Raw genomic sequence first — 144,179 nt, 5'->3', positions numbered from 1 at the left:
TTTGAATCAGTTCAGTCTAGTGCCCTCGGGTCTCATACCGATTTTGTGTCAATATTGGAGTTCTATGGTTATTGCTATTTTATTGGAATCTTCAAATGTGATTTTATTTATTTATTTATTTATTTACGAGTCACAGCAACAGTTTCATTTCATTTCCCTGTTCAAACAATTTCGTCGATAAGGCCCTCCAGATTCAAGAGATTTCAAAAAGATGTATGTGGGCACTAATCCGTTATTTTAATTATATCTTGTGTAGACCAACTAGTAATCTGGCATGACAGCACATAGTTCTTAGCAAATGTGCGGTTCCTTCAATAAGCACTAATAAACAGATTATACATTTACTGCAACTAGGAAGCATTAAGTTAGCATGCCTTCTGTCTCCTAGAGATTTGTTTTTCATTAACATCTATAATCAAAATTCTATAGCTCGCTAGAGATAGGAACGAGCTCTGAGCATTTTAGCAACATTAATTAATTAATTGCTGCGTTTGTATCCCACCAAGGAGCTCAAAGTGACACCCATGGTTCTTCCCCCGCATTTAATCACTACAACAGCCCTATGATGTGGGTTAGGCTGAGAGGCAGTGACTGGCCCAAGGTCACCCAGTGAGTTTCATTGATGAGTGGTGATTCAAACTCTATTCTCCGAGGTCATAGTCCAACACTTTAACCACTACACCACACTGGCTCTCTCTTCTCATAGGAATAGAATTGTTGGATCAGGCCAAAGGCCCATCTAGTTCAACATCCTGGCCTCCCAGTGCCCAGTCAGATGCCTGTGCGAAGTCCACAAGCAGGACATGAGCAGAACAGCACTTTCCTGACTTGAGATTCCCAGCAACTGGCAGTTTACTGCTGCCAACATTGGAGATAATAGAGAACCATCATAGCTAGTGGCCACTGACAGCCTCCTTTTAAAGTCATCCATATTGGTAGTAGTAGTAGTAGTAGTAATATATTATTTATACCCCACCCATCTGACTGGGTTTCCCCAGCCACTCTGGGCAGCTCCCAATCAAATATTAAAAACACAATACAGGATTAAACATTAAAAACTTCCCTAAACAGGGCTACCTTCAGATGTCTTTTGAAAGTAGGATAGTTGCTTATTTCCTTGACATCTGAAGGGAGGGCGTTCCACAGGGAGGCGCCACTACCGAGAAGGCCCTCTGCCTAGTTCCCTGTAACTTCACTTCTTGCAGGGAGGGAACTGCCAGAAGGCCCTCGGAGCTGGACCTCAGTGTCTGGGCTGAACGATGGGGATGGAGACGCTCCTTCAGGTATCCTGGGCCAAGTCCATTTAGGGCTTTGAAGGTCAGCACCAACACTTTGAATTGTGCTCGGAAACGTACTAGGAGCCAATGTAGGTCTTTCAGGACCGGTGTTATGTGGTCTTGACGGCTGCTCCCAGTCACGAGTCTAGCTGCCACATTCTGGATTAGTTGCAGTTTCCGGGTCACCTTCAAAGGGAGCCCCACGTAGAGCGCATTGCAGTAGTCCAAACGGGAGATAACTAGAGCATGCACCACTCTGGTGAGACAGTCTGAAGGCAGGTAGGGTTTCAGCCTGCATACCAGATGGAGCTGGTAGACAGCTGCCCTGGACACAGAATTGACCTGCGCCTCCATGGACAGCTGTGAGTCCCAAAAATGACTCCCAGGCCACGTACCTGGTCCTTCAGGAGCACAGTTGCCCCATTCATATTGATACTCATCATTACATCTTGCGGGAGCGAATTTCACAGTTTAACTATGTCTACTTCTTGTATCCTGTTCTTTAACTGATTACTGATCCATGTGGGCCTCTTCTCTTATTCTGTGACTGCTAAGCCTACTCAGGTGTCCTTGGTGAAGGACTTTATCAAAAGCTTTTTTTGAAAGAGCACAGTGTTGACTGAATCACCCTTATTTGTATGCTTCTTGACATACTCACTCTAAATGGTTTGTGAGAATCCATGCTGGTTCTTCATCAGCTAGGCTTGTTATTCTATATACTTGGCAATCCTATTTTTAATAATCTTTCCACCAGTTTTACAGAAACAGGTGTTAAGCTAACTTTCTGCCGAATGGCTGAATGCTTCGTGTTCTTACTGAAGTTAACAAAAGTACCGGTACAATGACATCATGATAAACCATGGTTTATCTTGCAGCTAAGGTAGCTTGCACAAGCAAGTAGAAGCAACATGAGGCTCCAACGCATAAAAACTGGGTGTCTAAAGCATGGGACATTATTATGATAATGTACGAGCTGACTTTATAGGCTTGTGGGGCTAAAATTCGGGATAACAACTCTTCTGTTCTATAAACATACTGTAGTTCTTATTCTTGGTATATATCAGTTCCCCATCTTGGAATGTGGAAGTTCCTTAACACTATAAATCTATTTCCTTGAACTGATGGGAAAAGTAGAAGTTCTCCTAAGACCCTTTGAGAAGGCATACAATATTTTCTCCATCTCACACGGCTTCTGACAAATCTTCATTCTCTGGCTGATTGAATATTTTTATTAATCATTTCTATCCCGTGGTGTAGATTAATCAATGAGCTTTTTTACACCTTGTATTTCTTCTGTTTCCTTTTTGTTTTAGTTTTTTTATTGAAATCTTCAATAAACAGGAGAAAGAGAGAGAAGGGGAGATGTGTGAGACCTAGGTTCAGTGCAGTTTATTCCAGTCACGATAAATCCTGGTACATCGTAGAATTCAGCCCTTAATTTGACTGCATTTAAAAATTAAGGGAGGAACTCCCCTCAACATTCTATTGGAAATTGGACTCAAAGCCATTAATAAGATTATGCAGTGCAGCTCTGTAGCCCAATGTCTCTATTAATGTATTTAATTATATTTATGGTGCTTGCATATATAAACCATAAATTAAATTATTTATATCTTCACGCATCATCTAACATGAAATTATCTTTTCAAATTCCCTTGATTATGCGCACCATGGAATTAAACCGGTTGTGCTTGCAATACAAATGCAACATTACTCTTGCTAAATTCAGGGGAATTGATGCCAAAAAAAATTGAGCAACAAATCCTTTATATCAACTTGCATTATTTTTTCTGGTGAGCTGTGTTTTTCTCAGTATATTCAGACACATAATTTTAAAAAGGTAGCCAAATGCTGTCAAATTCATTCCTCTGATTGCATTGTGGCTGAGCTCTCAACTCAAAACGCTAATCTCTCTAAGTCCTTCATATTAGTACATTTTAATGTTGAATTATGGAGTCTCCTGGATTCACCAATTGGTTTCCATTCAATTACCAAGTGTTAAACTGGGGGGGAAACTGGAAGCAGAGGCGCTGGACACTACAGGACTAGATGTTGCTCGGTCAGAAGCTGTAAGGTTTTTATTGAGTATGAAATTAATTCATGGTGCATTTGATACCCAATCCAGAAATTAAGATTTCTCCTCAATGGCTTTTATTACCTTAAACCTTAAAGGTAATAAGGCTTAATTAAGGCATGAAAAGACTATTTCACGCAGTGCCAGGGCAATCATACTACTTTATGACAATGCGTTTTACTATTATTTAATGGACTGTTGAGCAAAGATGTGGATCATGCAGCGCCAAACACAACACAGAATGCTAATAAATAAATAAAATTCTCAGTGAAGCGCAACCACCAGGCTGGATAAAGTATAGAAATGGTTGTACCATACTTTTAATTTAATAGCCAAAGGTGCAAGTAGGTGAAAGAGGAAGGGTGCAGTGGATTTCCTGTTCAAGAGAAGTGAGAAGATTAGCGATGCAGCAAAAAGGGGGGGGGGTAGGGAATCCTGTGACATTGTGGAACTGTTTTGTGACAGTTCCAGTCAGCAGAGGCGGCTCTAAGGGAATGCAACTGGTGGGGTCGCACTGGGAGGTGGGAGGCACCGGATTTTGGCACAGATCAAAAAATAGTGTAGACTCGCACATGTTGGCCAGCTTCTGAATGATGATGATGATGATGATGATGATGATGTCGGGCCTCCCCATCCATTCTGGGCGCCTCCCAACAGAATATTAAAAACACGATAAAACATCAAACATTAAAATAGGGCTGCCTTCAGATGTTTTCTAAAAGTCAGGTAGTTGTTTATTTCCTTGACATCTGATGGGAGGGCGTTCCACAGGGCGGGCGCCACTACCAAGAAGGCCTTCTGCATGGTTCCCTGTAACCTAACTTCTTGCAGGGAGCTGGACCTCAGTGTCCAGGCTGAATGATGGGGGTGGAGACGCTCCTTCAGGTATCCTGGGCCGAGGCCGTTTAGGTCTTTAAAGGTCAACACCAACACTTGAAATTGTGCTTGGAAATGTACTGGGAGCCAATGGAGATCTTTCAGGACCGGTGTTATATGGTCTATTTTGACTTGAAATGTCCATTTTGGGCTTCTCAGAAGTATGTAAAGGCAAGAAGTGGTTGGGGGAGGGGGGGAGCATCGGCCCACCATCTTGTTTGCTGGTAGTGAAACCACATCATTCCTATGCAGCCAATTTTGAGGGAGGAGCATGAGTTAGCGAATGACATAGCTGCACTTCTGAATTTGCCACTACACTACAGCTGCCAACAATGGGGTTACCCACGTCTTGTTTCACACTTCTTGTTTCTCAGTCCCATTTTGGCTAGTTAGCTGTCATCATAACTCAGCACCTGAGGGTTGCTGTTTGTGTAAACAATGATTAATTATAATTATTCTGCTTGCCCGTATGTAGTGTTCTGCCACAAGCAGACATTGCGCAAGCAGTGTGGTTGAGCAAAATGAAGGTTTAGAGAAATGCTTACTTTCTGCTGGACTTAAACATATGTTTTCCTTTGGGGGGTATCTACTTCTAGAATTTTACAACAAATCTTGAGGCACAGTACCTTGAAGACTAGCACATTTATGAACGGCTCTGTTTTTAAAGTGCTGTAAAACATGTGTGTGTGTGTGTTTTGTTTTTGTTTTTTGCTGCAAGATCCTTACATGGCTACCTCTTTGGAATTTTACAGTTCTTTTTTTTTAAGTACTGATTTGCAGTTACAAATGAATTACATATATTTAAAGGATAAAAGGAAGAGAATAATATAAACAATAACAAGTCAGAGTACGGAGCCATCACACACACAAAAAGGGGAAAAGTTTTTTTTACCGGTAGTTCATCAGCCATGTTGTATTATCTAGTCATAAGACAAGTGGAAGAAAGCCGCAAAATGTACCCAATGGAAGTGTGTATGCATCACGGAGTTATTACTGCTGCTTTGGGTTTGCTTTGTCTTGTTCCAAAGGAAAAACTACTTATCTAGATTGCTTTACAGCAGCTAAAAACTTCTCCAGTGTCCCATATACAGCTCACTTGGAAAAAGGAAAAAGGAAAAAGAAAAAGAAAACCAGGCAGCATCGAAAACAAATTTCACTACATAATTTAATAGCAGGGAGGGGTATTCCTCCCCCCCCCCCCACCAACCATCTGCAGTTCAGATAGAATAAAAATACTGTTGTAAGCATGCTAGTTAGATATGCAAAATGATCTTCTCCTAAGGCTTTCTCGTTAACAGTTTGCTGGCTGATGATGCTTGCCCTGATTCCTGAACACAGCCCACCCTTCATGAGTGGGAACTGGAGGAAAGAGTTTGATGTTGGAGTTTGGAATGCAGCCCACAACGGAGATAGAAATTTGAGTTTTGGAGCTGGCTGGTGAGAAGCAGCCTTGGGGAAAACTAAAAGGCTGTGCATTGTTGTCTGTTTGTGGTGTGGTGGCGGGAGGAACTGATGGTGTTAATGCTATCACAGTCTGCCTTGGTATCTGGCTGCTTCCTTTGTTCAATGTACAGTGGTACCTCAGGTTAAGTACTTAATTCGTTCCAGAGGTCCGTTCTTAACCTGAAGCGTACTTAACCTGAAGCACCACTTTAGCTAATGGGACCTCCTGCTGCCGCTGTGCCGCCAGAGCACGATTTCTGTTCTTAAGCGGAGTTCTTAACCTGAAGTGTACTTAACCTGAGGTACCACTGTACAAATATAGGAAATTGTGAAGCGGGGATGGGGAACTGCTGGTGTTTCAGCGAGACTTGGACCACTGAGCCCATATTCTCACCTCTATTGACTTTCTTCCACCCTCCCTCTCCTCCTTGAGATGCACCTGTGGATTCTGGACCCCAACAAACACCTTGAAGCTTTGGCCTTCTTCTTTCCTGAAGGAATGATCAGGCATGTATAGGGAGGGATGAGTGATTCTGTCATTTGATCTTAATTTCACATTTTTCCATAGTTTTCAAATATTTGTTTTTTTAAGTCCTCATAAGAATTCATCAGGATAAGAAAAGGTTATTCTTATATGCTGCAGCCGCAGCCAGACTATTACTTGCTAGGAACTGGAAGGAAGATAATATCCCCACCAAAGAAGAAGATTGGATAAGTAAATTATGCAAATTCATAGGATTGGCCAAACTAACGGCAGCCATGAGACACCAGTCCAACCAGAATTTAAGGAAGGAATGGAAATGCTTTGAGGATTATATGAAAAAACACTGTCCTAAAGATAACATGTTGATATGCATAGATTAAGTATGTAAAATTGATCTAAACTAGGGTAAAATTAACAATGGGTATATAACAATTAATATAAAGACACAATGTAAACAAGATCTTATAGTCGAAACAAAATAAAAAATTCTTTCCAGTAGCACCTTAGAGACCAACTGAGTTTGTTCTTGGTATGAGCTTTCGTGTGCATGCACACTTCTTCGGATACACTGAAACAGAAGTCACCAGATCCTTAAATATAGTGAGGGAGTGGGGAGGGGTATTACTCAGAAGGTGGGAATGGGTGATCAGCTGATAGGTGTGGAAAACCTGTTGACGACTCTTAATGGCTGCAATTAGTCTTGCAGGGAAAGGCAAGGGGTGAGATGGCTAAAGATAGCTTTGTTATGTATAATGAGATAAGAATCCAATGTCTTTGTTCAGACCAGGTTTCTCCATAGTTTTAAGTTTGGTGATTAGTTGCAATTCAGCCACTTCTCTTTCCAGTCTATTTCTGAAATTTCTTTGTATTAAGACAGCTACTTTGAGAACTTTTATAGAATGTCCTGGGAGATTGAAGTGTTCTCCTACTGGTTTCTCTGTCTTGTGATTCCTGATATCAGATTTATGTCCATTTATCCTTTGGCGTAGGGTTTGGCCTGTTTGTCCAATATAGAGAGCTGAAGGGCACTGTTGGCATTTGATTGCATACACAATGTTGGAAGATGAGCAATTAAATAATCCTGAGATGGTATGTTTGATGTTGCTGGGGCCAGTAATGGCGTTGTCCGGGTTTATGCGGCAGCAAAGTTGGCATCTGGGTTTATTGCAGGCTCTGGTACCAGTGTCCATGTTGAGTCCTGTTGTTGTATTATTGTGGGTGAGGAGCTGTTTGAGATTGGGTGGCTGTCTGTAGGCTACCCACCTGTAACAAGATCTTATAGTGTAAAGGATGATGGGGAGTGGCGGAGGGAAGCCACACGGTTGTAAATTATAGTTGTTTTTTATTCTGGTGTATATGGGTTTGCGTTTGTAAAGTACGGTACATAAAGTGTAATTATGTTTTTTTCTTTTTTGAACAATAAAAAACAATATTGTCGCAAAATATATATATATATAAAAGAATTCAACAGCATTTTAGGGCACACTTCTCCGAATATACACATATTTGCCTAATATACACATATATACACGTGAATGAATTCTCCCAAATATAATGCATGTTTGTATTTTCACAAATATATGTGTGTCCATGCATGCTTTCCTCTAGCACAGGCATGTCCAACCAGTTGATCGCGACCAACCCTCCTCTCAAAAAAAGGTCAGCAACTCTGGTCAATCCTCTAATGACAATGGGTAGATCACTGCCAGTTATTTTATAGTGGGAGTAGATTGCAGTCTCTTGGGAGTTGAATGTGCCTGCCTAGCATATGCATTTTTGTAACATTACATGGCTGGAGAACTACACTACAAAATTCGGAGAAATGCGAATTTTGAAAGACGGCTGTGTTTTCATTGACGTATTGTTTCAGGAATGTTCCTGCTATCTTTTGTTCTTAATTTCATGAGGACTAGAAGCATGTCTCAAAATCATACCTGAGATTCTCAAGGGAGGTAGGGAGCATGAAACAGCACCTACCTCAGTTGGTTAGAGCATGGTGCTGATAATTCCAAGGGTGTGGGTTTGATCCTCGTATGGGGCAGCTGCATATTCCTGCTTCGCAGGGGGTTGGACTAGATGATCCTCAGGTTCCCTCCCAACTCTACAATTCTATGATTCTGTATGCACAAGTAACAGTTAGCCCTTGCTGGATTTAACTGCAAGATGTAAACAGATGGCATACCTATTTGGTCAAAACAGAGCAGAATATGACAATGATTACACTCCTAATGGGCAGCTACAGAGGAAAAACGATTGTAGTGCATACAGAGAAAATGAGATGCGCACACAGACAAAAACAGGAAACTTTTCAAAAGCATAGTGATCTGTTTGTTACATGTTCAAAATAAAAGTCAGCAACTATTAAGCAGACTAGACTTTATGTGGATTTGATGGGCTTAGAAGATTGCTAGTGCTTTTGTCTTTCTGTTTTCCTGTTTTGGATCTATTCCTGAAAAAGTAATGACCATAGGTTTTCGCCAAGTGTTGGCTGTTTAGAGATTTCTGAAAATGACTGGGGGGGGGGCATCTAGAGAATTGCTGTCACTGAGTCACATTTTGCCATTTTGTGACATCTCGTTCCTAAATGGGAAACAGGAGAAGAAATTGAAAGCAGAGCATTTCCTTTTCTCCTGCGATCATTTCTATAGCATGAGATGCCCGCAAGGAGATGACTAACCTGGTTGTACACTCCACGCACGTTGAGCTGCAAACCATCCCATGTATCAGGGTTTCTTGGCAGCAAAGGAAAAGCACTCTCTGCACTAAAGCTGTGCACCTGTGTTTGGGTGAGACCTAGATAGGTACAGTCATACCTTGGAAGTTGAACGGAATCCATTCTGGAAGTCTGTTCGAATTCCAAAACATTTGAAAACCAAAGCGCGGCCAATCGGAAGCTGCGGAAGCCCCGGCAGATGTTTGGCTTCCAAAAACCATTCGAAAACCGGAACACTCACTTCCAGGTTTCGATCATTTGGGAGCTGATTTGTTCAGGAGCCAAGGAGTTCGAGATCCAAGGTACGACTGTACATTAAATTGGCAACACTTTGAAGGGATGGGGGAAATGTAGCCCTTCAGAGGTTTTTGGATCCCATCATACAACTCCCATTAGCCTCAGCTAGTATGGCTAACAGGCTGGGATGATGGCAGTTGGGGGAAGTTGCACACAGCACCCATCAATGTGAGGAGCAGACAGCAAAGGCTCCAAGGAGGAGGAAAAGACTGCATGGGGAAGGGCAGAGGGGCAGGGAGGAAAAAAGAGAAGAGAAGAAAGGTGTTTGAGGAAAATGGAAAACAGTGGTGGGGGGGGGAGGGAGGGAAGAAGATGTGACCCCCGTTGGCTGAAGCCATCATGCAGTTGGCAAGCTCCACACAGCCCCAGCCTGCCTCACATAGTTCATACATCATAGAACTGTAGAGTTATGAGGGACCCTGAGGGTCATCTAGTCCAATCCCCAAAAGTCACGTGCCCCAATTTTCATCAGTGGAATGTTGGAGGGTATGACACAGCAGATAAGTAGAGGCATCAGGCTGTGCTCGAGATAAGAACCAGGACGAAGGCCAAGAAGGGACGGAGCCAGCAAACCTACCCTACCCACGAGCAGGATCTGAATCCTACACCTCATTGTACAGCCTCATGAGCCAGGATGTACTCAAAAGCATTTTGTTCTTTACCAACATTTCTTCTGTCCAAAGTCTGAGCCCTTGTATTGAGAAAAGAATCAGGAAATGAGCTCTGGTGAATATTAAGTTCTGCATGTCTGGAAATAACTGGAGAGCTTTGACTCTGACAGGCATTAATTCTCCACATCCTGATTTGAAAAAGTGCTACATTAGCAGGATCCATTAATCAGTAGTATCAAGGAGATTTCTCCATGTTTACTGGGTGTGTTCTACTGCCTGGGAACCTAGAATGAGAAGAAGTTTCTGGAAGGCAATCATCTATTTATTGTTTCGGGCAACGCCACACAGGGAGAAGCATTTCCTGCTACCTGTAACAACAATGTATACCTGTATATTGTTTTGGCAACAGAAGAGGTATTATGGTTTGGGGTATAGAGATAAAAACAGTTTTTATCTCTTTAATGCCATTAATTGCTCTGCTGTATGACCAAGGATGAATACAGAGTATTGTTTCTATAATCTGTGTGACCATGCTGTTCCTCCTCCCAGAACATGGCCCCACAATATCAAAGAAAGTAAGCAACAGAGAACAAGGAGCAATAATCCTTCGTGCATAAAACTCTGGACTAGAGAGTGCGGACATAGTCAAAGAGATATGGTATTGTGCTCTTTTAACATAGGCCAGGCCTTGTGGGAGCTTGTCATTTTGTCAAAGGTGCCTATAAGCCAAGAACAGTGTCAAAGTAAGAAGCTTTCATTAGCATGTAGTATCTATTGTGTGCAAAAATCCTGCTCCCCCCAAAATGACAGAATTAATGTTTGGCTATGGAACAGGCTACTAAGGATAGCAAAGAGCTGTTAATCAATGCTGGGCAACATTTTTTAGCAGTTGAGAGTTTGGTTTGGACTGCATAACCATCTAAGGTTGCCCCTCGTCCTTAGAAAAACTGGATCTCCCCGTTTTTGAACAAAAGTGTCCCCTGTCTCGTTTGGACTTCTTCCCGTATTTGAGCTCGGCCTGCCCCAAATGGCAGTTGCATCGCTGTTGCTGTGGTTGATGAGGAACCTGGCCCAAAGCAAGCGACCATAGAGAGAAGAAGGAAGGAGCGACCTCCTCTGCCTCCCTCACCCTTTCCCTCCTTCCCTCTCGCTGGTGCTCCTCCTCAGCCACTGCCCACCAATCTAGCACGGTGCCGATCTGCCACCGCTAGGCTCCTTCCTCCACCACAACCTGCCCTCTCCTCCTCCTCCATGCTCAAGTCTCTTCCGACTTGATGTAGCCTGGTGTTTTTGGACTACAACTCCCATAAACCCCAGCCAACGTGATGATGAGAGTTGTGGTCCACTGAAGGGCAGTGTTTTGGAGAAAGCTGGTTTACACACTCAGTGAAGGTGGCAAGCACAAGGGGAATCGCCAGGCTGTGACATGGAAACTCTCTTGACAAGTACTCTGGTTTTGCTCCCTTTTTTTCAATGAAACCAAAGCACCCAGCCTATGTGAAAGTGTCTCATCAGCTCCTACAACAACAGATAGTTTTAATGCAGTTTTCTGGAGAGGAGTCATAGCTCAGTGGCAGAGCACATCTTTTTTTTTTTTGTATGCAGGTCCCATGTTTAGTCTTCAGTGGGGAAGACCTCTGCCTGATATCTTAGGAAGCTTTTGTAAGTCAAAGTAGACAACGCTAGACCAGAAAAACCAATCATCTGACTCAGTATAATGCACCTTCATATGCTGTGTCTCATAAATCAAGCCTGAGTAATTATATTAGACCCTCAATAACATTTGCATAATTGATGTCATTTTTCTCATTTACTCCGCATGCGGCGAAACTGCACAATTTGTCTTTCTCGGTTGCAGATCTTTGGTTTGTGACGTGCAGTAAACCAGCAATGTGGAGCGTTTCTGGTTACAAAATGAGATCACGGTGAATGAAAAGCAGGGCAAAAGCAGGCCGATAAGTATTCCAATCAGGCATAAGCGTTTTGTGGGTTGTTATTTTGGGGGGTGGAGGGGTGGGAAAGCGTAAAGAGAGGTCAATAAAAATGACAGCAACCAAATGTAGGCGCCACGTCCTACCTGGAATAGAAATGCCAAATAAAATGGAGAGAGCAGATGTCTTCGTGATGAGGGTCCATGTTTGTGAGGAGATGCCTCTGTGGAGATTAAGCATGTGAGAGAGACATAACTGGAGCTGAATATACAGGCCGGCCAGGGAACGAGTCAGCCTCCCACAGCAATCTTGAGGAAAATTGCCACCGTAGATCTTGAGCTGCTTGCCTCAAGCTCCCCAGAGCTTAAAGGACACATGGCAGCAAACACTGCAGTGCGGAAATGGTTTGTACACAATGCGTAGCCAAGCCATGATGGGGGGGGGGCCCTCACTGTAGGTTAGATAACCACAAGGATCTAAGTGCAACGGCATTACACCTCAGATTATATCTCTCTCATCTCACTTTCCCCACTGCAAATACAATGTTCCAAATGCCAGGGGATCGGGGAAATGTGATTTTCCCAGGGGGCCTAGTCCTGGTGCCAGGGAAAGAAATGGGAGTGGAGGGGAAGAGAGCAAGGGAAAGGAAAGGGAGACCTACTTCTTGGCTGTGTTTGCTGTTTCTGTACTAAACAGCCACAGTCAGTGGGTAACAGCTGGAGGAAAGAACAACTCATTCTTCTCCTTAATTCTTCTCCGGTTTATATTATAATCCAAGCCAGAGAACTTTGGAATACATATTCTCTATTCAGAACATAAATGTGCATTACAGGAGTGCATGTTCTGAATTTGATAAATAGATCAACATCTGTAGTCAACAGATATAGTAGAAATCACACACATCAGTAAGACGTCTTCTGGACCAATTAAAATGTTTACGAAGAACACGTGGTACAGTCCTCACAGACCAGTATCACCTTGCAGTATATTGCATAAAGAGGATAACAGATTTGAAAGTGTCTTGATGTCACGGTCCATGTGGAAAGTACTATCCCATGTTCTCCTTCTAAGAGGTTGAACTCACTTTCCAGCCTTTGCATTCCAAGCAGTATTTTACACTTGGAGCTTCCTGGAGACAAGTCATCCTCACATGTCTTCCAGGGTGGCTGAGAGGACTGTGCCACTTAAGTTAAGTGCTGGCAGGTTTGATTTGGCTCTAAGCCTAGCTGGAATTAGAAGCTGTTGTTGATGCCAGGGAGCCAAGGCAGCGGTGTTTTCTGAACCTGTGCAATCGACTCCAAATTGCTTCCCAGCAGATCTCTAGAGGCCGAACAGAGCTCAGGCCAACTGCGATGGCTGCCACAACTGTCGACGAATGTACTCGGATGGAGCCTCTCTCATGACAGTTCTGTCAAAAGATAACAACCAGCCGTGTTTGGCTATATATCCTTTAGGCACCGACAACCCTAATAGGTTAGTCTGAAAAAGAAATGAAAAGCTCAGCTGTTCATAAAACGTCTGGTCAGCTTATAAACAAAATCAATCCAAACCAAGCAAGGAGAAAGTGATTGTGGGGAAGGGGGGAGTTTGACATCTGGAACTGCTGAGTTGCCCTGCCTGCACAACAGGCAGAAATTTAACTCAGGCAGTTTATTTTCTCATTCAGTTCATTTCCATCCTGGGGAAATCTGCATGCTGAATTTCTATGCATTATGCAGTTATTAAAGGCACATGAGTCCTGGAAGACACAAGAGAGAGAAAGGAAGCCGATTAGATAGTTATGCTTGGCATTAACTCATTTTTTAAAATGCCAATTCAAGGTGAATTGATGGATAGAATAACAGGTTGAATGATTTAATGAGCCCGGGCTATTGGCACACTGCCTTAAAAATCTACCTTCAGGGTACAAATCAATCAATCAATCAATCAATCATATGGGTAGGGAGATGCTCAGTCAAAACCACATTATTTGTCTGTGATGCTCTTGGTTTCTTTATTGGCATGTGGTTTCATAAAGCCAGAACTACGCTGGGAAGCTGGGAAGATATGCCTCTTGTTTGGAATCATTTAAAAAGACAGTTTTCTGCCACAGAGATAGACTCTGGGTAATAAATGTGCCCAGGTAGCTTATATTTGCATTACATGAAATATAGGTTGTCCTTGACTTGAGAAAGTCTGCTGGATGTGAGGTGAATATCATTCAGCATCATGTAATGCGCAGCTCTGGGTCTTCCTTTCCCATATGCTGTTAAAGCGTTAAAAACTCCCCTAACTAGAGAGAGGAAGGCGTCCTGTTCTGGATTCAACTCAGGTGTGCAGTCTGATGGAACTACTGCAGTTGCCAGCAGAAAATTAAAACAACTTTGGCTCTGCTAATAAAAAGCTATGGGCATTAACGTGTTTCTTTCACGCTGCCAGAAGCATCAAATGTTCAACGTACTGTAGGCAGAGCATGTAGAGATGGGGTACAGGAAAATGGATGCTGTCGTGAATTTGGTTTTATTACACGAGAGGCATGTTTTAGGGTTCCCTCCCCCCCCCCTGGGGTTGCTTTCAGCTTTGGTAAACAGTAATTAGAAAGGGATGCAGGTTCGTCTGTTACCTTTGCAAACAGGTTAACAGCACAATCAAAATCCAAGAGCATCTGGAAGGATGAGTGAGTGGGCTGTTCTGGCTAAGCTAGCATAACTCATTCAACCTGGTTTAGCCAGGGCTATGCCAGTGGGGCTTACACTGGCCTAGGTCTCAAGAAAGGGGGCATCCGAGGTGTATGGCAGGAGCAAAATGGGTCAAGGAGGGACTTATGACTCGGCAGCCCTGTGGAACCTACACTAGCAAAACGGATGGCGTAAGCCTGGCTCTGTTTCAAAGGCTTGTTTTCCCTCTGCCACTCAGGCTGGCTCAGCCGGCAGCAGCCCTGCTCCTGAATGGAGTTCAGAATAGGGGTAACTTAAACGGGCTTTAAGTAAGGCAGTGTTAAGTTCCACTAGCTTCCTATACTTTGCATTGCTCTGTCAGATTGATACCTAAGAGTACCAGAAATAAAAATGAATGGCAGTCGCAACAGGAACACACAAGAAAGGAAGGGGGGTAACTTAATGCAGGTCTATGTCCACTGACAACATCAAGGGTAGGTTTAGATGCAAATGTGCACGTTCAAACTGGGTGTTTTCAAATGACCACACTGCAAATTAATTAATTAATCCAAATTAATCATACTTTTCTTTTTGCATTAAAACATGAGCGGGCACATTAAAATCAGAAGAAACTTTGGGATATCTCCGGGCTGACGATAGTAAAAACAACAACACGCAAACTGCACGGAACTCACTTTAAAATGTAGTGTGTACACAGCTTCACCTCATCTGAAAATTATTGGTTCAGGTGGCAGAAGAGACTCCTTGAGTGAAACACCTACAAGTCAAAGGAATAAAAATAACGGTGCCTTCCTGGCCTGTTTTTTTCCAAGAACTGCTGAACACTCGTGGAAGGCAATCATCATGACATATATTTCATCCTATTGCTCCTCTGCTTTCATAGCTATCATATGGATGACTATAATAATACATCTTCTTTATCTTGCCTATCTGCCTGGCATACTAAATCCTTTGGAGGAATGATGGATGGCAGCCACTCGACAGGCTCTGGCAGTCGTTCAGGAACAGAGCTGGCCCGGCCACAATGTGTTGCCCCGGGATGAGGCTCTACACTCCACAGAAGGGGCATTGGAGAGAACCGGCCAATCTACTTCCCCCTCTCTGAAATCCAGAGCCACAAGAGGCTGCTCTCCATCCCTGAGTGCCAGCCTTCCAGCCCATCTGCTCTTCCTTCCTCCTCCTCTTCCAGCCAAATCATGCTGATGGAGCCGAGCCACCCATGGCAGCATACCTTTTAAATCTGTGATCTGTAGTAAGGATAATTGCGTGGCCAGGTAGAGTCCCCCCAACCCCAGGCGACTCCCGAGTGGAATAAGGACTCAAGACAACGTGCTATGGGATTAAAACTGGTCACAACTTTATTAAAGTTTCAGGTGTAGGGAGACCTTGGCTTAGGCATTGGGCATTTATTCCTCCCAGTCCCCCGGCCGGGGATCTGGGGAACATCAGGGTTATCCAGAGTGTGTGGGGATTGGGCTGACTCTGGAGAACAGGATTGGCACTGTCCATAAGAAATCCAGTTGCAGCAGACTTAACTTAAACTTACAATACCTTATAATAAGTCTAAATCTTAACACTATACTGTATACAGAACACTGTACCAGAAGGAAAAGAGATGGAAAATGAAAGAGTGAAACCCAGGCTCCTTCTGGCCTTACTTCTATAGTCAGCATGACCTTGACGGAAAGAGATAACAGAACCAGTTTAAACCAGCTGTACTCAGCTTCTCTGAAGCTATAACCCAATCATGAACCTTCTGCTTGCTTCTTTCACACAGAGAAGCTTCCAGAAGCTTCCAGAACCCTCTTGAATTTAGTAGAATAGGAAAAATCTCTGCACATCAGACCAATACTTTCTGCACTAAGAAATGCAAACTGACACACCTTTGCTGTTAACCCTTGACTAGAAGTGCTTGTTGGCACCTCAGTGTTGTGATTAGCAATAACAGGATGGCTCAAGCTGCCCTAACCATGCCTTTCCATCACCCCTGTGGTCCCAAAGACATCTTGCTGAGTGCAAGATTGCACAGGCCCTGCAATCCTATATGTGCTAACTCAGAAGGAACATTAGTAGCACTTTCATCTCAGGCTTGCAATGCAGTTGGGGGAAGAAGATGGGGGGGGGCAGGTGAACTACTTCATACGGCTTGTAGGACCTGATCCAGACAGTGGGCCAACCCTGATCTAAAGGATTAGAGAATAAAAAGCCTAGAAGCTGACCCTCAAGGAGCCCTGACGGACAGAAGAAAAGAAAAGGAGAATGAATTATTGATGGTGGGAAAGCATGGTAACTATGGTAGAAATATGGTGTGAGAATAAGAATTTCACAGAAGTACTAAAACTAGAGTATGCAAAAAAGAAAAAGGAAAAAAAATGATTGACTGTTTCAAAGGCACTGAATAAGAAGAACCATCTGCTTCTTAGACAGTTGAATACAATTAAACCAAAAGAGTAACCAGTTTAGGAAAGATTGAAAAAGAGTTCAAGGCAAACCACAAAACAGACAGCATTAGCAGAACATTGGGAGTGTGGGAACTTCTGAGCATGGGCAGAGGGATAAATGAAGTTGCCGTATTAGGAATAGCAAAGGGAAATAGGAGTACACACAAGAAAGAAAAACAAAAGCAGGAGGTTTGGGCAAAGGAAAGCAGAGCAACATGTTTGACACCAGCTTGGCTGCAGGAGTTGCTGGAAGGAGGCATACAAGACGCTGTCTTAGGGACTCCACTCTAGATTTGTGCAGGGTTTACTCCTTAACCTTTTCTTCTCCCGAAGAGATCGCACAAGGCAGCAGAGGTTTAGGATAAGAGTTTTCTTTCCCCCTAGATGGGCTACCTTCCCAGGTTGATGAGACCCAACTGTGATGTACCGTTGGTATCTAACACCAAGTGAAATTGCTAAAATGTATAAAAACAAGTTCAAAATTGTGTTGGGAATGTAAAGAGAAGGAGGGTACTTTTTATCATATGTGGTGGACATGGTAAAGGCTTTCTGTGAAATTATATATAATGAACAAATGAAAATGTTTAAAAATACTTTTGTTAAAAAACCAGAAGCCTTTTTACTAGGTACTGTATAATAGGAGAAGAACTACCAAGAGAAGAAAAAAAGACTTTTTATGTATGCAACAATGGCAGCCAGAATGCTACTAGCCCAGAGATGGAAAGAAGGAGAAGTACCAACAAAAGAAGAATGGCAGATGAGACTGAAGGAGTACGCGGAGATGGCGAAACTGACGGGGAAGATCCAAAACCAGGAAGATCAAGTATTTTCTAAAGACTGGAGTAAATACGTAACTTATTTAAAAGACCACAGTAAACAGTTAAAATCTTTGGCAGGGATGTAATGACGCTTGTAATTTTATGGTTATATAACAGATGGATAATAGTAAAAGATGCAGCAAATTTAAACTTAAATATGGAACCCATGGAGGGAGGGAAGGAGGTCCGAAGGTTCAAAAGAACCTTGTGTTTTAATGTTTGAAATGTTTATGTTTTATATGTAGAAAATTATCAAAAACCAGAGAGAGAGAGAAAGAGAGACCCATCTGCCCCACACTTCTCTCTACAGCATGTGCAGAAGCTGCCTCCTTGGCTGTTGGACTCACTGTTGGTCTTGTCCACTCAATCTGCTGGAGCCTGTCTTTACATGCAGGGGGAGTCGCTAACTCACTGAGGGTTTGAGATCCGTCAGCTACCCTCACCTGGTTTCGCCGACCAATGGAAGTCGTTCCTGGGGTGCAGCCTCGCTGTCTCATGCTGACAGCTTCTAGGAGCCACAGGTGGGAGCAGAGTGCAGGTTCGAGACCAAAGGTGGACAAACTACTCCAGAAGGAATATGATGTGTTCCTTCTCCCCCAGAAGTACTACCCCTCTCTTAACACCCCACACATCCTGGATGAAATAATATAGCGCAATGATATAAGACAGACAATACTCCATAGGGAGTGAAAAAAAAATTACACGCAGAGAAAGAGGAAGCTAGCAAAATTATAGACAGAAACAGATATGGAAACACAACGGCCTTGCAGTTAGAAAACCATAGATAGGTTATCCATGTTAGGAAAGAAGCAATTATAAAAAGTTAGGAAATAAATTATAGGAGCTTAAACAAGGAGGAGAAATGTAAATGTGGCTGCTAAAATTGAAATCCTGTGTGTGAGGGGGGAGGAACTACTTTGTGGGAGAAAAAGAGCACCCAGCTGTTTAGAAGGTTAACTCAGTGCGGAGGGGATTGTATTATTTTATTTTTTTTAATAACCAGGGTGTTCATATACTTCATTCCTTCCAAAGGCAGGAAGATATAGAGGCAATAAAAATAAGTGGGGGAATCATAGGATTCAATTTAAGCTACATTCATGGTTTTTAGAAATTAATAATAGCATAAAATAGACTGGCATAAATGTGAGCAGAAAAAAGACATATGCAGAGAGAAAATAAAGTTTATGGAATAGACTAAAGAAGTGTTTATAATTATATTGTCAAACCAAGAATAACTCCCCACAACAATGAATAATAAGAATGAGCAAGTCTTTTTATGCTGACTGCTTGAAGATCTGCATTCCCTCTTTTTAATATCACATTTCTACAATGTTTCTTTGTTAGAATGAAGGGAAGCAGAAAAAAACTGTGGAGTAGCTGAATGCAGTGTTTTATTATTAAAGCATTTTGTTAAAAAGTGGTGGAGAAATTTGATTCAGTTTGCATTTAAAGGTGAATCTACCAAATTCACACTTTTTGAAACAATACACAAAGCAAAGCAAAATCATTCTTCAAAATTCGCACTCCCGAAAATTTTGCATTGCAGTTCTCCAGTCAAGTCATGTGTACAAAAATACATCTGATAAGTGCATTAAAATGCATGTACTGGTGAAAATAACATATGAAATACAAAAATACGTTTTATAAGGGGGAATTACTTGCAAAAATATGTATATTAGTCAACAGAAGAAGAAATTTGCACTAAAATGCTGGTGAATTTTCACCAGCATTTTATAAAATAACAACAACTTGCATATTGATGCAGAAATACTGTAAAGGGAAATAAATTCAAGATTGGAAATAAGGAGAAACTTGGAGAACCAAAACTGACAGATTTGTTTAGCCACAGTAAGCAGCCATAAAAGCATTAAAAGAGTTATTTTTATTTCTCCCCATCAAATGTGGGATAACAGAGCAATCCAAGCCACCAGATCTACAGGCTGAGAGAGGCGATGATGTGGGGGATCACTCACACATCTGATGAAGAGATCATGCTGACAGAAAACCCACACACCAATGGAATCATATCTACCTACCAAGGGAGAGCATGGCATGTGGGAAGCTTGGATGCCAAGACCCAAGTACTCTTTGGTGAAAGAACCCCAGCAGAGATTTAACATTGCAAAACACGCAGCAAAGAAAAGTGTAGAAAAAAAGTGTAAAACTTTTAAAATGTGCCCTTCCCATGAGTCCCAGAATATCCCCTTTTAAAGTCTCTTTCCAAGCTACCCCGCTTCCTTAGCATAGAAAGAGACCACATGTTTGGTAAGTGATAAAATACCTACAAAACTCTTCAAAGGTCAGATTCATTGGCTTTTCCATACAGCAGTCAGAAAAGATGCATAGGCAGTCAAAATGTTGCTTACAGTAGTTACAAAATGCAAAAATGCTAAAAACCCCACTAGTTCTGGACTCTGTTCTGGTCTAGAACAAAAGAGGCTGGTTAAAGCCATGCTCAGTGCTCCTTACATATTTGAAATCCAGAGAGAGAGAGAGAGAGAGAGAGAGAGAGAGAGAGAGAGAGAGAGAGAGAGATCAAAGGCTTGGTGACTTATTTCTTCTCAAGGTAGAAAATGGTGACATAGGCGAAGCCTGGCAGGACAGCCTACTCTATGGTTTAACCCCTTCATGCACTAATTAGATTCAAACATGAGGCTGAAATCCTACAAATGGGATTACTGAGGGTTGGGAGTGGGCATGGTCAAAGCTAGTAGGCACTGATCTGCCACAGCCAAATCTTGTCAAGTAGTTACTGCTTCCTCAGAACCTGGCAGGACTTCCAAAAGGCCATTCGATCCAATCCAACCACAGGAGAAAATGGAAGGGAGGAAATTAATTTTACAGAGTGCCTCCCCGCACTTCCCCAGCTCATCCATATCACATTAAACTATGGTTACCATTATGTGGATAATGCATAATCACAGATTTCAGTGTCCATATTCAGAAACACAATGGAGGCTCCAATAGTTCGATGAACATGCAGGGCAGGGGAGTAGGTAAAATTGCTGCACCAAAAGATTCTACCTTGCCTTATATGCTTTCCAAAATACATCTGCCTGTGGCGTGTGATTGTAATGCAGCATTTAAAACATGGCTAGCATCACTATATAATTTAAGTAAAAGTCAAAACTTTTCTGCAAATGAAGTACACATTTCTGCATGCAAAATCCATTATGTTATTGCTCAAACTCTTGTAAATAAAAATTGGAAGCAACACCTCCACTCTGTCCTGGAGAGGTTCATTCCAAGGAGTTTCAGCACTCAGCGATTGCCAGGAATGCCTTTGGCGAACAACAACCTCTTTAGCAGATGAACCAAGGGAGATTATGTGTTTAATGAGGATAATGATACATTTTTGTTGCGTTGTGCCCATCTGAATAGTTCTGAGAAGGCTTCCCGGTGTGCCTAGATTACATTTTTAAAAAGTAAATTAAATCATGTAAAATATGAGAGAACGATCTATATGAATTACAGAGCCAAGGGGAGTCAAGTAATTATTTTCAAATGCCATGACAACAAAAGAAATGACTTTTGTACCCTGTAACTATCCTTCCTCTGCAGAAATTTGATCTTTGCTGACATCAGTCAAACACAGAGTCCAACCCCCTCCTGCAACACATGTATTGCAACTAAAGCGTTCGTGACTGATGGCCATCCAACCTCTGCTTAAAAACCTCCAATGAAGGAGATTCCTGATTCTGTTTTCTGCAGCATTAACTACCCTTCCCAGTTTTGTGTCATCTGCAAATTTGACGAGCATCCCCTCAATTCCTTCAAGTCATTTAGAAACATGCTGAACAACAGTGGGCCCAAGGTAGAACCCTGTAGCACTCCAATGGTCAATTTTCCCCAGGATAATATAGAACCATTGATGAGCACTCTTTGGGTTCAGTCAGTCAACCAGTTACAAATCCACCTAACAGTTACCTCGTCCAGTCCATATTTTACCACAGGTGAGAGCTGAGTGCAGGGTGGGAACCAAAGGTGGGTAAACGACCCCAGAAGGAGCATTATGTGTCCCTTACCAGTATAAGATTATTGTATAATCTTAGAAGTGGCATGGCTTTTAGAAGTGGCATGGCTATGAGGGGGCATGGTTGTGACTATCATGAAGAGACCCTGTCCTTCTAAATTTGCTACTACACCACTGTGTACAATGCAGTTAGGTGAACCAATAGCGTGAATAAGCACAAACCACTTCCTATGTTCCTATTCCTCCATCCACTGACAGAAACCAAATGGGGCATAGTTTTTTCCTCTCCAGAAATGCATTGTGCTTTGTCTGTTCCTCTTGCCACACTCCTTTCCCTGTGTAGGGGTTGGACTGACAAGGCCTGCACCTTCTAGGTCCCTGGTGTCACTATTCAGAGTACAGACTCAAGGACTTGTTATGGAAATAAAGGGGGGCACTTATTGGAAATCAGTTTTGTCACCTCTTTCCCCCCCCAAACCCCAGGATGATGAGCTCAGCCACCTTTTATTCACAGTCACATAAGCACTACACTACAGCATGGCCATAAAAATGTATAGTCGTCCCTCGTGTTGCGTTCACTGCGGGTTGTGAACAGCACGGGTTACGAACGCACCAAACCCGGAAGTAACGGAATGGATTATTTCTGGGTTCAGCGGGTTGCGCATGCACAGACGCATCAAATGACGTCGTGCGCATGCACAGACCTGCCGAATCGTGACCTGCGCATGCAACTCATTAAACACATAATCTCCCTTGGTTCATCTGCTAAAGAGGTTGTTGTTCACCAAAGGCATTCCTGGCAATCGCTGGCGCATGCGCAGAAGCAGTGCTGCGGGTTGTGGACTGCTCCGGATGCGAACATGGCTCGAGAACGGATCCCGTTCGCATCCAGAGGTACCACTGTATGTTCAACCGCCGAAATATACACCCAAAGTGTAGCAATGGAGATTTATGTTACTGCTTTATGAAACACACTGAGTTTTATGAATGGACTCTGTATTTTTTGAATTACCTAAGAGCCATCAATAGGGAGCTCTAGAATCTGACAGCTAACCAATTGGGCACTACCAAACAGTGACCCCTATTGCTAAAAGCAGGTAACCAGCAGGGAATGCTTCAGCTCAGTCTTTGCACTGTTGACTGAACACCCCCTGCTGTGCAGATAATGGAGAAAGCTTGTAAATTGTATCCCTTCTGACATCCTGGATTTACGCTGGTGCACCAGAAGCCCAAAATAGCAGCAAATAAAATCTGCTCATGTGTCAGTGACTGATAAGACTTGTCAACCAGTTCTTCCAAAGTCTTCCTAAATTATAAAGCTCCAAAATACAGGCCAAAAAAGAGCAGGTCTGCGAAGAGTGAGGCATACAATGGGCACCACCAGTGAAAAGGCCCTGCTCCATGTAGCTCCTGCACTGTCATTTGATAGGGTGCCCACTTGCCCTCCTTCTTGACATGGAATGCGCTCTATTGAAGTCTCCAGGTCCAGTACAAAGACCATAAGAAGGGAGAGCGGGGACCTTTAAGTTCCCAACAGCTGTTAATCAAGCAGGCAAGCACACAGGTCACCGTTGTCACAGTCAGGATGTCTATGTCCTGGCCAGGCCTGCACCCAATCTTGTTTTTGTACAATCTTGTTTGTCCTCAGTAACCAAAATTATATTATCAAGCAGAAAAGTTGTTTTCCTTCATTTGCAAGGAATTGTACAAAACAAAGTGGCACAAATAAAGAAAAGTTCCACGGTGGCAACAGAAAGCAAACTAAAAATGTTTTTGCAGTTCATCAGAACTATCCAGCAATATCAAGTTATAGGAAAACTGGTGTTGTTAACAATAATCCTTCTAGTTGGTTAATTGCTTTGGCAACTTCCATGCACATGACGTGTTTTGCTAATTATTTCCCCCAAGAGTTAAATGATAACTAATCAGAGGCAGCTACAGTTGCAAATGGCAACAAAATATCTGTGAAAGGAAGAGGAACAGGTTTGCTCAAGTGTGTTGCAGGTAGAAATACTGTTTGTAATGAAGTGAGAGCAGTAGTTTACTTGCTTGAATTAACAAATAAGAAAGTTTTGAGAATTTAAATTCTAGATTAAAATTGATTGCTTCATTCAGAAGGGGATTGTAACAAAAACACTGGGGCCTAATTTGAATAGTAGAGTGCCTGATATCTGGTGGGCAGACCAAAGCTCTCTTCAGGAGAGCTATGAGATTCAGGTGAGCGTCAATCCCAGCAGGTATATAACAGGAAGACCCGGCCTGCCCAGGCCACAAAAGGTTTACAAAGTTCAGTTATTGCAAAAGTTTTTCAGTGTTAATTTTATGCATTTTAAAAAAATAACCATGGTATTTAACAATAATATCTTATGTTCTTTAAAGGAGAAATTGTGAATTGCAGAATTTTAAATACCCATCATCCTTGGTTTCACTCAATTTTGTTTATAACACTCTTTCATTTTCTTCTAGTTGTGAGGGTGGGGGTGTCAGGAGATCCTACACACGAGTAGGCATCCGGCAGAGACACATGCCCGACTGGCGTGTTCTCTCCCTCCTGTGTGGTCGTTCGGGAGATTCAAAAGCTTTCTCCAGCCCGAACATCACAGTGACTGATACCAAGAGGCATCAGCACACTTCAGGATCAGCAGAGTATAGGCAGTGAGCGTTCAGACTCAGTAGCGCAGCAATTTGGCTAAACTACGTTTATTTACATATATACACACTCGGAGCATCATAACTCAGCTTCTTCCTCTTCAGCATCAGACAGCAAAGAGAAAGACCAAAAGGACAAATGTCCTACATCACGGAAACACAGTAATATACACATAGTGTCTCCGTCACTTCCCACAATGTGGAATGAAAACATACACCGTCATGTGATATAAACAATCCCATGACTGCAACACGGGAAAAGAATCCTAACATTGGGGTGGGGAGGGGCCTCACAAGTGGAGTAGCCTGGGGCCTCTCTTCATCTAAATCTGGCCCTGGTGAGCACTAGAAATCCATTTAATTTTCTTAAAGGCAAGTTCCTAGCACTATAAAATATGACCAGAGTGCAATCTGAGGAATTAACAACCTCTTCAAATTTTGTGGGAGAAGGGACAGTTAAAGGCTCTGGCAGAGACCAATTTTTAAGCTCAAGGATGGAAGTCTAAGAATAATGATGATGATTAATAACATTGAATTAAATCTTTATAGCCTATTAAAGGGGCTCTGGTTTTTAAAGTTAAGTTCATTATCCAGGGCATCTTTGTCCATTAGATTGCTTAGATGGAGTCAGCTGTAGCCTATGGACTATGATAAAATCCCTAATTCCTGCATCTTCTCCCTGCCTTTGGAATATCCTTGCCTCTTGGATTTTGAGATCCAAGAGGCAAGGGTATTCCAAAGGCAGGGAGAAGATGCGGGAATTAGGGATTTTATCATAGTTTATCATACATTGCATAAGAGACCGTTCCTAAATTTATTTTTTCCAACTTTTATTGCCTAAAACGAAAATACCACTGGGCTCTACTGAAGCACAATAGATTAAAGAGATGACCTGCATCTTACACAAGTCACATCCATACCATACAAAGAATCTTAGCAACTGTAGTTAACCCTCCCCAGGGCTACAATTCTCAGCACTCTTAACAAATGACAGTTCCCAGAATTCTTTGGAGCAACCCATGTGCTTAAAATGTATGGTGTGGTTACTGCATTGTACCACTTCAGGTTCTAGTTTTGTTTTTTTTTTTTTATTTTTCAACACTTCATAATATATAAATTTCATGCATCCATGTCATATTATTAAAGAGATAAGTTTAGCATAGCCCTCTCCTTGATAGGGAGAAAGTGTTCTATTGCAAGACCACATTCAAAAATATGTCCCCTCCTACCTGCAACCTGAAGTAGCACAGGGTTGACTGTACAGCATGCCAACAAGTACCCTTTAGCTTATGAATTGAGCGTTAATAGAACTGGTTATGGTTCTCACACCTTCCATGAAAAATGTTTCTCTATGAATGATTGCATTTTGAAAGAGGTTTTCTCACTTCTTCAGAGGGCCCAAAATACTGTGTGCGGTAGGAAGGATACTGCTAAAATCAGAATACTTGGTTCAGAGAAATGTAGAGGTTGTATTGCCTTTGAAAAACATTAGAAGCCCCATAGAGCCACATTGCTCACTCCAGGCTATTCCAACTGTTATACATACAAATGTGAAAGCAGAGCAACGGAAATTATATTCCAATTTGATGGGCTGCTGAGTATGTCCTCTGATCTTGCAGGTCAGCGACCAAGCTGTCACTTTGCCTTATGGGCAAGTTTTAAAACATTAATCACTTAAAAGTATTAAGCTGGGGGTGGGGGTGGGGGTGGGGATTACAGGGCAAGATCTACCCAAAGTTGAGCACTTTTCAGTCTCATTGATTTAGATCTAGGCTTCCGATCTCGATTTACCTGGGAGTAGGTCCCATCAAACTCAGTAAGATTTATTTCTGAGTAGAAGTAGAAAGACCGTAGGATTGCACTGTTAAGCACTGGGTTACTGTCTTTCTGCAATTAGCTGAAAGTGGAATTAGAGCTTCTACAATACAAAGCACTGAATTATCTCAACAGTCAATATCCTTCAATAATGTCTATTCACGTGCAAATCCCATTTAGCAAAGATCCTTTCCAAAGCTGACTGGAAGCTCCCAATTTCCCAGATTCTGTTTGTTTTCTTGATTCTTGTTGAACCAGTCTAGGGGATTAGTGAGGAATATCTGCTGCTTTGCCCCTTGCATAGCCTAAGTCTGTCCTGCTATATCCACTTACCTTCGAGTAAGTCACACTGAAATCAAATATTTCTGATTTATTTTTATTTTTCTTTGTTTGCTTATTGCACAAGAAAAGCCTCAATAGAAACCAATTCAATAATAATAATAATAATAATAATAATAATAATAATAATAATAATAATTCAGAGTAACAAAAGCAAGCTCAAACACTTCTTTACTTACTTACTCACTCACTCACTCACTCACTCACTCACTCACTCACTCACTCACTCATTCTAGGGTCCTGTTTCCTTTTAGAGCAGTGATGGCCAAATTTAGCCCTCCAGCTGTTTTGGGACTATAATTCCACCCATCCCTGACCACTGGTCCTGTTAGCTAGGGATGATGGGAGTTGTAGTCCCAAACCAGCTGGAAGTACTGTACTGCACCTTAGGGGAAAAAACCTTGGGAAAGTTTTTAATGTTTGATATTTTATCGCATTATTATTATTATTATTATTATTATTATTATTATTATTATTATTATTATTCTGCCGGGAGCCTCCCAGAGTGGCTGGGGAAACTCAGCCAGATGGGTGGGTTATAAGTATATTATTATTATTATTATACCTGCCCTCTGTTTCTGACCCTACAAATCTTAAGCTCCCCAACCTTACGTTGCAAAATAAAGTCTCTACAATGAGCTCATTGGGCCAGCTTTTAGAAACAGCCACACTATAACATAAGTGCAATAGAAACAACAGAATGGAAGTAACAATAAAAATGGAAGATGATTGGCACACTAGGTTGAGTTCTAAGGTGTCCAAGGGCATTCAGTTTCTTATAGAAATGTCCTAAGCTTTCCCCCTGGCATTGAAAATAGGTTCCAGGGCAATACTAAGCTGTGGCTGAATGACGCTATGGACTCTTTTTTTGTCTCTTGCTGTCACACCTGACCCTTCAACGAAAGAGGGTGGAGCATCACTCCCAGCTGAACAAGATAAACAAAGCATTGCCCAAGGAGCCATGTAAGCTCAGGGAGATGTCATGGAGCAGAAATAGCAGTTCTCAGAATCAAAATGACCTCAGGTTCATTCCTAAGCATGAATCACCTTATCTCCCTGGCCTCCGTCTTACTTTCTGAGGAAAGCCAAAATTACAATTGGAAAGCATAGCTATTCTGAGGACTGTAAACAGGCTGAAATGTCTGCCAGAGGCAACACAATGGAGTCTATAGACTTGGACTGGGACGTAGCGCCAAGTCGGCAATACTGCAAAGAAGCGGGAGGTTTGTTAGAAGGAAAAGAGTGCTCCGACTCCTCCTGTACTCTTGATTGCTGTGAAGCAGTAGTCATGGACTTGACTAAGCAATGTTAATCTTTCTTAATGCCTGTGGATGACTTCCTCCAGGCATTCCAGCTGCAAGGGCGGGTTCTGAAATGAATGTCTCATGGGTGTGTCTACATACCTTCCAACGTCCTATTTCATGATAATATTAATAATAATAATAATACCCTGCCCACCTGACTGGGTTGCCCCAGCCACTCTGGGCAGCTTCCAAACATATATAAAAACATAATATAACATTTAATATAAAAACCTTCCCTATACAGGGCTGCGTTCAGATGCCTTCTAAAGTTTGTATATCTACTTAACTCCTTGGCTCAGGGGGTCGCAGGACTCCATACCCTCCAACATTTCTCCGATGAAAATAGGGACATCCTAAGGAAAAGTGGGACATTCCGGGATCAAATCAGAAACTGGGACAGCTTCTGTAAATCTGGGACTGTCCCTGGAAAATAGGGACACTTGGAGGGTCAATGGGATTTCTAATTCTTACACAGGAGAGTGTGTGGGAGGGCTGGCTTGGAAAACTCTGCCAATGCCCAGTGTGGTCGATGGAGGTGCTTGTCTTCCATACTGCAAAGTAAGCAGAACCAGTTGTTGTCTACCTGCTGCTGTCCTTGAAACCCTACTGAGGAGAGGCAGGATGTCACTCCACTAAGGTGGAACTGGTATAAATTATTGCTGACAATGTTGGGAAAGTGCACCTGTAACATTACAGTGACTGAGCTCTCCTCCTAGCATCCCTTCCTTGTGCTCCCCTCCCTCAGCCTGCCAGCATCTATTCCCTTGCCTGGATCAGCAATTTCCTCTCTTCCATTTGGAGCGGCTAAGAAGAGCACGTGGCTTGACACACATCCATCTATGCTCCCACTGTCCTTTCCTGTTGACAGTGAAACAATCAACAGTAGCCTAAGTGTGCATTAAAAACCCTTGCCATCTTCCGTTTTGCTTTGCACAGCTCTATGAGCATGTATATCAACTTGGGGGAGAGGATTTGTTTGAATACTGAGCCATCAAGACAGCATGACTCAGAAGGATATGCAAAACTGTCTAATTTAAATCACTGTCCTAACAGGTAAATAAAATCCCACTTCTTAACATGGATTGCTCATATTGAAAGGGCAACCAAAGGATACGTACGATTCGCTAAAGTCAGCATTGACATTTTTCGTGGGATGTAAAAGAGCCTGAATTTTCATAGCACGGTTGGGCATATGCAAATAGGCAATTAGTACACCACTCAGAGGGCTGAAGCTATGTACTCTGCACGCCGAAATCGCATGTTAATAGGCCATTAATATATGTCCTGTTGAGCTTCATGGCAGAAGTAATGTACTGCAAAATGTGCCGAGACCATTTAGGGAGCAGACCAAGTGATACCTCAAGCTCAATCCTATGTTCATAGGCAGAGGTGCAATAGGTTCCAGGTGTATGAATTCTACAAAGGTGACCTGGAAACTACAACTAATCCACAATGTGGCAGCCAGACTGGTGACTGGGAGTGGCTGCTGAGACCATATTACCCAGTCCTGAAAGATCTTCTTTGGCTCCCAGTAGGATTCTGAGCACAATTCGGTGTTGGTGCTGACCTTTCAAGCTCTAAATGCAGGTTCCCTCACTGCAAGAAGTGAGGTTACAGAGAACCAGGCAGAGGGACTTCTCGGCAGTCATCAGGACAGCAGCAGAAGTCACACACATGATGCTGATCAGGGCTTGCATGGAAAACTGTTTATTGCCATGTGTATGCAGATACATCTACATCATTTGTGGAATGCTCTCCCCAGAGAGGTTCACCTGGCACCTTCATTTTATATATTTTAGGTGCCAGGCGAAAACATTCCTTTTCAACCAAGTCTTTGGCTGATTAATATCCCACAGCCTATGAAATGTGTCTGTGGGAAAGAGGAGGTTATTGTTTTGGTGTTTCATTTTACTTTGTTTTTATCCTGTATTTTATTCTGTGAACAACCCTAGGATCTCATGATGAAGGGTGGTATATAAAGTACATTTCCCAGTACGTTTCTGAGCACAACTCAAAGTGTTGGTGCTGACCTTTAAAGCCCTAAATGGCCTCAGTCCAGTATACCTGAAGGAGTGTCTCCACCCCCATCGTTCAGCCCAAACACTGAGGTCCAGCTCCAAGGGACTTCTGGCGATTCCTGGACTGCGAGAAGTGAGGTTACAGGGAACGAGGCAGAGGGCCTTCTTGGTAGTGGCACCCACCCTGTGGAACACCCTCCCGTCAGATGTCAAGGAAATGAACAACTATCTGACTTTTAGAAGACATCTGAAGGCAGCCCTGTTTAGGGAAGTTTTTAATGTTTGATTCTATTTTTAATATTCTGCTGGGAGCCTCCCAGAGTGGCTGGGGAAGCCCAGCCAGATGGATGGGTATAAGTAATATATTATTATTATTATTATTATTATTATTAATAATAATAATAATAATTTTATTTTTATTATTGTGCCGGGGTTCGGTGCTGGAGCTCCCCGTGCGTGAGTCTAAGCCACCCACGCACGAGGTACCAGTTGCGGGGGGAAAGCGGCCAGCGTTCCGCGTGCTTATGAGCACGGGCGCCGGCCAAGTCTCACAATCTGAAGGTTGCTGAGTAAGACGGAAAATGACTCCGAAGGTGCGTGAGTAAGTGGATGCCTCAAAACTAAATAGATGCCTCGAAAACGAATGGATGCCTCGAATCTGAACTGGGATCACTTGTAACCTCCTGAGCTATCATTTAATAATAAAGGAAACCAAACTAAGGATTGTCGTGTCTTTCCGACAGAAATTAAAAAATCCTGAAACCTTTACCCTTTTCCCCAAATGACGACAGACACCGAATCTTTCTTTTGTGGCTTTGGCAAAACCCGCATAGGCTTGTTCTCTGGCCCTAGGCTAAGTTTCCCTAAGCTCTCAGTCCCTGCGCGCCAAATCTTCCGCGATACTAAACTAAATAAAACTACACCAATAAATCTTCCGCAAGGCTAGCCCTAAGCTAAACCTAGAAGCCTAACTAAAGTCTAACCGAAGGATCTTCCGCAAACTAAACCTAACTAAAAGAAACCCATCCAGCCCATCCAGCCCGCTCCCAAAAACCCTTAAACTAAACTTGACCTAACTGAAAGATCTAAAGGAGAACGTAAAGCAAAAACGTGCCCAAGCGGGGAGCCTCAGCCTTTTATTTGGGAACAGGTATGACATCACGATCAATACTTTAACCAATAAAACCACTGTTGCTGCCCTCCAAAAAGGCGGGAAGCAGGATAAACGTCCATTGACAACTTTGAAACATCACTGGAACTACAAATTAAAGGCGGAGTAATCCTAATGGCAAAATGCCTCTTCATTCTTACTTCCGCTTTCACTTATAAGTGGAAGGATATGAAAAGTAGTTCTCAATAACCATTAAAATAGACAAATAACCGCGGATCTTTAACGGATCCACGAAGTGTATTCCGACATTATTGGAACATGTAGGAGCAGTTATAAGTTACCGAGGGGCACTGTGACATATGAGTTAGTAGTCTAGTATTTAAATAACAGCTGCTGGCATACAGCCCCATACAGAGTGACAAGACCAATGATTACATTGCTCTGCTTCTGCTTGACTTGGTGCTATGGTTTGGTGTGAATTTCATGGAGTAGGGCTCCTTCCAGATTGGTATTTTTTGTTCGGTAATATCCAGCAACAGTAATGGGTAACTGCAGTAATGGGTGCAATAATAGAGCATTAATGGTGGATTTATACTGGACACGATGCCACTCTGCAATGTTTCCTTGTTGTTATTGCATTATTGCCTTGCGCATTCTTGCACTGCAGCACAGCAAAAGCAGGACGAAAATAAACCAGAACATTTGTAGGATTTCAGCAGGAAGTTACCAGACAGGCACTGATTCTGTGCAAAGCAGTACATCCACCCCATAACTTTTGCAGGATACCATCATCACCGGCACAAATAATCATGAATGCACAATGATAATAAAAAGACGTCTGAAAGGACCCTATTTGTGAATCATTCCAGGATCAAATCAGAAACCGAGACAGCTTCTGTAAATCCTGGAAAATAGGGTCTGTGAGAAGTGGGCTGATCAAAGTTTAAAAGTGGGCAGAGAGTTGTTTAAAAGTTTAAAAGTGGGCAGAGAGCTGTCAACCCTCCCTGCTGATCCCCACTGTAGAGTGATGTGTTTTCTTTCTTTCTTTCTTTCTTTCTTTCTTTCTTTCTTTCTTTCTTTCTTTCTTTCTTTCCTAACTTGCATACCCCCTCTGAAACTGGTGTTTGCCCTAATAGGAAAAAACATATATGATAACAGCATCTGCTTTGAGAGATCTTTGGCCTAGAGAAACAGGAGCGGAGAGTTTCTATCTGGAGGCAGCTGAAACGCGGGGCACAACTTTGGGGAGGTTGCACAATTTGCTCCCGGGAGATCTGCTGCTTGTTTTTAGAAGTCTGTTTGCTTCGAGTTGTCTCTGTATGCATCTTTGTAAATAAAACAAAAATAGGAAAAAGTAGTACAAGTTTTCAGTACTGCCCCCCCCCCCTTAATCCAAAGGAAACTAAGTGTTGCAACAGTCATCCTGGAACTTCTCGCTGTTCACAGAAGTGGGGCAATGTGTATAATCCATCCTTTTTAATATCATTATTTTGCTGAGAGTGTTCACTGCTAAAACCTCTTAGCAGCACTCTGCTGGGTATTTCTTTTCTATCCCATTTTACACAGAGGCAGAGAGACCCATACAAATGAAAACTTTTTTTTCTTTCTTTCCAAAAAGCACTCAAGACTTTGCAAACTCTAAAGGGAAAAGCCATTGGGGGATATTTCCATTTCCATTTACAGCTGAAACCTCTGGAGCCACAGCAGGTGCAACATCTGAGTCCTATCATGAAATGTATGTTCAGCTGAGGCTAGGACTGAATTATTTATTTGTTTGTTTAACAAAATGTATATGCCAGTAAATTTTAAAAAATGTAAGCAGTTGACATAAAATTGTATAAAATATTCATTTAAAATAGCAATAAAAGCAGACTTTCAACACAGTAGGCATAATACAAATGATTTAAAAAGATCAGTAAAATTAACAGGTTTTTTTTTTAATGTGCATAATAAAATTACATGTTTGGGTAGGCCTGCCTAAACAAAAATATCTTTATTGGGTGTCAAAAAAAAAAAAATACAACAAAGCGACTGCCTAAAACTAAAGTGCAGGGAGTTCCAGAGAGTATGGCCACATTCATACCATACATTTAAAGCACCATGACGCCACTTTAAACAGTCATGGCTTTCCCCAAAGAATTATGGGAGCTGTAGTTTGTTAAGGGTGCTGAGAGTGTTCAGAAGACCCCCTTTTCTCCTTTCAGAGCTACAGGTGAAACTCGAAAAATTAGAATATCGTGGAAAAGTCCATTTATGTAAGCAATTGTTTTCATTAGCTGCTGGAGTTTAATATATGAGACAGACTCATGACATGCAAAGTGAGATATGTCAAGCCTTTGTTTGTTATAATTGTGATGATTATGGCGTACAGCTGATGAAAACCCCAAAGTTGAAATTGTTAATTTGGGGTTCTCATCAGCTGTACGCCATAACCATCACAATTATAACAAATAAAGGCTTGACATATCTCGCTTTGCATGTCATGAGTCTATCTCCTATATTAGTTTCACCTTTTAAGTTGAATTACTGAAAGAAATGAACCTTTCCACGATATTCTAATTTTTTGAGTTTCACCTGTACAGTTCTCAGAGTTCCCTATGAGTAGGGTTGATTGAAGCACTTTGGGAACTGTAGTTCTCATACCCTCCAACATTTCTCCAGTGAAAATAGGGACGTCCCATTTTATAATGATAATTCTGTTTACACCCCACACATCTTACTGGCAAAACAAAATCAAAAATTCTTTCCAGTAGCACCTTAGAGACCAACTGAGTTTGTTCTTGGTATGAGCTTTCGTGTGCATGCACACTTCTTCAGATACACTGAAACAGAAGTCACCAGATCCTTAAATATATCCTTAAATATATCCAGATCCTTAAATATGTCCTTAAAACATCTTACTGGGTTGCCCACACTACTCTGGGGGGCTTCCAAAATATATAAAAACATAGGAAAATATGTTGCTGAATTAGTAAAATATGTTGCTCATTACCAAAGACGCAGGTGGCGCTGTGGGTTAAACCACTGAGCCTAGGGCTTGTTGATCAGAAGGTCAGTGGTTCGAATCCCCGCGACAGGGTGAGCTCCCATTGCTTGGTCCCTGCTCCTGCCAACCTAGCAGTTTGAAAGCACATCAAAGTGCAAGTAGATAAATAGGTACTGCTCCGGCGGAAAGGTTACCGGTGCTTAGTCATGCTGGCCACATGACTCGGAAGCTGTATTGAATCCCATTATACATACTAAAGCTAATTTTGGTCATCTATCCCTTTAAAAATCCCTTGCCCTTCCGTGTGGAACCAACTGCCATAACGGTCACCAACAGTTAGTTATAAGGTTGAAGCGACGTCTGCTTCAGAGTACCTGACGAAGTGTGTATACACACAAAAGCTCATACCTTGAAAGCTTATATTTAGTTGATCTTAAAGGTGCCACTGGAATTATTAAAAAAGATTTATTCTTCTTTCATCTTGTTATTTATTATAGTAAAACATTAAATGTTAAAAACTTCCCTATACAGGATTGCCTTCAGACGGCTCGGGAGTCGCCCTCCAACATTTCTCCAATGAAAATAGGGACATCCTAAGGAAAAGTGGGGCATTCTGGGATCAAATCAAAAAGTGAGATGGCTTCTGTAAATCAGGGACATCTCTGGAAAATAGGGACACGGGCCAGAGTGCTGGGCTGGAAGGGATGTGCCTCCTGACGTCCAGATTTTGGGGACAAAAATGTCAGAAGGTATGCTTCCATCTTCCCTATCCACAGGGCGGGTGCCACTACCAAGAAGGCCCTCTGCCTAGTTCCCTGTGACCTCACTTCTCGCATGGAGGGAACCGCCAGAAGGCCCTCGGCGCTGGACCTCAGTGTCCAGGCTGAATGATGGAGGTAGAGACGCTCCTTCAGGTATACTGGGCTGAGGTGTTTAGGGCTTTAAAGATCAGCACCAACACTTTGAATTGTGCTCGGAAACGTACTGTGAGCTGATGAAGGTCATTCAGGACAAGTGTTATATGGTCTCCTATGTGGGAATGTGTCTGTGGTATCCAAATGGCAGAAGCATCCTGGACATATTTCAGTTGGTTAGAGTGCGGTGCTGATAATGCCAAGGTTGCAGGTTTGATCCCCATATGGGACAACTCTACATATCCCTTCATTGCAAGGGTTGGACTAGATGATCCTCAGGGTCCCTTCCAACTCTGCAATTCTGTGATTCCAGTCTGGTCCAAGCCTCTTTTTTAGGTTATGTCCGCCAACACCACAGAATTGTATTCACAGATCACTCATAAGTGGTACCTCAAACAGTATCTCGTAAAATGCCTCTGGTGGTTCCTGAGTCCAGACTAGATTGGAGAGGATGCCATCTTATTGGTTCATATATGCATATGGTGGGAATGGGGCAAAGTGCAAAGTTTATGGGTACTAGTATTCAGAGAAATTGGATGAATTGTGAAACTATTAATCTTGCCCTCTCCACAATTGGCATTGCTGAACTCTTTTTTTAAAAAACAATATGCTGATTTCGAAACCACTTGTTACTTGCAGCAACGGCTATTGTTGCCAGACTTATGAAGAACATCAGCATTACTACATTGGAATCTTGTTTCCAGAGGTCTAGCAGGTAGCACTTCTGGAAAAACTTATCAACTAAATGAAAATATTAAAATGGCCAAAGTAAACAATATATTTTTGTTAGAACCTGCTTGGATTTTACTAAATGTACCTTTAGAAGTGGTCCTTTTCCAGAGTATGCCCATTTATGGACCTGGTAGTGAAGTAGGGTTGTTTTCTTCTTTTGTAATTAAATATGAATATAACAGAAATATGACTGAAGAAGAAGAAGAGTTTGGATTTGATATCCCACTTTATCACTACCCTAAGGAGTCTCAAAGCGGGTAACATTCTCCTTTCCCTTCCTCCTCCACAACAAACACTCTGTGGGGCTGAGAGACTTCAAAGCAGTGTGACTAGCCCAAGGTCACCCAGCAGCTGCATGTGGAGGAGCGGAGACGCGAACCCAGTGTGGCGTTCACACAGGGTCCCCGGTCATTTAACGGACTATTGATCCCTGTGCCACCACAGTCCTGCTGTCCCGCTGCCACCAACCAGGTCCTCCCTGGTAAATCACTGAGTCCAATCAGGTTTTTAAAATTGAACCAAAAAGAATAAGTTTATTTTTCACACAATAACAAGCTTATGGTTTCAAATACAGTGCTTTGCTTACGTTCTTAGATAATATCTTGTCAATATCTCTTTGCTAGTTCCTATACTGGCCTATACCTTCCTATACCGGCCTATACCTTCCTATCGAACCAACCATCTCCCAGTTCCCCTTCCTAACTCTGACTCAACTCAACTCAACTGCCTAACTTCCAACCTCTAACTGCCTTTTTTCTCTCTCTAACTGCCATCCTTCCACTCTCTAATTGCCTGGAGAGCTCCCATTGGTCAATCTCCTCCCTGCCAAGTTAACCCTTGGAGAACCTTTAGGGGTGAAACGCCACACCCGGTTCACCAGATTACGAGTCTACCACTCTTAACCACTACACCACACTGACTGAGGAATGTGTTTGTATGCATTCCCTCCTCCTATCCACATAACTCATTTAAACTTAATTTAAACTGTTTGTGTATGTATTTTGATGAAACTTTAGCAAAATAAACCTAATAATAACCTGCTACATCTATTTCCTGCCACACCAGAATGATGGATACAGAAGGTGCAGCCATAGCTAACTCGTTACCAACGGTAAGAAAAAGTATCGATTTCTCTCTCACACACACCAGTTGCCATCAGAAATAATTGTAATATGAATGCTGTTGCATTTGTTATTTTTAAACTTTCCATGGCTCGTGTGTCTGCAGGCGCATTCCTTAGACCAAAAATTGAGCTCACATAGAAAAATAAGCAGATAGTTCCCACACTGACTTCCTAATGTAGAAGCACTCTGGGGATCACTTGTGTTAGATGATACGACCCTATTTCAGAGTAAGTTACTCATACTTTTAGAACTCTCTAGAGGACTAAGAGAAGATCTGCGAATGCACAGTTTTCAGCAGCTATTCAACTGCACTCAAAATACTGTGTACCTCAAAAAGGATATTGCAGAGATTGAAGAGTTGCGGGAAAGAACAATCGAAATGATCAAGGGAATGAAGCAACTCCCCTTTGAAGAAAGATTGAGTTTGGGACTTTTTAGTTTATTTTTAAAATGTGAGTAAGAGGGGACATGGTAGAGGCGTATAAAATGAATGTGGACAAAGCGGGTAGTTCTTCTCCCTCTTTTACAATGCTAGAATTTAGGGCCATCCATTGAAACTGAATGTTGCAATATTCACGACAGAGAAAAATAAATCCTCACCCAGTGCTCAGCTAAGTGTGAAATCTCATACACTCCAACATTCCTCTGATGAAAATAGGAATGTCCTATTCCACAACAACAACAACAACAACAACAACAACAACCCTGCCCATCTGACTGAGCTGTCCCAGTCACTCTGGGTGGCTTCCAACATATATAAAAATATAATAAAACATTAAAAAAAAAACTTCCCCCTACAGGGCAGCCTTCAAATGTCTTCTAAAGGTTGAATGGTAACTTATCTCCTTGGCTCATGGGTCACATAACTCCATACCCTCCAATATTCATCTGATGAAAATAGAGACATCCTAAGTAAAAGTGGGACATTCCAGGATCAAATCCTAGGAACGGTCTCCCTCAGGAGATTGTGGACTCTCCTTGGAGATTTCGAAACAGAGGTTGGATGGCCACCTGTCATGGTTGCTTTAGGTGAGATTCCTGCATTGCAGAAGGTTGAATTAGATGACCATTGGGGTCCCTTCCAACTCTACAATTCTATGATTCTATGAAATCAGAAACCAGGGCGACTCCTGTAAATCCAAGACTGTCCCTGGAAAATAGGAACACTTGGAGGATCTGGTCAATCTGCTTCCTCGGGATGTAGTGATGGCATCCAACTCAAAGGCTCCAAAGGGAGATTCTGCAAATTCATGTAGGGTGAGGTTACCACCCCTGGTGGTTATGCAGTGCCAGTGTTGAAGGCAATTTGCCTCTGAACACCAGTTGCTGGGAATTGTGAATGGGAAGGTGAGTGCTGTTGTGCGTAGGTCCTGCCTGTGGGCTCCCCATAAGTCCGCTGTAAGAAACAGGATGCTGGCCCAATTAGGAATTCTGTCTGATCCATTTCAGCTTCTCATGCATATATATTTCTTCTGATTCAGAGACTCTTGTCTACTATGATACACACAATGAACTCCTTCCATGTTGTGAGTCATTATTCGCATGATCTGGCTTAGCTTTTGGGTCGCTTATAACAAGGCACTGCTGTTCACTTTCAATTCCTTGCGAAAAACCATTCAATTAAAGAAGTGTTTAATTTGTTAGATTTACAGTAGCTTGTCTCCAGCAAGAATAAAAATCCTGCTTGACACAGCCACAGATGAATGGCACACAGCCACCGGCAGTCTCTCTCTCTTTCTTTCCCTTTGTATATAAAAAAGACTTTCATCCTACCTTTTGAAGGTAGGAGGTCAACTGTGGCTTTCAGACAATATTCCCCTACCTTGACTCTAGTTGGCAACTTTCTTGCTTTTTTATTTTCCAAAAAGAAACCGGCCCCTTAAGCTTTAAACACCTCCCACAAGTTGTCTTTTATGTTTCACCCAAAGGTTTAAAAGTGCCTTGGTTGTTGGTAAAATGCATTTTAACATTAAAAAAAAAAAAATACAGTGTGTGTGTGTGCGTGTGTGTGTGTGTCTCCATGATTAGGGAAATGGAAAAAGGTAAGGAAAAGAAATTATGTGACAGGCCAAAAAGAAAAAGAAAAGGGGGGGGGTGAACATTCAAAAAGGAATCATGTCGTTTTGCTCTAATCATTTCAAAGAATCCTCAGTGTTTCTAACAGAGACTGGCAAGCAGAAGTGAGCACGTTTTGGACCAGGCAAGGAGATCAAGGGCCTGCTGGCAGGTTGCACTCGGCTTCCCAGGAAGAACATTTGGCAGCAACGAAGCAGTTGCTGCAGGGTATTTGCTTCCTCCTCTCTGCCAGTTGCCCTGGGACTGATAAGTCTGTTCACACACAATCCATTTATAGTGCATTTTAAGCATGAAACTTCTTCCCAAAGGATCCTGGGATCTGCTGTTTATTCCTCGCAGGACTATGATTCCAAGCACTCTTAACAACGACCGCTCCCCACATCAAATGCGGACAACGTTTGCGTGTTCGCGTGCAGCCCCCTGAATTTCTGGGCGACACCTGAAAGTTCGGCTGGATTTGCCCTCCCCCAGAAGGGATACCTGGGGTCTCCACCTACCCCAGTTAACCGTCCAATCCCACCTGGGGGAGGCGTTGCTAAGGGATTGGCTAGGTAAGGGGAGGGACTACGCAGCCCACACAATAGAGGGTGTAGCTTACCTGGGAAGCAGCAGTCAGCTCCAGAGCTTCTCCCACCCTCCACTCCCTCAATTAATGCTTATTTTGCAGGTTAACCTCTTCTTCACAGGTATGCAGGTGCTGCTATGTCAAGGCCGCTGTTGAAGGGCTGGAAAGGAATTTCCCTGCATTGGCAGGTTTCGCCTTTCCCGTAGCAATTCATCACAACTTTGGCGGTTTCAGGCCTTGGGCGGAATCCTTTAGTCATCTTCCTAAATGGGGGGGCATGGGGTGATGACTCCATGCCCCCAGTGCGGCGGTGATAACAGGGTTCCCCATTAAAGGGGTATTGGGGGAGGCTTTGACCATACGCCGAGAGATTGTCATTGCTGTCCCCCACCAGTGGCGGCAAATGGGGGAGGGGCTGTTGAAATATCCTCGTGATATTTCAACAGCATTTTAATATGATTTTTGCATGCATTTTTGTCTAATATACACATTTCTGCAATTGGCCCTTAAATAATGCATCTCTGAACATTATTTCCACTAATATTTGTGTTTTTTAATGCCATGCTACTCTAGCCTCTGCATTTTTGCACACATTACTTGGCTGGAGAACATCACTGCAAAATTCAGATAATTGCAAATTTTGAAGTATGGCCATGTTTCGGTTTTTGTATTTTTTTTTGAAAGTCAAATTAGTGATACAAACTGGATTTATCTCCTATCCTGAAGTATAGCAGACTGCCTTGATAGGTGGTGGAATCTCATTCTTTAGGAGATTTCAGGCAGCAGCTAGATTGTCACTTCTACCAAGGGCAAAATTACTAATGGACTTCCTGCATGATCAGGGAGTTGGATGAAATACCCTTTGAAGTCCCTCCAAACACTATGATCTTATTATCTTTGACATGGCCTAAGTCCAAAATGTGCAGGATTGGGTTTGCAGGGAGGTGAAAGCATGCTGTGCAGGTCTTGAAGAAGCACCAGTCTTAGTGGCATGCCGACTAAAAACAAACTCCTCAACTACCCATTCAACTGCTGAAACAAATAGCACCAACAGTTCATCTTCGTTTGTAAAACTGGCAACACTTTTGTTGTGTTAACAGTAGGGTGTTTTTTTTCTTTATTCATGAGAAAATTCACAGTTCAACGAAGAGTGTGCATGTGAACAATTTTGATCAGATCCACGCATGGACATTTATCATCTTATATGGTGACAGGAATAAATTGTGCAAATTGTGCATCAAACTCAGGAAATGGGAAATAAATAAAGAGCAGGAGGCTTGTTCATCATGTGTTGTACCATTTGGCCTAGGGCCAGTCCTGCAAGTACACTCCCTCCAATCAACCTTGCATCTAAAAACGTAGAGCAGATTTATTTGTATACCCTCCAAGTGTCCCTATTTTCCAGGGACAGTCCTTGAATTAAGAAAGTATCCCGGCTTCTGATTTGATCCTGAAATGTCCGTACCCCCCTGCCAGGGCCAGCACCACTGAACGTGGGGAGGAGGGAGACCTGGTGCTTGTCCTAAGCTGCACCAGCAATGGTGGCTGCGAGGGAGCTTCCAATGGCCTCTCCATGGAGAGCCAGTGTGGTGTAGTGGTTAAGAGTGGTAGACTCGTAATCTGGGGAACCGGGTTCGTGTCTCCGCTCCTCCACATGCAGCTGCTAGGTGACCTTGGGCTAGTCACACTTCTTTGAAATCTGTCAGCCCCACTCACCTCACAGAGTGTTTGTTGTGGGGGATGTTGTGTATTGATTCAATGGTTTTTATATCTGTATTACTATTGTCTGTATTCGCATTAGGGTAAAGTAACAGTCTTTCTGTTCCAGAAGGAACAGCTACTATTGGTTCATTTAAGCTGCTGTAGTTGGATCCTCAGTCTTATTGGTTCCCACCAAAAGGCAGCTTTGTGATTGCTTGAGATTGTTCCCTCCAAAATGTATCCTTTCTAGCCAGTCTTCTGTCCCTATAAATGTAGCTTCCCTCTCCTCAGTCTCCAGTCTTGTTTGCCTGAATAAAGAGTGTTACATGAAGAAGCTGTCTCCTGCCTGCTATGTCAGAAAGCTGAAATCACTAACCCCACACTACAACAGGGGAGGAAGGGAAAGGAGAATGTTAGCCGCTTTGAGACTCCTTCAGGTAGTGATAAAGCGGGATATCAAATCCAAACTCTTCTCTTCTTCTTCTTCTTCTTCTTCTTCTTCTTCTTCTTCTTCTTCTTCTTCTTCCATGGCCACTGCTGGAGAGCTGGCAAAGAGGAGAAGAGGCTGCCACTGATGAGGTCCAACCTTGTGTGATGCTTCATGTGCAGCCTTACAGCCATGTATGGCGAGTGCTCAACAGCCCCCTCCCTCTTTTGACAACCCCATGCAGGCACCAAAAGCTGGACTTTTCTCAAGCTGCTGCTGCATGTTGCTGACGTGCTACATTTGGGTCAAAAGTAAAGATGGGGGAGAAAGTCCATTTTGTTTGCACTTTAATGAGAAACAACAGCCTCATTCTCACTCCAATATGAGAACTGAAACACAGCTGGCCGTCGAAATTTGCACTTCTCCAAATTTTGTGATGCAATTGGAGAAAGCTTGCATAAAAATGAATGCATTTGGGGAAATATTGTAAAAAAAAAAAAAGTATTGCATGCGGAAATTGCTTGCAAAAAAATGTGTATATTAGTCAAACTGCATGGGGAAAGTGTCTATTGGGGGAAATTCCCACTACATTGCTGTGAAATTTTCCTGTGAAAGTGGTGCTCTCCAGATGATTTAGGCTACTTTTCCCATCAGCCTCAGTATGACTCTTCCTGACACAGAAACGAAAGTTTTCTATAGATGGCAAAGCTTATTTCCCTGGGCTTTGTACAGGAGGGGGAATGCAAAATAACCAAATCAAACCAAATGACCAGGATCTTAATGCCAGAGTGTGAAAGAAAAATCTGGTTTCTGTACTGTTAGTTTGAGGCATGTGAAGCATGAATACTTGGCAGGATGCCTACAAAAATGTCTATCATAGGATTTTTTTTGTATTTTGTATTTTGTAAAGGCCCCTCATGTGTGCAGCTGGCCTTGGTGCAGGGTGTTCGATGGATAAAATACCATTTTAGGTTGTGTGTGGCAATATCTGACTCACACCTAATGAGTGAAGGGCATTTAGCTCACCACACAGTTATAAAACCATGAATAGCAGGGTTTGTGAAAGCTCTCTTTGGTATATGCACAGGATTACTGTTCAGAGACACTCCTGTTGGCTCATAACACTCATACAATTTCATTCAGGTTTAGATCCTAGCAAGGGACCCTTGTGTGTATTTTCTGAACTGGCCTTTATGACATTATTGGCTTCCATGTAAACTGTTCTTGAAGGGGAAAACATGGGGGTGTTATTAAAGAGAACAGGGCTGCAATCCTGTACAGACTTACCTGGCTGTAAGTTCTATCAAACTCAATAGGTTTACTTCTGAGTCAACTGGGCAGGCTTGTATTGTGAAATACCAAGTATTGCAACTTTATCCCAGTCCCCAATTTCTTTATCAGACTTATCTGAATTTCTTTTTTCGCACTGGCATATTCCCATGGTCCCAGAACATGCTCTGAAGGCCCGTGATACAGCAGCCTTGATGAAACCAAGCAGGTCAGTATCTAGATGGGTGACTGCCTTGGAACTTTATGTATACTGTCTTGAGATACAAAGGAAGATGAGAAATAGATGTGTTTTATGATGTTTGTTATGGTTAACTTAATCCTGTTGATATGCCTGGTGCATAAGAACATAGGAAGAATCTTGTTGGATCATAACATCTGGCCCAGCATCCTGTTCTCACAGTGGCCAGCCAAATGCTTATGGGAAATTCACTGCAAGGAGAAAAAGTTACAGGGAACCAGGCAGAGAGCCTTCTCAGAAGAGGCGCCTGTGCCCTCCCATCCGATGCTAAACAGATAAATAACTATCTGACTTTGAGAAGGCATCTGAAGGCAGCCCTGTATAGGGAAGTTTATAATGTTTGATGTTTTATTGTGTTTTTATATTTTGCTTGAAGCTGCCCACAGTGGGTGGGGCAACCCAGTCAGGTGGGCAGTATACAAATAATAAAATTATTATTAAGCCCGTAAGCAGGGTGCGACTACAATAGCACTATCGCTGCTTGTGGGGATAGTATTTAGGTATGTACAGCCATTGTGACTAGTGGTCCTTGATAGCTTAATCCTCCATAAATATGCTTAATTACCCTTTTAAGGCCATCCAAGTTGGCAAGCATCACAACATCTAGTGAGAGCAAATTCTGTGGCTTAACTATGTGGTGTGTGAAAAGAACGTTATTTTTTTCTGTCCCAAATCTTCCCTGTGTTCTACACTATGAGGGAGGGGGGAAAGCTTATCTCTATCCACTTTTCCCCACACCATGCATAGCCTTATAGACAGTTTTTGGGTTCTCCGTTGATTTTTTTTTTTCAAAGCTAAGAAGCTCCAGTGTTGTAACCTTTCCTCAGAGAGGAGCTTGAACATTTTGGTTGCTCTATTCAGCACCTTTTCCAGCTCTACAATATCCATTTTGAGGAGAAGCCACCAGAAAGGCTAATGGTTTTCCGAGTGTGGTTGCAGCCTGCTTGCCAAGGAACAATTGAGAATACACTTTAAGACCTCCAATGGTTTCTTTGACTCAATGTCTTTATCTGCCCCACACATATAACATAGGTGTGCATGGTTGGTGGGGGAATGTCTGATGGGCCCGATTTGGTTTGTGGTCTGGAGGTTGCCCACCACTACTTTAATGGGAATGTTTGCTACAGGGGCATAGCAAGGGGGGCGGGGGACCACCCCGGGTTCCATAATGGAGAGGGTAACAAATTATCAAGGAACATTTTGGGGGGGGGGGACTGAAATTATTTTTGAAATTATTTTTGATTTTTTTTTTAAATGCCTGCTCCGAAGGTCTTATCTTACTATACTAGGGATTATATAGCTATATATGAAATTTCATGCATATCGGTTAATATCTTGACCCTCCTCCACCAAAATAGCTGTTCACTTGTCATGAAGGCTGAAATTTCAGTTCAGAGAACACTTACTGTTCCTAACCCTAACCCTGTGGAAAGACATCTAATTAGACTTTAATTTGATTTTGAGATGTTTTTAGGAGGTAATTTAATTATTGTTTGATTTTATACCAATGTTATGTATCTGATGTTAGCCACCCTGAGCCCGACTTTGGCCAGGGAGGGTGGGATATAAATAAAAGTTTATTATTATTATTACTTATTATTCCTTTGTAAGAAAATATGAAATAACGTAAAACCATTTTTGCGTGGGGGGGGAATCAATGGGGGGTTGACAAGAAATTTCTGCACCGGGTACCACCTGACCTTCCCATGCCGGGGGGGGGGGGGCGTTGACAAAAAATGTTTTGCCGCCGAGTACCAATTTACCTTGCTATGCCCCTGGTTTGCTATGTACTTACTGGCAGTGAAAATTCTGGGTGGGGGTTTCGTTCCTGGCCTCCACATGTGTCGCCAGAGTGCATATAAGTGCCCCCCGCCCTGTTACGCCCCACTTCACCCTCGTGATGCCTTCTTCCAGGTCCAAAAGGGCCCATGCATTGGCAATTGCGCATGAATTGGACGCATCTAAAATGGTCACCGCCTGTATTTAGAAAATTTATATACTGCGTAACATTTTTGGCAAAAATCCCTAGGCGATTCAAGCCCTTAAATGATTGATGTTTGAAAAGCTGTTTGATATTTCTTTTAAAAAAGCAACTCATGCTTGATTTATTTTTACAAAAAATATGGTTAAAAGAAAAGAATGTTGCTTGTTTCACTAGGAAGTCATTATTTTTCCTTGTCTGTATCCCGTGCTCCTCGTTTCCCCTGATGTCCTGGGCTGGCAGAGCCTTCCAGTGGATTTGGTACAGTCACAATATCAGAGCACAGATCACAGAGCCACAGTTGCTAGTGTAATTCAAGCAATGGCCACATAGGCATCTAATATTTCAGTCCCTTGATACAGGCCTCACTCACGTGCAGCAAGGCTTTATTTCCCTGGTTTTTGAATCTACAAAAGGGTTGTTAATGGTTGGTTACCGTTTCAATTTCTTCTGGTAGGTCAAATGTAAATCTGTACCTTTTGAGCTTCCAGGTATGTGAAATTCAGCTTGTTTGTTGTCAGGTGGAAAGGGCTACTGCTGCCTAGCAAATTAAAATCAATATGTAATAAATTTTGTTTGCAAGTGAACTTTAATCCCGAATGGCTGTGTTCCTGCACCTCATTATTCTCCCCCCGCCACACTTTCCCAGTTCCAGTCTGTCATTATGTATCATCCACTTTGACTGCAATATTGAAGGCTAAGTAAGGATGCATTCAAATTCAGCTCATTTAACAGCACAATCCTCACCTCTTTGGCTCAGAAATAAGTCTGAAGGGTTAGGACTACAGCCATACTCTCATAGATTCTAGTGGGAGAACACGCAGGTATGTTTTTTATTAACCCAGCTATCAAAATTAATGAGAGTTGTTAAAACTGCTTACATTTGGGTACATTTAGCCCCATATGTTCACTGTGATCTCATTCTCACAATAAAGTTCATTACCATGTCTATGTGCATTCCTAAATGCCATCACAAGAGCCAACAACAGTGGCGTTTTGGCATGGAAATAGAAACATGAAACATCATCTGATTTTATTTTTGCTCACTTGACAGTTTAGATTTTCTTTTGATGGATCAAACTCGTTCCTGAGCCATGAATGCTATGCTGTGGCCATTTGTTTGGATGATTAGCTCCTTTCTTCTGCTTGGATACTTTCCTTGGTACTATTACTGTTGGTCACTGGCTCTGCCTTTTCTCTAGTACAGTGTGTTGATACTGCTGTTAGTGTCAGCATAAACGATGCAGTAGGGCACACACTTGTGCTTGGTTATTCTCAGATGTCGCCAAATTTTGCAGAGAAATGCGAGAGAGTAAAAGGCAAATGAGTCCACTTGGCTGCAGTCCATAATCTAATTGTTGCCCTATTAAGGCAAATATAATGAATACCAGAGTGAGTGAATAATAATAATAATAATAATAATAATAATAATAATAATAAGTCCTTGAGACTCAGTTCTTTCTAAAAGCTTCATCTATGCAATGGGTATCTTAGTATTTCAAAACATTTTGCTGAAATATTATATAACAGAAATGACTCTCAGTATGGCCATTCCCAAAGGCAAAAGTAGGGAAGATTGGTTTTGTTAATTTCAGCAAAGGTCAGTGTCATCCTAGCTAACTTGTGCCCACTGGGTGGGATTAAGACTCCAAATCTCTGTGTCAGGAAGGCACAGCCTTATACCAGGTTAAAAAAGGTAAAAGGTAAATAAAGGACCCCTGGACAGTTGAGTCCAGTCAAAGGTGACTATGGGGTTGTGGTGCTCATCTCGCTTTCAGGCTGAGGGAGCCGGTGTTTGTCCACAGACAGCTTTCTGGGTCATGTGGCCAGCATGACTAAACCGCTTCTGGAGCAACGTGACACCATGATGGAAACCAGAGCGCACAGAAACACTGTTTACTTTCCTGCCACAGCAGTACCTATTTATCTACTTACACTGGTGTGCTTTCAAACTGCTAAGTTGGCAGCAAAAATAATAGTAATGTGCATAGGTGTACAGTGGTACCTCGACTTACGAGCGACTTGACTTCCGCATTTTTCGACTTCCGAATGACCTCCGGAAGTGAAAAAATGGCCGCCACTTCCGAAATTTTCGACTTCCGAAGTGAAAGCAGCGGCACAATACCTCGATTTATGAAGATTTGAATGCGCTTTTTTCGACGTACAAATTCTTTTTCCGTTCCGAGATGGCTGCTTCGACTTGCGAAGATTTCGACTTACGAGCGCGCCTTCGGAACGGATTAACTTCGTAAGTCGAGGTACCACTGTAGCTGCATCACACGTAGGAGCATAGAAGTTCCCTTGGCAACTTCTGTCCTAGCTCCTCTGGCCCAGAATCAGTGTCCAAGGTGAGAGCATGGAAGTGATTTTGCAACTCTAATGACAAAGTGTGGTTTGTGACTGTCCTGTGCGTCACATTCCTCCAGGGGTTAGACTCTTGCAATGGGCAATCTTTCTCCACCTTGGGGGCACCCCATCTATCTTGATGCTCAATCTCAATCAACTCAGCTCTATCAAGTAACTCTGCATGTTGCCCTGTTGCTTGAGGTGTGGCTAGGCAGGGCCTCAAGTTGCTGCAACTTGTTTTCCAGCAAAACAACCAGCTTGCACTTGCTACAAGTGTACTGTTGCTTTTTGTCTGGCAGAATGGCAAACATGGCAACGGTGTTACAGGTCACTGCAGCAGCTCACTCACCCTCCATGTCTCTGGTCCTATGCACACCAAGAGACAGAGCTAATTGTTTTGGACAGCGTACAGCAGCCACCCTCTCATCTGCTTTAAATCTGGGTTGCAAACTGTATCAGTTACAAAGGAACATTTTGTTTTTGCCTTTTATTGTTGTTTGGGAATTACCGTGTATTGTATTTTTAACACTGCCTTGCTCATAAGTTGCTATGGGGATATTTATTGATGAGATGGTTACATGCATTTTGTAAATAAATAAATTCTGTTTCTTGCATGAGCCTTATGCCACAGTCCTGCACACACTCAGGAAAAAAGCCACATTGAAATCAGTTGTACTGGGCTGCCGAATCCTTTCTTCAGTACACAGAAATGCACAGAGGATCACGGCACAAGAGCTTTTCATCAAATTTCCCTCTAAGCCCTTAACTTTGTTTCCCTCAAGACTTCTGTTGAGGTTATCAGGTTAAGATATGCACTAAAACACACATACTGTGCCCCGAAAGGACTGCAGATCAATAACTAAGCACACCTGTCTGCCATTTTAGTAGAAGTGTCAATCTGAGATTGGCACACAGGCCTGGGGCGTGGACCTCACTGAACAAGGAAAGAAGGGGAGAACAATGCATTTGTGACTGTTCATAGCCTTCACTTCAGTTAGAAAACGTGTTGAAGCCAGTCTGTAGTATACAATGATATAGGAACAGGAAGTACAGCTACTAAAACAGAAAAAGTACTCTGCTACCTCATGATTGTTTCCTGATTTTAAGAACGGCCTCTTTCCCTGCTTTTAATACCATTTCCATAACTTATGAAAATCCTCCTGGATCTTTAAACGTGGGAAACAAACCCTCAGATTTGTTATTCATAATTCATGTAGCCTAGGGCTTTCTATTTGGATTTTGTTTGTTATAATATTATAACACATTGTTATTACAGTATCATGGCTATTAATGCTAATATTGCTATTATTAATAATAATAATAATTTAAAAAAAACCAACAGGCTGTATTGCAAGATCAGTCCACACAAACTATGAACAAGTGATTATCCATTTGAAGGTCAACTGTATGGAAATCAATAGAGCTTATTGTCAAGAGCATACGTTCCATCTTGGGTGTAAAAAAAAAGTACTGCATGAACGACGAGAGCACATTGTTTCTTTTTTTTATCTGAGCTAAGTCACAATCAATTTAATTTTTCATATTATTATTAGTATTACACCATTTATATCCCAACAAGGGGTTCAAGGTGGTTCCCCCTCCTCCTTTTATTATCACAGCAACTCTGTGAGGGAGAAAAAACAAAATCGAAAATTCTTTCTAGTAGCACCTTAGAGACCAACTGAGTTTGTTCCTGGTATGAGCTTTCGTGTGCATGCACACTTCTTCAGATACACACTTCTGTGAGGGAGGTTAGGCTGCATATGCACCATGCATTTAAAGAAGTCTCTCCTTTTAGAATCCTGGGAACTGTAGTTTAAAGGTGTTGGGAACTGTAGTTCTGTGAAGGGGGCAAACTACGATTCCCAGCATTCCTTGGTGTGCCCGCAGGCTATATAAACCCGAGCTACCTTTCCCCCACATCACGTCCTGCAGTGGTGAAAAAAGCCTCTGATAAGAAGGCATATTTACAGTGAAATTCTTGCGATGTTTACTTAGATATTAAAAGCTGCGGCGCTTTACTTCTTCAATCAGGCAACCCTTTACTCCCAAGCGAAACGAGGCGAGGTTGGATCCAACCAACGCCAAGACGAGTAGTTTTAAAAAAATAAGGGGTTAAAAAGGGGGAGGAGCCTTCGAAGAAAAGGGGAGGAGTTTTCCCGTCCTTCCCGCGCGCTCGCTCGCTCCCAGCAAGATCAATTCGCCAGCCAAACGGGAGGGAAAACTTTCGCGCGCGCATCTCCATCGGGGCGCGCGCGCGCGCGAGGGAGGGAGAGAGAGAGAGAGCGCGAGAGCGGCGGATTCCCGCTTTCTCCTCTCTGCGCGTGTATTGTGGTAGTGCGCGCGCGCGCTCACAGAGCCACACACGCGAGAGATACAGTGCCTCTCTCAAGAGGCAGGGAGCGCTCTTCGCGCGCGCGCACGTGCGCCCTGCTGCTGCTGCTGCTACTGCCGGCAGTAGTGGCGGTGGCGGTTTCGCGGGCTCCTCGCTAGAGACTTCCAGAGCGTAAGATGAGGCTGAGGCAGAGCGGCGCCCACTGAGGAGGAGGAGGGTGCGCGCGCGAGAGCGAGACGAGGCCAGGCAGCCGACCGACCAGCGTTCCAACCAGCCAACCAACCAACCAACGGCCGCCTCGCCGGTAACTGCCCCAGCAGCAGCAGCAGCTGCTTCAACAGTCCGGCGCGAGCTGTGCCGGGGCGCCCGCGCCTCTCCACGCGGAGGGACAACGCGGTCCTGTTGCTCTCCCCGCCCCGGGTGTGTGTGGGTGTTTGTGTGTGGAGCCGGGAGTTTCTCTACTATTCGGGTTGAGGAAAGAGAGGCTCGAGTGGGACGAGGAGGAGGAGGCAGCTGCCCCGTGACTCTCCTCTCAGCGCGAAGGGAGCCATGAGGCGGCCTCCTCGCCTCGCCTGTCTTGTGTTTAGCGGGGCTGAGAGGGGCTCCCTCAGGTAGAGAGGCGACCCTTCCCCCCTCCTCCCCGTTGTGCCATAGGGGCTCCTGGCGCCTGTCCTTCCCCCCCCCCCCCGGCCCTTTTTGTCGGGCCTCGTATGGCCCCTTCCCCTCGCAGCTCCTTGGCCAGCCTCTCTTAGCGCTCCCCTGGATTATCCCCGGTGGTGGAGGAGGAGAAAATACTTGCAGGGGGAGGGAGGGGAGATAATCTTTTCCCTCCCGCCCGGGATTATCTCCCCGCCCTCTGCGGGATTATCCTGTCCGCTCCCCCCCCCCTTTCTTCGCTCACCCCGCCTCCTCCAGCAAATCCTCGGGGCGGCGTGGGGACAAATCCCACCCACCCAGAGTCGCTCCCGCGCGCTCTTTCCCTTCCCCAAAAACCTTGGCTTCTTCCATCAGGTGAAAGGCACGTATTTTGTTGGGCTGTTTATTATTTTTTTAATTTATTTTATTTTTTGGGTGGTGGTGGTGGTGGTGGGGAAACGGGTGGCTGCGATCCGCATTGAAACTGAAGGTGGAAAGGGAGGAAAAGGGTGGTGGGTGGGCTGCGATTGCCACGGCGGTGCTGTCACCTCGCTGGATTTGGAGCTCAGGAGGGCGGGAGGCAGGGCGAGCGCATGGATTGGCCGCGGGGGAAGGGAGGCTGGAGGGGGAAGAAGGTAGGTAAGTGTTGCAATCCGCCACAAATGCAGCGAGGGGGGGGGGTTGCGGGTGGCAACGTGCCGGCGCCCCCCCTCCCACGGTCGCAGTTCTTGAGTGCCCAGGGTTTTGCTATAGGGGGGGGGGTTGGGGGGGAGGGGAAGGGAGCCAGCCGGTTCGTTGGCTTGATCACGCTTTCTTGGTGTGATCGGCTTCGTCCTTACGAAAACTGTACAGCGTAGCTTTCTCCCACCCATTAGCCCACCCCCACCCCAAATTTTTGGATTTCAACTCCTCGAAATGCCTTGGGTGCCTCTCAGGCCACAACAGTTGAAATAGTTTTACTTAACGCACAAAATGTGAATGGGAAAAAACCCCTGCATGGATGTCATTTGTTGTAAGTTGGGCTGGGCTCTGAATGGAGTGGACTTGCTTCTGGCTTTCCGCCAATTGGTTGTGGCTATTGCTGACAGAAGGAAGGGCGGGCGTCATTTAAATTAATGCTCTGACGACACAGCAGTATAAGATAATCACGTTTGGCTCATGGTAGAACCAGTGGTGGTGATCTGGTTATGTTGTCCCTTTTCACCTGTTTGAGCTAGGTGCAGGGATCTGGATGACTGGTGCTGCAGAGCTTCTTTCCAATTCTGCTGCACAGAGCTCAGGATTACATCCATCCATTAAACTTCATTTTATTGGCTTTGGGAAGAGGAGGGGCCTCTGGAAACTGAACAGAGGCAGGGTAACTATAAATAGACCTTTAGACTAGAGGAAGCTTTGAGCAAATTCTGGTATATTGTATTTGAACCACTAGTATCTGTTTATTGGATGACTGTCATAATGTTCTTATTATGGCTGATGGCTTCTATCATGTTAGTGGGGATTGTTTCTAAAAGGCTAGCTACTGTTCTCTGTCATTCTAATGATCTTGTACTTGATATATAAACTGATAAAATGGTAGGTGGTTCAACCATCTCCTTTTTGCTGTTTGTGGACTACTTGAAAATTATTAATTAGAGCTAGATGTTTATTGCAGCAGGGCATTGTGCCCTGAATGATAATGGAGCTTGTTTTTGGATATATAGGCCACTTTATTTTGTTAACTGTTCCTTTTAGTAGCTGTCTTTTGTATTAATATTACAGTGACACCTCAATATTTCACTGTACATCATCTCATCCGAGCCTTGATAAAATCTGGAGTTTTACTCCTGGAATGTTAATCTGACTATATTTATGTTGTCAATAATTATTTAATATGGAGACTGACAGAATCCTGAAGAAGTGACTGTCTGCTGTACTGGGACAAATTTTGCAAGCCAAAAATCTTTATGAAAAGCCTGAATAGCTCTTGTAAAATTGGTACAATAGTGTTTCTTCTAAATGAAGCAGCTGTATTTACACATGGCAATAAATTAGTATCATGTATTAATTAACTTCCTATTCCCTTTCATTAAAGGGAATGGCTGTGTGGAAGAAAAAATGATGTCTCACGTATTAGCCTAAAATCCTGATGAAGACGTGTCTAAGCAGGTGTGTTGCAAGCTTTATTAATGAATTGCAGTGTTAGATATGTATTCATTCATAATTTTTTGATATTATTTAACAGCTCATTGAAAATAATTCCTAGTCAGAAAACATTGATAAGAGGAAGTCATTTTATGCAAACTGCTTAGAGGGTTTTTTTTAAAAAAAATTATGCCGTACTGTATATAAATACTGTTGAAATAAATAAATGACATATATGGAAAGCTGTGCATCTAAAGGGATGAATTTTATTTTCATAATGATTTCCAGGTTTCAGTGCATGCTCAGGTACATTTGGATAAGATTTAAATTATCAAAGCAACTTGTAGATCATAGCACATTATTACTATGCAGCTGTTGATTGCCACAAAAAGGACAAGTGAAAATTATGTTTGGAGATAAAGTATTTTCAGATAGCATGAATATGGAATTTGAAGTATCTAGGGGGCTGTTGGATAAGCCTATTTTAGACCTTAGACTTCTTCTTGGGTCTTGTTCACTTTCTCGATCATTTCTAGCCTACTTGGGGAGGGTGCACTGTGTATGTATGATAAGTAAAAACATGTAAATATGGAATATGATATCTGTTTGGTGTCATAGTTTAGAGTTTTGAGAAAAAGGCATAGTGGGATCTAGTGGGGGGTCTCAAGCGTAAGAACACTTTTAAATGTTGTAAACTGACAAATGATATATTGACTTGTGTGGTAATAGTATGTCGGGGGGATTGAAATGCTACCAGAACATGTTGCTATCCCCAGAATCATTGCCTCATGATGGTGTTCCTTTCTTAAACTTGAAAGCTGGAGCCATAGTGTAATATACTGCTTATGAAAGTGGATGCTAGTAAAGACTAGTAGTTCTGCAAATTGACACTGCATTGATACAATGCCCTGTGGTGTGTTTGCCAATCTTATATCTTTCTCAAATGTGTGATGTGTTTGTCTGATTCAGTCTTTGGTCACACAAAATCCAGTTGAATAAGTCATTTTCTTATGTCACTGGCCTGTGAGTTTTGTACACACATGGTAATACAATGGCCTGAATCTATACATAGTAGACAATCAATAGGGCTCTTGAAAAACATTTCATTGGAATGCTGATGTTAATAAATGAAATGGGATAGATGCAATAATAAAGCCACAAAATCTCATCAGGAGTTTTGTATCAATTTAAAAAATATTAACCTTAAATAATGTACTTGAAATAAGTGTATTTCACTGGAACTTCTTATGTGTACTTTGGTGCATATCCTGAAAATTAATCTTAAGATGGCATTTTCTATGTGTTAATCATCAGTTTAAAGCAATGATTGGGACCTGGGTGACCTACAGATGTTGCTGAACTATAACTCCCATCATTTCCACCCAGCACCAGCAATGATGGGAGTTATAGTCCAACTATCTGGCAGTCACCAGGGTCCCCTTCCCTTCTTTAAAGCAGTGAAATACTTTTGGAGGGTTGGAAAAGGCAGTTGTAACTTGACATTGCCTACCTGGATTGGGTTAGACCAGAAGTTGTTTTCACGGCCATGCTAAGTGACTGTACATCTAAAGCAGGGTTTCCCAAATTTGGGTCTCCAGTTGTTGTTGGACTACAATTCCCATCATCCCTAGCTAGCAGGAACAGTGGTCAGGGATGATGGAAATTATAGTCCAAAAGCAGCTGCAGACCTAAGTTTGGGAAGTCCTGATCTAAAGATACAGTATTCTGAATGGCAATAATTAGCTTCCTTCCAGTAGCACCTTGGAGACCAACTAAGTTTGTTCTTGGTATGAGCTTTTTTAAAAAATTTTAATTTTGTTTTGACTATGGCAGACCAGCACGGCTACCTATCTGTAACTGGAATAATTAGCTTGACAGCCTTTCCTATTACAGTAGCAAGTAGTGTAGCATTGAAGTAGTTTCAGCATTCCAAATAATAAAGGAAACTAAAAACTGACTTTAGCTAATCCAGTAAGACTCTTATAAACCCCCCTTACTTGCCAGGCACTGTGAACCTGTGTTCCTCCAGATGTTGCTGGACTACAACTGGAGATCACCTGGAGAAGGCTGGGCTACATGTTACTCTGGAGTTAGTGACACTAGTTACTGACAACCCTTACAAATGTTCAGTCAGCCAAGATTCTGCTAATTTAAGGCACTCCATACACCCAGTCAGTCCAAATGATGTAAGTAACAGCAGTTAACAAACCTACTTAGGACATGCCTTTAATTGTTAGGCAGATCTTGTATAGATATGGCTGACTCAGATAATCATATAATATATCAGATGGCTGCTGGTTCTTTGGTGAGAGGCTTTTCATGAATGAATACATCAGATGATATCAAGGCGCAGTGTATATAAGAGAGCCTTTGATGTAAGAGCTGGCGATAAAGCTTGCATAGAAAACCAACCTTATTCAATGGTTGGTACCACAGATCAGTCTTGTAAAGCAAAGGGAAGTTTGGTCAAAATGTATCTTGGAGAAACAAATGTACTGAGTTGTCTTACAGAATATCTTGATTACTAGGAGCTGACTTGTTGCCTAGCACAATGACATAGAAACTACTATTAGAAGCAGGAGTGATGACCTTTGCTCTGCATTGTTTTGGTTGAAAGAACTTTATTACACTTGGCATGGGGGATATCAGTTTTTCCTATCATCATGTTAAATCTTGCTGTGGAGGATGCAAAACCTTCAGGAGCAGCTTTCATGGGTGAATTACCTGTATTGGAAGGTAGGTGCTGGAAAAATACACCCATAAATGGTCTTTGGCTCTTGGCCTCTGTTTTATTTTTCTCTTCCTCTTAATTATTCTGCATACCAAGTAGAGTCAGCAGCATCTAATGGGGCTCGCATAATTCAGTCAAACTTAGGAGTTATGCATGTATTGTGAACAAAGGAACTGTACAAAGCCTCCAAAACATGCAGAAAAAACAATGTTAGAGTAAAATGCTAAGGGTTGTGATTAAAATGCTTTTGGCTACACCCAAATTGCACTGGAAATCATTTGTTGGAAGGACTTTTCATAAAAAAATATTCTGAAAAACCCACTATATGGAGTTCATTTTGCTGAAACCCTTGGAGAGTTCAGATAGTCTGGTGGAATGTTACTTTGCTGAAGTTGTGCTGACACTTCCATGGATGGCATGTACATCTATGTTTAACAATTCTAGCCTTGGTGGTTTCCACCCATAATGCTTGTCAAATGTTTGGTTGATGTCCTGTGTACTGATAGCTCCCTGGGTCCTTTTTGAAAAGTCAGTTTTGTGCTGGCTACCTTCCATTATCTGATAGGGGCTAACATTCTGTTAAAGGTTAAATTGCCTTGCCATTTCAGATTTTAAGTGACACCTGATTCTTAGCTTTCTTACTGTTTAATTGATTTTCCTTTCCTTTTCCTTTATTCCCTCTACATGAATGTATGATTGTGTTGTATTGACGAAGTTGTAGCTTAGGTAGTTATTTTTCTTCAGTAGTATATGTGATGAAGCAAATAGAATTTTTAAATTAAGGTTTTTGAGGGTTGCTTTTATGACTTTCATCTAATCCTTTCTGTGTCCTGAGTTAGTGCTGCTACTGAGTGTTCTTAAAGAGACATCTTGGTGCCCTTTAAAATATCGTTACCTTGCTAGAGTTGTGTTCTTCTGTTCCATCAATTTGGAGAAGGCTTTTCTTTCTATAAAGTCTTCCTTTGCTTTGTAGCTCTTCCTAGGGAGAATGCAGGAAATCAACCAAGTGCTCCAACTTATTTAATGGCTTTGTATGAATGACATTGTTTACTCAGAAGGAAGTCCTATTGAGTTAATGAGGCTACCAGGTAATTGGGGTTAGGAATGCAGCTTTAGATTGTTTGGAATGTAATTAGACAAGAAATATGAAAATATTTAAGACTGTGAACTAACACAAAACAGGATGCTGCTAATCAGTCTTACATAGCTCAGTCAACAGTTGCCACATGACACACTTTCATCAACCTGTGTAGGCAGGGTTTGGCAGAAAAGCCATCCTATGTTGGATGACACAAGCTTCAGCTGTAGATCTTGCTGGATTCTTTCCTCTGAGGAGCTTACGACAGTGTTAAAGCCAGTGTATTAATTGAGCTTCTTAGCTGAACAGTAGTTCATTTTTGGGATTCCTACAGCTAAACTGATGACTATGTCAGCTATACAAGGCTGGCTGTTTCCCACCACCTGATAAATCTGAGTTTGATACAAATTAAATGTACAAATTGTCTGACACACTCTAATCTGCCTTTCAGATAATTGTTTTAATAAACTAAATGTGGATATCTGTTTTCCAGCACAGGGAAGCTTTAGATATATAATCACTTTTTAATACTGAAAAAGCCCAAACAGTTCGATTTGTAGAGTAAACTTTAGACCACTCCCCTCATCAGCAGTTCTTGAGGATTGTAAGCTAATTGATGTGGCTAAATACAAGAAACAGCATTTTTTTTAATTAAAAAATTACCCATGTCTGATGTTCCATTGCATATGATACCGAGACATCAAAAGACACGAACCCCACTTCTTACAGTGGTAGATTCAGATGAGAAAATTAATTTTAAAGGAATGTGAATTCATTGAAAAATTGTCAAAATGTCTTCCTTTTCAGAAGCACTTCAACTTTCTTCAGTATGTTGACTTCCTCAGTTGGCAGTCTCTTGGAAGCAAGCACTGCTATTGTTCTTTCCAATAAAATTTCTTTAATAATAATCAAAATAGTACATGCATTTGCAGCTCTGTTTGAAATTTGGAAGGAAAAAAGTTTCCCCCTGAAAAAGGATGGAGATAGCCAAGTATTTAGACATCCAAGTTTAGCCACTGATGATGACACACCACTTACATCTGTACAGATTGAAAACCTGTTGTGCTGCTCATCTGAAAGATTGTAGTCACATTTTTGGTTGGACCCATCTTTTCCTTCAGACATTAGCAGTTACTTGGTCACACACAACATAAGCAGGAATATTGTTAAAGTTTTGTATGTTAAATTAGAAAGTCTCGCCATTAATATATATTAATATATATATACACACAGAATTGTTTCCTGCTTGGGTACTTTTGTACCTAAGATTAGAATAAAATTGTCTTCTTGTACTGTACAGTCTTCTGACTATGCAACTATAATAAGTGTGGTTACAAAGTATCAAATGAAAAACAATACAGTGTTCAAAGGTTTTTTGGCAGGGTGCTGAAATTAGACTTGAATAAAGGTAAAGGTAAAGGGACCCCTGACCATTGGGTCCAGTCGTGTCCGACTCTGGGGTTGTGGCGCTCATCTCACGTTACTGGCCGAGGGAGCCGGCGTACAGCTTCCGGGTCACGTGGCCAGCATGACTAAGCCGCTTCTGGTGAACCAGAGCAGCGCACAGAAACGCCGTTTACCTTCCCACCGGAGCGGTACCTATTTATCTACTTGCACTTTGACGTGCTTTTGAACTGCTAGGTGGGCAGGAGCAGGGACTGAGCAATGGGAGCTCACCCCGTCGTGGGGATTCGAACCGCCGACCTTCTGATCGGCAAGCCCTAGGCTCTGTGGTTTAACACACAGCGCCACCCTGCTAAAATTAGACTTGAATACATTGATGCAATCTTTTATATATCTTGATTTATCCTTGATGAGCTGCATAATTTTTGGCAAAAGATTCACTATCATTCCTAACAAAGGGGTTACAATCTTCTGGATAATGTTCAAATGGATTTTAGAACATTGGTGTTTTCAACAAGAACCAATGTGGCTTGTGGGTCTTGGAAATTGCATACAATTCACTAGTAAAGCAATTAGCATGGTAAGTAACTGAGTAACTGAATGTTAATACAGGATCAGGTGAATTGAACAAGCGTGATTCTGAGTATTAGATAACCCATTTCCTCTGCCCTAATAGGAAGCTTTATTGCTCAGTGTTTCAAGTTTAGCATTGGACGAGTGTATTTTAAGTGGTGAAAACTCAACTCCAGGTTTTGGGAGGAAACTCATTTAGATCTTGAAATCTGGTTTTTGGACTTACTTTGAAACTGAAATTGTTTTAGTTGCCCTTGCAGATTATCAGTGCTGGAGATGGGCAGGAGGAACATGACCCTGTTATCTTTCTTTTTTTTAACCTATCAGTATGTTATCTTTCTGGACTGCCTAACTGGGATGATATTAGTGGCACAGGTCACAATGTCCCTGCATCTTGGCTACCACTGAGTCTTATGTTTGCTTTAGGGAGGAGAGACTTCTGTGTGAACTGCATCATGGTTTGTAAAGCTTCTGGGAGGAATCAGTCAAGTGTCAATCTGTCAGTGCTCTTAGTACTAGAATTGAAACTCTTGAGGCTGATGCTCCTTTTCAGGCATTGTAATATTTCATTTCCTATATTTTCTGCTGTAACTATAGGCTTTTTGCAGCTCAGATCTTCTCTCTGTTTATCAGCATGGATTTTCAATAGGTTTGAATCTTACTGCATAATCAGTGACTCCACCAACCCAACCAGCATAATTAAAGTCAGAAACAGGACATAGCTTCCATTGTCATTGTGTGTTTTCTTCCTCCTTCTTCTTTTCCATCCATAATAAGCTTCTTTATATGCTGTATCCTTGGGATTCTCAATCTTTGTTATTTAGGCTCTTTATCATGAGAGCAAAATCACTCAAGATGCCTAGATGCAGCTTTACTTCCTTTCCTGTCACTGTAATTGTGCACTCCATATCAGTTGCTAATAAGGCACACGTGCAATCAGAGTGCAAACTAATATTTTTCTAGTTACAGGTGGGTAGCCGTGTTGGTCTGCCATAGTCGAAACAAAATAGAAAATTCTTTTCAGTAGCACCTTAGAGACCAACTGTGTTTCTTCTTGGTATGAGCTTTTGTGTGCATGCTCATACCAAGAACAAACACAGTTGGTCTCTAAGGTGCTACTGAAAAGAATTTTCTATAATATTTTTCTAGTTATGTTTGTTGAATTATTTAGAACTAACATGGTGACCTGTTAGATTTCTTTTGGGATAGTGGTACAGCTTTGATATCCTTTTAGCAACTTTCAGTAGGTTTGGCTTCAAGTGACTAAAGGTAGGGTTCTGGTAGCAGTGCAGCCTACTTCTGTGGTCCTTTCATCTTATACATGCAGTTATATAGCGATAGAAATCTGCCTATGGCCCTTTCATTATTCCTATTGCTGTGATCATACCCCTTCCATTTCACAAGCCGTAGAAAAACATTTTAACACTTTAATGTATTATTGGAGCATGCATTAAATCAGTAGTCTGAGAAGCGGGAGGAAAGAAAAACTATGGCAGTGGGTGATGGCAAAGCAGATGCTGAAAGTTAAATTGTAAAAATAGCCATTTAAACACTGAAAGCAAGGCTTAAATCTTTCCTCGGAGGACAATTCAGAAAACTTAAAAATGTTGTCAAGGATTTTTTGCAATTGCTCAGCTTGTGAGTGTGTCAAATAAGGAATACACACAATAAGAAACACACACACTTAGTTGGACATACACACTTAATTCCAGAGCCTTTCATAATGATAGCACGCATAAGGGGTTCCCTAGACAGTAAGCAGTTTGCTTGGGGAGGCCCCAGTTTGCATGCTGTATAAGCTGATCATTTCTGTCTCCGACAATGATTTTTCTTGCATGACAGGTCCTTTTGGCTCTACTCTTTGCACACACACCCCCTTTGTACTCATGTGTGCACATACATCTGCGTCCTGAGAACACTTCATGGCATGCATCTGACAAAGTCGGTTCTAATCCATGAAACCTTATGCTACCACAAATCTGTTGGTCTTGAAGGTGCCAGAAGACTAAACTAAAACACTTGAGGCAATTACTTAACATTTTGTAACCCCCAAAAGGCATCCGCTAGTATCAGCTTTGCATCTTTCATGGAAAAAAACCCCTGTGTTGGTTGTTTGTATCCATATATTCATCCCTAGGATCTCCACATAGCTGCTATATATTCCTCAAAAATACTAGAGGCTCTAACCATGATGTAACATTATCTGAAATATAGGCAACTAAACCTTAACTCACCCAGTCCTCTTGGGTACAATTGCAAGATAAATAGTTGTGGGTAACACATAACCTAGTCTGTTGGCTACAATAGGATGCTGCTTTCAAACTTATATATAATGTGGGGAGAGGACCCTGCAGGCACTGTGTTGGTAATCCCTGCCTTAGGAGAATCAATATAGCTGAGTTGTAGAACACGTGCTTGGCATGAAAAGGTCCTAGGTGCAACCTGGCATCTCAAGGCTAAGAACATAAAGAGACCTGCTGGGTCAGACCAAAAGTCCAGTATTCTGTTCCCACAGTGGCCAACCAAATGCCTATTGGAAGCCCACAAACAGAAAATGAATGCAATAGCACTCATGTACTATAGAGAGGGCTGGAAAAGGCTGACCTATAGGAAAGCAAAGTCTGAAACCCTGGAGAGCTGATGCCAGTCAGTGGAAACACTGAACTAGATTGGCCTGTGGCAACTTGGTATAAGGCAACTTCCTGTGTTCTTCCTTAACGGAATCAAACTATAATACTTGAGTTGATGCCACTTACACAGAAGCCCTGGTTTTGAATGATCAATAAACTGTGAATCTTGCATGCAGATCAAGGTTCGGCTTGCACTCTGGCGCAGCATGTGCTCTATGTTCATAGTAGGGTGCCAGGAGCAAGTTAGATGTGCCCCACTCTCCAAGTTTGGATGTGGATTTATGCTGTGTATACATATGCCCAGTCAATTTATTTGCCCGCTTTTCTGCCTGTCAAACCTGTTGTGGCACACTAACATGTTTGCATGCCACACTAATGTGTGAACTGCTGTGAAACAGCGTGGTAGGTGGGAACAAGCCTGGAAAACCATTTTAACATTTGTGACATTTTCAAACTGAGGGCTTGTATTTGTATGGTAGGAACTGATGTAACCCAATTAGGTACCCAATTGGAAATCTAGCAGATAACGAATAATGTTACTGCATCTGTGTTGCTTTCTTATGGGAGTCACTGCTTGTATTGAATTATAAGATTGTTTTCTGTCCTTCAGATGTTCAGTTTTTTCCAGTAGCCTACAAAAGCCATAGATGTCACAGTTAATGTAGAATTGTGGCTGTGATAACAACTGTTCAGCTTGGGAGAACTATATACTGTACATGATAAATAGTACTGGCAGATTACTAATGGCAAGCATATTCTAAATATCATGGAGTCCTAATCTATATAGAACATAGTTTTGTAGCTAGGGTGGAAAAATAGAAAGATGTAATATGTTTCAAGCTTCATTCCTAAGTGCACTTACTTAGAAGCAAGTCTCATTATACTCAGCGGGATTTTGGAGGAAGCATGCCTGGAATTGCACTGGGAATTTTTTAACACTACATAGCTGCTGTGGATTATGAATAGGTAACTATGCAAGCCTGGAATAAGCAAAGGAGTGGCCTAATTTTAGAAAGCATTAAAAAAAAACAGCATTCGCCATACTTCTATGAATGCATAAGAAACAATATTTAAGACTTCCACCGTTATTTACATGATTGTGCTGGAAGCATTGAACTGAAGCTACTCTTGTAGAGTAATAGAATTGTGTGTGTTTGTGTGTGTGTGGGGAGAGAGAGAGAGAGAGAGAGAGAGAGAGACCCTGAAATGAGAAACAGTTGCCTTCAACCTTTTACATTGTACCTTAAGATGATGAATGTTTGAAATATCCTATGTTTTGCTGTGCCTCTAAAATATGTGGGGAAGGGCCATAAATCAGTGGTACCACGTCTGCTTTGAATGCTGTAAGTCCCAGGTTCAATTCCTGGCATATCCAGGTAGGAATGGGAATGACTCCTCTCTGAAATCCTGGCCAGCTGCTGCCAGTCAGTATTGAGATAGATAGACCAGGGCCATTTTCCTAAGATGTGTGTAGCTTTCAGATTAGATGTTATAGTATCACATGTAAAGGCTTAGGGTTTATAACCTTGATAAATGTGAATTGGTGTTCATGTGGAATATAATGGGCATAATTCATGATGATAAGTAATTGGTTTCTTTAAAGATAACTTGTTTCAAGAGAACTGTATAATTTGTATGTTTACTTTAAAGAAGAGGGCTTCATGCATGGTACTAAGGAGCTATTGATTAATTGCTGAAGGATATTATCAAGGCCAATAGCACGACTGGGTTCAGAAAAAGATCAGACATATCTAAACTGGTAGTTCTGACTTACAGAGCTACTAACCAGTATGATGAAGCTCATTTGTAAGATGCCATTAAAACATTGTCTTCCTTAAGCTTAGAGTGAATTACAGTTCCATATAACTTTTCTTGTAATACAGAAAGAAATTGCACTGGCCACCACAGTTGAATATTACATTCTGGGCTGGACGGACATTAACCTAACCTTTCCTCACAAAGATAAATGTCAGCCACTGCATTTTAATAGTATAGATTAATATAATTTATACAAGACTGATGTTTTTGGATACACCGCCACTCCTTGAAAATGGTTGAGATAGTCTTAATTGCCTGTATGTGGAGCTTTATATGAACAAGTGTTGATAGAAGTCTGATATGAAGTTGTTTTTTAGAATGGTGGACATGAACATAATGGATTGGGCTGGTTGCCATCTATCTCTGGATTTTGAATAAAGAGAATCAACATTCATTAAAATTTCAGACCTATCCACACACTAAATTAATCTTTTATATAATCCAAATGACAGTGTGTTAAAGAACAAATGTCTGTTGAGCAAATGAGTTTTGAAGAGCCAGCCAATCTACACACAACAGAGAAAGTCAAAATAACTCTAGAGATGCCATGGTGTCCTTCCTTGTCCCAGCTATAGCAACTGGATGGAACCGGAATGAGAAGCTGTTGCTCCTCAAACTTCCAGTGGAGTGGCGAGGATATGAGGCAAGATATGAGCAAGCCTGGTGGTAGTGGTATGAATGTGCAAAATCTGTGGATCTGTCCCTGAGATGGGATGGAATGGGATGTTGGGAAGAGAAGCCATGGTGATTCACTGCCAGTCACACTGTAATAGGTTATGGTCTAGCCATGGAATTAATTGGGTCATCTTGGGCCAGTCTCATTTCTCAGAATAGCCTCTACCTTACAGGATTGTTTGGATTAAATAATTGGAATAGAGGGGTGGTGTCATGCACATGCTCCCAAATTTATTAGAGGGAAGTTGTCCCAGCCCACTTTCAGACATCTTCTAAAAACTGAACTGTTTAGATAGGCTTTCACAATGAGTTTTTCTTTAAACCAACCAGTATCTATAAGTCTATAAGTATCTATAAAATGTAATTAAAGACTGATTTTATTGCTACTATTATGTTGTAAGCAGCCTTGTTACATTTTATGAAAGAGCATATTACTCATTTTCTAATAATAATTCATTTGCTTTTATAACAATTAACAGTTATAATGTGGGCTCATGTTGCAAGAGGTGTACCTGAAATGGGCCATATCAAATAAATTACAACAGCAAGACTGATTGTGTTTTGTACAATTGGCACAATATTAATTTTCAAGAGCTACTATATATATTGATTAGGATGTGAGCCTTGGGTTTAGTGAAGTAGAATTTTTTAGTACCCCCCCCCCCGGTATATTCTCAATTATTATACAAAACTGGTTCCAGTAATAGGTATTATACAAACATCATTTGTCTCTACCACATTACTCCCTAAAACAATGGCAACTTCAGTTACTTGGTGAAACATAGCCATTGAGAGACAATTTTAACTGTGTGCCCTGTGAAGAAGTACTTTCTTTTGTCAGGTCCTGAATCTTGCAATATTCAGCTTCTGTTCTAGTATGTCTGTTTTTGTTCACACAGTGCATAATTTCACACACGTCTGTCATGTCCTCCCCTCTTCCTTTTTCTTTTTTTCTAAACTAAAAAGCTCTTGATTTTGTAACCATCATTGGGGAGTGGATCATTTGGTTTTCCTTTTCGAGATGTATAATACCTTTTTCTGAGGTGTAGAGACCAGAACTGAACACAGTGTATTATACATTTGTCTCAAGCATGTAGAAAACCTGTGGGTGTACACAGACATATTAGATGTGAGAAAAATTTCTGTGCATCTTTCAAGATCATTGTGTTTAAACATGGTGGCAGCTTACACTGGTTGTCTTGGTTTCTTTAGGCAGAACTGGAAAAATATTTTAGATGGCTAGTTGCTAGTATCTGTTTCTTTAAGTTCCAGAACAGCCTGGATTATTAACTTGAATTTTCTGCCATGCCTGTGTTGCTCCCCCTAATCTTTATGTTAACTAGCACAACTGCATTATGTTTCAGAAACCTTAAGAGTGATTGGCAACAACCTTGGTTTATCCACTAAAGAAAAAAATCCACGTTGCTGTCAGAATTTCTGAAAGCATAATGTGACTGTCATTAGCCTCCTACACATGCTTTCAGTGAGAACTTGTTTGCTAGGAGGAAATGGGATGCATTTATTAGAAAGTGTGGGTATAACAGCTATTCCTTAAAACCCAACTCCATTTCACTATATGGTACTATATGGCTGATTAATTGTACTTAGTACAGCTGGCCAGAAAAAGAAATAGATTTTTGAAGAAGGGGGTATTAAGAGTGTCTTCTGTTCATCTTATACAATAAAGGCAAATGGATTACAACAGTGCAGAACCTACTGGAATTTTCTCAGATGTAATTTGTGTTCTTAATAGTCTTGTTGCTTGTGTTTTTGTGGTTTTGAAAGGGGTAGCTGCTTTTTCTTCTCAGCTTATTTCTGAACACCGCCATACCTCCTTTTCTCAATATTATGCACTTAAGATGTTTTGCCCAATGGTAGTGGGATTATTTTGATTAGCTAAAACTTAATGCAACTGTGAGTGTATACTTGTGCCTTCAAATACAATTGTGGGCCAGTAATTACATCCATTTAGGTTCAGCACTACTGACCATGTCTTTTATATCTCTGTTCTAAGCATACAGATCGGTCCACTTACAACAACATACACAGTAACTGGGTTTGAACAGTGCCATAAGCACTAATGATGCCTTGGTTTTTTACATACTTATATGTAAACTGTTGAAATGCTTCTTTAAAAAATAGATAATCAGATGACGTGAAAACAGTGTGCTTGGGCCTTAAATAGTTTAATGACAGTTTTAAAGGAAAAATCGGCATGCTAAATGTATTTGATTAAGCCTAGCTTGTTAAAAAATGAGCTCTTGCTCAACTTCTCCCTTTTCATCTTTGTTTTCAGCAGCAATGCAGCAAGTTTTGGACAACCTTACGGACTTGCCTCCATCAGCAGGAGCTGAAGAAATAGACCTTATTTTCCTGAAAGGAATTATGGAGAATCCAATTGTAAGATCGCTTGCTAAGGTGACAGTGTTGTTTAAATAAATAAATAAATAAATAAATAAATAAATAAATACTTCAGAATTTAGCATGAAGGTGGGGCTGGAAAGAGCTCAGTATATGGAGAGTTGCTGGACTTTATCATGTGTGCAGTGGGGTCTAGATTTCTGTGTCTATAACCCTCTTGGTATGGACTAGCAAGATTCTGCAGGGCAATGAGTGTGAAGAACTTTCCTTACACTCACAGCTGAATATGCTTCAAGTCCCTGTGTACAAAGTGAAGTCATCCAGCATGGAAAGGGGATTATAATGTTTTAGAACTGGATTGTTGTATTTGATGTTTTAATGTGTTGAAAACCGATTTCAGATTATTTTTCCTTAATAATACAAAGCGATATAGAAATGAAATGAATTATAATTATAAGCCTTTTGAAAGGCCTGAGCATTTCAGGGGGATTTTGTCTGCTCCTTTCAACCCAGTGTTCTACTCTTCCCACAGACACTCTAGATATGTTTCTGGTGACTCTGAGTTCACTGGCAACTATTACTTAAGGCAGTTTCCCATATTATAGACAGTTAGGATCACAAAATTGTATACATAATTTCAGTAAAGGAATGCTGATCTGTTTTTCTAAAACTTACAATAGTTGAGGATAAATCTATACTTGTGCCAAAAGAATGAATTGAGTAGAGAATCTCATGGCTGCTTAATGAGAGAAACTAAATATATGAGTTTAAAGTTTCCATATCAGGATTCTTGAATGCACTGTTAACAGACTTTTAAAGATAAAATGTATATATGCTGGAAATCTGGATATCCAGATTACACTTTGCTAGCAACACTTTCCTATGCTGGTTTTTTTATCTCAAAGGCACTCATAGCAGTGAAGAGCAAACTAAAGTAATAAAGTGCCATAAATAGATCAGTGAGCAAAACAGTATACAAGACAGCAACATCACAATTCAGGAAGGCCAGAGAAAACCCTTCCCAATGAGGATTTATGATAGCTCAGTTGGGTAGAGCATGGTGCTGATAACACCAAGGTCTCAGGTTCGATCCCCAGATGAGACAGCTGCATATTCCTGCATTGCAGAGGGTTGGTCTAGATGATCCTCAGGGGCCCTTCCAGCTCTACAATTCTGTGATTCTGGGTAAAAGGTGCTTTCATTAACCATATATCACCCACAGTTGCCAACTTGGTTGGCCTATTTATGCTTTAAGAAATCAGTTTAGCATGTATGGTGATGGTGCACAGAATTTTTTGTAAGTGAACACTAGTCACCATAACAGTTGCCAAGGTGAGGAAAAAAACCTGCTAACCTTGTTTCTGTGGCTAGATACATTTTATTGCTCCCACAGAGGTGTATGCTAGCCATAGTATCTTGCTTCTATTGCTAGATGTAGGGGAACCAAATAACTATTCAGAATATAGAGTTGTATGCTAGACTATCTGAACAAGCAACTCAGAGGCAATACAGTTGGAGAAGCAGAGTTGTTAATCAAAAATTTTCCAGTCAGTGTAAGGTCTATTTTCCAATCTTCACAGGCTCATGAACGACTGGAAGATTCTAAGCTTGAGGCTGTAAGTGACAACAATCTGGAATTGGTAAATGATATTCTTGAAGACATCAGTCCATTAATAAACAAAGATGAAAACATTGCAGAGTTGGTTGGTATACTGAAGGAGCCACACTTTTTGGTAAGATTACTTCATTCTTAACAATAAAAAATACTTCTGTTCACTTACTATAATGTATCAAAATCAATTTTCATCTAATTAAAGATAAAACACTGTGTTCTTTATCCAGAGAGAGTTATGCTTTGCATCCAGCTGAAATGGAAGAAACCTCTGTTAATCTTAAACAGTTTGTTGCTCCACTTTAAATGAGATTTAAGCACCACTTTCTAAATTGCAGCACATGCATAGGGAGAATTGCCTTAAAATGAAAACTCGTAAAAAAGGATTAACAAGAAGCTCATTGTCTTGTGAATTGAGCTTATGAAATTTTGCAGTGTCTACTTGTTCATAGAAATGTTGAGGAGTTATCACATTTCTCCTTTTCTGTCTGTTGGGGCAATAATCACTTAGAAACAAATGTAACTTTAGTAACTACACTGCTACTCTCCATTACATATGTTTTTTTTTTTTTTTGCAGTCACTCTTGGAAGCCCATGATATTGTGGCATCAAAGTGTTATGAATCTCCTCCCTCTAGCCCAGAAATCAATAATTCTTCAGTGAACAATCAGATAGTGCCCGTGGATGCCATCCGTATACTTGGCATTCACAAAAGAGCAGGGGAGCCGCTGGTAAGTAAATTGTGAAAGAACATTCAGTTTTCCTCTACATACAGAGGTGTAAGGGTTTGTGGTGCTCCTCACGAGTAAGAGGCGATGACTCAGGATCTGTATATTTACATCAGTTTTATTATTCAGATATGTACAAGACCGAGCTTCAAATTTCCACGACTGCCTTAGTCACCCTCAGATTCCGGAAGTGGCACTTTCCGATGGCGCTTCAACAAAAAAGCCTGGGGACCCCCAGTCTCCTCTTTCCGTTTGAGCCCCCCTGCGTAATTGGGGTGACGGAACTACCGTTTCCCCCTCCGTCCCTGAACTGCTGAATTGGTGTCGGGACCCTGCAGTGTCTGACTGCCCTGCCTGTCACTCCCACAGGAAGTCTCTGGGCTCCTCGGGCGTTGTTGGGTACTCTCAGCATCCCAGGTGCCTCCCTCTACCCCAGCCAGCTCTCTGCTGTCTCTGGAGGCTCCCCTGACAAGAAGGAAGGAATATTTGACATGTCTGTGTATACTGACTTTCTTGCTTCTCTTAACCTATGTTGTAAGAAGATAAATGCATTCTGAACTGAAGCTATAGCCTAAGGTGGAACAGAAGTAGGGAAGGGAAAACTTCTTAAGTGTATCAGAGTAGTTCAGAGTTTTCAAGAGCCGTTCAAATGTTTAGCTCTGTGGGGTAAAATAATGCCATTTACCAGAAACTCTTCAAGGGCCTTGGTAACTGCAAGCTTGATTTTATATATGTTAACTGGTTAGCATACATTCTTGCTACCTACACCGTTGAAATTGTCTGGAATCATTGCTGTCAGTTAGCTGAAAGCCTGACAAGTAGATTTTTGTTAGCCAGTTCCTTATTTGAAGTACTTCTCATTTTTTGGGATTCAGGGAAATAAAAAATACAAGTTTTAACAACTGTCATGTGATAAGCAATCACAGTATTAAGAGTCTAGTTTTAAAGTGTGGATATATGTTGCAGAAATAAACTCTGATGCCCTTCCACTGTTCATTTAGGGTGTGACATTTAGGGTGGAGAATAATGATCTGGTAATTGCAAGAATCCTTCATGGAGGAATGATAGATCGACAAGGTCTTCTACATGTGGGTGATATTATTAAAGAGGTTAATGGTCATGAAGTTGGAAACAATCCAAAAGAGTTGCAAGAACTTTTGAAGAGTATAAGTGGAAGTGTCACTCTGAAGATCCTTCCTAGCTACAGAGATAATATTATTCCCCAACAGGTGGGTAGTACTATGTTTCACTTGAAGGCACTTCATTTGTTTTCTTTCCTTTACTCTAATGTTAATTAAATCAACTATTGCAGGGGATAAATTTGGTCATATGTTTTATTTTTTCTTTATATTTGTGTGTGTGTGTGTGTGTATTCTCATAACTATAGTAATCAGTTGTCTACAGTCAGTGGATCACCAATGGCCTCTTGATGGAATATAAAATCCTTATGTAGAATGTATACCATGAAGGATTAATATGACTCTCTTGTTAGATTATAATGTGCCATAATTGCACAAGGTTTTCTTTTGCTTAGAATAAATACACTGCCACAATTCATCAGTGTATCAACAGAGCAGGAGATCACCTCTGAAGCTGCTCATTACTGTCTACAAAAGGGCTTTACATTACTTTCCTGAAGGAGTTCTGTTTTTGTGAATTCCTCTTAAATGAGAAAAAGTATCATTTACTTTGATACCTTTGTGTCCAACATATGCTTAAACTATATACAGTTTATAGTTAAAACATAAAATGAGCTACATTTAGTCTTTTATAAATTCTTAGGTTAGCATTTTGTTTTTGCTCAAGATTACAGCTTTCTATATTTAAAAAGTTTATGAAAAATATTAAGTCTACACAGTACTAACATGTTGGGAAGCTGCATTTGGCTGGCTGGGCTCTGATCCAGTTCTCAAATATACAGAGTAGAAAAGAAAACCTCATTGCATAAGAAGGGAGCCCATCTTTACAGAAGAAGGATTTGCTGGATCAACTTGTTATGCTAAAAGGGATATTTTTCTTTGAAAAGCACAGAACAAACTATACTGATGAAAGGTTTGGAAAGTATTAGTTTTGTCATCAAATGTAAGTTGTTGGTAGATATTCAGTGTTCTCAGTTCTTCAGTAATGTGTATCTGACTAGTGTTATGGCTTAGCAAAGCACAACAACAAAACAACCAGGGAGGACCAAGCTGGCTGTGTTCTGCTCTCTGGGAGCCCATATGCTTACTCATTTGGGCTAAGCCATGATTAGCCATGGTCGGGGTAAGTGTGATGCGAAAAGCAGGCCAATATCAGTAATTTGTGCCCATTTGTGCTAACTGTTTTTATACTTGCTAGAAACTTAATTGTCTTCTTAAAAATGTGCATTGTCTGGAGTTAAGCAGTAAGCATCATGTGAACTTGCTAAGCCCTTTCATTATTCGTTACAGGTATATGTTAAGTGTCACTTTGATTATAATCCATATAACGACAACCTGATTCCATGCAAAGAAGCAGGGCTCAAGTTTTCTAAAGGAGAAATTCTTCAAATTGTGAATCGTGAAGACCCAAACTGGTGGCAGGTTAGAAGACAATAAGTTTAATTCAATCTTCTCTAGACTTGTCAGTTCCTAAGCTTTATTCATTTATTTATTGCATATTTTATCATTATGTAAAGTCTTCCTATTCAAATGCACATTGCAGTATTTTTAAAGACTGATCTGCCTATGATTCAGTGTCATAAGGGATTGCTTTCAAACTTCAGTTGTAGGCAGCTATTTTTAATGTACATCCCCTCGTGGTCAAAATTAGTCCATTCATTCCAAATGGTTGCAATGAATTTTTATATCGAGAAAAATAATGGAATGAGAGATACAGGAATGTTTTAAATTGGTCCACTGCTGATTGCTAGGGAGCCAGGTTACCTGAGGCTGCTTTATTCAATTGGAATATAGCATGAATGTTTTATAGAAAACCTAGTGAGGAACAATGTGTGAGGTGGTAGGTTTCTTATATAACTTTAGGCTAGTGAGGTTGGCAAATTTTGTGTGTTTTAGTGAGCAAAAAAGGATGTGATAGAACTTTGATATTTATTACCTTGGCTCTGTGATTCAAAGCATCTCATTTCACTGGGCTCACTGCTGGTCATGCTCTAGCAGCTGTGGTTCATCCTAGCATTCTGTCCAGTATCTTCTAGTTTTTTCCCCTAGCTTTCTTTCCAGAGCGTGACTGGCGATCCTGCTGTGTAAGTGGAGATCAACCCAGATATTTCAAGAGAAATGGAGGTGGAAGAAACACTTCCTATGGAATTATTTGCCTTATTTCCATATAGCTTAGTACTATAAGCAGCTTTGCTCTGTTTTTGCTCCATTTTCCCTCACTCTCCCACCCCCTTGCCAGAGTATGAATTTCATGTGAATATTGTGATTTTATTCAAGTTGATTGGATTACATTGGTTTGCATTTTCTGACATTATTTATGGGCTGTTGGCAACATATGCAAGTTTTTGAATTTGAACTGGATTTAAGTTTATACACCAGTATAATGAATAAGTATAAGGAGAAAGAACGACACCTGCTATCTTCAACACTTATGGTTGGGTTACAAAAGTCAAGCTTGTTTATCTTTCTAAGAACACAGTCTACTGAAATTAGAGGAAATAGTTGTGGTTTGTGTTGCTTTCTGTTCCAAATAAATTGGTAAAAAGCTTTATTAAATATGATTTTGTCAAGCATATAGAAAAACTAATATTTCTGAAGAAGAATCAGCATGGGTTCTGCAAAGGGAGTCATCTACTAAACTTTTATAGTTCTTAGTGTCAAGCATGTGGATAGGGGTGATCACGTAGACAGTGCTGTACATGGATTTCCAAAAGACCTTTGATTTAGTCTTCATCAGGGTCTCCTGAGTAAACTTTAGCACTCATGGAATAAGAGATTCATAACTGGTTAAACATAGAAAGTGAAAAGTAGAAATAAATTGAATGTTTACCATAGAGAGATAATAATAAGGATTCTCCAGGGATCATTGTTGGCACTGATGCTTCTTAAGTTGCTGGTAAGTGATCTCAAGTTAGGGGTGGGCAGTGAGGTGAGAAATGACACAAAATTACTTAGCATTATATTTAATTAAAAAAGCAGAATGAAGAGCTTTAAATGGAACTCTCCACACTAGATGAATGGGAAACACATGCCATTGGAAGTTACAGCATTCCAAAGAACATTGGGATTTTCTGGTTGGCATGTTTAGTGCTTCTGTCAATACCTTGGTCACTCTGTGGAGTTAATAGGCAGTTGGCACAATTGTTCCTAAGCACCATTTTCCTACTGAGAATTACTTCAGTTCCTTAGTATTCAGGGGAGCTGATGACAGTGAAGCATTTATGAAGACTTGTGGAAGGCTTGGAAGACTTCCAGTGAATCTGATCGCTGGTTGGAGCTCATTATAGATTATACCCCATGGCTGGAATGTCAGTAAAGCAGCAATTCTTTTTCAACAATATTTTATCTTCAGAGTGCTTTCCAATGGAACTTTTCTGTGTGGTTCAGGGCCTGCAATTTGGCCCATATGGTGATGATAAGGAATCCAATGGGACTTGTATGCAAAGCACTCCAAGGGTAAAGGCACTTGTGTCTGCTGTCTATCAGATGCAACTATTTTAATCATGTCAGTCTATGAAGTGATTAGAACATTACTTGGTCCTGTGGTCTTGATTCAGTTGGATTCAGTTTTTTAGGTTGAGGAATGTGGACTAGCTGCTTGGACAAGTACAGCCCACTTTGCGTCTTTTCAACCCTTGCCCATCTTGATTCATTACAAACAGCAAGGGATTTATCAGCTGTGTCCAGGAAGGTGTTAAGCATCTGCTTTTAAAAGAGGCAGTGGCTTGACTACTTCTGAATATGCCTACTCAGGGCCCAGAAGTTCTTAATTATTGCTTGGTTGCTGATATTCCTGTTCCGGGCTGAATATTCAAGCACAAAGTTGCTATATAACTCCAGGCACAGTTTCTTTATCTTCTTGAGTCAGGGTTCAGGTCTGGCTTCTGAAACATGGGCAGGCTGTCGAGACTGCTTTGTCCTTCCTAGGCTGGGAGAAAAACAGAAGGAGAGCAAACCATTCTAGACCTCTCAGTGGCTTTTGATAACTGTTGACCATGGTTTCTTTCTGTATAGGCTTTATGATGTAGGCATTAAGAGGGTTTTGCAGAGCTTCAAGAAGGGGCTCTAGAAGGGGGGCTCTGGCAGTTACTGTCTGACTCCTTGTTGCTAATGCTATCAGATCCTGCAGGCTTCTGTGTTATCTCTCCTGCGGTACACATGAGGCAGAAAACCATAACTTCACATTGGGGTCATTCCATGGTAACTCGCGTTACATTTGACTTATGATTACTACAATTAAGTAATATCTAAACATAGTAAATGAGAAGCAATCTTGAATAAAATAATTGTGTATATAATACATACCTGGTTATTTTAAAAACCTATTACCTTTTTCATATTAATTTCAAAATATTAAAAATAAAAATTATTTTTGTGTGGTAACTCGCGTTACATGAATTGGACAGCCTAATTTTATGTACCCACGTTTTTTCTTTTTCCTCCTCTTACGAGGAATTTAGAAAAAAAACTTTTTAGGCAATAGTATTACAGAAATCTTGCCTTTCATAGCATAGTGGTCAGGCATTTCAAATTTCAATGGTTATTAATTGAATAACTTTTCTCATGGTAACTCACGTTACATAATATGGTAACTCGCGTTACTTTTCAAATAATAATTTCATACATTGGAATTTTATGAAGGTAAATAATTATTTTCTTGTCACTTAGGAAATTTTGACAAATATTTATTTAAACATGAATGTTAGAGACAGTTTAGAATCTATAATAGCCTCTTGAATTAACCATAGTAGGTGGGGAAATTACGCCAATGACTTTAGATCGGATGTAAAATATTTCATCAGCAGGCATAGGCCATGTCCAGAAATTTCCAGTTTTTTTCATAGCACTAACTTTGTACTCCTGCTGCTCTTCAACAATTTTAATGTCTTTCACAGTTCCTGGAAAAAACATTTCCCTCATAACTCACTTCTACCCAAGATCCAAGCTTAATATCAGCAGGAACTGTTGAACTTGCAACAGTAGGAAGGTTAGAACTAAATGAAGGTAGAACTCCCACTTCATAGGTCTGCTTAGTTACTGCATCACTATTTTTAGAAAGTATGGAGCAAATAGGTTTGTGTTCCAGAATCTTAATATGGTGCATCTTTGATATGGCCTTCACTGGCTGCGCACTTTTGAAAATATTCATTGTATTCTGCGTAGCGTTTCTTTTAACGATTTGGCCTGGTGTGATCACTATTTTCACCATAGAGACTTTAGTTGCTGTGGTGACAAACTGAGTGGCACTGAAAACCAGGGGCGTAGCAAGGGGGGACGGGAGGTGGGCCGCCCCTAGTTCCAGGGGAGGGGGTGACACTTTGGCTGGCCCTTCCCACCCCACCCCGCCGGGCGGGCGGGCCCCGAACGAGAGCATGTCGCCTTTCCCCCCTTCCCAGCAGCTATTTTTTGGCGGAGGGTGGGCCAGCGAGGAGGGGGTGTCACGCTGGCATGACACCCCCTCCTCGCTGGCCCACCCCCGCCAAAAAAAACCGCTGGGAGGCGGGAAAGGAAGCAGAGCAGGCGCATTCAAGCGCCTGCTCTGCTTCTCTTTTCCCCCTTTCCACCGCTTTTTTCGGCGGGGGGTGGGCCAGCGAGGGGGGGTGTCACGCTTGTCACTGGCATGACACCCCCTCCTCGCTGGCCCACCCCCGCCAAAAAAAAAACCGCTGGGAGGGGGGGGAAGGAAGCAGAGCAGGCGCATTCAAGTACCTGCTCTGCTTCTCCTTTTCCCCTTTCCGCCGTTTTTTTTGGCGGGGGGTGGGTGGGCCAGCGAGGGGGGGTGTCACACTTGTCACCCCCTCCTCGCTGGCCCACTCCCACCAAAAAAAAGCCGCGGAAAGGGGGAAATTCCCCCTTTCTGCATCCATGTGTGCCGTGACGTCACGATGACGTCACGATGCACGCGTCGTGCCCCTCCCCCCAGGGGGGGTGCCTCTGCACCGCCGCCGCCCCCAGCAGCGCAGAGGCTTGCTACGCCACTGTTGAAAACTATTTGCTTTCTTGCTCTCACTGCATTCCAAACTTGACGCTTAATGGTCCCTCCTGTGCCATCAACTGGGCCTTTGCCATGCGATGTAGCAAAGTAGTTCCACCTTATTTTCTTGTGGTGCTTTTCTTCAAGAGCAGCAATTGCAGCCACAACATATTTGTTCTTAAATTGTGAGCTTGGTCCATCAGACCATACATTAATTATGTCAACTTCTTTACGAATCTGCTGCAAAATGACATCTATGTAACATACCACTGTCTCCTTTGAATGATCAGAATTGTCAAATGCAAGAACCAATGGGTGGCGCTTCCCACTATACCACATTGAACAAGTAAACAAGCTTACTTGGTTTTGTTTCCAGTGAGCACTTTGAATTTCATCCTGTGCCACACAGGTGTAATTTTCCAAAAAGTAATTTTCCAAAAAGAGCAATTAGAATGCAAAATTTGAGCACTGTAACGTGAGTTACCATAATTGCGGTAACTCGCGTTACACATGTTGATAGTGTGTGTAGGGCACAAACTGTAACATAAAATTATAATGTTTACATGATTACATTGCATCTATTGCCTAGAAGGAAAATGCAGAAAAGTTTAATTCTGAAGCTCCAATTCAGGAAGATATTCTAAAAATAACTTGTTTTGGTAACTCACGTTACAGCTTCATCATCAATAATTAGAATCAATCAATACCAATGAAAAATGTAATTGGAGCAATATAGATTATTTGCAATCAAAAGATGACATTTTAAGCTTTCAGTATACATATTACAATAATTGTTTACATGGTTTGAATAGATTTTATCTTACCTTTAATGTATGTCTAACTTCAAAAACAAATTCATTTGCAACATGTGCTACATTCAGGTGGTGGCCATCTTGGAATGAAGCATTCTGGGAATAATTTGTTTTGTTGCCAAAACAATTTGATATGTGTACACAAACTTAACATGTAAAAAGATTATATATATTTTTAAAAAAAATTTAAAAAAAATTCCTCATTTTCATGGAATGACCCATTGGGGTCTGAACTAGTGTTGGCTAATCGGGAAAGACATCTTTGTTATGGTGGATAGCTCCTAAAGAAGCTGTGATGTGCAGCAGTTGTGAAAAAAGTGAATTCCATGCTACGAATGATTAGGAAAGAGGTCAGAAAAGGATACCCCACAGCTGGAAAAGGTGTAGAAAAAGCCAGTCAAAATGAACAGGGATTGGATGTAACTTGCAAGAAAAGGCTACAACATCTGGGGCTTTTAGTTTAGAAAAAAAGGGTGAGTAAGGGGAGGAGGGAGATGAACAAAGGAACATTATGTCTAAGGTAGAAAAAATGGTCAAAGGTTTCTCTCTCCCATAATACTTGTACTCTGAAGTAATTTAATGAAGCTGATTGAAAGGAGATAAAGGACAGACAAAAAAGGAAAAAAGAAAAAAAGGAAGGACTCCATACAGTGCTCAGTTAAATTGTGAAATTTGCTGCCACAAGTTTTGGAGATGACCTCTAGATAGATGGCCTCTAGCTTCTTAGAGAATAGACAAATTCATGGAGGATAAGGCTAGTATGGAGTACTAGTCATGATGCAATTTCCAGGATCAGAGACAATATGCCACAGCAGCTGATTTTGACAGCAGCAGAAGGCTATGGCTTTCATTTCTTGCTTGTGGGCTTTCAAATGCATCTCATGGGTCACAGCAAAAAGCAGGATGCTGTAATAGATGGATCTTTGATCTGATTCTGCAAAGCTCTTCCTTGTGTTGGGATGACATTTTAGTTTGCAAAATAACAACAAATGAAGTTCTTGGGAGATTTCTGAAGAAATAGGAAGATTCATGTAGACCTCAGTCTAAATCTGGCTATAAAATGTTTGAAATTGTTTATGAACCACTTGAGTCAACATTTCATAATAGAAATAAGACTATGTAATGAATGCTTAAACATTTAACTGGTAATAACTGGCAAAACTACACTTTGGGGATGTTCAATGAAGAGTAAGTTGTAGTTGGGGGTTTTTGGGTGGAGTGCGGGGGAGAAAATTCAAATCACTATTTCAGAAGACCCATCTATTCTGACACCCATATTGAACTAAATGTTCCAGTTATTACCTAGTAGCAGTATGTGGTATTGCTTTAAATCCAAACATGTTGATGTAGATAAACTGCAGCATGTTAAATAAGATCTTTGTTACATTAGTAGTAGTTGCTGTTTTACTATGGGTTGGTGCCAAAACATGTTTAATTTTATTCCAGGCTAGCCATGTCAAAGAAGGAGGAAGTGCAGGGCTTATTCCTAGCCAGTTCTTGGAAGAAAAGAGGAAAGCATTTGTTCGACGGGATTGGGACAATTCAGGTAAGGAGCACAACAGTGTAGTTCTTTGCATCACTTCTGAATCTGCAAGATCAAGAAGGTATGAATAATGGAAGTGCATCAGTGGTTTTGGCAATTACAAGTTATTTGACCTGAGATAAAATAAAAAGCAAGAATTAAAATATTCACTCCCTTGCAAATTTGAGGCCTTTCTGCCACCTGCTGGTACACAGGCAATATTAAGTAGAAAGCAAACTAACTTTATAAACACAAGTTTATTTGTCTGCTACAGCTGCATAAACCCAATTTACTCAAGGGTAGCATAGCTTTTGGTTGTAAAGGATCATTCCAGTTTTTCCTAGCATTGATGAAGGTTTATTCTGAGTTGCCATGGAGTATTTAAAACTTTTGGTTTTCTGTTTTTACTTTCCCCCATTTATTTTCAGGTCCTTTTTGTGGAACAATAAGTAGTAAAAAGAAGAAAAAGATGATGTATCTCACAACTAGAAATGCAGGTATATGAACTTTTAGCATTAAATACTGCATCACAACAGAACAAACCCAGCAGAAACATTTTGAATTGTGCTTGATTTGTATTTTGTTTCTTAATTTATAATTTTCAACATAAGGAGAATATTAATTTGAAAAAAGTGCTTTTATCTTCATTTCCTCCTGTTATGATACTTATATATTGATCACCTGTTCTTAGCCATACCAGTCCAGAAAATGGCTCCTGGTGAAATTTAGCTTTTCTCTATTTCCATTGGTATATTCTTGCAATCTAACGTAATATTTTCCAAATCCTATTTGGAATATTTTATAATATCTTGAAATTTACAATATTTATATGCTGCTTTTTATGATAGCTGTCTTCCCAATGGCTTCTGTGTAGTATTAAAATACATGACATAACAAAGTAAATGCAGAAGCCATAATAAAAATAATAAACTCCAAAGTGTTTTCCCCATATTGTTTAGTGTTGTGTGCAAGCATCTCCATGTATATGCAACAAATGTAGGGAGTGAGAGTTTACCCACTGGCTCTGCTCTGTGTCTGCATTCAGCACTAGTGGGCAAGGAGTCCCGTGTGCATAGGCTCCTCCATTCTATTGGGAACTATGGGGTCATTATTATTCCCAATTTGTGTGAAGGAGTAAACCCCTTTCGCAATGCATGGATGTTATGATTCAGTATGTGTATGTAGAGAACATCCGTATACCGCCAAAAGCCCAGCAAGAATATTAGCATCCTTGGGAAAGTTCTGTCCTGGAGGAAATTGTCTGTATCCTAAGGTTTAGCAAGAGCGCTGAACAGTGTTGAAACTGTATAATGTTCCACTGTCTTGTTTTTATTATGTTCAATGTGTCCAGAATTTGATCGCCATGAAATTCAGATATATGAGGAAGTAGCCAAAATGCCTCCGTTTCAAAGAAAGACATTGGTGTTAATAGGAGCCCAGGGAGTGGGCCGAAGAAGTTTGAAAAACAGGTTTATTGTACTAAATCCCACAAAGTTTGGAACCACAGTGCCATGTAAGTTGTATGTACTGTCACCCTTGATTCTGATCTTTCCCTTCTTTCTCTCTGATGATGCTGGTATTATATATTGTGGTGCAAGAAGAAAGCTAGAGTAACCAGATTAAAACACTAGAAATAAACTTGGCTCATATTTTGTAAGTAAGCATTTTTACAGTGCTTTTTGGGGTGGTGGTGTAGCTTTGTCTGACGAGCAGTAATTGAGTGCCAGCAAACTACATACCAAAACACACTCACTTGGTACGATTGTAACTCTACAAATGGCAAAAATTTTAACCTCAGTAGTGACACTCAAGAGACGCAATGGATTGTTATACACAACTTGAAATTTCTAATTTCAATTATAATTTATTTAATTTGTATATCTTTTAACCTATTCTGTTGCTAGTAATTGGAAATCAGAATGTGTGTGTTTTTTTCTGTTCTTGTTTGTTATGTCTATGGGCTTAAAGCCGAAATAAAATAAACTGAAACACTCACTTGGGGAAAATAAGCTGCATGGAGCTTGGATTTATTTCTGATTAAACGTTGGGCTGTATGTTATGTAAGAATGTCTGCAGTTTCAATTTAAAAATACCTTGAAAATTTTGTTTATAATTTTAAGAGTGACATTTGATGTTCCTGTTCAGGAACTTCTCAGGTTTTTGGTGCCAACATTTGAGAATACAAATTGGTAAAAATTGGGACCCCACCCTTGGATGAAATGCCATTCTGCTCATGTAGGACACGTTTTGGATCTGAGCCCTGTAAGATCCAATTGCATGAATACACAAGTGGCGATGTCAGTCTAACTTTTGATGTGTTGTGCATTTGTCAAACTTATCTAGTTACATCACGAAAGCCAAGGGATGATGAAAAAGATGGTCAAGCCTACAGGTTTGTGTCCCGAGTTGAAATGGAGGCAGATGTTAAAGCTGGAAGATACTTGGAACATGGAGAATATGAAGGAAACCTTTATGGCACCAAAATAGATTCTATCCTTGAAGTGGTTCAGACTGGAAGGACATGCATCTTGGATGTAAATCCACAGGTATGCTGGAGTAATACTACAGTGGTGCCCCGCTAGATGAATGCCTCGCTAGATGAAAAACTTGCTAGACAAAAGGCATTCGCTAGCGGAAGGCTGTCCCGCAAGACGAAAATGTGAATGGGGCTGCCTCGCAAGACGAATTTTTTTTTTTAAAAAAAAAATTTGCGCGGAAACCTCCGCGCTCCATTGCCTCTTCACTAGATGAAAAATTCGCTCTACGAAGACACTCGTAGAACGAATTATTTTCGTCTAGCGGGGCACCAATAGAAGCATCAAAATGAAAGATTGTATAACTGACCACATGAAGGCAATTTTAACCTTAAGAGAGCCTCTGCATTACAGATAGTGACTATAATCCCATTAACTAAGCAGTGAAGAGAACATTTGATTTGCAGATGTCAAAGCATAGCAGAACCCTTCTCATTAAAAGTGCAGCTAAAGGTACTGTACTCCAGGGCTGCAGCCTTTGGCCATCATTAGAGAAGCAAGTAACACTCAGTTATGACGTTACATAATTTCTTCTCACTATTTGCTAATTTATTTGAATCGTGCAAGGCTGAATTTTAATATTTTAAATGGGGGAGGTGGAGATTATGTATTAGTAAGGTAGCACTTTTGCACACTTACATCCTCCTAAAGTTTCCTGCTTTTAGTGTATGAAGTTGCTTGCACTAATGCTGCTTTCTTATAATGTTGTGTGATCTAGCTGACACTCTCTTTCTCTAGGCACTTAAAATATTGAGGACTTCAGAGTTTATGCCCTACGTAGTGTTCATTGCTGCTCCAGAACTTGAGACATTGCGTGCCATGCACAAAGCCGTGGTAGATGCGGGGATTACAACAAAACTTCTTACAGTAAGGCAAATCTAACTTTTTAAAATGTATATATGAACAAACTTGACCCATTGCATTAACACTAACATTTCTATGCCTTGTGTACTTGGTGGCCACCTTCAGTCCCTAAGTTTCTTACCTTTCCTGGGTTTTTACACCATGAACGCTTCCATACATTGCTGCAGGTGGTACTTTTCCTTCCCCTTGATAACTGCTGCCTTACAGAAGGTCTAGGTAGACAGATAGCTTTCCTAAGTGATGTTCATAATGGGGTTTGTTTTTTTTAACCTCCCAATACACGAGGATTGGGGTGTGTGGGTATGATTAATGCAGCAAGTAAAGTTAAAGCGGCATTTCTAAGAAATGTGGCTGTTTAATTGAAAGATGGCCATACACCTTGTTTCTGTGAAAGGATGTGATCTTAAAGATGCATTATATTATCTACTTATCTTAGCATAGCATCTGGTTTTTTTCCCCCTGCCTTCCCTCAGTAAAATCACTTGGGGTAGAATGCATTAAAACAATGAAAACAGAAAGTATATGGAAGCTGCATAATGAAACATCAGGAGGAACAATGAAAGCAACCCATAAATTCACCAGTATGAGTAAAACAATAATCAGGATGACTTGCTTTACATGTTAAAAACAGCTAGGCAAAGTAAAAGGCATTTCCCTGGTGCTAAAATTACATAAAAATAACCTGAAGAGTAAAGGCTCCCTGGGAAGCATATTTCTCAGGTGAGGCATCTCCCAAGTCACCATTCATATATAACTTCAAATAGAGGAGGGCCTTAGATGATGATCCCAGAATTTGAGCAGATTTGTGTGGTAGAATGCTGTCCTTCAGGTACTTGGGTCCCAGGCTTTTTAGAGCTTTATATATAACCACTAGCTCTTTGAAATGTCTTTGGCAACAAACTGGGTTAGGGTTAGCATTAGCGGTGAGATACGTTGGTGTGGATACAGCTGCTTCACTGCACTGTATTACTAACTAAAATTTTCTTGGGCTTTTTCAAATGCACGTACATTGTATTGCTGTAATCTGATTTGGAGGCAATAGTGCTACTTGAAAAAAAAAATTCAGAGTTGGCTGATTCAGAGCTATAGTCAACTTAATAATGTGCAAATATTATTCCAGAGTGTTTATATGTAATTATGGGCATCAAGAGGATTTTAGACCTTCATGTAATAAATATCCAGTGGGGGGGGGAGTATACTTCCCCCCCCCCTCTGTAGTATTTTCATGCATTGAATAAAACTTGTACTCTTTAGGATATCATTGCATTTCTAAGGCTGTCTCTACCACATTTTTCTAGGAAGCAGTTCCCACTGAGATCCTCAAGAATGTCTTATGAATAAATTATGTTTAAAATCTGGCTGCCAGTTTTAAAACCTTAACTGAAGTAAAACAAAAACAAAAGCAGAATTTATAGTTTCCTTTGCTTTTCAGATCATGTTTTTATTTGTTTCAATCTTCAAACAGGACACTGATTTGAAGAAAACAGTTGATGAGAGTGCACGGATTCAGAGAGCTTACAGCCACTATTTTGATCTGATCATTGTGAATGACAATCTAGACAAAGCCTTTGAAAAGTTGCAAACCGCTACAGAGAAGCTGAGGACGGAACCACAGTGGGTTCCAATTAGCTGGGTATACTGACAGTTCTTTTTGAAGACTGGTGTAAGCACCAAACTAGGCTTTCTGCACATCATAAACATTATACCGATAACACATTGTACAGAGGTGCCAGTCACTAACAGCACCTGATGCATTTGTATTCTGTGTATATTTAGATAATGGTATGCTATTCCAAGTTTTTATACAATATATTGAAGGGAAAGTGTACTTAATATGTAATTTATTTTAATTTTTCTAACTTTTTACAAATCTTTCTATTCATACCACATGAAGGAAATGCGTTGAAGCATTTTTATAAATGTTTTTTGATTTACTACTTTGCCTTTTACTCATCTAAGGAACATTCACTTCTACATCTGGTCTTACATTTTCACTGTGATAAGGAGAAAAATACTTGAAAAAATGTTGTTGGTTTTTTTTTGTAAAACTCTGTTTAAATCAAGTGTTTTATCTGGCTGGTTTTTTCTTATTTAGAAGAAGACACTAATCCTTATCCTAATAAACATGTATCTCTCCTTGACGTGATCAGAATTTTCAATACTTAAGCAACCAGCACTGAGCCATGTTACTGACACCTTTTTGCTTAATGTTTATAGACATGTTTTGCAGTTGTCTTGTCTTAGGCAGATGTACTGTAGACTTCCCTGTATATCTTTTTACCGAAAGTAAAAGCAATACCTTGAACTTTCCCTAGGAGGCTTCTCTGGTGAGCCAACATTTCTACTCATTAGACACAAGTATTACTGTCTGAGTTCTGTAATGTGATTCATTGTGTTTGGGATCATGGTGAAATAGCCTAAGAGAGCCTTACAACACAGAACCTCGCAGTGAGGCTCAGCATGTAGGATGTTTGTTCTCACTTGTGAAAAACCATTGCTTTAAAATAACAGAACCTGCTCCTTTACAATGACTTTGCTCTGTATTTCTATATTGTTCTGTGACACGCTTTTATTTTATGCCAGAATATTATGAGTGATTATGTGTGTTATGAAATATGACGTGATGGGACTTCTGAGCTACATGTTACCTTGTGTTATTCACCAAATAGCTTGTGAACCTAAAATTATTGTCAGTTCCTAAAAATCAATGTTATTTATAAGTGGGTTTATTTATGTTTTACAATCATGTTTCTTTTTCTTCCAGTGTTCATAGTAACTTCCCTTTTGGCAAAATTAATTCATCTACTAACTTAGGTTCATATTCACTTAAATACTTTTGCTGATGTATATTATGTTTAATGAATATAAATGCAGATTGTCACTTAGACTAGTCTGGTGACCATAGTTTATATTATGCTTGCTGTTTTTAAATACACCCATTCATCACTAACATGCTAGGTGCCTGAATTGGTTGTCATCTGCCATTTCATTTATTTTTTTCCATGTAAAGGCAGGCACTTGGCTTCAGATTTTATTTTAAACACCAAAGTTCCATACATAGGATGCCAACAAAGGAGAAGCTTGGAAAAGGCTGAGACAGTGCAAACAAGTTCTTAAAATGTTTTATAATTTTTTTTTGGATTGTGCACAAGAAAACAGGGTTTGGATAGTTTTTACCTTATACAGAGACACGATGAGACACCAAAAAGGTATTATATATTTAAAACCTTTAAGGTATTTTTTTAAATACTTCAGTATATTTTGTAAATGTTATGCAAATTATTGCATACCTTTGTCTTAATTGCTGTTGCTACTTAAGATTTTAGCTTTTAACAATATAACATATTTTTTAAGAACTTCTATTATGTTAAATCTCTAGGCTACGTATATGAAAAATGTATTCAGCTGAGACTCTGGAAAGATTATATTCCTCTGTGGTACCCAGAATGACACTTTAAAAGAGTATGTCTGCATTTTTGATGCTGTTGTAGGATTAAAGGGTGAGGTACAATGTGATGATTACTTTTGGTGGACAAAGCTGTGTTTAAATGAAACCTTGCAAGAGGTCAGTGAATCCTAACCTCAGATGTTAACTCCTGCTCCTTTGTTTTCCAGTGCTTCAGTAGGTTTGGTGCATCATCTTTGGACCAGCTTGAGCAAGGGTAGCCTGGGCTTGGGGCTCTTCTTGCTCAGATTCCAAACATGAACTATTTTTGAGAGAGAGAATCCTAAGACTGAATAGCCACATAATCTGCTCCCTATCCTCTTAGCGTTCTGTTCTGCTTTTAGCACAGTGGATGGGTATGGCTCACTTTGGCTGGAAAGCAGGAAGAGCTACTAGCAAATAGGTCAGAGTTTCATGAAAAATTAACAGGAATTAGGTGTTGGTTATAACTCCCACAAGCTCTGAAAACAGATAGTGCTGCCCAGGGGCAGTAGACGAAAAGAAAAGTGATAGGAAACACTATTGTTTGTCTTAACTGCTGCCTCTAAAGTCAGGCACATTGAGAGAGAGCTAGCGAGCTCTCTGGACATGCAGTTTTTATGCTGCTACTGTGAAGATTTTGGAAGAACTGGTTAAACTGTGTCATTAGGAGCAGCAATAGCTGAGCCATGGGTTGATCCTTTGAGTCCAACCGTGGTCTTTTGTGTGTTTGAAACAACATGTGTCACTGCCATTCTCCAGCAGGAAACAGATCTAGGAACAACTGTGTTTAACATGAAATCATGCCTTTTCACAAGATGGCAGAATAAACTGACTTTTTGAACTGTGATGCCAAAGGAGGGTCGAGCTAGCTCCTCCCTAATTAATATTCAAAAAGTGATTTTACTTTCCACACCACAGTGCCACTAAATCAACTTTTGCTGTACTTGTACTTTGAAAGGCTGAGCTTGCAGCATTTTCAAATGTTGAGCCCATGTATTGTTATACGTTTGGAGGGGAGAGGCAGATAATAGCAGCCAAAATTCTGGTCCTTCTGCTGAGGACAGTGCCATGGCGATGTGCTCAGTATTGTACTGTTGTTGTATCAAGACTTTTTAGAGAGGGGGGCACAGCTCATTGCTTGAGAATCTGCTTTGCATGCAATGTACCAGGTTCAGTCCCTGGCACCTCCAGGTAGTCCTGGAAAGACTTTTGTCTGAACTCTCAGAGAACTGTTGCCAGTGTAGCTACAGTCCAAGGCAGAAGAGCCATTGCCTCTGCAGCTTCTGGTGCATAATGATCCCAAACGATACTGGAAAGAGCACTTGCTACCTTCTGTGCTTTTAGGGCCTCGGGTTTTTTTAAAAATTGTTTCCCTCCCTTCTAAAGTGAGAAGAATGTGGGCCACTTCACATGTATTTTCCATTACCTGAGAGTAAGCACCAATGAACTCAACTGGTACATACATACATACATGGTTGTGCTCTACATTCTAATTACCCAATAAAGCCACTTGTCACTTCTGCCAAAACACAATTGCTTGCTGTCAATGAGATATGCCGCTTTTTGTCTCATTTACTGAACTGCACATGATCAGCTGTGTGCCACCTATACAATAAAAATAGCATTGGTTTATCCGACTGCCTCTATTAGACATAGTCTAAAGTCACATGGATCAGCAGGAATTAGAAATGTCCTACAGTAGTAGATAAGTCTGGTAGAAAACAACTGGAACACCTTTAAAAATGCATTGGTCATTTTACTACCCACCTTCAAAGAAGTATGTGCTCAATGTCTCTTGAGTTAGCTTTTTATCGAGGGATAAAAATCTGGCAATCTTCTAAAAGTGAACTGTCAATCTTAAGCCAACTTAAATGGTTGTATTTTTTTTTAAAGAAAATGTTTTATTTTGAATTCCTTGGGTGCTATGCAGTTCATTGAGCGATAAGAGTTTGATGCTTGTACATAAGCTTAGAATGAGAATATTGGAATTTTGCTTGCAGTTTTTTCACTTGAAAAATTCACACCAAAATGTTGAGGATTGCAGACAATATGGATGAGGCTGATTCAGATCTATTCAAAGTTAAGTTTAGCTTATATACGGCTTAATTGTATGTATCCGGTTACTTGATCTTTTGAACAACAGAGCTGCTATAGTGTTAAAATACTCTCATCCAAGTAATTTGTAAATACATTGCCTGGGCCGTTTCCATATTAAACCTTAACAAAAGGAGTAGAAGGTATCTAGTGACAGACTATAAGTCTGCAATGTAAAACTACAAGGATGGAAGTAGAGCCAGGGCAGGGCAAAGGCATGGGAAATAGGGTTCTTGGTCAACAAGTGTTTCCCTTTTTGCTTCACATCATGCAGTTATGCCTTAGAGGTACATGTATCTCTTTGTCATCCATGCAGGACGTGTGAACTTACTGGGGGTGTATGCCAAAAACACTGCTTAAAAGTGTGAGACCCTGTTTGCCTTGTGCTAACAACTTTGCTACAGTTGTAATGAACTCTCTTTTTAGAAAATCTATGAATAAACTAAAGCCATTTAACCTTGGAGAAAACTACAGGAAGGTTGCTAAATCTTGCTTTAGGGGTCACAGATTTCCAAGCATGAGTTTTTCCTGGGAACTTTTTTTTTAGAAAAGAAAACTCAGCAACTTAAGGCTTCATTAAAAAAAAGTCTGAGTGGGCTAGAAATCTCAAAAGGAAGATGTGGTGGTATATCCAGGGTTTCAGTGCTTTGTTTTTATACTGTCTACAGATGCAGAAGAAACTATGTCGGCTTGGGTACTGTATTTTATGTAGGCTGTAGAATCTTTGGGAGGGTAGTGGCAGCTGCTTTCAAGAACTCCAGTGGAGTCTTGTGAGCAAGGGAGAAAGATGATCCTGTTCCGTTCTTCAAATGGCACAGATGTGCACAGAGTTGGGTATCAACTAGGTAGTCCATATTGGTTTTCACCCTGGGAATGGTGATACTAGACACAAACAAAAAAGGCAAGCAAAATTACTTGATGTAATGAAATAGGATCCCAAATCAGCAAGTTTCATACCGAGTATTTTTTTTATAACATCGGAGCAAGGTATAGCATTCCATAAGCTGTAAGGAAGTTGTGTGGTCTATTTTGGAGAAGTTAATCACAGTTTTGGTATTGATCCAAATTTTAAATATTTCCCCAAATTTAAATCGGAAGCTTTTGTCTTGGCTGTAAACTACTTTGGCTTACATTTTAAATTACAGTTCAGTATTATGACTATAGCTGCTAAAGAGGAACTTTGTCATTATAAAAACTAAGTAAATAACAGCTATGAAGAGGATAAAACAGTTGGTCACAATCTAGTTATAAGTGAAGACTTGCTTTTTTGTATTTAAAAGATCTATAAAAAGTATTAAAGGGCTTTGCCTCCTATGGGTTTATTTTGTACAATGCTATAGTGCAGCCTTTATAGTAGACAGTTTATTGCGGCTTGGAGAGTAATCTCTTAATTTTCCCTACTGAATAGGCATAGGTTGGATCTGTTGTTTTGGCAGCACTGCGGCAGAGAACTATGATCAGTCTTCCATGAATTAATTTTAACCTGCTTCTTTCAGTTTAAAGACAAGAGAAATGTGTCATTGAGGCTGTCCTAAAATAGCCATTCTTACATGCTACTAGAAAATTCGTAAGCTTTATCAAATGGGCAGTGCACTGATCAGGAAAAACAAACCTTTGTACAGGCATCAGTATTCAAACTAACGTAGCATATCAACTGCCACTAACATGCATTTTTATATTAAAGTCCTACACAACTGTACATTATTATTATTTGTATTTTATAAGGATAGATTCCAGAACTTTGAATTATGTCAAGGTTATACAATTCATAATTTAGGTTGCTGGTACTTTTTAGGTTTTTATGAAGCCTCTATCACTTATTTGGTTTCTGTATGTGCAATCTGATTAAACATTGGACTTTAGTCCTCTCCAGGCCTTATTGCCCTAAGAGACAGCATTGGTAGAGGAAGGCTGTGTGTCGTTTAAGTAAACTTCTGTGGTGAGGAGACTTGTACCTACCTGGAGGCTTCCTATACAACTGAGAACCAGGAAAGTCAATGTTTGCAGTATCATGGGGAGCTTCAATGGAACTAACAAGGCTCCTCGCTGCAGAAGTTTATTTCAAATGTGCAAAGGGCTGGAAGGAATTGCATGGCCTCGAGAGACAGAGCTAAGTGCACAGCCTTGCGGCTCCATTCTGTTTATGTTGCCTCACTGGGCAGTCGCACCCGAAGAGGACTTTAGTTGATAAGAATTGTAAGATGTCCCTTGATAGCCTAATCCCAGAAAAATATTGTCTGGTACATTGATCAATTTAGATTATTCTGATGGACCACGGGGAAATTGATTAACTGCTAAAGTAGTTCCATAGAACAAGGCTAAGTGCTACTCAGCTAAACTACAGTAACTTTTTAAAAAAAACCCTCAATGTTTTCACGCTAAAGGCATATGTTGTTCTGTATAATTGTTGAAATGTACAAAGCTGTGAAATCCTGTTAACTCCTAATAAAGTATTTTTGTATATATGAAATAAATTTAATATTGGGGAAAAGGGTTGCCTCGCAAGTTTTTCTAGCCCTTTCCTGAATGCCTGTGACGGAATGTTGCTGAACATCATTTTGTAGGGTAAATGTAACCACTGAACATCACTGCTTTGCTGAGAAAATGGGGGAAGCAAAGGGGCCAGACAGAAATGTATAGATTAGCCATGCAAGTGATTTCCCTCTTTTATTGAGTAAAACATTGAATACGCCATCCCAGTTAACATAGGGCATGTTTCAAAACCCGTTGATTTAGACCTTTGAAAAAAGCAATCTGTTTCAAAGGATGGGGTGGAACACAGATGAGCAGGACAAATACACAATTCTTCCTTATACTATGCCCACTTAGCAGAGACTTCTTGTGCCCCTAGATTTCTGCTAACACCTACATGAAGATGTCAGAGATTAAACCAACTGTCTTTTGCACTCAAAGCATATGTGGCTACAGCCTCTTCCTCAAGGAAAGGGAATCGGGTCAGATTTGAAATGACTCCTTCCACTAAGATGTTCTGGATAACAAAACTCTAGTACAGGGATCTTCAACCTTTTCAGGCCTAAGATCTACTTTAACTGAAACATGCATTTGGAGACTCCTTTCTTACTCTTTCACCATATATTTGCAATGCCGGTAGATCAGGCTGAGACCCACTAGATGGTCCCAACTCACTGTTTGAAGACCTCTGCTCTAGTATATACAAACACTAACAAAGCAATAAAGCAAAGGCTGCTTATAGAACAAATAAATGCTTCTGAAGTAACCTCTGAGGAGACAAAAACTGAAGATGTGTTTTAATATGTGCATTGCAGAAGAAGCACCCTTGCATGGCTCTTCAATATTTTCATTTATACACTCCATTTCAACTTCTGCCATGCTCCAGTGGCACAGCCAATTTGCCCATGTCCCCATTGTAATGATGCAAATCAGCCAGGTCCAACTCTATTATGACAGATATTAAATACTGCTTTTAGTTATCCTATTAAACCACCCAGGCGGCTGCTTCAAGCCTGAGCTGTTTTACAGCCTAATGCACGAAGTCCATACAATGCTATATAGAGAATGATTGGGAAAAATCTGGGTTTCTTCATGGTTACAGCTTTTATGCAAGACTCGGTCATCTCAAGGTTAATGTTTGATAAAGCAAACAGCCTTTGTGCTATCTGAAACCTTTCCGTGTCAGCAAGGGGAGCAAGCGCTGGATCTGCAAGTGTTAGTGTGCCATCCGCCGAGGTCATGTTAGGCTGTTCAGAGACAGAAAGAAAGGTTAAGAGGCATTTACAACCAAGTTTCAAGTGAACCTCTTCAGTAGCAAGGGTGAACTTAAAATGTTTAGGAAGTGTCTAGAGAGAGTGCTGAACTAGGACCTGAGTTCAAATCCCCACTTGGGCAGGAAACTCACTAGATGACCTTGTCAAGACAGTATCTCTCAGCCTGTCCTAGGGCTCATGTGAGGCTACAATGGGGGGTGGGGTCATATGTGCCAGGAATGGCAGAGCCTCTGGCCCTCCACATGCTACTGATGACAATTGTCAGCATCCTTGATTACTGGCCATATTGGCTGCGGATGACACAAGGGGCAAATCCACGCTGCTATTGTGACTTTGCACACTTGCGATTGCAGGACTTACCAAGCAACATAGAGCGGGGACAACCTGGAGTTCGCAGCAGGCGCGAAGCAGGACAAGCGCATAATCGGGCAGTTCTGCAGCAAGGAAATAAAGAGGCAAAACGAAACTTAAAGAAGGATGAAATTGAAAATTTGTACCTATCAGTGAAACAAGCCTATATGGAAACCTTAACGATGTAAACTCATGAAAACTAGAATTGTAGAATGGGGGAGGGAATGAGAAAAACAATCCTTAAAAAATGTATCAAGTACAGTGGTGCCTCTGGTTAAGTACTTACCGTATTTTACGCTCCATAAGACACACTTTTTCCCTCCTAAAATGGAAGGGAAAATCGCTGTGCGCCTTATGGAGCGAAGGCTTCGCTCCCACTGCCTCCCCCCATCCCCTGCCGCGTTCGGCGGGAGGTGGGGGGAGGCAGCAGCGATGTTGCTGGATCATGCCAGCACCTCCGTTCACCAAAAGAAGCTTCCACCAACACCTCCGCTGCCTCCCCCCACGTCCCGCCGAAAGCGGCGGGGGATGGGGGGAGGCGGCGGGAAGCGAAGGGGATGTTGGTGGATCGTGCCAGCAGCTCCGTCAACGGAGCTGCTAGCACAAACCACCAACATCTCTGCTGCCTCCCCCCATCCCCCGCCGTATTCGGCGGGAGGTAGGGGGAGGCAGCTGCGATGCCTGCTTTTGGGATCGGTGGGCGGCAGGGAGGTTGGTAGAGGATTTTCTCCACCACCCCACGCGCTGCCCGCCAATCCCAAAAGCAGGCTTTTGGGATCGGTGCAAGGCATGGGATGGTGGAGGAAACAGCGGGGATGCTGCTGCTTTCTCCACCACCTTGCGCCCCGACGCCAAAAGCAGGCTTATCCCCTGTTGCTTTAAAGGGACATGGGGTGGAGGGGAGAAACCTTCTCCCCACGTCCCCATGTCCCTTTAAGGAAGCGGGGATGAGCCGCTGTGAAGGGAGAAGGGGCTTCCCCTCCAGCGCCCCCCTCCGTGTTTTTTAGAGGAGGAAAACCAGGAAAATATTTTTCCCTGGTTTTTCCCCCTTTAAAAAACAAGTGCGTCTTGTGGTCCAGAGCGCCTTATGGACCGAAAAATACGGTAATTCGTTCTGGAGGTAACCTGCAACTATTCTTAACCTGAAGCACCACTTTAGCTAATGGGACCTCCTGCTGCCGCTGCACCGCCAGAGCACAATTTCTGTTCTTAACCCTGAAGCAAAGTTCTTAACCTGAAGCGTTATTTCTGGGTTAGCAGAGTATGTAACCTGAACTGTATGTAACCCGAGGTACCACTGTAGTGGAACAGACATCGCTATTCTTCAGGAATCAGCAATAGCTTAACAAGTTTCCCAGCAGAAGCGAACATCTCTCTTTCCAGCCTCAATTTCCCAGCCATCAACTTCACAGAATGTAGCAAACTGGCACCTTGAACCAGGCAACTGAGCTTTGCACTCACAATGCTGCTGCTCAAGACTGCATGATATTTACTTCTATCACAGGACAAAGCAAAATTGCTCAGTCGGCAGAGCATGAGACTTTTAATCTCAGGGTTGAGGGTTCGAGCCCACATTGGGCAAAATATTCCTTCATCGCAGGGAGTTGGAATAGATGACCCTCAGGGGTCCCCTCCAACTCTGAAACTCTTACATGATTCCACACAGTTGAAAAATAGAACAGTGGAGAAAGAGCCAGAGTAGACAGATGATGTCACGGAAGAGAAGAAATTGCAACTGCTTCATACAAAATTTGGCCATTGACCCAATCTAGCCTACAGCTGTTGTCAGTCTTCCAAAGTCTTTCAGGGTGGGTGTTTCTTTCCCAGTTCTAGGACCACCAAGCAGCTAATTTCTTTTTTCTTACTGTACCTGCTATAGCACTGAGGAGGATGTGAGCCGCTAAGAGGAGCTCCTTGTTCGAAAATGGGTCCTTCTGCAGGAACTGTTTGTTCCGTAAATGGATTCCAACAAGCTGTAAGAAATCCTCTATGTTTTTCTGCTCTGGTGGCTTTGACTCCACCATTACAAGGAGTTCTGGTTTGTCTTCTGTACATATGTGGTCCAGCTGTAAAGAACAGACAATGTTGATGGGATGCTGAATATGGGACCAGAAATACATCAGCCCATGGTGGGGGATTGAAAATCAGCTATTATAGCTTATAAATAAAAAACAGAAAGTTTGTGTATTTAGAAAGAAAAAAGATTACCACATCCTCCAGCTCAGTCACCATTTCTTCCTGAAGCAGAAAATCACAGAGTAGTTGGTATAAAGTTGCCTGCTTTTCTTCTGATAGCTTCATGAAGGGCTGGAAATGGGTCTTTAACTGCAAGGCATCTTTCAGAGACAAAAGGGGGCACACATTAAGCAAGTACACGCTGATAGAAACCACACTGAGGTATTTGAAGGGCCACACTTTCAACAGCATCTCAACCAAAGGTGAAACATTTTTTTAAAAGCAGGGATGGGGCACCAGATGTTATTGGACTACAACTCCCATCATTTCTGACCATTGGCCATGCTGCTGGGGCTGGGGCTTGCAGGTTGCGGGGGGCGGATGGACAAGATCTCCATTTCTGAATTAGAGCATTACTAAATATGTTTTCAAGGCGTAACAATACAATCTTTCCTGGGATAGAAATCACAGTGCAGTGCACAGCTTGCCCACCATTTGTTAACTACTTTGCACTCCACTTCTGGGTTTTGTCACAGGAAGGCTTGCACTACACTAGAGAGGTAAAACTCTGCAAATGGTTTAGTAAGATGTTTTAGGGGTGCAGGGGACTGGTGCTGCTCCAGAACTTGGACTTCAACTCCCATTGCCCATGCTGGCTGGACCTGATGGGAACTGGAGTTCAACAACATCTGGAGGGCCCCAGGTTCCCCACTTTTTTTTTTACAGCATATCTGTTCCTAGTTATTGTTGTGCCTCTTCTTCATTAAGGGAAACGTTTTTTTAATGCTGAATTTGCCCTTTTTCACCCAATGCACCACTTATTTCTTGTTTTTTGTTTGATTTTAATAAATGCTACATCTATATAAATATACATGCTTTACTCCATTATGATTTATCAGGGTGTATATGGGGCAACTCTACAAATGCAGCATTCATTTCGAAAACGGATTTCTTTTTTTCCTTTTTTTTTTTTAAAAAAACCTGCAATTCTAGAGAGAGGAAGCTTTTATGTGCAGAAAATGTATGAAGAGTAGCTAGCACAGTGAATGCCCAGAACTCAATCATAACTCAAACTACAACATAAATGCTTTTTCTGGATGCACTCAACCAGTAAAAGAGAAAAACCCATAGTACATTCATGTACTATTCATTTATAGAGCAGATAATAAAACCTGGGATTGAATGGCAAATGAGGCCTAAATTTGGATCAGTTGCAAATATGTTTAAGGATTGCTTGAACTGGGTAGAGTAAGCCAATGAAATCAAGAAGCAGCCACAAGCCTTTGAAATAGTCACATAGAGCAGCAAACCAAGAAAACAGTTGTGGGAAGACTTTCAACAACAACAAAAAAAACATTTCAATTTCAGCAACAGAAAGAGGTTCCTTTTTTTTCAATCAATTTACCTATTCCAGAGAAAGTCCTATTTTGTTTCATAGACTGAAAAATGGCTGAATTTTTATCATAGCTCTGGACCAACTGGGGGGAAAGACCACATTCAGAGGCCTTATGCAAAGGTGAGTTGTGGAAGCGATTTGCTGAAGCAGAAAAAGCAGCTACAAAGCTGTAAGGCAAAGCAAGCTGCAACCTGCTCTCCCCTTCCTGCAAACTAATCCTTTTTCTTGTCACAACTTTGTCTGACTAGACCTTAATTGGGCAAGATACAGCAAGCACACACCAGCATCCAATTTTCGCTTCCCTAAATCTCAATTTGACCCTCATTTACAGCTGCTGCATCTTACCTCTCTCGTGGTTTTGACGAATAAGGCGGCGCTTCCTGAGCAAAAACAAGGTTCTATAGGGTCAAGGTGCTAAGTAAGCCTCTGCTGGGGAATTTAATTAAGAAAATGTTTCCATGCTGTGCAACAAATGCTCTCAAAAAATTGCTATTCCATGCGTGCATCCTAAAACATTAATTTGGAACAGTTTGGCGGGGCACAGTGTAGCCAAAATAGTTTGCAATTAAGTTCACGGCAAGGGATGATCTACCTTCCAAGCAGAACAGGAAGCACACGTTCCAAAGCACCACATTTTGACATTTGGTACCTTCACATGCCATTATGGTTGTCCAGGAGGGAAGCCTATAGACCAATAGCATGCTTTGTAAAAGGAAACCATACCTTGAGAAAACGTGTGCATAGAAAACGCTCCAAAAATATGGATGCAATCGTACAGAGCAACTTGGAGGTGGAAAAAGGGGAAGATATAATTCGTTCCCCCTCTCGGGTTTTTTTTGGGGGGAATACAAAGCAAACCCACGTACGTACTTTGAGGGGAAGAGTGCTTTAAATATGAACGATGGTTGACACCAATCTCAAATCCATTGAGGGGATCTCAATTCATTGATAACAAAAAAAAAATCCCTGCCCAAATCCAAAACACAACCTCTTTATTTTGTGCATATCAACATGTGGAGCGTGTGGCCTTTTCTACTCGGAGAGATGAGAATTTTATGAACCAGCAGTGTTTCCCTCTTCATTTAACAGTAAGATACACAAGACTGTATTGCTCAGGCTAAGGGCTGGGTGTGAAGTTTGCTGCAATACTAATATAATTGTCTAATTCTTAGGTTCTAGAGCTGGAAATACAGACCGGGAGGGGAATTTTAAACCCCCCTCTCCATGCTGCAGCAATCAGGTTGGCAGACTTATCTCCACCACTCTTCTCCCCCACGCATCCCAACGTTCCTTTGTGTGCCCTGATTTCTAAAAAGCTTTTCAGAAGACCTATTTAAAACTGAAAACAGGTTGATCTCCCATTTTGTTCTTAATGTGAGCCAGGTTTTCTTTTGTACTTCTTAACACTTTCCCCCCAGTCCTACCTTTGCTCAAAACACTTAGTGGGGCATCACTGGGGACAGGGCCTGACGGATTCTCGCTATCGACAGCATCCAGAAGATGGGGGAAGAAAGCATCTCGGAAAGCTGCAGAATGATTAGCTGGTCCTTCCATGCTCTCCCTTTCAAAGCCACCCTCTTGGTCATGAAGCAGGCAGAATTCTGTCAAACAGAAAGGGCTTGATTGAGTTATCCAGAAAGACTTTGGAAACACAGCAACAAAAAATTACCCAGCAGATGCCTTTTGATTACGTTAGCCTGCCAAACACACACGTTAAACTTTTCTTCCTGTGCACCTGAACTTTTAGAGAGAAAAAGAAAACTGCTAAATTACTGCCAAGTAAATTAAACTATAAGGGACGCGGGTGGTGCTGTGGTCTAAACCACAGAGTCTAGGGCTTGCCGATCAGAAGGTAGGCGGTTCGAATCCTTGCGACGGGGTGAGCTCCCATTGCTCGGTCCCTGCTCCTGCCAACTTAGCAGTTCGAAAGCATGTCAAAGTGCAAGTAGATAAATAGGTACCGCTCTGGAGGGAAGGTAAACAGTGTTTCTGTGCACTGCTCTGGTTCACCATGCTTAGTCATGCTGGCCACATGACCCAGAAGCTGTACGCCGGCTCCCTCAGCCAATAAAGCGAAATGAGCACCGCAACCCCAGAGTCATCCGCAACTGGACCTAATGGTCAGGGGTCGCTTTACCTTTAAGTTAAACTATACAAGCCACCTGGAGTGTCTTTAATTGGTTGGGAAGGAGGGCTACAAAATCGTAGCTAATTAGCAAGTTTGCTAAAACATGGTATGTTTAGTTTACAGTTCCTCAAAGATAAAAATGAGAATTAGATCCAAGTACCATGTGTTGTTTTTTTTAACTAGTGAAGGTTGCCATGAGAAACATTTCCCCCTGTCATGTTACAGTAAATACCACATCTCACCACGGGACCCACAGTTATGTGAAAGAGATTGTATCTGTCTATTTACTCAGCTGTCCGTTCATTGGTATACACATTTGCTAATAGAAGCAAACTACTAGGATTGAATACTGTTATGGTTAAAGATTTTCCGCTCCCACCCGAAGGAACTTAAGTCCTAGCTATTCAGGATTCATACTCCCTTCTTTGTCCCATCTCTACAGAAAGAGAGTGGAATGAAAACCTAAATATTGTGTGGCTTGCTATCGTTAAGTACCGTTCCCATAGGATGGGGTGCTTGACCACACACCTTTCTTTGGGTTAAGTTTGCTCTGCGTGGCCCACACTGAAATATGTGCAGATTTGCTTTTGACAAAGGATTGAACTGGTTAGATTTGATCTGGCTCCATCACTCCCCCTAGTGGACACCAGGCCACACATACAGCCCAGCCAGGAAAGGACTTTCAAGTCAAGGAGGTTTTTCCTGACTTTTTAGAGCAGACATAGGCAAACTCCGGCCCTCCAGATGTTTGGGACTACAATTCCCATCATCCCTAGCTAACAGGACCAGTGGTCAGGGATGATGGGAATTGTAGTCCCAAAACAGCTGGAGGGCCAAGTTTGGCCATCACTGCTCTAGTTCAACTCCTTCCTCTGAAAAACTCAAGAGCTAGAAGATCCCTTGACAGATGCTAGCTTTCCACTGGCTCTGTTTAAAGACCCCTAGTGAGGGAGTGTCCATCATTCATCTCTAGGTAACTGATTCCATGTCAATTGCATAGAAAACAAATTCTCATCAGAGTTAACAACACAGATATATTGAGAAATGGATCTATGAGAAAAAGGAAGAGATTTCACTTTCCCCAGCACTCTTGCTACACTGTAATGAAATCTGCGTTAAGAGAACAGCAGACTTAAGGAAAAATGAGAGACGGGAGGAGCAATGCTAACTGTCAACTTCACAGCCCATGTTCGGAATTTAAATATAACTGTTCCACATCCATATCCATTCTTGCTGAATTGAGGACATCTATAAAAGGGAAATACAAACAGAGCACCAGGAAAGAAGCATTTACAACAAAGATAAAAAGGTCGCAGCCATGCAAACCTCTGCGCTGGAGAATGAGAAGAAGGAAGCAATTGTTTCTGGAGCTGTTACCACATTAAAAACCCTTTGAGACCAAGGCAAGCTACACGGAAAGGGGGAGAGAGAGAGAGCAATACAAATTAAAGCTATTCCCTAGAGTAATGAGGCTCTGCCATGGCGCCCCTCGTGCCTCTGTTAAAGCTAATAAGAGCTGGCTGCGAACATTGGAAGGAAGAGATATTGGTGACACTATTGAATTAACTTCTGTTCCCAGGGCAATCTTATCTAATAATGTCCCAAGTGAGTAAGTCTGTCTGGAAGCCTGCATTATCCTTCTGAACTCCAGGATCAGGCAGGAGGAAGAGATATCTTCATAAGCCAGATAGGAAGCAGCAAGGAATAAGTGGCATCTGGACCTGTGATCCAGATCTGCACCATATGAAAAGCAAATTTAAAACTTATTGCCTACCCAAGAATGCTGGAAACTGTAAATTACCTCTCATGGAGCTACAGTTCCCAGGACCTTTAACAAACCACAGTTCCCAATATTCTTTCTTTTAGAGGGGCGGCGAAGAAATGTGCTTTAAATGTAGAGTGTGCACACAGCTAAAGGACCTCCCCCCCAAATATCAATAGGGGCAAACCGTATCATAGCTGGTCAACTGTGCAAGCTTCACAACTATGTGATACCAGTGGCTGTCAGAGCACTCCCCTTCCCACTCTTCCTAAAGCCTGTTTGCATAATTACAGTTCCCTAATTTTAGCTGGCGAAAAAGCACTGTGCATTCCATGCTGGCAAAGCCACGAAGAAATACAGCGTATGGGCTGTGGTTTGCTAAGAGTTATAAAGCACTCAAGAGCCACATGTGCTACCAATACTATCAGATGCATTCCCAGAAAGAGCACTGGAAATTAAGGAAAACATAGAAGCATAAAGCAAGTCACCCCCTTGTGAGCAGATACGAGCTACCCTGAAATTGTGTGGCAAGGATTTACTTCTACCCCACTTCAATATATCAATTTGCAACCAGAGGCTCACCGTGCATGCAAAATGAGCAAGAATCTGAGAAGGGGACCGCCAGTGAGCCAAGACTATGTTCATACACATTCTGGCCATTTGGAGAACATCTATTGGGCAGGGCTACAGAGAGGCAAACATCCCGTGAAATTTAAAGATAGCAGACAGAAGAAGTATTCCAAGAGCATCGCAACAGTATAAAGGAGATGATATACCAAGGGTACAGATGGTGCTAATCCAGAACTCGAGACTTGGTCCTTTTTGCAATTCAACAGGAAGAAACAGAATATGGAAAACTGATTGAGCACCATGAATGCAATAATCCCTTGCGATTTGCTGCCATAAAACTTTACTACACTAGTCAGTAAAACTTTTATGGGCCCAATTTGAGGGGAGTTATTCTTTGCTCAAGTTGCTGGGCACCAAGGAAAGAGACCGGGAACGCCCTTCTGCTGCAGCACATTCTCTCTGAATAGTGGAAACAGCTTGCCCTGCAGCATCTGCATTCCCATGCTGACATACTTATTTCACTAGCTGCTGTGGGAGGAGTGACTAATTGGGTATTAGAGGAAATATGGTTTGATTGGTGACACACTTCGTTCACTGGGCGTCCCCCAAGAGGTAGGGTTGTGGACTCTTGTTCTGCCACAGGCCCCACATAAAAACATAAGAAAACATTAAAAACTGTCCCTATGCATAAACTGAGATAGTAGAGACATCCATCTTATATGACACCTGAGAGATAAGATCACCAAATACCAAAAAGGGCAGGGCAGCAACGAAGAGGGCAGAAGTTAATAAACCCAAGGGTGTTGTACTTATTATCTCAATCAAACAAACCATTCCAATAGGGAGAAGATATAGAGGCTGGAAATGTTAATATTTTATCATTGATGTTAATGCTTAGTTGTCATCTTAAGATCTGTGCATACACACAAGCACTCTATCAAATTATATCCACAGTGTTAAAAATTTATATGTGGAGATGAACCAGGATATCTTGACAACTACAGCAACAACAATATCTGCCCTGTTCTCTTATATCAGCCAAATAAAACTCCTACGCTACCACCCATGAACACTGCAAACAAATGAGGTGCCTGAAGGCTTTGCATTTAACCTGCCCCTCAGATGGATCTTTTCACTGGCCTTTTGCCAATGTCAAATGAGTTCCAGGCAGGCCTATATGATACTCTTGCATTGCTGAGGAGGATGAGCAAGTGGAAGAGGATCATTAATGATAGAAAAGAAATTCTGTCTGAAATCACTGCATGACCAGCAGGCAAGGGTCAATTCAGGCATCATCAGGTCCTTCAAACATCAATTCCCACATTGACACATATAAGTCTGAGGCACTGCAGGTCACCAACTCTGGAGGGGCGTAATGAGGAAACCTTTGATTCCTCTCACTAGTTCAGGAGTAGGGAACCTCTTGCCTGCAGGCCAAACTTTGCCTGCCCATAAAGCCATTTGGGGCAAGCCACATTTACTCACCCTATACCTACAAAGCCCCCTTGGGCAGCTTCTGAAGTGCCCAACCACCACTTGGTTGTTGGGAGCTCCTAAAGCATTGCACAAAGCAGAATTGGCCAGGGAGGTCAATCCTGCATGGTTCGGGTGAACCCAGTGTTAAGTAGGATAGAAACCTCTGCTAAAATGAAGTTCTCCCCTTTGTTTCAAGCAGTGGTTTCAACGCAACGCCTGTCCTGAATCCTGCTCAGTTTGAATGTGCTGTGAAGTCTTCAAGTTGGGGCTTCAAAGCACCTTCACAAGCAGTAAAGTGATGCTAAAATAGCTTTTTCCTTCCTTGTATCAGCACGGCGGCAGCAGCTAAAACGAAGGGAAAGACCTTCGTTATAGCCACACCTTGCTGCATGCAAGGTGCTTCAAAGTCCTGACTTTGGAACGTCCAAGTGCCAAACCACCTGACACCATTATGAGAGCCAGCCCACCCATGGGGCAATGTGGCAGAGTTGATCTTCCTTCTCCTCCCATTGTTCCTGATGTAGATCTTCCCTGAAAGGGAGAGTACCATTCTGGGGTCTGCCTCAGATACCCAAATGTCTTAGGCCAACCCTGACCATTATGATGTCAGCTGATTGACAGGTGGGTGGTCCCACCCACTTGACAAATTGGTTCCCCTGCACTAGTCAGATCATCCTTTGCAGGTCAAATAAGGCAACCCTCACTGGATGTTCTGCCAAGGGGCAGGGTTCTCCTTTTTTTGAATCTGGATCCAATAAAACACACAGATGGAAGAAGAACACAAAAAAAGTATGCTTTAATTTTCTAGATACAATCAGACAAACGTAGCGTACCTGACCAACGCCCAAACACAAATCTCCTCCTCTTCTGCCGCCCGGGGCTTCAAGAGAGCAGCGGGAGAGATCCCTCACACCAGAAACCCCACAGCACCCAAGACCTAGTCTGTGGCGAAGCCCCAATCTGTCCCCTCCATTCCCTTGCTTATATAGCTGACTTAAGTTTGATTGTTTTCACCTGGCTATCAGGCACCATTCCCGAATGGTCAGGGAATCAGGCACCTGAGTGTGGCTTGGCCAAGGTCATTGGCAGCTGAAGGTGTTCTCGACTAATTGCATCCTCCTCACAAGCAACCTTACTTTGCTAATTAGAGGAGGAAAAGGGAATAGGACATGTAACCTGACTCCTCGTGATTACAAAGATCTTCCGCGAGTTTCCACTACACTCCACCCCTTAACATATCCTATTTCCTTTTCATCCTCGGTGTCATTTGATTGAGTATAGCCCACATAGGTTGCACCTTTGCATACAGCTGCTTAATTTTAACAAACAAAAAACAAGTGAAGATCATGGAAATACATATAATCACCAAAACAATGATAACCGGATGCAAGGCCAGGTTCAAAATATTGGTCATGGTGGGACTCCATCCGGAGAATATGTCCCACCAATGATGCACAGTGAGATCCCCAACATCTCGCATCACCCGCACTAACTCTGCTCCCTCATGTTTAATTTTTAACATCATTCCTCTAATCAAATTTACAAAGAAAAAACTATACTCATGACTATCTATATGATCCCCCCTCAATCTGCCCTCTCTGGAATCTTTCCACCTAGTGATATCCTGCCAACTCCCCTGCGTTATCCATCGTTGGCCATTAAAATATTGGAAAGTGACATTCCATGTGATGGACCATGACAGCGTAAAATTATCATACGTCCATGGGATGGAGAAGTACAGTCGTTTGCCAGACATCATCCATGTCCCCTGTCCAGTCACATTCATACATCTGCCATGGATGCCGGGGAGCCATCGCCTTTGAGACAGAGCTGGTTGTTCACACAGCAGCAGCGTAGTCGTGTTCAACTCAGGAGGATTTGATTGATCATAGATGTGCGCACAGAGGCAGACTATTACCCACCACCACCAATTCATGGTGTCCTAGAAGCATATAATAAGAAAATTATTATGGCGTATTACAAAGAAATAGGAGAGTCATTATTCTCGCCGCTTCAGCTTGGCTGCATCTAAACATATGGGTGCAGTAGCATTTGCCAAAAGCACCCAGTAGGTGGCCCCAGGTCCCTTACTAACAATCTCTCCAGGTCTGTTTGGCTGATCGGGGTATACCACCCATACCTTCTGTCCAGAGGTGAGAGTGGTATCTGTAGATCCAAACTCTCCTCTCCTCCTGACAGTAGATGGAGGTGGACCTGGTGCTTCCTGAATATCGGGTACACTGATACGCTCGCAAATGAGTTGCGCTATTCGTTGTCCTGTTAGCAGAGATGCATCTTGAGTGCTGACATTATGGAGGAGCACCTTTACTTCTCCTTGGTAGTCGGCGTTCACCACCCCTCCTAAAACCTGCAAGCCTTTTAAGGCTAGGCTGGATCGAGGTGCGATGCGCCCATAGGTTCCATGGGGAACGGTGACCCCAATCCCCAAGGGTACTAGTACCTGCCCTCCGGCTGGTACCACCACATCCTTAGGGGTTATGAGGTCAGCCCCAGCACTATCGGGCGTCGCTCGGAGGGGTGGCTGGCCATAAGGTTGGAGTTTCCAGACCTTTAGGTACTCCACTGGTGCTGGCGCTGGCAAACTTATCATTCGTTGCAATGGTGTTTGGCCAGCGCATAGTGGACGGCTATTTAGTTCAAATTCCGCCTGATCTAGAACTTTACCCCACCCCTTCAGGGTATGGGTGGGGGTCAACTGTTTAAGCTTTTGCTTTAGTAACCCATTTAGCCGTTCTACCAACCCAGAAGCCTGTGGGTGGTGAGGAATATGATATATCCACTGGATATTCCATTCATTTGCCCAATCTTTTACCTCTCCCCCTGCAAAATGACTCCCATTGTCACTCTGTACCTGAAGGGGCGCTCCATACCTCCGTATTAACATCTCCAACCCCTTTATGGTGTTCTGCTGGTTCGCTTGTGCGCAGGGGTAAGTCAAAAGATACCCTGAAAAGGTGTCTACCATGGTTAATGCATACTGCCAACGTCCACATTTGGGTAAGGGTCCTATATAATCAATCTGCCATATTTGCCCAGGACCACTTCCCCGATGTAATTTTCCCATGGGTGTCTTAGACAGAGGCATCTGTCTCACCTGGGAGCACACTTGACAATTAGCAACCACTGTGGCAGCGGCACTCACTGAACATGGAATGCCTCTCTTGATGGCCCATTCTTTGGTGGCTTTGGCCCCCAGATGCCCTGCCTTGACATGCGCCCAGCGTGCTAATACCAATAACTCTTCGTCTTCGTCTTCTGGAGTAGCTGTCCGTACTCTTGCTAACCGATCAGCAGCCTGATTGTACAGGGCAACAGGTGTCCCTGTTGTATGTCCATCTACATGTCCAATGTGCATTTGTACTTTTGAGAGCATTTGATCCAGTTTTATCCAGAGGTCCTGCCCCCACAATGGTCGGTTGTGGATGCAAAAGCCATCCTGTTTCCACTTTGGAAACCATACAGTCAGCCCTTTAAACACAGCCCAAGAATCAGTATAGATATATACAACATCCCCTCCTTGCTCAATTGCATGTTCCATGACCATTAATACAGCCATTAACTCAGCATATTGGCTGGACTTCCCTTTTCCTCCTCTGGTCAGAGTAATTTGTTTTCGAGGATTTAAAGCGGCGGCACGCCAGACTCGCTCATTTCCCTGGTAACGGGCGGAGCCATCGGTGAACCAGACTTCGTCATGAGTAACCTGCTCATACGGGGGAGCTTCCTGTGCTGGGGGATCTTTAAGTTCTAAGCTAGGAATTTCTTGGATTTCTTCCCCTGTAGGAGTCACAGCCAACACTTGCTCCTGCAGTGCGCTCACCCCATGAGAACCAGGTCTAGCTCTTTCTGCAATATACCACTTCCACTTTATAAGGGAAGATTGTTGAGCTCTCCCTACCCTGGGACTGGTAGAATCATCATTCACCCAAGCCATGATAGGAATGGCTGGTCGTAATACAACAGGGTCGGATCCAGTTAGCCTAGCAGTTTCAACCAAGGCCCAATAGCATGCTAAAAGCTGCTTTTCAAAAGGGGTGTACTGAACCGTGGGCAATTTACGAGACCAAAATCCTAGGGGGACGCGCTTCCCCTGCAGGCTTTTCTGCCACAAGCTCCAGACTGCAACTTCCTTGTGAACCCCTGCTTCCAATAATTCCAAAAACATCTGCTTCCTCGTCACCTTAGGGGTGGAGGATGTTTTATCTGTCCTGGTGAAGGACTTCTTATCAGTCCCTGACTTTCCCTTCTCCTGTGCTATTCGGGCGCGGGGTTTAGCGACATTTTCTCTCTCTGCCTCCCCTAATTGTCCTATCAAGAGAGCAACTTCACCAACAGGTCTCCCTTGGGCGGGGCCCAGCAGCGCTAACAATGGGCCACGCATATGTGAAGGTGCGCCCTTTAACAGCCGCGCCCTCATGCCGGCAGTGAGACGCTGACTCTCTGGTCCCTGGAACCCTTGCTGATAGATCCCAGCCTGCAAAGCCATGCCACGCAGCTGTTCTATGGCTTCCTCAATGGTTTGCCAGGGGCCTGGCTGTTCTTCCCAATCCATTGGGGCGGGGTATCTGGCGTATACAGCCTCTACACACCACTGAAATAGGGAACCTGTTGCACCCAAATTAGGCATGCGCAAAAACTGATTAACCAATGTATCACGAGATAGGGTCCCCAATTTTACCAACTCCTCCCCCGTCAAGTAAAGACTGGTAGTTCCCTGGTCCCACAACCTAACCAGCCATTGGCTCAACCCCTCCCCGGGTTTTTGCCTGTTTGTCTTTGCCATTTCCGCCAACTCCTGCTGAGTGTAATCCCGTACTATCCGGGTGGCCTGGGCCGCTTGTGGGTTACCTGGCGGTCCCTTACTCTTGTTGGTCACTAGAGGACGTGCCTCAGCAACCCATTCCTCTTCATTCCCCTCATCTTCTCCCTCTGTCCATTCTGACTCCTCATCACTAGAATCCCAAATGTCCCCACTCCATGTCTTGGGGTCCCATTCCCGGGAAGCAATGAGGGCTCTAACCTTCCGAGGGTTAGGGATACACTTCTTTCTTACCCGCTTTGGGTGTTTCATTTTAGCGAAGCGAATAGCCATAGTGGCAGCCCGCTCCTTAGCCAGTTCTTCCCTCCCCCGAGCGCTTTCTAGCACCTCCTTAAGAATTGCCTGCTGGTCCTTTAAAGCAGCGATGTCCTCTAATTGCTGCTGTACCTTCCTCTGAGAGGCTTCTAATTGCTCCCAAACACTCCGGAGCGCAGTGAGTAGGACCCATCCAAGCCCCCCCACTGTCTTCTGCCCCGCACCTTTCTCTATCCCCATTAGCTGCAAACACTTAGACACAGCCATAGGGGTAGCACCTCCAAACCCAGCCATCTCAGCATCCCATGACACTGGTGGGGTCAACTGGTTCAAAATTTGAGCCACTGGTGCCCAAGCACTAGTGCTGGGCCAACCAGGGATATGGCTCTGGCCATCCTCCTGCCTAGGGCTTTTCTTCTTCCACCAGGGCATTGTCTCCAGATCCTGCTCACAGCGCCAAATGTTCTGCCAAGGGGCAGGGTTCTCCTTTTTTTGAATCTGGATCCAATAAAACACACAGATGGAAGAAGAACACAAAAAAAGTATGCTTTAATTTTCTAGATACAATCAGACAAACGTAGCGTACCTGACCAACGCCCAAACACAAATCTCCTCCTCTTCTGCCGCCCGGGGCTTCAAGAGAGCAGCGGGAGAGATCCCTCACACCAGAAACCCCACAGCACCCAAGACCTAGTCTGTGGCGAAGCCCCAATCTGTCCCCTCCATTCCCTTGCTTATATAGCTGACTTAAGTTTGATTGTTTTCACCTGGCTATCAGGCACCATTCCCGAATGGTCAGGGAATCAGGCACCTGAGTGTGGCTTGGCCAAGGTCATTGGCAGCTGAAGGTGTTCTCGACTAATTGCATCCTCCTCACAAGCAACCTTACTTTGCTAATTAGAGGAGGAAAAGGGAATAGGACATGTAACCTGACTCCTCGTGATTACAAAGATCTTCCGCGAGTTTCCACTACACTGGATGATGTCTACTGCAAAGCTGTGAATTTCCCTTTCAAGAACTCCTTTAACTGTATCCTGCCTGATGCTTTGAGTCCTGTGGGAGGTTTGGGAGGCAGAGGCAGTGAACAGAGTGGAAGAAGTTTTCTCTGCTTCCATTTTTGTGTTGAACATCCATAAACTGCTGAAACTTCCACCAGAAAATACACAAAACCCTGCAGGGTGCTTATGAAGCACTATAGAGGTTCAGCAGGAGGGGAATGATTGAAAAGAAGGCTAGGAGAAACTCTACTGTAAAAGCAGATGGTGTATGAGCAACAATGGATTATAGCAGCTGAATGAGTTAGCAAAAGAACAAGACCGACTCTGACAGATGGATCTGTTGGGGAGTAAGACTCTTGTGTCACTAATACGTTTGCTCATTTAAGATAACAGAAAGACTCTTTTTGTAATACACCCAAGACACTGTGGACAGAGTCCCTCTTAAATGTAAAAGTGCATTTTCAAATTCAGCAAAGGCAAGAATGGCTTTAAGCAACTGTGTACACTTCCAAATCCTTGTATTGTTTCCCCCCTCTATTCAAAAGTTATTGGACAGTGGACAACTTGACTGACCGTATCATGTCCTAATCCTAGCAAAAATGCATCGCTCATCAAGCTACAGAGCTCGGTAATGCTGCTCGAGGGAAGAAGATGAACATATTACTTACCAAATTGTCCGTCACGCTTTATATAAAGTTCTATTACACTATAAGCAATAGCTGTGGGAGCAGGGATCTCCAAGATCACATTAGAATCCTTTATCACATTCCCATTTTCACTCACTGATACCTGAGGGAGATATTAATCCGCTCTTTAATTTACACTGGCTTAATTCAGTGCCAGTAATAACTTGCAGACAAAACAAATGTCAAGATAAACAACATACTTAGTTACAAAAAATACAAAAAAAAATCCCCCACAAAAAGGCTCTCTCCATCCTTTCTAAGCCAGTTAAACAAGTTTATGAAACAGAAAACAAAAAAGAGTTCTTTTTTTTTAAAAAAAAAAAAGAGTTCTTTTTCACAGGGTGCAGACATTACAGAATTTCTTTCCACAAGGTTGGCCACAAGTAGTTGCTGGTGCCCATTAGAGAAACCTTAGGTGAAACCAGCGTCAAGGACAGGCAGAGCTCTGCCGGATGCAGAAGTAAGAGGGTAGGCAGATGAGGAATGGCAGAGGGCAAGCTGAGTTTGGCAGGACAGTGCCCTCTTTGTCCTAATATACCAATCTCTGCTAGTTGGCTGTGCCCAAACAGCTTAAATTGGTTTTTAAACCATTATCGGAATTGTCCACAGGTCTACCATAAGAATGATCCTCCATGGCTATATATCGATCGTCCAGCAATAGAGGCAGTATATAACTTTCTGCTTACCAGAGACACAGCCATGTGGGACCATCTCTGTAACACTGCTTGTGAGCTTCTACACTGCTGACCAGAGCAGTGGACTCAGTCCAACGCAACAGTGTTTTATATTGTTAGCCTGAGTTTGCGACATAGGCTTGGCAAAGCACCTCTATGCTGATATATAGCTTCCAACCTGGATCGGAACATTTCCACATTGAGAAGGTGGTGCGCCATTTTTGCAGTGTCTTAAGTACACGTTTAGGAAAACCATCCCGACAAACGTCCCTCAGATCGCTCAGGGTTCTCTCTTTTAAAAGAGCTGTCTCGAAATCTTAACCTGGAGCAGATTCAGAGGCAGAGGCAAGCATCACTGGGCACCTGGGTACAAAGCTTTGTAAGAGACCAGCTACTGACTTCCTGAGCTTCGTGGCCCTGGTGCTCCTCTTCCTTTCTTTGGCTGCCTCCCTTCCCCAAGCAGGGCAAGAATAAAGCAATGCTCTCCACTTGCTTTACACTCCCCCTCTGGGTGGTCATGCAGATTGCACCCAGAGGGAGAGGGCAAGCAAATGGGCAGTGGCAAGGTGGAGATGGGTGCAGAGAGCGGAGCCTGTTGGAGGTATATTGCCCAAAGCGCCCCCCCCCGCTAGCACTGCTCTAGAGTAATCCTGCCATAGGGAAATGATTTTTCTTTTCACAGGCACCAATATTCTTAAACTCCTGCCGGGGGGGCTGGGGGGGCTGGGGGGGCACAAATATGTATACAGAGCTTTAGTTCTATGAAGCCACATAATTTTTAGTAAGGAGACCAGGGATGTGGAACCTGTGGCTTCCTTGGATGTTGTTGGGACTCCAGCTCCCCCAGCCCCAGCCATCAGGACCCAAGGTTACGGATGGTGGGGGGTAGTAGTCCAAAAAGAATCTGGAGGGCCAAAGGTTTTCCCACTCCTGATTAGACTTGGGGGACAAGCTTGTGCCGAAATGAAACGAGGAAATTAAAGGAATGTATTATTGCAAAGCTTTCCTTGCAACTGAGCTTCCATAGGAGAATGTTCCACAGAGCTGCACCTCGGCATGTGGAATCGCTGCATACTTGTGCAGAGGACTGTTCAGAATCAGGAAAGCTAGAGGGACCTATAACAACACAGATAATCTTAAAACGCTGAATGGAACATGTCACAGTTTACTTTAAGAAAACACAGTCAAACTGCAACTTATGCAGGGGTTATGTTCCGGGGAATTATGCATAAAGCCAAAATTGTGTATAGTCAAAACAACCCTGGAACGTATCCCATGCGAGCATCCCTACCTTTTTGAAGTTGGTGCGCCAAGCAGATCTTGCCCCACGCAAAGTGCTTTCTGCCTTGCTTACTGGGCTCTGGGGAGGTTTTCGCCAGATCTTGCAAGGCTGTCCGAGATCTCGTGACAGCCTCCCAGAGTCCACACAAGAGCTTCCCAAAGCCTGGGAAGCCATTCTGAGAGTTTCTCAGCTCTGCGCCTTGATGCATTTAATCTGTGCGATTTCAGCTGGCCAACCGCCAAGCACATGAAGCTGAAATCACTCAAGTTAAATGTGTGCGAGGTGCAATTCGACAGTACGTATCTATAAATGAACTGCATTCAATTTTTTCCAGTTCTTACCTTGATAACTTTTGTCTTTATCCCCACCATACTAGCCATTTTTTCTTCTGTTTGAATATGTTCAGATATTAAACATTTCTGGGTTGTTACTATTCTTTCTGTCAGGATACAAAGAACTTCATGCTTTCTTTCAAGCATTTGTTGCAGCAATGTATTGTGCAGATTAACAGCCCTGAAGAATGAAACAGACAAAAATGGCTACCAAGAAAAAAAGTATCTTTCATTAACTACACCAGGGGTAGTCAACCTTTTTATACCTACCGCCCACTAATGCATCTTTCTTGATGGTAAAAATTTCCTTACCGCCCACCAGTGCTTGATGGAAGGAGGATTCAGCTTGTATCGTAGAACCCCCCCCCCCACCGCCTACCTAGAATCCTGAAACGCCCACTAGTGGGCGGTAGGAACCAGGTTGACAACCCGTGAACTACGTGCAGAGCACTGATCTGTAAGAGGCTGATAAAGTATTCATTCTCTGGTGGCAAATTGCAAACAAAAGAAGCACAAACAAGAGAGATGCAAACCTAGTTTTGCAAGCAGATGCTCCTTGCTAGTTTGTCAGTATCTGGGTAAATCAATCTGAGGATGCAATTCCATAGCTGGGGCATCACCCTATGCCTGGCAGCCAGCCACAACACATGAACATGCAGGGGCATTCACAATGAAAGTCTCAACAAGGCTGGTTTGTATGGGAGCAGGCAATCCTTTCAAAAATCTGATGGTATTAATAGGTAATCATGTCCCAATGTGCCAAGAGAATGGGGGGGGGGGGAAACATTTCCCCAAAGAAGATTGTAGACTCCCTTAATAATCTCCAGAGAGCAGGATTCATTATAGTCAAAGAAACTTGTTAATGGCACACTGTTAAGCTAGTAATGCCAATTACAGCAAGCTTTTACAAGCTAGCTACTACAGTTCCTAGAAAATGCATCCTAATATCAATTAACAGGTAAATCTCAGAGGATGGCAAACAATTAAGGATATATTCATTCTTTTTCACAGTTAAGTGCAAAAGTTCTTGCTCCTTCCTCTGTTTCAAGGGGACTCAATACCTGAACTAGATGCTACATGCAAACATTTGTAACAAATCCCAGATGGTCCTCCAAGGAAAAGCCACTTAAGGAGGTTGTATTTGAAGCAGAAGGGTTGTGTACACAGGTGAGAGGCAGGACCTAGTACTCGGTCCTTTCACTACCCCCTTTTTTGCTGTTGTTGCTACGTACTGCCCTGCTGTGTGCGATTCCAAATATGCATTCTCTGCATAGGATTCCGAACGTGCTGCTGTTGTCTCTCTTAAAGGTTGTATAAATACCATTGATAATCTATAGTATGCACTCTACTTATGCCCTCTTGACTTCACCTAACTGACATACACCAGTAAATAAGTCTATATGATTAATCAACACCAAGGATAATTCATTCTATGGATATTCAATTCCATAGGAAGCAGCAGGTTTCTACAGATGTTGATCAGGAGTAGCACAAGTATACACAAAGGAGGTTGGGTGGGGTGGGGGAATAATTATTGTTTTGGTGGAAAAGAAATCCCCAAAGCATATAGTTATGAAATTGCAAAGGGGTTTGAACTCTGAATCGTTTCTTGTTTCTCCTCAGCGTGCTGGAGCAATAAACCACCACCTCATCCCCTATACCCAAAACACTGCCTGCAATTGTATAAAGCCAAGTTTTATCCTCTCAGAAGGGAGCTAACTAGAGCAGCACACACTAATCTAATCCTCTGTCACATTCCACCAAGCAGAGCCCCATGTTAGTTCGTCTATTAATCCAATTCGAAATACAGCTTTCCAGTGGATTAATTTCAGGCATGCTTACAAAGCACGGTCCGTACTATAAAGCTTCAGTTTGGCTCAACAGCTTTCCAGGTTGTGGCAGTACCTTGTTCTGTATCTTCCTCAATTAAAAACCATTTAAAAGCCACACCCAGTTTGGTGGTTACTTAGCTCATTGCAATGATCGAAAGACCAGTAAAGGCACCAACGATCATGCTGCCATAATTCTTATGGCATAACATTTTTGGGATTTTAAGGTTTTGGGTGCTAGAAGACCCTTTGTTCCCTTTGCCATAACACACTAACTCAGCTAATAAAAATATATTTTTTGTATCCCGCCCATTAGACTGGGTTGCCCCAGCCACTCTGGGCAGCTTCCAACATAATATACAGCAGAGCTTTCCAAACTTTCCATGTTGGTGTCACACTTTTTAGACATGCATCATTTCGTGACAGTCAGTTTTACTAGCAAACTGGAGGTTGAACTAACCCCTTTCCAGCCCCGGAAGGAGTGCGGAGAGCATTCGTGCAACGCACCTACACACTGCAGCCGACACTCTAACATGTCACAACAAGCATTGTGGAAATCTCTGATGTACAGAAACCCAACAACAGCACAACAGAATATCACATGTTAAAAGTGTCCTGAAATAATAATAATTACCCCTTAGAAGTTATGAACATTTCAAAAAAAAAAATAATGAGAGAAGCAATTTCATTGTTTAGTCCAGGGGTCTGCAACCTTTAAGACCAAAAGAGCCACTTGGACCCGTTTCCGAAGGGGGGGAAAAAACTGGGAGCCGCAAAACCATTGCAACATTTAAAACAAATATAACACTGCATTTTATTTTAAAAAATCCAATTTAAATTTAAAAAAATACAATTTAAATTTAAAAAATCCAATTTAAATTTAAAAAAATATGATTTAAATTAAAAAAATACGATTTAAATTTTAAAAAATCCATTAAAAAAAATCATTCATTTTTATCCACCCTGGGGACCACTACCAGGTCACAGCCTGATCCAAGGTGGGTTGCAACAGCATACAAATATTTGATTTGTTGTTGTTGTTGTTTTAAAAAAAATGAGTCCTCAACTGCACACTTGTGTTAAATGTTTGTCCCATGTCTTATTGAAGACTGCTGGCTTTTACAATAATCTTAGTGTCTTTTACCCTTAATATTCCAGACCAGAGGCTATGTTCACCTCTTCCAACCTCCTCTCTTGCTAAATAAAGCACAGAATTGCACCAGAGAAGCCTGTGATGTTTGTGCTGACTTGCATACAGGTGGCTGTAGTAGTTCGTAGTGTTCAAACCTTTTTAGGGGAGTTCCCTGCCCCCTTAATGACAATGGCGATAGATTTTGCACATGAACACAGATCCAAGTTAGGACTCCTCTCTTCCATGCCAACAGGTGCTTTGTCAAGGCTCCCCTAACACACAATCAGGACAGAGGAAAAACTGCAAAACGTCCCGGCCTTGCTCCGGAGCAGAGAGAGACGCGCGCCCGCGAGAGCGCGGTCTGAGGCTGCGAGCGGAACCAGGAGCAAAGGAGGCAGTGGCAGGGAAACAGGCGCCGCTTCCTCGACCATTTTTAAAAAGAGGGCTTCCCCCCTCGCCCGCCACCCGCCGCCCCTGGCCCAGCCCGCAGCTGCCTACCTCGTCGTCGCCTCGACGCAGCAGCCAGCAGCCTTCCGAGAGGAACCGCGGCCAGCCCTCCCCCGCGGTCCCACGACCCAGCCGAGGAGTCCTGGCCTCCAGTGCCCGTGCAGGGACGCGTCTGAAGGCCCCCTTCCTGCCCCCATCCCGTCCCGCCTCCCAGCTGCCTCTGGATGCCGCGGGGTCCCACATACCCGCCGACCCCGGAGCTCCCCTGTCTGCCCCAAGGCCGCCTCCCATGCTAGGAAGACTCCCGGAGCTGGGCAGGGTTGGTCCCGCCAGGCAGGCTCGGGGGGCAGCCTCTCCCATGGGCGCCTGCTTCGGAGGCAGAGGCGGGGTCTTCAAAGTTCCCCCTCCCGCTCACCCAGCTCCATCTCTTCCCGAAGGAGCGTGCGCGCCTCAGGCGCGCTCCCCGCCAGAGCCCCCGGCTGAGCTGCGCCACCACCTCCGAGCCCCGCTGCCCCGCTGTTCAAGGCCAGGTGATCCTGGGTACGCCCCTGAGCAGCGCCCTCAGCCTCCAGAGGGCGGGCCGCCGGCCAGCTGGAGGGCGGTCGCTGCCAGCTGGAGAAGTGGGCAGGCGTATCCGCCCCGGAGCCCCGGAGCCGCGGCAGCCGTGTAAAAGAGCCGCATGCGGCTCCGGAGCCGCAGGTTGCTGACCCCCGGTTTAGTCCATTGGCAAAATTAGCTTGAAACTTTGTCATTAGATAGCTTACCTTGAGGAGCTTCCATCAGAGCAAAATGGCAAAATGTATTGCAAAGTCAGTTAATTCCGATTTTATGTATGCAGATTGTTTCATAACAAATGCATACTTATTATATTTTTAAAAAAATCAATTTTGAAAAGTACTGTGGAAACATTGCACCTTCAACTACATTGCCTTAATATTAAGTGCATTCCAAATAATAATAATAACTTCACAAGGATACCAGCTTTGAAGCTGAATACCTACCTTCCCTCGACATCCTTCATAAGCTTCTGCAAGTCAGCTTCTTGCTTTTTCAGATTTCCAAACGACGACCGGCTTTCCACAACACCTCTTCCACCGGCTCCTAGATTAATCGTCCCAAATGAAGTTTCAATGTTTCCTTTGACATAGTCGTCAAACTTCCCCTCGTACTTCACAAAATCAGACTCCACAACCACTTGGAAAACAAGCAAAAACATAGAAGTAGCTTAGCCATCAAAACATTAGATTGGAAACACAAGCAGAAATCATAGAATGCTATAATTCTACGATTCTATGTTCTGCTAAAGTTGCTTCATTCTGACTACACCTGATGATGAAGTGGACTATAGCTCACAGAAACTTGCACCACAATAAATCTTATATGTCTGCGAGGTGTCACAAGACTCTGCTATCCCCAATGTTATTTAATACAGTGGTGCCCCGCTAGACGAATGCCTCGCAAGACGAAAAACTCGCTAGACGAAGGCATTCGTCTAGCGGAAGGCTGCCCCACAAGACGAAAATTTTTCGTCTTTTTTTTTCGTCTAGCGAAAGCGCGGCTGTCATTGCCGCTTCGCTAGACGAAAAACCCGCTAGATGAAAATTTTCGCAGAACGAATTATTTTCGTCTAGCGGGGCACCACTGTATATGGAAACATTGAGAGTGAAGTGCCATCAGTATTATACTTATTATTAGTATTATTTGTGTGTGTGTCAACAGGACTTTTCAGTTGAATGAATATTATGTGATGGGCCATTTCCTTGTAATTTTTTTGCTTTCCCATTTTTTGTGTGTTTCTTGTGGGTTTTATATTTGCTGTGCATGTTTTTTATAAAGTTAGTGGTATATACATATTTTTATCAATAAGCAAATACATATATAAATGCTGTGAGTTTTTCTTCTGAAACAGACTTTCTCCTCTGAAAGTTACCAACTTGAGGGTGTGTATCTGAAATACAGAAAAGCCTGATAGCCACGTAAGAACATCAGCGCAATAAAATTCCATTTGTGTTTGCATTGGAAAAATTATTAGTATCTTATATACACTTTAAAAGGACATGTTAAAATACATTAACACAGCAACATCTGCCTTTATGAAACTGAATATTTAAAAGTTGTCAAAAATTAAAGTGGGCAAATCTTCTGCAGTCTGATTTGAAATACGGTACTTTTTTTTTATTAACGGCTTGGACTTTATACTTTCTTATCTCCTGTGGCAACGTGTAACTAATTTTACCTGGTTTTATGGGTTCATCTTTAGCAAACACATCATTCAATGTGACTGATAAGAGATGGTACTTGGGTTTCTGCCAGCACCAGGTTTTCTTCTTCTTTGTCACTAAGTTAAGGAACTGTAATTTGTCCAAGTTATTGAGCCGAGATACGGGGATCAAGTCTCCCCCACAGTCAATTTCTCTCACAAAATTCTTCGTTGCTTTCGCAAACATCCTGGTTTTGTTTTCGCTTCCTTAAATACCTGAAAGGGCAAAATCAATACATTAATTGAGATGGCTGCAGGCATGGATAGGTGGTTTCCTGGGGAAATTTAGATTGCAACAGTGCAGGTATACTGCAATATATGAGAAAGGAAAAAAGTTGCTTCCCTAGCTGATGTTTCCTACCATCATTGCCAGTATCAAAGTTTACACTACAGATGTTGCCTTGGGCTCTGTTGGGAGCAAGGGTGGGATACAAATTTAACCAATAAACAAATAATATTGCAAATTGTACTGATGTTGTATTTTGCAAGGCTTTATATTGTTAATTTAAGGTTTTAAATATTTATGTATGTTCCACACTGGGACCTTCGAATAAACAGCAAACTACAAATGGTCACAAAACACAATATGTGCACATGTAAATCCTTACTTTTCATTTCAAAATACATGTTCTTGATGACTGGGAAAGGAGCCTCTGCTTAAACTTATTTTAAAGACGAAGTGTCCATTTCATACACAAGCACTCTTTATATCTGATAGGGTGTGTATGCTTGGGTGCCACTACCAAGTACAAACTTCCATGCAAGTTTCAGTCCTTAAATGCAGCAAGGAGAATGATTGCACCAAGGACAGAGTGCATATCAAGCAAGCCATGACTCCTAATCTCAGGGTTGTGGGTTCGAGCCCCATGTCGGGCAAAAGATTCCAGCATTGCAGGGGGTTGAACTAGATGACTCTTGTGGTCCCTTCCAACTCTACAATTCTATGTGGGAAAGATTTTGGAACATTCAGTGGAAAGAACAGAGCCCCAAACCACCAACATCTGTAAAGCATTTGCAAATACAGTTCTGTAGTTAGAAATTTGTTTTACCCAATATGTAAAGAACTTACATTAACGTAACTGCCAGTTATAATTTATGTGCACAACTTTGAGTTTAATTGGTGAATCTACCATTTTTATACAACCACAATTTGACTGGAACATATGACTAAATACTGAACCAAGCAAGCCACAAGGCAGCATGTATTAGAACAGGTAACATATAATCCTTAAAACTGGAACTAATTAGTTTTAACTAATGTGGCAAACAACTGATGACACGACATGTGTCTTTGCAACACAAAAAGTGTCAGATTCAAGTGGCAGACCTCCTTGACAGACTAGTGGTCCAGATTCAATTCTAAGCAAAAATATTAAGAGATAGTTTTCAGCTAAAAGAGTTCCCCAGAGTGCCAGAAGTGAAGTAAAAATGTCATCCAATTATCCCTTGTTCTTTCTTATACTAGGAAGACATCAAGGTTGATTCTGATATGACTCTGGTATCTGAAGAAGTGTGCATGCACACGAAAGCTTATACCAAGAACAAACTTAGTTGGTCTCTAAGATGCTACTGGACAATTTTTTAATTTTTATACATATTTCAACTGCGTAAGACCAACACGGCTACCTACCTGAATCTGATACAAAGTGCTTGGGAGTTCCCCTGTAGATACTTATCAAAAGGATAAGGAGGAGATTACAACAAAGGTACAGTTTAGCTGTACAGATTACAGGTTTGCCATCAATATGTTGCTGGCTTCCACTGGCTACTAGAAATTGCCCCCAGGCAAACAGTAATAACTAAAAGTCATTGATTTGCACGTAAGCTCCGTAGCTCCATGCTTCAGTCTGAAGTAGTATTGTCCAGAATTAGTTATTTCGCTGACGGTCTATCTATAGGCAGCAGACATGTTTTTAAATATTAGATCAGCAATAGCAGAATCACATCACAGACCCATTTGATTCTCGAGTCTTCTCTGAACTATAACAGCAGGTGCTGGTCTGTTATGGTATACTACAATTCCCAGGAGTCTTTGTTTTCGTTTGCCAGTATTGGTTTTGTTCTTCACCTATCCTAGAAAGCTATGAAGATGATTCTGCCAGATTCAGTTCAGCACAGGCACTTCAGGGGCCAATGTCTCTTGGAATGTACTAAGACAACCCCAATAGGCTTCTGAGGCTCCTGCCATCACATATAATTTGGCCCTGAGATCAGAATCAGCTTATTGCCTGTGCTCCGCAAAGTGATCTTGATCTTTCGTTTTTCTTGCACTTAGTCATTGGGGAAGGCATGCAGTAAACTGTAATGAGAAGAGCTGATAAAAGATAAATCTTATCCAATTAATCACATGAATTTTAACTGACTAATCAATGACATGAGTTCATGCATGAAATCCTGGTTCTGAACAGAGAGGGGGGGGAATCATTTTTAGATGAAACCAAGCAGGCACAGTCTTAGAAAAGCCACTTCATCTTATCAGAAAGGAAGAAAAAAAAAGACTCAAGTGTTTGTAAGCATCTTTTAAAACATAAAATAAAGAAAAGGTGTCAGCTGCCCAGTTAATTGAGAATACATTTTTGAATAAAAAGATTTCTGAATCGACTAAACTGTGAAGTCCAATTAATTCGCTGTACGAATCTGACACAAAAGCTGCAATTGCCTTCAGAATATAAGCCAAAAACTGTTCTAGTATACAGTCTACTTAATGGATATTCCAATGATTACTCAATTAGCAATGCTCAGGAATCACCTAGCAAATTCACATATTCTTGGGTTGAACCCTGAGAGTAAAAACAAGCTCTGATCCATCTTCCAGCAAAGTGTCTCAAATTAAAGGGGAGCGGGGGGAGAGAAGAGATACAGATGATCACTCACAAAGCCCTACATAGTTTTCTTGTACGTAGAAAGCTGTCTTACAACAAATCAGACCATCAGTTCACCTGGCTCAATATTATATATTGCTGACTGGCAGTGGTTCTCCATGGATCCAGACTGGAGTCCTTCCCAGCGCCACCTGAAGATACTGAGAACAGAACTTGAGATATTTTGCATGCAAACATGTGCTGTCACTGAGATATATAGACACTCCCACAGTCAGAGTTCAGGCAAAAAAATTTTTTGTTCCAGCACTGGTCAGCTAGAATTCCTAAATAGCAACATAAAATGAAAGCCTTTCTCTCAAACTCTGGCCGTGATTTTTCTATATATGCCTTTGAGGTTACATCAAAGTACTTTATTATTATTATTATTATTATTATTATTATTATTATTATTATTATTATTATTATTATTATTAAAGTCAAAGTATTTCCTGCCCCTTCCCTTTTAAGGGGTTCTTCTTCTTTTAAGAAAAGTTTTGTAATCCTCAGAACAACTAGCTATTTACAACCAGTGTTTTCTAAATCTGGAAATTACAGATTCCACCACCCAAAAAAATCCATGCATGTAGCAATGGGCAAGCTATTAATTTTTATCTCTATTTTGGTAGGCAAGTAACGTTTGTGAAATGAACTGAATAGCTGCAGCACATTGACAACAAATAGATGAAGGGGGGGGGAAGGTTCCTGTCTGAAGTAGGGTTGTGACAAGAGATGAGATTTATTAAAACCATGCTGTTTGCCAAATATTAACAGCATAATAGTTATTTAACTGTCATAAATCAAAACACCTAACATCTCTGAATTTCAATGAAGTGTGAAGCAAATGTTCTTCTCTGAACTGTAGCATGTAAGATCTACTGCCTAAAGCCAAGTTTTGAAATTTAATCATTTTGAAAACATTTTAAAAACCGTTTAAAAATATATATGAGTAAACACCATCACCTTCATTCAGAACACATTCAGACCAGCAGATGGATAAGTTTTTTCTAGAACAGGGCGTGCATTAGACTGTGCTAAAGTGGGGCAGGGCATTCGGCATCTCAGCTAAAGTCTGTGCACACAGACCTCTTGTGGAACGGAGAATCCATTTTGCTGTAGATGGTTGGCACTCCCTGCTCTAATCATCTGTTTCGGGCGGAAGACCAATTCCAAATACACCCCCGCCCAAATGTCTGATCAGCGCTGCCAAAGCTCGCAGTGCCAACCATCTGTTTTGTGGAGTAACCCTTGTGTGCAGGAATGAAAATTCAAGCTGCTGCACTAGAATATTTCTGTGTGGGAATTCTAGTGAAAGTCTGCCCCACCCTCAACAATCATTTGGGCTTTCCAGATGTCATTCTAACACACACTAAACAACTTGCTAAAGGAAGGCTGGAAATTCCTTACGTCTAGTACTACTACTACTACTACTACCATTATTTCAATTTATATGCACTTGCTCAGGATGGGAAACACATAAATGATATCAGCACGAGGCCCTCATCTGTAGCTCACAATGGTCAGTTGGGTATGTTAATGGGAGAGCAGTGTTAGAAAGGCTGATATATAAGCCAAGCACCAAATGGCTCCTTAAACCAGGGTTACAAGTGGCAAAAAAGGAATGTGTAGATGCTGTTTGGGGGCCAGACAGCTCAAAAGTTCTATTTTTCAATATGATATTTGGTTCCTGAAATTCGTTCTGATCGTGCAGACAAAATATCAAAGATAGCATTCTACAGGTTGTGTTGTTAGTGTGTGAAAACAGACAAGATCCAAGGATCCCCAGATGGTGGAGATGTCAGGCATCATCCTGGCGCCTGAGCATCTTCACTTGGTTGCAAGTGGCCGATAGCCAGTTGCAAAATGCACCTGGCAGATTTCAACAATATTTCCTGTATCCTGATCCCAAGCTGTATAGGACTTTATACACCAAAACCTAAACTTCGCCCACTTGCTAACTGGCAGAGGAATTCTTTCAGCAATGGCGTACTAAGGCAGTGACCAGCGAGCAGCTGAACTTCCATAGTTTGCAGTAGCTGCCATTTCCGAACCAATATCAGGGGGAGCCCCACACAGAGCACATTGCAGTAATCCTGGAGTTTAGCAGCACATAGGCAACAGTGGGCAGTTGCCTTACCAGTTGAAGCTGGTAAAAGACACTATTTTTACTATTGAGGTTCTCTGGGTCTCTAAAAGCAAAGATGGACACAGGAGCACCCCAGACTACAAACCTGCTCTTGCAGGGCAATTATGACTCCATCCAAAGCAGGCAACTAACCAGTTATCTGGACTTCAGGATCACCAACACACAGTCCCTCCGTCTTGCCAGGATTCAGAGTCAAGTTTGTTGGCCCTCAACCAGTCCACCACCACTCCCAACAGCTTCATATAGATGTTAATTAACATTGGGTTCAATATGGTAGCTTGCTGCGTCCCACAGCACTGCTGAAAGACAATCACCCAATACAATAATTTGACCCTGGAAATAAGATTGTGACCGCTGTAAAGCAGTGCCTCCAAAAACAATTTCACTAAGCCAATTCCAACTTTCATTTAAAAACATACCCCCCCCCGCCCACAAATTACTAATTTAAATTAAATTCTATCTTTAAAAAAAATCACAGGACACATACTGTAACCTTATTCCAAGGAAGACTATATTTGTCTATCTGGCCTAGTATTGTCAACTCTGATTCACTAGACTAAGGTCTCAGGAAGAGTGTACTTCACTTCACCAGCTGCCAGGTGGTTTTAAATGGAGAGCCATTTCAATGGGAGAATTATATACCGTAGGTACCAAATTCCCCATTATAATGGAAAGTGGTTAGTCATCAGTAGGTTGTGCCCACATTTTTGAGTTAAAACTATATCTTTTAAATGCAAACAAAGCAAGCTGTGAGCAGATGCACACCATACATTAAAAGTGTATTCAATGCACGTTTAAAGTACATTGCTTTCCCCCTAATCCTGGGAACTGTAGTTACTCCCTTTCCAGCATCCATAACAAACTACAGTTCCCAGGATGCCTTGTATTCTCCTTAATTTAAAATCAAGTCAAACATAGGAACAATTCAGATAACTATTTTGAAGTTGCAACACCCTTGTGTGATGGCCTCATATTTTTTATTTTCACACAGGGAGCCATTTGTGCAAAATTCCCTGCAGCTGAAAAGCTGCAGTAGTCCTGAATGAAATAACTGTTTTTTAATTGACGTAACAACACTCGTGCTCTTAGGAACAGTTTATTTTTCACACAAACTGCCCCTTATTTTCAGAAGTGAAAAGGAAGCGGTCAAGACATCACATGAACTTTACTGCACCTCAAAAATATATGAATTGGTTCCAAATTTTACAGACATTTCAAATGATTTGCACAGTTAGAGAAGGCTGTAACAGATGAAGACTTCCCTCATTTTGAATTGTAGAACTGTAAAGTTGGAAGGGGCCCATCTAGTTCAACCCCCTGCAATGTGGGAATCACAGCTAAAGAATCTTTGATAGATGGTCATCCAAACACCACCTTACCTGGGAATAAGCCTCATTGGACTAAGTGGAGCTTACTTTGAGTAATCATATGTAGGATCTTGTGGCGCTGGGGAGGAGAGGATAGTAAAACACTAACACAAGTCCCAGTAATGCCAGCCAAACTTACGAATGTGGCAACAAGTGTTTGAAACATACAAATACTTAATGCATTGGCATTTACAAGGAAACCTTAGGTGGAAATGCACTGAGTTCAAATAGGAAAGGAAGAGATGGCAGAGGACAAAAGAAAGAATAAGCAGAGCAGAGCATATTGTTGTGCAATTGGAATGAAAACAGCAACCAAAACTTCAGTCATGAAACTCACCGGGTAACTTTGGGGCCGTCACTATCTCTCAGACCTCACTGTGCCGTTGTGAAGAACAAATGCAGAGTGAATGAAATGCGAAGAGGGAAATTAACTTGGTCAAGAAAGGCAACAGATAAGTATTTAAATAAACTAAACTGTGCATACCGCCTTGAGCTTCTTGAAGAAAGGCAGGATATAGTAAATGTAAATTGTTTACATCACTGCTATACACAGCTATACAGTTATGTGTGAGGAAGAGGTCAACACTGTTGTATGGCTACAAACCATGCCTGAAAAATCAGCATGGCTGTATATAAATAAGACCCATGAAAACATATCACTGGTATACAATATGTGAGTGGAAGAGGGAATGGTGCATGAGTGTGTGAAGGTTGTTGTTGTTTCTTTACCGCAATTCATTGTAATTCACACTCATTATTTTAAGAGTGTGCATGAGAGAAAAAGGTGAAGCAACTCAAATATGGAATTTAGTATATAGTGTCCATAGGACACAAAAAATAAGTTTTTAACCTAGCTAAAACACTTTTGAATTATTTTAGGGGTGCCGTGACATTATAAAATTATGTATAGTCAGGAGAATGTGGATAAAGAGGATCCTCCTCTTCCTCTCAATACTAGTGTTGTGGGGTGAGTAGCAGACAGAATGAAATTACATCACAGAAGATCCAGGAAGGACAAAGGGAAGTAGCTATTCGGAGTATTCATAACTAATACTGTACTGGGAATTGACCATTGCATGATGTGGCAATGGCTGCTGGCCTTGGATGACTTTTATGGAAAGCCCAAAAGCAAGTTTATCAATAATAATAATAATAATAATAATAATAATTTTATTTATACCCCGCCCTTCCCAGCCAGAGAACCGGGCTCAGGGCGGCTAACATCAATTAAAATCACAACAAAAAACATAAAAACGATCAATTTAAAATAACAGATTAAAATACAAATTTAAAATTCAATTAAAACTGCAGGTCTCAATTTCAAAATAACCCACCAATAAAAGATGAAGCATAAATATTAAACAGAAACCAACCCAAAGGCCAGGTGGAACAGCTCCGTCTTGCAGGCCCTGCGGAAAGATGCCAAATCCCGCAGGGCCCTGGTCTCCCGTGATAGGCTGTTCCACCAAGTCGGGGCCAATATTGAGAAATGGCTACTGTGGCATGAACTGGAGACATGCGAGGCCATTAGCTCAGTGAAGCTAAACCAGTCTGTGTACAGTGCCGTAGCTACTGGGGGGGGGGGGTGGAACTAGCTGGGTTTTTTGCCCCATGAAGTGTCCATAGGGGTGCCATTGAGGCTTCCAGTTCTAGACTGTGTGTTTGCGTACACAAATGCAGGGGGGGGGCCAAGCTGAACCCAGGTGAATTAAAATCACCTAGGAACCACATAAACACCACCTCAGGGGATAATAATGCTGATGATTTTATTATTTGTACCCTGCCCATCGGGACTGGGTTGCCCCAACTACTCTGGGTGGCTCCATGGCAGTATTAGCCAATATTACTTAATAGAACCTCCAGGTTCGGGGGCAGCGTACCTCTCCATTGTCGGTTGTTGGGCAGCAAACAAGGAGGGAACGTAAGAAGAGCCTTGCTGGATCAGTCCAGCACCCCGTCCCCACGGTGGCCAACCAGGTGCTTGTGGGGAAGGTGCGAGCAGGATTTGAGCACGAACGGGAGCCCTCGCCCCTCCTGTGGTTTCCAGCCACTGGTCTTCAGAAGCACGGCTGCCTCTGGCCCTGGAAGCAGTCTAGCCATTGTGGCCAGTAGCCATCTATAGCATAGCCGTCTCCTCCATGAGAGGAGGGACTGCTGGTTTGACACCTGGTTGTGGGGAAACCTGCCTGGCCACTTGTGGGGAACTGGAGGTTGCAGCGTGAAGCCTATATTGACCTGGGAAGAAGGCTTCCATCTGAGGAGACAAGGTCCAAGGGCTGCAGTCTCAGCAGCCTTGCCCGTCAAACAGTGGGGCTCTTTTTCGGTGCGGGAGAGACAACTCCGTCCAGAATTTGTTGTCGTTTTCCTTTTTTAAGGCAAGGGTTTTCGAAAGGGAGGGCTGTGGGGCGTTACACGAGGGGAGCACAGGAGAGAAAGCAAGGCAGAACTCCGCGAGCGGCAGAAGAGGCGAAGGGGGGTTGGGAAGCTGTGGAGACTTTTCGCGCGGAGGAAGGCCCTTTACTCACGGCTGCTCCGCGTTCGGCCGCGCGCCGCCGCTCGCGAACCCGACGTCTGCGCGACCCTCTTCTGCACAGCTGGACTGCAACTCATTGTTTGCGCCTGCCTATCACTCTAGGCCGCCACGCCCAGTCCGGCGGGGGCCACGCCCTTTTCTCCTCCGCCCACTATGCCGCTGGCTAGGAAAAGGGAAGAGCGCGTGGAGGACAAAGGGCGGGCCTAGGGATAGGGAAAGGGTGGGTTTGCTCCGGTTTCTTGGGGTTAACTAAGGCTACTTCCTGCGATGGTAAATTAAATTAAATTAAATGGGGGGGGATACAGACTGGCATTTGATGGCAACAATATGCGCTGTAAAAGATGTGGACGTTTGAGGCGTGTCCATTCTACAATAAACACCCATTAGGAAGCACCCTAAAATAGTTGTCAGTCTGGCCAGCATGGAATGGGAAGGGGCTTCTCATATGCAAGGGAGGGAAAAACATTCAAATGATGTCAAGAGCAATCCTAACACTACTGTTGGACCTCAAATAGAGACAATGGTTCCCTGAATCCACTATTAACCTATTGCAATTAGAGTTGTTAGTAATCGAAGTGCCTACTCTGCATGTATCAGCCACAGACTTATGTTTTGCATTTCAGTCTTTAGGAGTGGATTTCAGCAGAACATGCAGCTGCTTCCCCAATTCACATGTGGTAGATGATGCATAGCCCCTATGGACCAATGCCTATGTGATGCTTTACTGTACTGATAAACAATCTCTAAACTGCACCGGATGAAATGCAATTCTGGCCAAGTGAACACAGATACCTTTGATGCTTTTAACACCGACAATTTATTAATAATAACTATGGCAGGATAACACTCAGACTATAGCAGGATTAAAATACTGTATCTTTATTTGGCATATAGCTATAAATATTTTAATATGGTTCAGCAAAATTTAAAATGTCGAAAAATGAAAGCTCTCCAGCACTCAAATAGGCTATTGTTACACTACACTGGACTTCCGCTATTCAAACTCATCCTGCAAAGAGAATATTAGATGGATAAGTTTTTTTTAAAAAAGATTCTAAGCATTTATACAAAAAGTCCACTTCAAGAAATAACCACCTAGATTAAGCAACTGGTGTGATTCCCCCTCCCCCCCCCCACAAAATATACTGGGTTGTATCAGCTTAAGTCATATGACACATTGAAATCAATGGATTTAAGTTAGTCATGTGCATTGATTTCAGAAGGTTTACTCTGAGTATGAGTTTGCTGTTGTTCAGTCGTTCCCGACTCTTCGTGACCCCATGGACCAGAGCACTCCAGGTACGCCTATCCTTCACTGCCTCTTGCAGATACAATTCACTATTTGTATTTACTGACTAATTTTAATAGTCAGATAAATAGGCATCAAGGGATACATAAAATATAAGTACAATAAACTATGTCATAGTGAATAAAATGTGAAATACTTGATCCTGTGTTTGCTTCATATTGTTAATATAGGCAAGGATTCTTCTACAAGCAGTGATAAACACAACAGAAGCACTGCAAGTATAAGATTCCAGCTTGCCACCACCACAGGAAGTCGCAAAAGCAGCTACATTTTCAAGCTGGCTGGTATGGCTGTAAAAAGCAGGCAGATCAGATTTTAGAATTATTAAAGAAATTATTCGGCAGAGAATCAGCATGACTTTCTATGTCCAATGTGTTGGATTTAAGGTATAAGAATTGCACAGCAGCTGCCCATCTAGCCGCAGACACTTTGCTTACCTGTGATAATGAGTCTTCAACAACATAGCTAAATCGGGGGAAATAATAACAGATCAGGTTCATAATCTGTGATGTGGTACACCACTTTATCTTAATGTTATGACTGCAATCCTATGCATAATTGCTAGAGAGTCAATCTTGAATTCCAGATTGTGGACTGTGTTGTATGGAACATGCAACTGTGAACTACAGTCCACCAATTCCTTTAAGGTTGTAGGGGTCTTCAGGACAATGAGGTAAAAGGTGGAAAGCGGGAGTGATAAGAGGTGTCCTGTTCTCCTATTCAGGTCAAAGCACACTTGTGGCCATGTAAGGATTGGTGCAAAATCCTTAAGACCTCAACATCTAGCTGGTTTTGGATGCCCCACACCACAATAGCTACACTGTATCATCAAATTATTGTCACTAAAGTTGCCTGTCCACAGTGACCATTCTCTGACCAGAATATGAAAGTCTCAGCAATTTTGCCAAACTAAGTCAGTGGGTAGCAACATGTCCTTAAAATCCACCAAGGATAATCCTTGTCAGCCTCATGGAAAATCCAAAGAGTTACTATTCACAAACTGCTTGAATTATTTAGTGAAGCCCTCACTTCATTAATTATAAGTACACAGAGAATCAAATCACTGTTTTAAAGAAGAATTATTTTTTCACTGTATGATACCTAGAGCCATCTTCTCCAGTCTGAGTTTCAACAGTTCTGTGGGATAGAATAAAAGCAAAATTAACCTTCAAGTGAGTGACTTTTATCATAACTATAGCATTCCTCATATACCACAGTCCCCAAATGAACAAGGGATCAATCCTGCAGTTATAGTACAATCCCATACATATCAAACCAGAATTAAGTCCTGTTGAGGCATACTATCAGGTAAATTGGTATAGGATTGCAGCCTCTACCAATTTCATATCTGGTATGATTCTAAGCATTTCATTGTGGAAGTTTGTTAAATATTCTTTACATCAAAAGAGTGCAATTCATTGTCTTGGTTATTACTTACCAAGCCCTAAATAGAATGGGGTCAAGCTGCTTGACTGTCTCCTCTTATGTGAACTTGTCTATCATTTAAGATCAGCTGTTTTACCCACATCTGGGTGAAACTTGGCTCCCTGGTGCCCTTGGCAAGGAGCTGTATTGGTGCTCCCCCCGCTCTGTCCCTTGTGCCCTTGCCTAAGGAGTCTGTGCGCCTCATCTGGCCACCCAGAACAGCAAAGGAGTGGCCCTGGAAGTGTACAGACAGGCGAGCAGGGTGACTTCACTCTATGCCTGGGCCCTTGGCAGGAGCCAATCTAACCACCCCTGCCTCTTGCATGTGTTCTAAGACAAAATTGATGACCATGTGCAAGAGGCCTTTTTTCTGTGGTGGTACTTCATATGTGGAAATCCCTGCTCAATAAGTTAGGTTATAGTCATATATTTATATTCCACCAGCATTGAAAACACTCTTTTTTTAAAGCAATATGGTATCTGAAGAAGTGTGCATGCACACAAAAGCTCATACCAAGAACTAACTTAGTTGGTCTCTAAGGTGCTACTGGAAAGAATTTTTTATTTTGTTTTGATTAAAGCAATATGTTGTTGTTGGTTCTATGTTTGTTAGTGCTGTTCCTTATGTCATTTTTTGCTGATGTTTTAATTTGATGATTTGTATCTTAACGGATGAATCACTCTTGCTTTTGTACTTCTTAGCTGCTTTGACCGACTGCTTTTTGAAGGAAAAAAAGCAGGTTACACAATTCTGAAAATAATAATAAATACTTGGCTTTTGCTACCTCTATATTTATACTGTGAAGAACTGTAGAGTAGCAGTTGGCAACCCCTTGAGTTTAGGTACTTCGAGGAACCGGCATTGGGAACAGAGGCCTGTTATTGTTTATTAAACAAGAACTAATGAAATGAGATAAGTAATTGCTATAGCAACTGGCTATATAAAATGCCTCAAGAAGCTGGTAAGCACTGATGTCAGCCAGCCAAAAACAAATAAATGTAGTGATTCTGTATCCCACATAAATGTGCATCTATTTCATAGGAGAATGTGAAACTGCATGTACCCTGCCATTACCTGGAATGGTGTTTAAAGCTGTGTAATTTTCAGGTTCCTTAACCATTCCCTTTTAGTTAATAAATATTCCAGTAAAATATGCTAGTACATACACACTCTGCACTATGAGAAAGTGGCAAATGTGTAGCATGCTTCTAAACAGGGATCATCTTATTCTTCTTAGTCAAACTAGCATTAATTCCTTGGGAAAACTCCACCAGGGATATGCCTCTTACATACAAGCAATTTCAAAACAAACTAAATTATGGAGTTGCCCTTACCTCTTCTCCAGCACAAAAGAACCCTCTGTCTGAGTGCTGTGGATATTCAAATGAAAATCCTATCATTTAAAAAGTCACAGATATTGATTTACACGTAAAAAAGAGCAGATAGTTTATTCAGGTACATAGCTCAAGGGGGAAAGAGCACAAAGGGAAAAGGCATTTTCTAATTAAAACTGTGTTTCAATTAGGCACATATGAAAAATATGTCCACAGGCAAGTGAGAACTCACTGAATTATTATTATTTTTAGAGTATTATGCTAGGCAGTGTGGCTGCAGAATTTTAGCTGAAATAACTGAATTTTAAAGAAAATATATTACCAGACTTCATACACAGTCAATCACTTAGAACAACTTTCTGAAAGTAGATAATGGGGTAAAAAAAGTCAAGCCCTCACCTGGCATGCTTTCTAGGTTCACTTAGAATTCTTTTATCTGTAAAATTGAATATTATGTTATACATATGCACGTCTGGGAATCTTTCAATATCTCTTTTCTTGGTCCAACAGTCTAAAACTTGCCGTATCAGCCAGCAAGTGCATAAGATGGAGGATACTTCTAGCATCTAACATTAGAAAAGATGGAAACAGAATTTCAGGGATGTTAACCAGTGCCACATACTTTATTTTATTTATTAAATTTGTTAGTCACTTTATCTTGCCCTAGACAAGATATATAATGGCGCCACCAAGCAAGTCTCCTTGAGGAAAGCATTCCACAAACAGGAAGCCACTGCAGAAAAGGCTCATTCTTGTGTTGCCACCTTCTGGACCTCTTGTGGAGGGACACATAAGGAACATTCTCAGATGATGATCACAGGGTCCAGGTTGGCTCATATGGGGAGAGGCAGTCCTTGAGGTATTGCAGTCCTGAGCCATTTAAGGCTTTATAAGTCAAAACCAACACTCTGAATTGGGTCTAGAAACTAACTGGTGCCCAGTGCAGCTAGGCTAGGATTGGTGTTATATATTCAAACTGTGTTGCCACTGGCTACTGAATTCTGCACAAGCTGAAGTTTCCAAACTCTCTTCAGAAGCAGCCCCACATATAATACATTGCAATGATCTAACCTAGAGGTTACTAGAGCATAAAATTTAGGCTACCCCTGTCCCGATAGGGCTACCAGCTGAAGCTGATGGAAGGCACTGCTCGCCACTGAGGCCACATGGGTCTCAAGTGATAGCAATAGATCCAGACATACCTCCAACCTGCATACCTGCTCCTTCAGAGGGACTGTTTAGGGAAGTTGTTAATGTGTGATGTTTTATTCCGTTTTTAATTTGTTGGGAGCCACCCAGAGTGGCTGGGGAGGCCCAGCCGGATGGGTGGGGGCATAAATAAATTATTATTATTATTATTATTATTATTATTATTATTATTATTATTACTGTAACTCACTGTAGTTCAGAATCAAGGTTTAGCCTTCATATCATATGAAGGTTCAGTTTGAATTTCCCCTCTTACTGCTGATTACAATGGGTCAAAATATTTAGTACAGTAATGTGAAATTGTGGTACCTTACACAGTAGGATCACTAGGAAGGACATACAGGCTAACATAAAAGTAAGCAGATGTATAATAAACATCAATGTCATTTACAGTCACTAAAACAACGTACCTTGGCTGTTGAGAAGCTCAGACTCTTCATACTAAAAAAGAAAGACACAATCTAACTGATATTTCAGCAAACCAAGCAAAATGTCTTTAGAATGGAAAGTGTAATGGAAAGTGATATATGACATGTCACTCCCCCAACCTTTCCAAACCTAGTTGTATTTGTTTATTAGATTGTGGAAGGGTTTTGTTTTGTTTTTTTACAGGACACCCTTCAGTAAGAAATCATACACATACAAAACTATTAGGATGGAATACAACAACAAAACAAAAATATCACCATCCATGTATGAACAAACATACACAAAGCAGAACAACATAGAAAAAAATCAGCATAAAAATTCAGCAGAGAGCATAAAATAAGCCAAGAACGAATGTTGCATTTGGAGAATTAAACTTCAAAACATTATCTAACACTGTATCTGTAAAGAGCAACAAATGTATATAATTCATGGCAGGGCTTCTGCCATTCTCTAGATTCAACAAGCTAAAAGTAGTAATGATTAACTACTATGGAAAGTCCATAGTTATTATTACTTGCTCCCTTGCTTTTAATGGGTTACTTTAGCTAGATTGGGCCAGTCTATTGATTGCTCCAGTGGGGCAAGGAATTTTCATGCAAACAAATTACCGGTAACTTTCTTTCCTTCTCCTGTCCTCTGTGCACTCCCAAAAGTAGGTTGGGAGACCTTCTGGAGCAGATTTGGGGAGAGGGACAAGGAGAGAAGAGCAAACAGAAGTCCTATTGCATCACTGGAACTCTGATGGCACAGCAATGGATACAACCCAATGACTTGATATTTATGTACCAGATACCACTTTTTCAGAAGCATATATACCACCCCTGAAATAATTTATACTCACCCAGAAGTTTGTGACATTCAAGTAATTTGATATCTCACCCGAAAGCCTCTCAATCTCACTTTGAAAGTAAATCAGAATACAAACACAAATTCATATTCATATGTTTACATTTAAAAGCTACTCTTTATCATGTGAAGGATGCTAACCAAAATGGTTAGCAAATATAAAATGTGTATTCACAAGCTGCTAGCCGAATGGTGGAGGCTGACAGACCACAAGCCCATGTGTGTGTGTGTGTGTGTGTGTGTGTGTGTGTGATTTTTCTGTTCTGAAATGCATAGAAGTTATATGATGTTGTTCATTGTCAGTGTTATACCACACAGTTTCATACATTTCCATGTCACTTATCTTATCACAAAAAATCCAGAGTATTTTTTGGAGGGGGTGGCGGAGGTGGTTATTGTGCAAGAATGCTAAATTTACTTCAACTGTGCAACCTAAATTTCCAGGTGTATTAAATCATATCCACAAAATAGTGGAAGTTTAGATGCAACCACAGTCTGTTGTTTAAAATGTTGTGTTAACATATCATGTCTTACTTTTCATATTCTTCTTTCTTTAGGGCCCAATCTAAGAAGAAAGAAAAATATAATTCTGCTCCTTGCAAGTGGAATTTTAGTTGCTATTTTAAGATAAAAGTACCCCCCAACATGGTATTGCAATAATCACTACAAAAGTTACCCGTTCTCTTACCCACAAACCACCTACTCTTTGAAACCTACTTACTTGTTTGAATTTACCTTATCCTTATCGCCTTATTGCCTGTCACAAAATAAAATATGCTGCTTCCCTAAGAATGCTCCTCAATGGGTTTACTTTTGTAAATACATACCTTTTGTTTTATAACGCAGCCGGGAGTTCTAATATGGAAAATAATTAGAACAGTATTAGATCAAAATATTTACATGCTATTATATCTATTTTAAATATTTTAAGCCACTTCCTTTAAGAGGAAAAACTCACCAAGGCCACGTACAACTAAAATACAATAAAGCAGAACAAAATAAAGGTAAAGGGACCCCTGACCATTAGGTCCAGTCATGAACGACTCTGGGGTTGCAGCACTCATCTTGCTTTACTGGCTGAGGGAGCCGGCGTACAGCTTCCGGGTCATGAGGCCAGCATGACTAAGCCGCTTCTGGCGAATCAGAGCAGTGCACAGAAACGCCGTTTACCTTCCCGCCGGAGCAGTACCTATTTATCTACTTGCACTTTGACGTCCTTTCGAACTGCTAGGTTGGCAGGAGCAGGGAAAAATCAACAAGCATACCATCCCGCAAAGTACAGTAAATAACTACAACAAAAGCCATCCATAGATCACAACTCAAGAAAAAGCAGACAAAACCAAGTGGGTCTGAGGACTTTCCCGAACTCCTGAAGTAATCAGCTAGTAAATAATTTCAGCAATGTGCGTCACAGCATAAAAGACCCTTTTCCTCATGCTTACAAACCTAATTGCTCTCAGAGGTGGGTATGTAAGAATATCAAAATACATGCAGACTGGTATGGGTGGAGGAAATCCTTCAGATAACGTGGACACAATTCATTTTGGGCTTTAATGCTTAAAACAGAACTCTAAATTGGGCTCCTAAACACACCAGCAATTAGTGCAACTAGTACAGTATTGGTATCACATGGTCCACATGATGCATTCCACCTAAACATTAGGAAGAACTTCCTGACAGTAAGAGCTGTTCAACAGTGGAATTTGCTGCCAGGAGTGTGGTGGAGTCTCCTTCTTTGGAGGTCTTTAAGCAGAGGCTTGACAGCCATCTGTCAGGAATGCTTTGATGGTGTTTCCTGCTTGGCAGGGGGTTGGACTGGATGGCCCTTGTGGTCTCTTCCAACTCTATGATTCTATGATCAGCTGAAGTTTCCGAACTGTATTTTAAGGCAGCTCTACACAGAGTGCATTACAGTAGTCCAGCCAGAACACACCTAGCACATGGATAACCAAGGTAATGTCTAACCTCTCCAGATAAAGCTGCAGTTAGCAAACCAGCCTAAGCTGCAAAAAAGCACTCCTGGCTACCAGCAGCAGCTGAGCTTATCCTGTTAGTGCTGAGTCCAAGAGAACTACCAAACTGCACACTTGGTCTTTAAAGGAGACTGCAACCCTATCAATGATAAACTGTAAACCTCATTCCATAGCAGTCAGTTTCACTACCAAAATACCTCCATTTTATCTGGATGCAACCTCAGGTCAGAGCCCAGCTCACCCATGAGGCGCCCCACTGCTTCTGCCAGCAGCAGAGAAGTGGTGCTGGCATTGGAGCCAATTTATGTTGAGATGATGCTATACAACATAGATAAGGGATGCTTCAGTGAGGTGGTGTGGCAGCAGTAGGATGGGGAGGCACTTCCAGTTTTGCCTCAAGCTGCTTCCAGAAACCCATCCAAGAGCTCAGCAGCCTTCCTGGGATTAGAAGATAGAAATGAGATGCAGAGCTGGGTGTCATCCATATACTGATGACACTTCAAACCTCTAGATGACTTCCTGCAACAGTTAAAAAAGCATCAACCTTGCGACTCCTCAATGGCCATGGAGTGGAACAGTCCCCAACACCACCTTCTATGGCTGCTTATCCAGGAAGGACTGGAAGCAGCTTAACATGCATCCTAAATTCAACACACTTAGAAGGATGCCATCTTCAATGACTTCAAGTGTTACTGAGAGCTCCAAAAGAACTAACAGGGCAGCACTTTCTGCATGTATTTCCCAGCAGAAGTCATCCACCCGCATGACCAAATCTGCTTCCATCCCCAAAGCAGACTGGAATAATCCAAAACTACCTGAAGTTGAGAAGCCACCACATGCTCCAACATCTGGCCCAAAACTGGCAGATTTGAGATGTAGGATATATTTCCTCTTAGATCAGGGGTTCCAAAACTGTGGTCCATGGACCATCAGTAGTCCACGAGCTTCATTCAGGTGGTGTGTGGCATGTTAATGGATTTGTAGTTGAAAACAGTACATGGCACATTGGTTGCATAACATATTCATTTTGATTTTTAACTGATTTTTTATTTTTTCTTATTTTTTGTTGTATTACAATTTGGATTTTATCGAATTCAAATTGTAATACACTAAAATACAATATGTAAGAAATAAAAGCAATTAAAATGCAATTAAAAATCAGACAGCACTTGGCACACTGCATTACAATGGCTACAACAGGCAGAAAAGTCATTAAGTGGTCCACCAAGTAACTCAGCAATTTTCAAGAGGTCTGTTGGGTGGGGGGGGGGGTGGGAACTACTGCCTTAGATCCTATGAACTGGCATAAATTACCTCTGTAGCTAATATTTAATTCAGAACTCAAGCAAGGGATTATTTCTGGCCACCAAACCCATGCCATCAAATGAAGTAAAGTTCTGATTGAAACAACCACCTCCAACCCTGGCAATGAAGCATAGAAACAGACTTTAAACCAGCCATAAATGTATATAAAATGTCAGATAGGTACCGCATTTTTTAGCTTCCTATTTTCTGTTCTCAGAGCATCAATTTCCTGGACCTAAACAAACAAACAAAAACACACACAACCAAAACATTGTTGTTGCAGTACAAGTAACATATCTCAAAGCTCAGGTTTGCTATTCTCAGATAATTGTTGTATTTCCAAAGGCTTTAATGGTTGCTCTTTTCTTTATACATGGAATTTGGCAGTTCCAAACTTGCTTCTGACATATCACAATTCTGAGAAACATCCACTGCTTAGGCTTTCAACTGATATATAGATGCATGTGGCCAAGCATGTAGATTATCATCATCATCATCATCATTGCTGGCACTTACATATTTTTATTTTTTTAAACTAAATTCTGAAAAAGTTGTGGAATAGTTTAGGTTGCAACACTAACCCCACTTACTTGGGGTTTAATTCAACAGGACTTGCTTGTGAGTAGACATGGTTAGGGTTGCTTTAAGTAGCAATGTTGCTTAATTTGTTTAGTATTGACCATAGCCTTCCAAAACAGACACAATTCACTTCCCCAAAAGTCCAAATTTTACGGCAGCTTTAAAATGTGGCCCATTGACTCTTTACCTCAAGGAAGCCATAGGCAGCTCCAAGGGCTCAGTTTGAGCCAGGACTCATGAGCACACAGTCCTAGACTATGTGGTGCAATAATAGTGTCTCAGAGTATACGCCAAACATATTACACTAATAATGGAGTAACTGCATGTACAGTAAAAGCCAGTGGGTTAAAGTTCTTGGCAGAATCTACATTTTGAAAAGAGATGCAAGTGGGCTTTACCAACTATTTCAAAGAAGACGCTCTCTAGGTTGTATCCAGTGTTACTTTTACTCAGAGTAGACCCATTGGCATTAACAGACATTATTAACTTAGCCCTCTACTCTGAGCAGATACAACCCTCTCTCATACAACACAAAGACACAGGGAAAATTAAAGAGCACCCATAAAATTAAGCATTGCTCCATAAGGCATTCCTTACCTGCATATACAGAGTTTTCATTTTCATGGGCAACATTTGTTTAATAAGTTACTTACAGATTGGCTGCTGTCCAAAAAGGTGCAGATTTCATGTACAAGCCTCTTTCTCTGGTCCTTGTTTTTTCTTAAATAAAAAAAAAATCCATTTTTATAATGAATTTTAATTTACATACAATTTAATTTTTAAAAGTCAGATTAATCTTTCAAAAGGGAGTACTTACAAAATCTGCAGATAGGTTTCATTTTTCACTAGCATCTGCTCACTATTTTCTATGGTTAAACATGCAGAAATAGTAGGTTATACTATCACAAACAGGTAATTAGAGACAAATATATTTGTGTCTTTACTACTTGCTTACATAAGTTAGTTCATCACTGCATCTGTATATAATACTGAATATATAAACCCCCACTCAGATCTATGAGATAGAGTGGAGTTTACAACATTTAAGAATATCAGTGAGGGCAAAGTGCTAATAAAGAATTATACTTGTGGGAATGGTGGCAAAATGTCACGGAAGGAGGCCAGGATGTTAAGAAACAGTTACAGAATGTTGATGATTAGCATGATAAGAAATTACCAGCATGCATCAGACCATTTTATGCCAAATACTATTGAAATTCAGAAGTTCTGCTTGCAGAAAATTGCAAAGGGATGTGGTCGGTTTGATGCACAATACTTCCGGGGGGGGGGGGATGTCATCTATTTGATTAATTCTGTTCTACAGTGTATTTCAGTTTATTATATCTGCTAGTTTTGGTACTAGTTGCTTTGACATTTTCAAATAATAATCCACACACACCTTAGCGATTTTAAGGAACCAGGTCATATGGATCATTTTGCAAGTTCTTTTGAAACATGATCATACAATGTTACATTTATTTCTGTGAAAAAAATTTAGACCACCATTAAGAAGAGATTCTAGGGCAGTTTATATACAGAGCACCCTTTCCTTAAATTATCGTATCTGGAAGAACCAACACTTGGAATACATTTCCACTCACTGTTAGGATCAACAGATTTTAAAATAGGAAGACAGATTGGAGGATGGACCTTTATAGCTGCAATTAGCCCTCATCTTCAGAGACTGTACAGTTAAGCCCATCATTTGCAGAAGTAGCATGTGGTACAGTCTTAGATGGTTCCACTTCAAAATGCAGGAGAATGACAAAAATCTGATAATTTCCCTGCATAAAGCATACATGGAATGTTTTATGGCTAGGCTAAAACTTTGATCCCTGATGCAGTAGTTTTTCACATGCAGTGAGATGCTAACATGGGGTATCATTCAAATTTTTATCGCAAATAGTTCCGTTCAGAATAGACTTTCAGAATGTGCTGTTTCTCCACATTTTGTGAAATTGGATCATAGGGGTCAAAAGTGTCTGATATTAATATCAAACCCCAATTGTGAATGATATTGAGACACCTAGTTAATCACCATTAGCAGACTTGTCATTGTGGTGGTGCTGCTGCTGCTACTGTTGTGTTAATAGATCACTGCCATGTTCTAAAGACAATATTATCAGATAGACTTATAATTCCTTATCAGTCAGTCAAATTTATTTGCTAAAAACTGTTGATCATAACAAAAATACAATGTTAGTTGAGGTACATTTTAGCATAACCAGTACCTAGCACACTGGAACCCATGCTGTAAAATGAAAATTTGTTTAATCTGTTGGGCTCCTAAAGGAAATGTAGAAACCTTATATGTAGTACATCCATCAGCAAGTGCATTTTTTCTTTCTACCATTCAAAAAGGTAATTCTGAAGATTCACATTGAGAAATCTATCCCTAGGACAATTATGCAGGGAGTAATAAATACATATTTAACAGTATTTTTATGGCCACAAATACATAAAGAGGGCAGCTTGGGGTGCCCTGCACACAGTGCGTCTTCCAAATAGGATCTCTTTTACAGAAATCCTTCACAATACCTGGCAACAGGCTTACGGGTTACCCAAGGGGAGCTTTAAAAGATGCCTATAAATGAGAAGATAACATGCACACAAATAAAATAGCTCTTAAAATTATTGCCAGAGCTGTTAATCAACTAGCAAAACACTCACCACAGTACAATTCTATATTTATAAACACTCTTTGCTTGTACCAGTGTCCCTTCTTATGGTGAATATACATGGAACAACAGATATTATCTGATGGTATCACATTTTGCACTGCAAAAATATCTTCCACTAGGACATAACTAGAGTGGAGAAATCAACCATTTAACAAAATTAACAGTTCATGATGTGTATCTGATCACTTTAGTATTCACCATACTAAAAAGTAGCATTAAAGTCTCTCTTACCTTGTTTCTCAAGTAGTGGCATTTTAAAAGAAAAACCTGGAACCAGGAATAAATGTGAAGCCATCAGGTCAAACCTGATAAAACACAACCTTTAGATAAAGACTATTATTGTTCACACATTTTGCAATCCTTAAAATGCTTGCAAGATGTGTGGGGGCATTGATACCCTAATTTGAACAACTTTGAACAATTAATCTGAACAATTGGCAGCGAGCAGCAAAGAAGAAACTCTCTCTACGTACAGAATCCGGATTAGATACCAGATAACATTGTTTCTGTATATGGTGATACAATTACAAAAAGGTCACAGCCCCATGCACTCTGCTAATCAATCTGGAATAAAGCCCTCTCCCCTCATTTACAATCACTAATTTCAGTTGTGAACCACCCCGAGATCTACGGATGAAGGGAGGTATACAAATTTAAGAAACAAATAAACCCCTACACCTGTATAATCTTAAGTGGTTACCACCTGCATGTTATGTGCATCAAAAGTTAGGGGGAGAAGAGAACATTCCCTTAAGTTTAGTTAGTATAATGATTTGTCACTTATGATAATAATTTCATTATGTATACTCCACCCACCAGACTGGGTTGCCCCAACCACTCTCCATGCCAGCTGCCTTGGAGGCCTGTTGGCAGGTGGCAAGTTGGTGCTGAAACCTTTTAAATCCATAAAGGTGGAGGTGAATTGAATAATGCATGATATGCCCTTCTTCCCAGCTCCAGGAAAGTGAGGGGAGAATCATTTCATGTACCTCAGGGTGTTCTCTTATTTTGGGTGTGTGTGCATAAAAATACAGCCCCATTTAGCCCTAAGGATTTGACCCCCACCCCCACACCCTGCCTATATTTGAATAAACAAGCCCATATAGAGAAACAGGGCCGGATTTAGTTTGGATGAGGCCCTAAGCTACTGAAGGTAATGAGGCCCTTTATATGTCCAGCTGTCCATTGTCAACAACCAATTGTCACTGTTTTTTGTGTTGAATATATGCTATATGGTAATTTATGGAGCTAATATGTATCTAAAGCCATTTGCACATAACAAAATATGTATCTTATCAAAGTAATTGTAGAACTGAAATACAATCAAAAAGTAGTATATTAATAGTGAAATACAATGAAGTGTGTGTGTGTGTATATATATATATTGGGGGGGGGAGAGTGGGGCTATAGCTTGTTTAGCTAATAACAATAATAAATTTCCTCTCACCCTCCATATCCCCCCTACCACCCCTTAACTCGAAAGCTCTCTCTCCCTTTCTGAAAGTGTCTTGTATGCCCAGAAAGAAAGAAAAATAAATAAGGGGACCATGAGACGGAAGAGCGTGGATTAGCAGCTGCTATTCCCATCCACCCACCCGGCTAGCGTCTCACTCTCTCTTTGCCCCGCCCACCAGCCCCTCCACGGCACCTTCCCGCGCCTCTCAAGCCCGAGGTGCGCATGCGCGCGGGGCGGAGCCGAGCTTGGCGAGCGTTAAACGTCCGTTGGTAGCCGGGCGGGGGAGGGACGCTGGGCTCCAACGGTCGCCCTGCAGCTCACGCGCTGTCATACATCTGCGCACGCGCAGCAGAGTATTCTATGGCGCTTTACCGCCCACTGAATATCTTTGGGATTTTGACTGGTGGATTTGAACGGACTGCGAGTTAGATCACAAATGCCTGAATCACCCTTGGAATCATTACCTTCTTCTTTCCGAATGTTTTTTTTTTTTTTTTTTTTTTTTAGGGGAGGGGAATCTCGTGATATTCAGTTCTCTGTAAAGGAATCACCCCAAAGGAATGTCTCTTACTTGCATCTCAGAGATACAACCAGTGCTCCCCCCCCCTAAAAATGTTTAGGGTTGCCCTCATTTTGACGTAAGAAAATCGCCATTTTATAGTTCAGATCGGGGAAAATAAATATAGTAAATGGAGAAAAGTACAAGGATTCACAAAATGTTTAGGGTATGCGTCCCCCCAGGAAAAACAAGCACTGGATACAACCCAGTGGGTTCTGTCATTTCAGCATTCCAGGAAGGTTTAGCTAAAGAAATAACTGCAATGGACTGGGATAATAATGGGAGATTTGGTAGAGAGGTTGCTTGGCTGCAAGACGTACTCATAAAATCTTAATTATTGGTACAACAAATCAGAACTTTGTGTCAGTTATTTATTTCAGCCACCAGGTGTCATAGTCCAAGAGGCCAATTTACCCAAGTGATATTTACCAACTATTGCAACAGATGGGCTTAATTTGCTCATGTATGCAAAATGTATGAATCCTTGCAGAAAGTTATGGGCATATAGTGCAGGGACCACTCCCCAAAGAATTTCAGAAATGGTGTACACGGCTTAACACAATTACGCAGGCGCATTTTTTCTGTACAAGAACTATTTAAGTGAGAGGGAACAACACTGGAACAGATCTGTATTTTTGTACAACTCAAATTCATCAGAGAATTATTTTGCAGGATGAGTTCCTGGTGTATTGTGCCTGTGAGCAATATTCACCACAGGGCACACAAATACAGAGATAATCTTTATAATCTTTATAATGCACCTTTATAATCTTAAGTGGTTACCACCTGCATGTTATGTGGATCAAACAAATTCATCTCTCATTTCTTGATTGTTCACTTTTATGTTGTGAATTTCAGATAAAATTTGAACAATAGTCCCTGATATATCTTAAAAGATTTGCCTCAGCAGTACTTTGTTAAGAGCCATCTGGCCTCATTCATGTTTTATTAAGAACCATCTGGATCTGTATTTTTCCAACACTTGCTGCCTTAGGGCTTAGTCATAAAAAAGTTTTTTTTAAAAAACCATCCACTACACCATTGTCTCATGCATGTTATGTTACCATGTAACTTGACTTCAGTATAAATATTTGCTTTTGATGATGGTGAATGTCAAACAAGCTTCCTTTCCCAGCTCCCCACCCCAATTAAAAACCAACCCCAAATAATCCAGGGCTATTTTTCAACCTAGCTAAAGGCCCCCCCCCCCCGTGAGTGGCACTCTTGAAAATCCATTTGTCAATTTGGCTTTCACTGATTTCTGTTCGCTTTAACCTTCACCCTGTATTAACTCCCTGTGTCTGTGTGCATGCATATGACAAGTAGAAAGTTCTATGCATATTTATTCTAAGTATGCATGGTAATGTTTGGGATTGGGGTGTATGGCTTGTCACAAGAGTAAAGAAAGGTGAGATAAAACAGAGACTTTTAGATCTCTGTCTTTGGGAAGCAATAGAAATGCAAGCACTGGAAGATGGGAGATAGCATTGCCCATAATACTGATTGTTGAGACACAGTTCCGCCCACCCAGATTGAAATCAGAATCTCACTTTATCCTTGCTTATACTGGTTGCAACCAGCCCGCGTTAGTTGTGCTTAGCTTCCATTGAAATCAGTGGGACTTATCAAGTCATGAATAGCTTGTTCCATTAAACTTGGATGCCATTGAAATCAATGGGACAAATAAGTAATGATTTAACAAACCTTCTTAAATTAAACAGGAATTGAGTTCGTCTGAATCCAGCCCATCATTTCTCAACCAGCCCCTAGAACCATGCCTGCAACTGTAAGATAGCTTTGTTCACATTGCTTCCCAATATTTTTTCCTCCCCTTTCCCAGGCAGTCATGGGATTCTTCTTTCTGAGCAATGGTGTTGCTTCCAGGATTCCCCGACTCCAGTCAGCTGCAGCATGGGATGCATAAGGAATCCCAGTGCACTTATATTCTTGCCCTGGAGATGATGAGTAGACCAGGGATCACTCATTCCTGAGGTCTCCTTGCCTATCAGCAGCATATACAGAAACCCAGTTTATTTCATTGATCATCCAAGCCAAACGACAGCTGCTTGACCTATCTTCTGAAGGCAGGAGAACAGGACAACATCAAGCTCTCCTAGGGAGTTTTACAGACAACATGCTACCTCAAGTATGTTGCATTGAAGGATCTGTGTCTTCACTGAAAGTGGGAGCCAGTAATTTCTCCCCAATGAATTCTGATTCCATTACTTGGGCTAGGTCTCCTCACTTCTTCCAAAGGGCATAGATTGTTGTTTCAAATTTGAATGCACTCTTCAGATCTCTCTCAACTCACTAGTGTACCTTGACCCCTAACTTGGGAGCTGCTGATCTAAGGATTGCTGCCAGAGTTTCTGTAACATTAGTAATGAGCTTGTAACTCAGGTGAATGAAGACTGACTTGGGATTGAATTACTTTAAGGCTGCCATGGTGCTCAATTTTAACTCTCAATATAGAATACACTCCAATGAATATACCATATACTTGACTCTTGCCCCACCAAAACTGCATAATTTTAAGGTCATTCATTTCTTCTACAAAAGCAATACACTTTATGTGATTTCTGGTGACATCTAGTGGCTACATATGGGCATTCAAAAATTATAATATTTTAATAGCACTGCAGGCCAGGCATAAGCCAAAGCCAACCTGGAAGCAATCTGCAAAGTATCTGGCATTTGCAGCCCCTTCGTAGGTTATGCCTGACTCTGGAATATTCTAAAAGGCTTGGGTATCAAACTCTCAAGGAATGCTTCTTCCCATATCAACCTGCTTGTGCATCAAGATAAGCAGAGGAGACCCTTTTCAATGTTTCATCTGTTAGGGCTGCCATATAAGTGAGAGCTGGACCATAAAGAAGGCTGATCGCCAAAGAATTTATGCTTTGGAATTATGGTGCTGGAGGAGACTCTTGAGAGTCCCATGGACTGCAGGAAGATCAAACCTATCCATTCTGAAGGAAATCAGCCCTGAGTGCTCACTGGAAGGACAGATCCTGAAGCTGAGGCTCCAATACTTTGGTCACCTCATGAGAAGAGAAGACTCCCTGGAAAAGACCCTGATGTTGGGAAAGATAGAGGGCACAAGGAGAAGGGGGCGACAGAGGACGAGATGGTTGGACAGTGTTCTCGAAGCTACCAACATGAGTCTGACCAAACTGCGGGAGGCAGTGGAAGACAGGAGTGCCTGGCGTACTCTGGTCCATGGGGTCATGAAGAGTTGGACATGACTAAACGACTGAACAACAACAATGTCTGGATTCTCCAGGATATTATTGGGACTTCAAAGGCAGAAATGACATCCAAGGGGGGATTTCCAAAAGGTGGCTCTTTGTCCGGGGGGGGGGGGAGCTCCTGAATGCCCTGCCTGTATTCTAAGCACCAACTCAATAACGTTTCACTTGTTACAAATATCAAGTGCATGATATTTTTAGCACACTGAATAGTTTTATTCCTGTTAATCTTATTTTATCACTGAATTGTGTTGTAATGATGTCATGTTTCTGTAGTTTGAAATTTCCTTTAAATGCTACAGTTCATATGCTGTAATGTAATGCAACCCTAGAATCCATTTTTGGATGAAAGTTGGCTTACTTTTTAAAGTTAATGCCCCTTGCTACATACAGTACAGTACATATCAGTTTGCATAATGTATTCTTCCCTCAGGGGCGAGGGAGAAAATGAGCCATGCAAGCTCTGATGCCCCACTGTCGTCTCAAAAATCTTATTCAGTCACACTTATGGAGATTTTAACAAGCATCACCCAAACAGTTTTAAAGCATATCAGTGCTGGAAACATGGATTCTGAAATTCTCTGGAAACTGAATTTTGTACCACTCTTCCACAGGTTAATCTCTTAATGCTTTTGGTAGCGATTCTGTCTTTTCAAACCACAAGAATTCTGTTTTTTTACCAGATGTAGTGAAGGGGCTAAGAGACTACAGTATAAATAATCAAACGGGAAGCGGCTTGTCACTTTGTCTGCTGGGGCGATGGCACGCATGCTTGTAGAGAGGGCTCTGAGTGCCCCCTCTGGCACGCGTGCCATAGGTCTTAGGTTGTTCTATTTGTTCTGGACTATGGAGACTGGGAACACTGAGCAGACCAGAAGCTCCATTAATTGCAGTCTATTTCCCCAGAGTTGCTTATCTAAGGAATAAAATGAACAGAAGTGTCACATTTGAAGGGCCTGTTTACCTGGGCCTGCAGACTGAGCAGGTTCTAGCATGCGTCATATTTGGGGTTTCTTTCCAACTTAATTAAAGTTGTGCGTATTCTTACACTCCATGGAATCTGTATTTTTTCTGATCTGTGTTGTGGCATGGGATTTCTATGGCATGTTCTTTCATTCGCTTCATTAATCTGGAGAGCGCACAGATGTTACAGCAAACCGTTGAGGATTTTTGCCTGGCAAAATGTACAATGGTGATATCCTGGGGCGAGTATAAATATGATGCATCAGGCTTCCAACTGTACACTTGGAAGGCAGACTGCAATGGAATTTTAAAAACCACAACACGAAACACTAGGATATGCGATGGTATTTGAGATGTAAAATTTATTAACATCTAACTAAACTAGTTACAGGGGATCAAATACATAATAGGTTACACAGTAAGATTAGCCAGAACTTTTATAGCAAGTTCATGGTAAAAAAAGAAAAACAAAGAAAACTGGAAGACAATAATATTGCAACAGTGAAAACAACCATTGTATAATGATACAGTCCATCAGCAGGTTTAAGTAAGTACCTTCCCAATCCAAATGAGATTATCATTTGAACAATGAAATATTTGTAGCAGATCAAGCATTCATGTGAAGTAGACTAACCTCTGAACAGTAACTTGAAAACCAAAATGTGAAAGGATCAGCCTGATTCTGAAATGATAACAATTTCACCTAGTTTCTACTGAATTAGGAGCTGAAGGAGGCCAAGATTGTTGTTGGTGTGTTTTTTTAAAGGAGTCTAACAAGATTGTGTGAAAAATTTCAAAACAATATTAAAGAATTTGGAAATATATTAATGTGGCACCTAAATAGGGAGAAAAGTAAAGAAGAACGATAGCTTTATTGTCCTTAGATTTAGGTGAAAAAATAGTTGCTTTTGCTTCAAGTAAAAAAAGATACGCAGTAACACCAATTATGATTTATTGACAACAGAAAGCTAGCTTTATTTTCCAAAGTCCTTCAGTATGGAGAGAGACCGTCCAATCCACCTTCTTCACAGCACCCTAAGCTGTTACTTTTCTTCTTCCAACAACTTCAGCCGGTTTAGAGAAATTCCCTTATATATTTTAGCCAAACAAAAAGAACTTCCACTGTTCTGTATATTTATGTAATACAGGGTAACAGTGAACAGAAAAAAATGTAAACCAGTAGAAAAAGCAGCTAACTTTTACTTATCCAATACATCAAATCTGCACCAGCCCCAAACTGAGGAGATTCTGTGTTTGGTACATTTGAACAAAGCATAGAATGAACATGACAAAATAATGACAATGGTGGAACAATTTAATTCAAAAATAAGAGTTGGGAT

At 41.7% G+C, this 144,179-nt stretch overlaps 2 protein-coding genes across 8 annotated transcripts; one reads left to right on the top strand and one right to left on the bottom strand.

Moving 5' to 3' along the window:
• The first annotated feature begins 49,791 nt into the window (after positions 1 to 49,791).
• MPP6 (membrane palmitoylated protein 6) lies at positions 49,792 to 82,899 on the top strand. Of its 5 annotated transcripts, none has more exons than XM_033165408.1 (13): positions 49,792 to 49,850; positions 52,254 to 52,327; positions 65,512 to 65,612; positions 67,154 to 67,306; positions 67,764 to 67,916; positions 68,915 to 69,142; positions 70,343 to 70,474; positions 77,285 to 77,384; positions 77,789 to 77,857; positions 78,712 to 78,873; positions 79,704 to 79,906; positions 80,633 to 80,761; positions 82,224 to 82,899. In XM_033165408.1, the coding sequence occupies exons 3-13, from the start codon at positions 65,514 to 65,516 to the stop codon at positions 82,398 to 82,400; spliced, it is 1,605 nt and encodes a 534-aa protein (XP_033021299.1). In that variant the 5' UTR covers positions 49,792 to 49,850; positions 52,254 to 52,327; positions 65,512 to 65,513; the 3' UTR covers positions 82,401 to 82,899. The 5 variants fall into 5 exon arrangements, with proteins under 5 accessions (XP_033021299.1, XP_033021296.1, XP_033021298.1 ...); XM_033165405.1 differs by having other exon boundaries at positions 65,512 to 65,630; XM_033165407.1 differs by having other exon boundaries at positions 65,509 to 65,612.
• On the bottom strand, positions 77,400 to 123,639 carry GSDME (gasdermin E). Of its 3 annotated transcripts, XM_033165410.1 has the most exons (11): positions 123,515 to 123,627; positions 121,327 to 121,364; positions 114,595 to 114,834; positions 113,360 to 113,552; positions 108,960 to 109,131; positions 106,645 to 106,765; positions 95,372 to 95,548; positions 92,585 to 92,712; positions 92,247 to 92,442; positions 90,386 to 90,459; positions 88,636 to 89,998 (listed from the first exon to the last, which is right to left on the bottom strand). In XM_033165410.1, the coding sequence occupies exons 3-11, from the start codon at positions 114,803 to 114,805 to the stop codon at positions 89,759 to 89,761; spliced, it is 1,512 nt and encodes a 503-aa protein (XP_033021301.1). In that variant the 5' UTR covers positions 114,806 to 114,834; positions 121,327 to 121,364; positions 123,515 to 123,627; the 3' UTR covers positions 88,636 to 89,758. The 3 variants fall into 3 exon arrangements, with proteins under 3 accessions (XP_033021302.1, XP_033021301.1, XP_033021300.1); XM_033165411.1 differs by lacking the exons at positions 88,636 to 89,998; positions 121,327 to 121,364 and adding an exon at positions 77,400 to 77,426 and having other exon boundaries at positions 123,515 to 123,638; XM_033165409.1 differs by lacking the exon at positions 121,327 to 121,364 and having other exon boundaries at positions 123,515 to 123,639.
• Between the last annotated feature and the right edge of the window lie 20,540 nt (positions 123,640 to 144,179).

Source organism: Lacerta agilis, chromosome 12 (assembly GCF_009819535.1).
Source record: "Lacerta agilis isolate rLacAgi1 chromosome 12, rLacAgi1.pri, whole genome shotgun sequence".
NCBI lineage: Eukaryota > Metazoa > Chordata > Lepidosauria > Squamata > Lacertidae > Lacerta > Lacerta agilis.
Note: the sequence above shows the minus strand (reverse complement) of the source record. Positions and strands in the feature narration are given on the sequence as shown.

What these genes read in the sequence shown, in the direction of transcription:
- GSDME (XM_033165409.1), bottom strand. Translation starts at nt 114,805, where the DNA reads ATGTTTGCGAAAGCAACGAAGAATTTTGTGAGAGAAATTGACTGTGGG. An exon ending in AGATGAACCCATAAAACCAG is followed by an intron (nt 113,553 to 114,594) that starts GTAAAATTAGTT and finishes TTGTTTTCCAAG; the next exon opens with TGGTTGTGGAGTCTGATTTT. An exon ending in TCCCCGCTCTATGTTGCTTG is followed by an intron (nt 89,999 to 90,385) that starts GTAAGTCCTGCA and finishes GTCTCTGAACAG; the next exon opens with CCTAACATGACCTCGGCGGA.
- MPP6 (XM_033165405.1), top strand. Translation starts at nt 65,514, where the DNA reads ATGCAGCAAGTTTTGGACAACCTTACGGACTTGCCTCCATCAGCAGGA. An exon ending in GTTTGGAACCACAGTGCCAT is followed by an intron (nt 78,874 to 79,703) that starts GTAAGTTGTATG and finishes AAACTTATCTAG; the next exon opens with TTACATCACGAAAGCCAAGG. An exon ending in TTACAACAAAACTTCTTACA is followed by an intron (nt 80,762 to 82,223) that starts GTAAGGCAAATC and finishes ATCTTCAAACAG; the next exon opens with GACACTGATTTGAAGAAAAC.